We start from the raw sequence: 144,179 nt of genomic DNA, 5'->3' as shown, positions 1-144,179 counted from the left end.
TCTGCTCCAAAAACTGTACTAGTTCCCTCAGTACCCCTTTGATTTTTTTCCCCTGAAAAAAGACATAACAACTTCTAACTCAGCCAAGTATTTTTCTAACTCTTTTGATTTTTGCCATAGTTGTTGCTCTCATCTCTCTGTGCCAGCATCAATTTTGTTATTCATCTGATCACAATTAACCTTTTTAGTGAGGACTGAGGCAGGAGGGAGAGTCAATGCTTTGGTCTGCTCAGCATCATTTATGGAGCCATCCTTTCCTATTGAGCACCAGACTGACTTTCCTTGACCTTCCCCTTTCCACCAACACAGCCTCTTGGCTTGTTTCATTTTGTATCTTGTTCTTTGTTGGTTTTATTTCTATTTTTTCTTTTTTTTCCTCTCTCTTTACACCTGCAGGAGTTCTTGGACCCAGTGTTTGAAATCAGATGAGTAAACTCTAAGTTTTCTGATGCTTCTTGACTCAGTCTTTGCAGAACTCTAGAAATCCTCCAGCTGCAGCTTTACCCATAGTCTGCTGTAAAGTCTTATGCATTAACATTTAGAAGGAATAATAATCAGAGGATCAAGCAGTGTTTGATGACTCTTCTGTGGCATGTTTGCTGTAATTGTTGGGGTATTGTAACTGAAACTTTCTAAGCCACTAAAGGACATATCCTTTCCTGGATTGCTAGGCAGTTTTTATAATTCAAGAGAGATGCTCATTATATCTGAATATATATGAGGCTTACCTAAAAGAATACTCTGCCTTGTAGAGGTGTTTTGTGGTTTTTGGTTTTGTTTGTTTTGTGACATATTTCACTGATTGGGAGAATTTTGAATACATTGATATTTTAGTCCCATTTTTATTCTTTCTTTATCCTTCCATTACTGCTGTGCCTGCAAAAGCTTCTTTAATTTTTGTCTGTCACCATTATTTTGTTCTTATAATGAGCATTGTAAAGCCACAAAGTTACTATGTTATTTCAACGTAAATAATTGTTATTGTGTATGTATAACACCAAAAGTTCTCTTTCTAAAATTGACACCATCTTAATGATCTGGTTATTGGCAACTCTTGAACCAAGCTCTGTATATCACAAAGTCTCTATGCCCCCGTGGGCTGATGAAAATTAATAATAATAATAATTAATAATAATAATACAATTTTTTTTTGTTTAGCTGCCTGTGATATGAGGGGTGGGAGCTTTTAGCTAGATGATCAGTTGTGGTTATAAGCTGAGTGCACCATTTACACAGCTATTGTATTAGGAGTTAGTGCCCAAATCCTGCTGAAACTCATCTGTTACCCCTTGGGAGTAATGAAAATCTCTTCCTCCAAAGCAGAAATATTGATAAGGGTATAATGAAATAACATTTTGTTGATTCTGATTGAGGCTTTGAAGACTTGGAAAAGTGCTGTGAGACCAGCCAGTATCCATGGAGTTAAAAATGCCAAACTGAAATACAGGGCTGTCTATGAAGTATTATTCTGGGAGAGAGCCAGTGATGCTTGCTGAGAATGTGGGTATGAGGCATTACTGATACAACCCTCTCTGCAAGAGCCTGTGCAGGTCTGGGGTGGCCTTTTCTCCTGCACCTGCATGGTTTGGACTGGAGTATTTAACCCCTGCCTCCCAAAAGCAACCCAGCCTAAAAAAAAGCCCCAAATCAAATCCAACAACAGCAATAAAACCTCTTCATTCCAATAAAAATCATGCCAATCAAGAAAACCCCAAACTCCCCTCAAAAATACAAACCAACTGACCAAAAAAAATCCCCCAACTAACAAAAAGAAAAGGAAAGGAAAATAAGGGGGGAAAAAATTTGAAAGAAGAGTTTAGGACAATCCAGCAGAAATAATCACCTCCATGAAAACGAGAGCCCCTGGGTACTTTTCTGACTGCTGTTGAAAGGATGATGACTTTGGGTCATAAAAACCTTTTTGTGCCCTTTCCCCCCTCCTGTTGCCACCCCAGTGCTGGCATTTGGAGCAGGAGCAGGACCCGTGCCCTGGTGAAATGTCACTCCTGTCACCTCAGTGAGCGACACCGGCGCCGTGCGGGACAGCGGGCAGCAAAGAGGAGTCATCCTTCCCAGCTGATGAGAGATAACTTAAAAGGGGATGCATAATTACTGAGAGAGGCTTCTCAGAGAGCAGAGGGGGAAAGAGTGACTAAGAAAGGGCTGGTGGTGTTGAGAGATGCTCAGAGTGACAGCGCGGCTTTCACGGCGCTCACGCATCCCTCGCTCGCGCGGGGCTCCCGTGGCTGGAATCAGGCCCCTCGCTCATCAAACACCCTGTGCTGGTTTTAATAGGCAAGATGAAACAGAAGACAGCTCAGTATGGGTTTAGACTGAGTCATGGTTATTGGATTTGTCCAAGGTACAAAGGTGCTGTTTGCGGCGAAATGAAATAAGTGATAAAAAAAAAAAATCCTCCAAGAACAAAGGGACTGGAGAGTAATATTTGTCACACTCTCAACAGTTTTCTGTTTGGTGTATGAGAGGAAGAAAGAGTAAGGGACACGCTGCAAACTTGCAACAGTGAAGTGTGTTGAAAGCAAAGAAGTTTAGTGAAAGCGTTGTTGCATTATTTTTACTCAACTCTGCAAAAGTTTGGGTGGGGGTGGATGGCTGGGTGGAATTGAAAAAACCTCACAAATGAAGCAACAGAAAAAGGAAAAATGAGGGACAATGGAGAAGCCTTCAGAGTCCCCATGAGGAAACCCCATGGATGCACTTCCTGTGTTTCCCTGGATGCTGTGCCTGGTTCTGCCCTTGTCCATTTGAGTGCCCATGTAATGTTGGGCTTGGAGTTGTACTTCCAGACATGAGGCTCCTACCCAGCTACTTGTGTACCTCTGAACTTTTCCTACTCCTTGATTTGCAAAGAAACATGTTAGTGTGAGTGCTTAAACCTCTGAGTCTGTCACTTTTTGCTCTTAAAGATAGGAATAGTTTTCTTTATCTGTCACAGACCCCTGTGATGATAAATAGGATAAGCAAATAGGTACTAACAAGGGGAGAATGGTAAGTAGGTGCTTCCATGGTAAGGTTGTTGTGATGGGTTGAGGACATAAATGCAGCAGGATTTAGGGTAGAAAAGTCTCCTAGGGAATAATCTGTAGTTAATTTATATGAGTACTCCAGGCTTCTGTGCACAGACTGCCCTTAATTTGGCCCTTATATAGGTTGTTTAATCTTTTATGAAGCATTTACGTCAGAAGAAAATGACAATATTGAAACAAATTGGGACAGAAATCAAATGAGAGGTACTTGCAGAGGAATCCTTTGCCCTCTCTTCTTTAAATGGGTATGTAATCAACCTCTGCTGACCTTTACCACTCAATTTCCCATCTGTGGCTTCTTTTCCAGGAGAAAGCAGCCATAGGTAGGAGGCTCTTGGGCAGATGTGTGTCCTTGCTTTGTGTCTGTGTGAGTGTAACCCCTCAGTGACCCACAGGCTCCTGTCATCCCCGTGTGCCAGCTCTGCAATTCTGCCACACCTGCTCTGGTCTCAGCTGCCGCCTGGAGTTGGTGGAAATGAGCAAACCCAATCAGGGAGGAGCAGGAGAAGGAAAATCCAGCTGAAAGGAGAAAAACGTTTTACCCCTCCCGGAGCAGTGCCAGCATCCCTCGTTAGCGCTTGGGATGCCCCGGGGCTGTGTTGCCAAAGTGATGGAATCGGCTGCTCTGGCTGTGAGTGAGACACAGCAGGCTCTGCTTCCCTCAAAATTGCCAAGGATCTGGTTCCATGGCACCACAGCTGGATCCTAACTGGGTCAGTTCTTTCTGAGTCTTTTGATTCTGGTTTATTTCCCCTCTCCAAAATCCCCCACCAGTATCTGTGGTCATAGGGATGGGTTTGTTCCTTGGGTTTGTTCCTTGTCCCATGGCTCTGGGAATGCCATGGCCTGAGGAGACAGCAGTGATAACCTTTAGGAATTGCTCTTTAGGACTGTGCAGAAGCTGCATTAACTGGACAGATCTGCTCTTGATGGTGAGGAGAATCATCCATGTTTTGATGCTCCCCTACTTCTGTATTTCTATTTTTCCCTGGGGTTGCTGAGTCTTTCTGGTTCAGCACATTCCCCCAGCCCTTGTGCCCAGACACATTTGCACCAAAGCAGTTGCAGAGGGCTTTCTGTTGTGATTTTGGTGAAAGATATATGTATTTCATTTCAGAGGAAAGCCTTGATGCTCATATTGAACCAATGCAATTTTTTACTGATACAAATTAAAGGCTAATCACTAATCTTCCTGTAAATAATTGTCTGTGTCTGGGACTGCATCAGAGTAGTAGGAAAACTAAACTAGTCCTGTTGTTGGAGCACCATTTTTGTCAGTAAATCAGCAGTAACTGTGTTTCTGTCTGGTCTATTATTTTTATACCAATATTATAGATCTGAAGTTCTCTGTTCTTACTCCAGGGAAGAAAATAACAATTCTGCTATGCCATAACTTTTAGTTAAGTCTTTTCCTACTGAGCCATCACACTGTTGCTCACTGGTTAAGTGTGCTTAGTGAGACATTTGCTGTGGGCATTTTTCAAGTTGTCATCACTTAATGCAAAACAAGGCTTGAAAAAACCAAGGCAATATAGTTCTGCTCTTTTGCACAATTTTCATTTTTATGTCCTGACCCTTGCAAAAGAGCAGACTTGGTTACATTTTCTGTTTGTGGTGTTTTACCATCTCTGTGCTGCTCTGGTGGCCAAAAAGAGCCTGGCATTCCCATTTTCATCAGTATCACAATGGTAATAGAGGATTGAATAAAAAATCACTTCAGAGGCATTTTGGGTAAAATTTAATCTACCAATATTGGTTTCATTGGAAAATACAGGATCTAGGTTATTTGGAAATAGATTTTGCCAGACAAAAAGAGGGGGAAAGTCTAAATGTTTTCTTTTGGTATTTCAAAATGCTGGGTTTGTTTCTGTCTAGGTAAACAAGTGATTGGCGTTGCAAGGATTAAGCTGTAAGAGAAATGTCTCCAATGAAATTAGTGTGAGAATGGTGGAAGAGCTGAAATAATTATAAATTTCTGTGAAGATGGAACAACTATTTCTTTATCTTGGGTTTGCTCTGGCAGGTTTTATGGGAATATTATAAAGGGAATTTGCCCGTGACACTTCAGAGATTTAATTTGCCTGGGTGGTCTCAACTATACATTTATAATTAGCTCTCAGAAGGAATGAAGTTTCTAAGCAACTTGAGTATGAACAACTTCAGTCTCCACTGGGTCTTTCCAAGAAGTGTTTGGGGATTTATTTTTTGTGTGTAAGGACACTGCAGTGAAAAAAAGAGAAAAGTATTCCTGTCAGAGTAGATTCATGAGTTAACAGCCCTCTAGAGTCTTGGGGTTTTCTTACTTCCCAATAATTAAATTTTCCAGGTTCAAGTCAGATTTCAAACTGTCTTGGATGACGAGAACCTACAAATCTTCAATGTAAATAAGAGATGTATTTGAAATTCATTTTATGACCTAAAATTCCTGTTTATTGACTCTTACCATTTTTGCTGGCATTCTGTTGCTGTGTTCATGTGGGGAATACAAGCTGCACAAGGAGGCCAATGACCTCTCTCCAGCAAAAGGACACCTGAGTGCTTGGCTGCTGTGCTGGGGTCTGGATTTGCTCTTCCAGGTACCTTTTGAAGATGGGCTATGTGACACTCACTCAAAAACTGATGACACAAAATTCCTTTTCTTCCACCTATTAGCAGCACCTTTCTATCAGGAATTTCGTAAAAAAATTAAGATTTAATTATTCTTGCAAAGTGTAATGTAATGCATTAATTTTCATCATAGGAGGTATTATCACGCTGTAAATAATTGAAGAAACCATAAATTGGAGTTGATGATCTAAATGAAAGAAAGCACATTTTCTGATGATTTTTTTCTATGAGTTTCCTTGCTGAATTCTGCAAATTAGCAAGTAATTTGTAATGCTTATCCTGAACATTATGTGAATTAGAGAGAGTCCATTGTAATTAGATTTTTTTAAAACCAATTAGCAAGTGAGAAAGGTCTCATTGTTTATTTAGAATTACTCAGTAAAAAGAGGAGCATAATTTTATTTGTACTGTATTTTTTCAATATTTTAATGCTTCCATTTCCTCCTAATAAAGGGAGGGCAAGGAGAGGAGGGATGACAAAATCCTCAGTTACCTCCTTTCCTGTTAGATATGTAGGCTCCTTCTATTTTCAAAGGTTTCTGAATCAGACCAAATGTGATGGATGCAGTATTTTATAGGGCAGAGAATTAATTCTGTTTTCTGCAGACACAGTCTAATGCCTTCACTTTGAGATCATTCTTTTTCTTCATGTCTTTTCACTCATCATCCTAGAATGTTTTTAATTTCCATTTAAACAGAAGCGGAGCTTCTTTTTCACTTCTTTTTCATTTAATAGTGAATGAATTGCAATAGAAGCAGAAATACATGAGTTTTCAGCCCTGTCTTTGTGGGGGAATAGAATATAAGAAAATAAAGATAGTGCAGAAGGGTAATCTCACCCCTGAGGAGTTGCAGCTGTACTAATGACCAAAGATTAGGAACAGGCCTGCCTTTAAGAGGATAAAAGAATGGGTTAGCTGGGTGAGGAGAGAGATGGAGTTTGTTGGTTGTGCTGTGGGGAAGAAGGATCCAGTGCTGTGAGGAGCTGTCCATGAGAAATCACCAAGAAGGTATGGGAGCTTTGTGATAAAATGACAACATGTCTATAGAAATCTTTAGGTTTTCTTCTATTTTTCTTTGAAGAGTTTTATGATAAGGGCCTCGTTTTTCTTTGCTGTTGCCTCAGGATGTCAAAGTGAAAAGGATTTGGCTGCTGTATAGTCATGAGTTGCTATACGAGGCTGGATGAGCTGCTTGGCAGAGATTCCTGGAACAGCTGAGATGTTGACTTCTTGGCTACTGCAGGAATAATGTGGACACTGCAGCAGTGTGCACAGCAGGGCTGCAGCCATCAGCACCAAGCAAAACTATTTTCTCAATTCAGAGCAGGGGCTCAGCCCCTTCCTTCTGTCACATTGCTGGGCACCAGCACGCCAGGTGATAATTGGAATCTGTGGGTGATGAAGGGCTGGAGATCCTTGATGTGAAGGATGTGATCTGAGTCTGAGGTTCAGAGCAGTGAAGATTTTCATGTGGTTTTGTTTGCACTGGAAGGCCAAGACCAGCTGAGGGATCCAGTTATTCCTTTAGGAGCCCCTCCATGGATGAAAGTCTCAGGTTGCAGCACAAAAACTTCTTTTTTTTTCTTTCAAGTCTGATTTTATCTCCCAAGATTCATGAGATCAAGTCCTGGAGATTTTTTTGTGCGTTATTAAGCTGCAGAAGTATTCTCCTTTCTCCTTTAAGCAAGGTATTTTGTTTTTTTTTTCTATTTATCCTGTGCAAAAGAAATGTTTTGTAGTTTAAGTATAGTTGTGTGGTCTGTGTGTGTCCTTTTCTGCACTGCTCTTGCTGGGTTCTTCTCCTCTTATTTTTTTTTTACCATCTTCAACAAATCAGTGGGAGAGTTCAACACTGAGATGCCCAGTAAATTACAGCAGTTTAGTTTATTGACGGGACCAAGCTTAGAAAAACTGAGTTAATGCCCAAAGCAAAGTAAATGTTTCTTGAGTAGACGTCAGGGGGAGCAGGGAGAACCTGGATATTGCTGGAGGCACTCAGGGTTTCCCTGGCCTGAGCCCTGCCAGAGCTCAGTGGATGAGAGATTTCAGTGGTGGGGTTCAGGCAGTGGAAGTAACCTGCTGGTTCTGACTGTAACAGTCCAGAAAAGACAGAAAGTTGTGGTAAAGCTTTCCTTCCCCAGTCAGAGCACCTGTAAGAACTGGCACTAACAACAGAGGAAATCACAGGAAGCTGCAGAGAACTGTGGAATAGGGCAGATGCATATAAAAAAATTAACCTGTGCTAGAACAAATTGAAGCATGACTGCTGTAGCATTTATCATGTTTCGTTACAAGCTGACTTACTGACAGCTTCTTTGCTTGAGGTTCTCTGATGCTGAGACTTAGCTGGCTGCCTCTGAACACCTCACACATCTTTAATAGTTTTAATAGTTTGTTTGTTTGCTGGTTTGTTTTTTTTAACAACTGAACTTTCCTTGTGGCTTATACAGTATTACTTTTATTTTTCTGCTATACTTTGAAATGCTAATCAAGAATTCCAGGTAGTTTTGGTGGTGGAAGAGAATTTTAACTGAATACATCAGTCATGGTAATACCTGAAAATCTTGCTCAGGTTTGGGAGGGAAGAACAGGTGGGCTTGAAGATGGATAATTATGTGACATTCACAGTATCTGGCAGAAAATTCCAGTAATTTCCTGCTCTGATGCACACTTATGAATGGACATAGATTCTGATTAACCAGCTGTGGACCACTTCTTGCTCTGTATAAAGGTAACATCTGGCTTAAATAAGAGGAGGGAAAAAAGGAACAAATTACCCAGAAAGTAATATTTAGCTCCTCCCATTTTCCAGAATAGAAGCTTCAGTAGATAGTTTAAATTGAATGGCAAGTACTTCTTTCTGAAACGTGAGTTTTTAAAATCTAAGCAATGCATGGACATTTTAAAGACAGGAAAAGAGTTTCAGTTCTGATTCTGAGCTCCAAATTACTCCTGTGTTTGGTCTGATTCTTAGAAGGAAAAAAGCCAACCCACTCTTTAAAAACATCAGTAGGATGTGTGTGTCCCCTGGTACCTCTAAGCAAACAAAGAGATTTCACATTACATAAATTTGAATGGTTTCCAAACATTTCTCAAGTAGCCTCTTGATTAGATTTCCCATTCTTGAGTGATGGGATCTTTACAGGGTGCTTAAAAATGCATTATTGAGAAAAATACCTTAAATTATTTGCTTAGCAGATGAAGGGAACTATTGAGAGAATATGGACACAATGTAAATATCACCTGGGCATATGTGAGTAGGAATTTGTGGGAGAGAAAAGGACTTCCCATGCTTACTGCTCTCAAAAAGAGATTTGTTTGTCTCATGTAACATTGATAATAGTGGCAGCCTCTTCCTTCCTCTCAGCAGGAATAGCTATCAAAGATGAAAGTGTCTTTGTAGGCCAGCGTGAACTGATTTCCTCAGTCCTGTGCATGATAATATTTTAATTAGGCAATTCCTTGTGGTGGTGAGGAGATTTTCAATTAACCGTGTTTAAAAAGCATTCTCACTTTCTCTAATTACATTACTTTAATTTCTTAGTGAAGGAATAAATCTCAACAGACAGGAATTCATTCACCTGGATTTTTGGGTGCTATAAATTTGGTAGAAAATCCAGAAAGCAATATGCAGTGGATGAAATATTAATGACTTCTCTGTTTTCTATGCAAGGTATTTGTGATTAGGAAAATGGGTGATGTGTGGAATTTCTTACTCTTTACAAGACTAAAACACGAGACATTTTTTAGAGTTGAAAATACTATAATGTCTATTCCTTTGACCACAACCTTTTGTCAGTTCAAACCTTGAAAAACCAAATTATTTCCTGACGAGTGGAATCAAATATGGAAGAAGTCAAAATGTGTACCTGAAGATCCTTTAATCAGTTTTTTATTAACATTTCACAGAAGTTTCATGGGGGAAGTTTCATAAGTCACTAAGAGATGCTACAGGTGGTATGGCACGTCACACATGCATTCAAGTGCTTGGACCATTGCAGATGTTGTAGAGTAGAGGACTATAAGTGAATGAAAACACTTATTTTATATATAAACTGCTTTTAAAAAGGTTTATATGTAAATTGTAGGCAAATGAAAGTGCTTAGACTCTGTAGTGACTTTGTCACAAATCTATGAAATATTTACATGTTTTATACACTGTTTAAGTAGAATTTTTACTGCTCCTCTCCTAGTTCTGACAAATGAAGTATTTTGGTTGTTTCTGCTTTTTGTTACACATAGCAGCTTAATTACTCATTTGGAACCCATGAGCATTTCAGAGGAGATGAAATTAAAAGCAGGAATTCTTATCCCAGTGGTTTGTGGGCCTTTTGGTAGTGAAGAAACTGCCCACTGATGAGAAAAATCTCCTCAAACAGATTCAGAAACAATTGAGTAAGGCTCAACTATTCTTCACAAAAGGAGAAAACCCCTGGAGATATTCAGATGATTATTAGCTCGTGGTTTTCCAGAGAGCAAGGATCTCACTCACACTGGCCATAACTAGAATCTAATTATTTTCTTCATTTTTAAAATTTAAACCTTTAGTTGTCATAATTCTTGCTGGAAGATTGGAAATATAGTTTGTCTTTTTTAGAAGTTGTCATAGGGACAGTGGGGACCTGGTAACAGGATACCCAAACTAAACCCAGTTGGAAATGTTTAATGGAACAGTTTTTCCACTACAAAATACAACTTGAAGTGTGGCAATCAGGATTTAATATTAATTAGAACATGTTGACATTTGACCAAGAAATCTGATAAGGGAAAGCCTGAATTTTTAATTTTTAATTTTCTTGATTTTATGCATTTCTGTCCCAATTTATATTTTAAATAATGTAATATATAATTTGAACCACTGACAGCAGTATTGTTATTTTATAAAGTTTTTTTACATTTGAAATATTTGCATTTTGTAGCAAACCATTTTATCAGATTTCTCTTTCTGCAGGTAAATTAAAATTTTGATTTTATATCACAATTCAAAATAAAACCAGATTTTGAAATGGCAGCTTTTCCTGCAGGAAGAAAAATTTGTCTTTTTAAGCAGATGTATATTTGTCTTAATATAGTTTCAGTATCAAAAAGATTTTCACTGCGTTTGACTGACATTAATTGGAGGGGACAGGTGGTGGTGGCAGTGGGGAGGAAATCTCTCCAGCATTGTGTAGAATTGATAACAGGATATGCAGGACTAGAGCTGGTGAAAAATGCATAAACATTACTTATGCAAGGAATTGATTAGTTGAGATTAAAAAAAAAAAAAAGGAAAAATCTGCTGTATGAACATAAACTAAAAGGAATAAAAAGATAGTTTTCTGTTGTCTTCATGAAGAATCCCTAGCAGTTAACTCTTGTGCCCTGCATTGACGAGGGCACACCTTGAGTGCTGTGCCCAGTTCTGGGCCCAGACAGGTGAACCTCACCTTCATGGGGGTGTTGGAGCAAGAACAGAGAGGGGCAGCAGAGCTGGTGAAGGGTCTGGAGGGGAAATCCTGTGAGCAGCAGCTGAGGGAGATGGGGGTGCATTTTATTTTACAAAGCAACCCAATGTTGCTTTGGTTTTGCCGAAGGAGAATGTGATCTGCTGAGGTGTCAGGCTGGTAAACCAATGGGGTTGGCTCAACAGAAACTGAGTAGACACTGATGCAAAGCCACGGTAATTAAGTTTCAAAAGTTTAATATTTATTACCAGAAATCAGATCATGTGGTTGCTCGTGCTTAACTCTCATAAAACAAAGTGAAATTGAAAATTTTCAAAATACAGAGATTTTTTTTTCATGCTGTAAATATTTATTTCTGGAGAACTTAAAGAAGTAGAGAACTATGTAGATTTATATGAGGTACTGAAACAAAAAAGTAGCTGCCTAGAAATAGAGAATGTTTGTTTGATGTCCCATGGCTTGCAAAGCAACTTCTTTCTAAAGGTGAGACTCAGCTTTCCTTCCCATAATTACTGCCTTTCCTCCAGGCACTTGCTCAAAGTGAATCAACTCAAGGATTAATACTTCTGCATAAGGGTTTTGACAAAGTGTGGGATATCAGACTGTATGAGCTTGAGCATTGCTGAGAAAGGGATTTTGCAGAGGAGCAATATTGCACCTTGGAACACCTGTGTAAGCCACAGAAATACTTCAAACCCTTTGACAAACAGCTCTGGGAACAGAAGTGATGTCTCTGCCTGAAATACTGCACAGGAGGACAAAGAGAAAGGGTAAAATCATTTTCCAGCAGGGATTTCTGAGTTTTCTGAGCTCCTCCCACTCTCAGCAATGCTGCTGAGTTTGGGCTTGGTGTGTCTGTGGCTTCCAGGAAAAACAATAAAGTTGAATAACCACTTGCTGGTGGTGATCTGGAGTGATCTGGGTTTGCTAGGGCCAGTTCCCAGTTGTGATGTGTATAGGTGGAGCAGATGCACAATTTAAAACTCTGAGCCTACATCTTGTCCCTGTTGGGTTTTTTGGGGTGGGACATGGCTAAACCCTGTGGTAGAAGGGGTCTGAAGGAGCCTGGCTGTGGTGGGGAGAGACTTTCCATTCCCCCAGGGATCCCTGCTGCAAAGGGCTGCCCATGGTCAGATCCCTTAATTTATTTGCCTTTTGTTTGGCAGCTGGGTCAGGTTGAGGGTGCAGCCGAGGCAGGATGGAGCCTGGTGCAGTGCCCTACTGCAGTTATTTATCACCCCTGTGCAGAACCTGCAGCGCTGGAACAACATTATCACTGACTTATCTAGGGATTGTGTGGCTGGAACTCTTCCCTTTGCACGGTGGATGAGAAGCTGATAGGAGAAGGAGAATGGTGCAATGGGCTTTTCCAGAGCAGAGCTGGCAGAACTGCTGCTGCTCCTGCAGGGGCACATCTCCCATGGCAGCCTCCTCGTGCATATGGAGGAGACGATGATCCGTCAGTGACTCACTGAATGCTTTTCACTTCATCGTAGCAAATGATTAAAAAAAAAAAAAGAGAGAGAGAGAGAAAAGAAATAATACAATTTCCATGTGCTTATGAATGCAGTAGGAGGCTGTGATTAGAAACAAGCAGCTTAGCATGCAAAGTAAGAGCACGGCAGCAGTAGCAGCAGGTTGGACGTTATTGCTGTTATTGAGCAGAGCACCAGGGTGACCACACTTTACAAGGGCTTTATTGGTTCACTCTAGCAAAAATGAATCACACCTCTCTCCCTCAGCTCCTCATCTTTTTCCCTCAGAAGACTGATAGGAAAAAGGATGATTAAAAACCTCCAACATGAAAAAAGTTCGACTTTACACGTCAGTGCTGTGTACAGATGGATGATTCACCAGAATCCATCTCTGTGTTTTTAAGCTGTTTTTTTGTTTGAAGTGTTAGCTTGTCAGACTTTATAGAGATTCTGGGTTTGAGCCTCTACTAGTACCTGCTTTTATCAGGTAAAATGTTATATGGTGGCACAGAAGGGACTCCTGCTGAAAAGTGCTCCCCTTTGCTAGTTTGATGGAAAAATAAAGAGAAATCTATGTGGAGTCTCCATTTCTGTGCTCTGAGGGATTATTTCCATGGAGGTTTATGCTGGGCACTTAAATGGCATCTAGAGGTGCTTTTCAATATCAGATACCCTCCTTTGCAACATTGGAGGGGGTGACCTGGACAATTTTCCAACTCTCAATCAATTTTGTGACTTTCCAGTTTCTGTTAAGCAGCTTTTAACTTTTGTTGCTTTTACAGTCTTGGGAGTTAGAGGCAGCAGAAGGCTCAGCCGTACACCATTCGCCAGGCAAGAGGCTTCATGCCAGGGAGTGCAGAGGCTGAATGCCTTTATTTAGGAGCCCATATCATAAAAGTACTTGCAGATGTAAAAAAGGATGGGGCACTAACCTACAAGCAGGAAAGAAAAACTGAGTTTATAGTCCTGTCATATGTGCATTTAAACTGAGTTTGTCATTGTTGCTACTTGCAACAGAACTCTACCAGTCAATGTTCAGCTGCAGCAGCAGCCCTTGCCAAAGCAAAGCCATCCTGTCTGTGACAGGAACACATCTGCAGTGCCTGGCATCTGGCAGTCCTGAAGCATTCTGCAGCACAAATGCTAATTAAGCTTTACAACAGCTTTGTAAAATAGGTAAATGCCCTCAGCAGACATTTCAGCTGAGGCACAGGGCTCCCTCTCCTGTGGAAGGGTGTCAGGGTGTGAGAGGGGGCATGTTGGGTGGGCAGCCCAGTGTGTGGGGCCAGATCTCTGTGCTCATGAGAATGGGTCTTCAATTGCTGCATGACCTTTTTGTGCTTGAAAATTGGGTCCTACATCACATCTGGGACCTCTGCTATGGTTACAGCAGCAAAACTCAATACAGCAATACAAATGTTCCATAGACTGGAGTAGCACTGTGGTCTGTCTGCCAGGGAATCGTTTTGGGTTTCTCCCCAGATGAGACTATAATCTAGCTTTTGATATGCACCACATCTCCTCTTGCTCTCATGAGCCCTTCCTTGTCCCAGGAGTGTGCCCCTGTCCCTGGGCTGTGGCCCTGTGTGGTGTGTTCTGGCTCTGCACAGCTCTCCTACAGCAGCCACGTGCCCTCTGCTCAGGTGTGAGCCTTCATTTCATCCACCCTGCTCAATTGTTGGCAGTGTGTGTGCATGCTGCCAGCCCTCCACGGCCTCCCTTCAGTGCTCTCAGCTTCCTGGCAGGAGGAGGAGATGCCCCTGGCTTGTAGCTGGAGCCCTTTGCCATCACACGTGTGACAGTGCTGTGCCCCCCAGCCCACCCCTGGGCTGCTCTCTGACGTCCAAGCTTGTGCTGAGTGTTGCTCAGACCCGTCTGACTCTGACGTGTAAACCCTGCAGAGTTTCATGGCAAAAGGCTGGGAGGGAGGAGGAGGAGGAGGCAGACAAAGTGCCCAGTGCCCTACTTAGCAAACGCCTCAAGCCTGGCCCGCTGCGGTGCCTTGTCAGGCTCTGCACGCTGCAGAACTGATTAAACAAAACCCCGGCGTGTTGGGGCCAGGAATTGCCCGGTTCAACGTTAACATTGTGTAAACACTCTCCAACTGACTAAATTCTAGCAGATCCCAAAGTTGCCAGGAGCATTTTCCTGCCTTGCCTCTCTGCTGAAGCCAAGCCTGCAGCTCAGCTCCCCGGGTCTCCCTGGGACTCATTAGCATGGCACCGCTGTCGCTGCTGGCACAGGAGCCACGGGGGACAGTGCCACACGTGCAGAGAGTGGCAACCTTCACACAGGAGCAAAACACTGAAGCAAAACTGCGGTGGAGGGAGAGGATCATGTTTAATAATATGCAAATCAATGTAGCATCTCACAAAGATTTGATTTGCGTTTCGAGGCAGCTGCTAAAAATGTTGTTTTAACCCCTCTTGGGAGCGTAAATATATCCACTATACACAGACTAGATGGAGGGTGATTACATTTTCTAATAACTTTAATTTTACAAAGCAGAACGTTTGAAAGCTGACATGTCTTTCATCCTTGGACCAAGTGTGTTGGGGAGATGCCCGTGTAAAGGTAATTGCATCAGTGTTAATTCAGCACAGCCCTGCCAACCGCACAAAGAAATGCCCTGCAGACTTGTCAGGACGTGAGGAAGTTTTGCTGTGCATAATGAAATGTGAAATATCATTTTTGATGCACAAAGGGCATGCTTTCTCCTTGCTTTTCATTGTTTCATCAGAGGCAGCCCAGTGCTCAGTGGTGCTTCCTGGGCTCAGTTGTTGTGTCCTGGGGTGTGCCTCTGCCTCCCTGAGCCGAGCGCTCACAGACTGGCTCAGGACAGGCAGTGAAGCCCACGTGTTGTCCCAATTATGAGGGCAAATGATCAGGGTCCTTTGCCTTCCTGCAATCAATTCCACACATTGTTAAGCTTGTGTAACTCAGGTGGCTTTTTATTGCCTGTGCCTTGCAGAAAACAGCACCAGGCTTAATGCAGCTGTTTGCACGTGACACAGCTGTAGGAAAGAGCAATATTATGGCCCAGTGGTGCTGAGAAACAGAGAGGTGCCTCTGGAGGCAGAGACCTACACAAGGGCTGGGGCCCTGGAGCCAGGAAATTAATAAATGAGCAGCACACTGCTGTGCTAGCATTCAAGGAAGGTTTGTTTGTGTCCTGCTCTGCTAAGTTATTGTTCAGGAGATAGAAAATTGGTATTTCTGTGGCTTGGATCCGTTTTGATTTGTTTTCCTGTATTCAAATCATCTGCCTCCAGCTGCTTTCTTGGGCTGAGTTAGACAGAGATGCACAAATTATCTCATGGCTCATCATCTTCTAAAGAAGATCTGATATTTCCTCCCTTTAGTTTTTGTTTGGGGCATTTGTGGTAGTAAGGGGCCGGGATTCCCTGCTCTGCAAACACAAAACCAAAAGGCAAAGGGCTCAGGGAGTCTCCAGGCTCTACTTTGTTCAGACACGTGTTGTTAATTGTAAATACAAACGTATTGGTGGGCTTCATTGTACCTCAGTGCTGCCCGTGACAAAACTTTCTTAACAGCTGAAATGAGGCCTGGTTGAGTCAGAAAGGGGCTGCCCAAAGGCTGTGCCCTACTCAAACACATGGAAATGTTTGTATGGGTCAGCCAGGAGCCCATTTCACTTCAGCCATGCAGGTCCTGTCACCTCCTCACCCCTGAGGAGCAGCAGTGCTGGGCTGCAGGATTGGTGCTGCTCTCTGCTGACACTTGGTGCCTTCAGCCTCTCCATCACAGGAGGGAGGAAGGAAGGGAGGGAAGGAGATCCTATCACCAGGAGAAATCTGCTGTTTCCCTGGTGTTTGCTCAAACATTTAATTATTCTCTGTGTTACACATCTTGCACGGCACCGTTTTGAAATTTGTCTCATCTGTGATCAGATGAAAGAAAATTTATTAACAACCCTTCCCCTCCTGCCTCTCCTTCTCTGAGGTTTCCATACACTGCAAACCAGGCAGCTCTTGGTCTCTTTTTTGGGCTCTTACAAAACCAGGAATGTTCTCTTATCCTCTGCTTTGCACCTTTGCTGGTTTTTAATGTTATCTTTTAAAACTGAGGTACTGGGGGATTATAGAATATTCATCAGCAGTCTCACAAGTGCTGCAAATGGAAATATATTTACCTTCCTACTAGTCACTTACTTGTTCATGCATCTAAGGATAATTTTCTAGGTTGCAGTCCCCTGTTCTGTAGCTGAGCCTAAGTACACTTCTTGTTCCTAGATACACAACCACAAATCTGGCTTTAAGTGAACCTGGTGAATATGAATGGATTTCACTGAGATATCAATGTTTATTAAAAATTAAAAAGATCTCATCTAATTCTGCTCCAGCTCCTCTGTGTAGATTCTCCTTAGTTGACTTAAAATGTTTACTCCTAGAACTTTAACATCCTCTTTAGTTACTCAAGGATTGGAAAAGAATTAATTTTCCTACTGCCATTTTCATAGATGGAAAAGAAATATGTATTGAACATGTTACCTCTCCGGCTTTTCATTGGAAAATTTTCTGGTAGTGTAGCTGCTGTGCTGCTGAAGTTCCTTTGCTCTCTTTAACTCTGTCCTCAGCCAGGTCTGAGATGACTTTTTCCTCTGTCATTCTTAGTTTTCCTAATAAATATTTCATCTTTTCTAATATTGTTTACAGCAATTCCTATTGATTTCCTCCTTCTCAGTCATTTTATATTGGCTTTTTGCTCCTAATTGCCTCCTTTACTTTTCATCAAATGAGACTTTGCTTTTAGCCAAACTTGGTTGTTTTTTTTTTTTTTAATTGTGGTATTGTGCCTCTTATCATCTCATCATTTTTCCCCAAGAACTCCCCAGTCTCATCCTTTCTACTTTTTCAGTCATTTTTTGGGCATCTTATATTCTTTAGTTTTTGGGCAACAGTTCTTTAGAGGCCTCTATAAAATTGTATATGCTACATTTACCCTTCTTTCTCTTTTTGTCCTCATTTTTTAATATTTTTTGTCACTTTGCATAGTGTAACATTAAACTGCAATATGTGGAGCAGCAACAGTCTTGCCTACATGTTTGAATAGCACTTGGAAAAACATGTCCTATATTTTTGTAGTCCAGAATCTTTGGAGAGACTGTTTTGTTCTATCCTTTTCTCAATTAGTTGCAGGGAAGTTGGACTCCAAGGAATTTTGTTGCCAGTTTGTTGTTTTCATTTCAGCCTTGAAAAAGTTCCCACTCAGGTTCTTCAGGCCATAACTGTGCCTCTTTTCTATGTAGATCACTTAGAATAGCAAAAGATATTCCTCCTCGCTTGCATCCTTACTTTGCTACAGCTGCACTGTTGGAAAATAAGATTTAGTTGCGATCCTTTTTAGCAGGCTGCACTAAATAAGGTTTCCTGACAGTGGGAATCTACTTCTGCAATGGTAATTTTATAAGTGGAAGAGACTATCCCAGGAGTAAAAGCTCTTGTTTGAGGGCCTGAGTTATGAGACCTGTTAAATGCTGAGGGTTGGCATAAAACCACCACTTGCTCATAGATCTGCATCCAAAGCCACTGCTGCACCAACTGCTACGAAACAACGTGCTCCTGTTGTGGCAGTGATTTTGGGTAATGCCTGTCAGCCCAAGCTGCCAGAATGATGCTGCTCTTGCTGCATGGCTGTCCAGTGAGCTGTGCACAAGCTGTGAAGCCAGGCACTCACTGATTTGCAGGAACATGGCACTTTGAGCTGGCATTCCTGAGTCACCATGCCTCGTCATAGCTGAATCACTGACACTTAATTGATGGGAAGCTTTTCTCACACAGCAGCTGTCAGGCCTTGCACAGAGGTCTGGTGAGTGATCCTGGGCTCCAGAACTCATTGGGAAGGTTCTTCAAGTCAAACCAATCTACACAGAGACAACTTTAATTCCCCCATACTGTACCCAGGCATGCACCTTCAAGGATGCTTTAGTGGCTGAGTGTGGTCACATTGAATGCCACAATCACAATTTCCTGCAAGTCTCCCCAGAAGTATATTTCTTGAAGAACTTCTCTGAGATGTGAGAGGGCATAATGATCTTCTATGTGACAGAGGGCATCTGGCAGCCCCCAAGGTGTGAGTGAGGTCATTGTGCTGTGTAGCACGAGCTGTACACCTACCCAGAGGAGACTCTGAAGCACAACTGGGCTGTATCCGAGAGGCTGATGGCAGCCAGCTCAGGCTTACAGAGCATTCACAACGTGGTTTTCAGTGCCTGGGAGAGCTCTTGCTTTCACAGAAAATTTCTTGGAGATCCAGATTTGAAGAGTGTTCCTGACTAAGGTCTGCTGCCACTGAGCTTCTCCTCTCCCCCCTTCCTACCCCACAGCTGCAGCTGGAATTTAGAATCTGGCCCTTACTGTCCATGGTGATGCTGTGCTCTATTTGGCATTTGTGCAATATCTCTCCTTGCTTTTTTTCCCTCCCTCCCTTGAGTCCCTGGACTTTTAAACACGTCCTACCAAGAGCACTCAGTGAGCACAGAGCAGATTGACTGCCAGCCCTTCTGATGCTGAATTCAGCTGACAATCAGCTCCTAATGCCAGCAGCTATTCCTGTTTTGTATCCTCTTCCTTCAATCTGATGCAGACAAGGTCAAGCTTAGAAACTTCTAACAAATGTTAGTTTCTCATTAGCAGACAGACTGTCGGGTGGCAGCTTCTTGTTTGTGTGTGCCAGTTGCCATTTTAATCAGCTCTGTTCTGCAAACTTTGTGTTTGAAGAGCTGGCCATGCCACCAGTGGGTCCCTCTGAATGTGTTCAGCTCTTCATGGTTTTCCTAGGAATTTGTATTTGAATATAAATAGGGCCCCATTTTCCAAGGGGCCCTGACTGTTCTCTGCTCTTTGAGAAAGAAGGGATGAGGTGACATCAGAGAAAGGAGGAAGGGAAGGCTGGCTGGCTGGAGAGCATCATGGACAGGTTGCAACTGGTCCACAGGGCCATGTCGTTTCAGTGAAACTTCCTCTCTGTGAAGGAGTTCTGGTTTCAGGTTCTGTAACTCCCATTTTCTATGCTGCACCTCCAACATCCTCTGCTAATCCACCCTTGGCTAAGGGACTCCAACTGAGCTGAGTACCTTCAGTTGTGCATCCTGCACAGGAAAGAAAATGAACTCCCCGCTGTATTGGTGTTGGATAACAGGCTGAAGTAAGAGCCCTGCTTTATTGTGACCTGATCAATGTCTCTTCTCACCTACTGGTAACAGTAATCTCTAATTTAGTGCAGAAGGCTTGGCTTTAGATATGCATCCTTAGCAATCATATAGGTGAATAAATAAAATATATCTTTCATATATACAAGATATATAATAGGATGATTTAAAATTGCATTGTGAAGATGTGTATGGAGACTTACAGTTTTAATCAAACTCTTTTTAGGTGTTTGGGAGTATTTCCACTGCTGTCATAGAATCATAGATTCATTTTTGCTGGAAAAGATCTCTAAGATCATCACTCCAACTGTTGGTAGCCTTTGCTTTGCCTTCCTAATGATTTGTCTTTGTTCCTGGAGTTATCCACAGGCTGCTTTCCCATGAGCAGTTCAGGACTGTCAGGTTGGAGGATGCTGTGCTGGAGTGATGGTCCTGGCAGTGAATATCTGTCCAGATGCAGGAGGGTGGGTGACATTGCTCTTTCAGTCCTGATGAGGGGCAGTCTGGGCTGTTTAAGGATGAGTGAGGGTGGAATGGCTTTCCACAGACTGCAAAGAACATCTCCAGAACAACATTCTTATCCAATATGCTTTGGAATTGATACCCACCATCAGCTGCAATGAAATGGCCTCTCATTAACGCTAATCACACTTGCCTCTTACTTTCTTATTAGATAATGAACATAGTTAAGTAGTTGAAAGCCTGCTCTCCCTTTTTCTGCTGTGACAGCATTAGATTGTTGCGATTTATACTCTTCATATAGGTAGTAATATGATTATCCAGTTAATCTATTATTCATTTCACTCATGATCTATTCTCTTCACATCCTTATTCTGTGAGTCAATTTCTCTCTCTGCTATTTTAATAGAGTAGCATTTTAAATTGTGAGAACACCGCATTAAACATGTATAAGATTTAATCTAATTTAAAATGCTTTCTTCTAGCAGGATATGCCTAATAAGCATAAAACTAATAATGTTCAAAATGCTATGGGATATTAACATGGCACATTGTGAGGGATGCATTTTTCAAGTAAAGCTAAGCACTAATTAATGAATATCTAAACCACTTTCTTTCTTACTCCTTATCCTGAAGCTGTGTGATTGACATGGAAAAAGATCTTTTGACACAATACCATTGCAAACAAGCTGCATTGAAGTTTACAAATATTTTTCCTTGCTGTCTAATGTGATATCTTTAAAGTAACACAAGTATTAATGTTATATGGACACTGAAATACTTGGGAACCATTGATCTGCACTTGACTTAGTGCTGGATGTGTGTGTGACCCACTGGATAAGTGGATTTTGTTTCCTCTCTGCATCTTTCTGCAGAGATCATGGGTCTGTCCCAGCCTGCAGTGCCACAGCCTGGCTGTTGTGTTTAGTGTTGGTAGTTTTAGAGACTTTTGGGAGGGTTTAATAATTTAGGCAATAATTATTTTTGTTTCAAATTTGTTTTACAGAAAAAGGAAGTTTTGGGTTGAATGTGGACTTGTTTGAAGCAAATTCAGTCTTCTATCTGCTTCTGCTGCCTGAGAACTGAGTAATTTTGTTTTATGTAAAATATTTTTGTTTCCTGCTTTGAAGCCAGGTCAGTGTAGAAGTTAGGTCAGTGTACTCTTGTGAAAATAAAAAACCTGCCCAGATGCAAAAAAACACATTTTAGTATCAATTGAATAGAACTTATTCTAACTAAAATAGAATCTTGTTTATTTGTTTCACTATTTTCAAGATCCCGTTTCATGCTCAGTTTTTGACCACATGAAGACAGAGAAAACAGTAAACACCTGATTCTACAGAAAAATGATGGTGAAACTTAGGGTTTATTTAGCCTGCACTGGCTGACAGGAGCGTGTTTTTCCTTTCTGGGCCAAGCACAGCAGAGGGCAGGAAGGCAGCAGAGCCTGGTCCCTCACTGTGACATGGATTTTGGCCAAGAGCCCCCACTGTGCAGATTTGGAAGCCTCCTCAGCTCTGCTGATTTCCACAGAGCCGCTGGAAGCCACTTTGTAACACCCCAGTGGGAAAACTCATATAATTAAGCACATCTTTATGCCTCTGCAGTCCCTGAATCTGCTTTGTAAATCTCCTCTTCGTTATCGCTGCTTCTGTTTTAATTATAGACATTCAGCAGAGGCTGACATGCATCAGGAGGGTGAATTGCGGGTTGGTTTTCCGGGATTGCTCACTCCCTCCCGGCGGGGACTCGGGGCACAGATGGTGGCATTGGCCCGTGGCTCCAGCGCAGCATCCCCGAGCGCTCTGCTCTGCCACCAGGGCGAGCCTGGAGTGATGCAAAGGAGCCCTGGGCAGGCAGGTGATGTGTGAAAAACACCTATCGCTTGTTTTTAAAATTTGAAAATAGTAAATAGTAATAATATTGATAGTGATAAGTGGTTATAAAAATAGTAATACAGTTAGAGTAATAATGATTTGGAGAATTTGAATTAGGACAATATGACACAATAGAAAAAAAGAGTTACGGACGCCCAGGTACCTTTTTCTGGGCAGCGCGAGCCTGAAAAAGGACACACGTTAACAGAGGATTAACCCTTAAAAACAATAGCCTGTTCCATATTCATACATCTCATACATGATGCATAAATTCCATTCAAATACAGGATTCTGTCTGGTCATCATCAACTTCTTTCTCATAATCCTAACAGCGTCATCGTGCGTATAAAGCTCTTCCTATTTAGGATCCTGGGTGTCATGGTTGAGTGAGGTGGGAAGAAGTTTGTTTCTCCTGATAATGGGGCAATAAATTCTTTTTCTCTAAAAGATTTAGGTGTCCTGGGGCTGCTATCTCACTGCAAGTCCTTTCTTTAAAAAAGTATCTTACATAGCATAGTTTCTATTTTAACATTTTTATAACTTAAAACTATATTTAACACACTACTTAAGAGAATTAATACAGCATTACTTTCTAACACAACACATACAACATTCATTTTAATATTTGCAAAAAGCCAGTCATAAAATACCCGTTTTACACAATGAGCATTGAGACAGCTCCCTGCAAGTTCTGCCTCTAATGGTGTAGAGAAATGACTAATGCTGAAGTTCCAGAATACAAACTCCAGAGGTATCGAGAATGCTAAAAAAAAATTCCTTTCTGACAAAGAGGTCAGGAGGATATTGGTTCTGAGCATGGCTTGGATTCAGCAATGTTTTTCCTTAAGCATGTTTAGGTTCTTGCAAGGTCAGAGCTTTGCTGAATATTTCTATTTATTATTTGTGACTTGCTAGTTGCTATGTACTGTAGTTGTAGTATAGGATCTGCTGTGCTGGTGGTGTTTGAACATGACAGAAAAAAAAGAGTATATTTGAGGAATGTATTAGGAGTGTACTTAACTCTGTCTCTGCCCTGGAACTTGCAAGAAGTAAACTTTTACAGGTAATTAACTTTTCTAAGCAATACAAAGTTTGAGTGTGTATTTATGGTGGTTTTTATACTGAAGAGGTAGAATTCCCCTTTGTAATTCTTTGTCCCAAGAGACACTTGCAGAAACTGAGTTATAGGGGTTTGAGAAACCCAGACTGAGGTGCTGGAGAGACTGACCACAGTTTCCCCATCATTCTTGCAGACATACAAAGTTACAGAAATCGCCACTTTTCAATTGGGAAGGAATTTTACCCGTGTATTCCCCAAATGCTGTTAGGTGCTGGAGGTCCTAAGGCTGCCCACCCCACTGTTTCTCTAACCATGCAATCCCAATGAATTGACAGAAACCCAGTGGGTGGATGATTCAGCTTTCTGTGTCTGCAGGTGAAACAGCATAACTTGATGTCAGTCCTTCTGCCACCAGGACCACAATTCTATTTGAAATTACATCTGCAAACAAAGCCAGCAGCAGATCTCCCCTGCCCTGAGATCTTTGCAGCATGCCCCAAACCCACCCAGAAACCTCCAGCAATGAAAAGTGCTATCATAGCGTGGCTTGGTTTCACAAGACTGCCCCATGGGTGATGCCCTCCAGACAATAAAAGGGTTGGTTTGGTGTATAAAGCTGTTCCTGTTTAGGATCCTGGGTGCCTGGGCACCGACTCATCTCACGTTGGCAGCTGGTGTCAACGACTGTTTGAGAAACTTAGGCCTTGGGCACACAGAGATGCAGCACTTTTGTTTTTCATGTCTGCTTCTCCTCACATCTATCCATCTCAACAGTGATGTTATTTCTAGCCTTCATTGTTTTGTTTCTGCTTTCAGCAAATAACAGACGAGAAAGGTCTGTGACAATTTTAGGGAGCTTTATAGAAGGAGGTTATTGATGGCTGCTACTTCTTCCACTTGGAGAAATCCTTGAAATGATGTTTGCTGGCGTTGTGAAACGAATTATTACTATGGTAACAGCTGCTGAAATGTTACAGGAAAGTTTAGCTCTACTTTTCCTTTTCCCTTTTTTTTGTTTGCATGCTGACATGAGATCTTGTAGCCTTATTGCCAAGATGGTGGCCTATTTGCTATGCAGCTCAAAAAAAAGTGAAAGGAGAAAGCTTGTAAAAATCTTCATATTCAGGATTTGAGCAGCAGCAGACATAAACACCCTTCTACCGAAATAAACTAAAAATTGGGGAGGAAGGATCTATGCACACTGACTGGAGGAATCTTACTTTAAATGCTAGTGATTTTTTTTTAATTAAAGTATTATTTCATACTGGATTGATGTCCCAATTCTACAGTTACAGCTGTGCTTGAGCTAAAAAATAAATTGTCTCTACAGCATAATCTTAATCTTTTTCCCAGCAGGGCCAAATCTGCTGTTTGGTCTGTGGGTAAGCAGTAGAGAAAGGAGAGCTGAGTGCTCTGCCTGCACATTCTGGGGCTGATTTGGCACAAAATGTCACATCCTCCTTGCTGGAATAAATGACCCTAAATTATCAGAAGTGTAAATGTCTGCATGAAGAGAGACAAGAAAGTAAGCTCTGGGCCTCTGAGTGTAGAAGTCTCAGTTTAGTATCACAGTGGGTGCTAAAGGACATGAAATGGAAGTTCAAAACAAAAGTTAATGAAAGTTTATTGCAGCCTTTCTCAAGTGGGAAGAAAGGGTTTCCTCTTTCAGTTCTGGCATGTAAATGATGAGGACATTGAAGTGGTTGACAGTGAAGGTGGACACAAAGAAGTAAATGGGCTGTCTTCAACATCCAGGTGTATTGTCCACCATGGACAGAACCCAGCCCTGGCAGCTCATCCTGCTGCAGGGGTGAAAGAAACCTTGCCAAGCCAGTTCATTTATCTGCACTTGTGAGCATCCTCTGCACTCAGGAAAGTTCAGCCCTGACTCAGTTATGAAAGTAGCTTGAGAAATATGGAGCTGTTTTTCCTTATGAGATTGGAGAAGCTTTGTAATGAAAAAATGTACCCACTGTGCTGGGTACATTGCAACCTCTGCACAGTGGTTTTCACTGCTCATTCTGGAAGAGAAGTGGAATCCAAGTCAAGGGCAGCAGCTCTTTTTAGCACAGAGATTGCTGATGCTGGTGCTCATGACCAAAAGAAGATGCCAGTCTCTTAGGTTTTCTCCTGGGCACTTGACTTATTATTTATTGTGTTCAGGAAACAAGCTCATGCATCTGAACTAGGTGGAACATCACAGTCTCTGGGTTTCAGAACTCAAAGGTGGGGCCAGTCCCAATGCTGCAGGTGATACCAAACCAGGAGCTTTTGTCCAGGTGTTACCAGCCTTAGACCCCCAGAATTTGGGGCCACACGATTTCCTCTCATCTCCAGGCTATGTTAGCACTTGCAGAGCTGCTGTGGGAGTGCAAAACCTGCCATGTATAGTGTAATGACAGACAGTTCAACTTCACTTCCTTTATTTTTTACCAGTATTTTTGCACTAGGACAATGTCAGGAAGGTGTTATTGAAGACACAACAATCTCAGGAGAACTGAGGGCAGCTCTGACTGTGGTCAGTGTGAGCACAGTCCTGCTGCTTAGCCACAGATGTGGGGAAACCCTGCAAAGGGACATGGTTTAAGGATCTAGACCCAGGTTTGAGACAGAGATTTATCATGGCAATGGGGAGAGAGGCATACTGGAATCTGCTCCCTGGAGTGTTCTCCTGGAGCATTCCTGGGAATGTTTGGGCAAGCTGATGCACAAATTCACATCTTGTGAGGCTCAGCCTCGGCTCGGTATGTTAACAAGTTATTGAGGATAAATCATTTAACTTCTCTGAAATTCCAGCCAGACTTACTGTATATACAAGTACCAGATAGGTAGAAGCCTTCATCTCAAGGAATGGCTTCTGCTCTGTCCTTTCCAAAATCCCATCTTTAATGTGCTTTTAAGTTAAACCTTTTGTGATGGTTAAGGATGGGCTTTGTCCTAAGCCACAATCACTTAGAAATATTTGATTATATATGACCCTAGCAAGCTGGGAAATTACTGGCAGCTTTACTCCATTATTTGGGATCTCAGTCCTTCTGCAGCAGCACAGCACTTCAAGCAATTTTGCTTCATGTAGCAAAGGCTGCTTGGGGCTGTCTGGCTACTGCTAATTTAAGCAATGGATTGAGGAACTTTGTGCCTGGAAAACGAAAAACTACAAGTGGATCAGACAGTGGGAGGAAAAGTGGGTTTGTGTTTGCAAACACCCCAAAGCACTGGCACCAGGGAAGTTTTTTGGCAAATCCTGAATCTTATCCTCTATAAATCTGTGGCAATTAGGAGCAACTCCAGCGAATTGAATGGGATTATTCATGTAAATAGAGATGAGATCATATTTATGCTTCTGTGCAGCTAGTCTTAGCAGGGAGTGGTTCCTGAACAAAATGAGAAGATTCAGGTTTGAATGCATTTTAACTATCCTTCCCATCACTCCTGCCCCTTTAAATCCAAAATAAAATATTGCATGGAGTGCTTTCATAAATAATTTACTTTCTGCCTGACACCAGTCAGGGAGGCATAAAGCTTTCTGTGTGTGCATGCTGCTTCCAGAGCTCAGCAGTAACTAGATCTGAATTTAAAACAAAAATTCTGAAGACTTTTGTTTTTCTATGAGGATAGAAGAAGTTCAGGGACTTTGAAAGAGTCAATTCAGGCCTCACCACATCAAACACTCTCTGTGGTGCTTGAAAAAGCACAGTTCATTCATCCTGAGCCCCCAGATGGGAGAGGGATGACGTGAGGGGAACTGCCCTTGTGGTTAAGGAGCTGGGTGGAACTCCTGGGATTTTGGCTCAAGCCTCTGCTCTGCTCTAGGTGGTGCTGGCCAGACTCAAAGCACTCCTGTGCTGAGATTTCCAGGCTGCTTCCAAACAAGCTGGGAAGCAGAATGGCTGCATTGATATGCTGTGCTCTGGAGAGATACCTGCTGCCCATTGGGGCTTGGCTAACACAACGGGTGTGTCTTGTTTTCCCAAATGACCTTGCAAAATTGCTAAATTTCCACTTTTCAGAGGGAGGGTATACTGGGCAGATTGTGGAGTTGGGAGGTGTTTTTCCGGGAGTCTTTTATGACCTTGGGCAAAGCACTTTAGGCAGAAATGTAGTGAAGTATTAAAGCATTTCAGTCCTATTGAGGACTTCTCTGGTTCATTTCGGTGGGATTTGGGGTTCCACTTTCTACTTAAGTACCTAAATCTTTTTGTGATCCATAAAAATCTTAAAGTTTCTCTGTGGGAAAAAAGGGAATAATAAAATATCTTGTCTCGTAGGGGTGTTTTGAGAAGAAATTAAGGATTGTGAAAAATCAAAAAAATTGAGGCTGTGTAGATGTGATAGAGAGTATGATCATGTACTCCCTAAAACAAATCCTGGAATACATGCTTGGCATGAGTGTTGTTCAAGTGTTTCCATGCTGCCAAGAGCACCCAGCCCACAGTGCACAAAGTTAATTCTGTAATTTACAGCAAACCTCTGGAAAAAACATTTCTTTTACTTAAAAAACCCAAAAAAACTCTGCCTGTGGCGTGGCATCTGGAACATGCTTAGCAAGCAGCAGGAGCTCTTTATAATTCATCAAAAAGGCCACACAGATAATGAGACGAAGTTCCTCACTGTAGCTAAATATTTCTTCCCAATGCTCCTTGAAAACAGAAAGTACCAGGGTGGTGGGTGTGGGGGAAGCCTCACTCCAGCCCCAGGGTCTGGTGTGTCCCAGGCAGGAGCAGTGCCCAGAGCTGGGCTCTGTCTGGGGGCACCATTTGTCCCTCCCTACTCCAGGGATGCTCCAGCAAAAAGCACCAAGCCATAAACCTCTCCTGCCCAGCTCTGGCACAGAATTTGGGCTGAGGTGCCCAAGCTGAGGCCAAATGAGCTTCAGAAAGCTGCCAGAGCTGTCTTGGGAGCTCTGCTGCTGCCCTCTGCCACCACCATGCTTTCAGCTGGGGTGGGAGAGTTGTCTGCCTCCAGACAGACCCAGAAAATGATGTTGGGAGAGAGGGCAAACTGGGATTGGGCTTGTTTTGTTTCTAGGTGACGCTGTGGACAGGGCTGAGCTGAGCCTGCCTGTGGCCCTGGGGAAAGAAAACGTCTGTGGGAAATGATGCTTTCACTTGGCACCGTTTCCAGTGGAAATCAGTTAGGATTTCAAAGATGTTCCCCCTGATGTGCTAAAGCTGAGCTTAGAAAAACAGAGAGATGAAAGGGCAGCCTCCTCTGGCGTGCACTGAGATGTGACAGGGAGAGTGGCTGCTGCTGTAATGAGCTCCTGGAAGGGGAGGCACACACAAGCACTAAAAAGTCAAATGAGCAGGAATGGCTGTGTGCAGGGTGATTCCAGCCGTGCCAGGGCTGCCTGGGCACTTGGTGCCTTCAGCCCCTGCTCCTCTGTATGGCTCTGGAATTCCATGGGGTTTGGGGGGAGTCTGAGGTGACTGGGGAGAGAGAGAGGGAGAATTGCTGTACCCCAGAGGCTTGCACTGCATTTTGGCCACCTTCTCTCACTGCGTTTGTTCTGTTTTTTCTTTGTCTGTAAATGTAAACTGCAGAGACTTTGATACTGTAGCAGAAGAGGAAAGTGAGGCTCCAGTACTCCACTGAAAAGCTGTTAGGTTATTTCTACTCTTACAGCTGTCTTTTCCAGTCTGCTGTAGCTGTGGCTGAAGCTGTAATGCAGAGATAAGGAATTTTCCATCATGTTGTGTGAATCTGAGAGAGTTGTGAGACTCTGTAATTCTGCAAGCTTTTAGAAGCACAATCTCTTTGTGGGGCTCTGTCTCTGTTCTTCCACCTGTATTGTGGCAAACTTGCAGGCATAGTGTGTGTTTGTATCAACGAATCCATGTGTTCCTTTTTCCTTTTCTCCTGTTTAGTTTTGTGAATCTGTTAGAAATTAGTAAGAAAGACAAGGAAATTGCCCCATCCTTCTGTCTATGGGGTACAATGTCAAATGGAAGAAGGCACCAAAGGAGGAAACAGAACAGTGCAGAGTATGAGGGGATGGAATGTTTCCACCTGCTCTGCCCTCCCTGTGTAAGCTCTGCATCTAGTTGTAAACTAAGAATGGGAGAAGCAACATGACAGAGATGTGTATGAATGATTTGTTTATAGTTGAAAGCAGAGGTTTCCCTCTCTCCTCTGTCAGTTTGGAGCATGCCTTGTGACTTTAATAGCACTGACTGAGAGATGTGCACTCCTGCCTTGGGGATGATAAATGGCTCTCAGTGGTCAGGAATGGGACTACCTTCATCTCTGGGGTAGGCAACCAAGCTAACTCTGCACACAGTGGGGATGCAGGAGTTATTGTGGCAATAACCTGTTGAGTCACCACTTTTTATTGTACAATTATTTGTGTTCAGGTCTGACGCCTAAATAATGTGCAATGCTGAAACCTTGCAAAAGAAAGAAATGAATGCAGAGAGCATTGCTCCACATGGCAGAATGCCCCTGATGAATAAAATCTATAGCTATTTCCCTTAAGCTCTAGTTACTAAGGTTCAAAAAATGATGGCTGGACTCCTCAGGGGCTGACATCTGAGTGCAGTTCAGAGGAGTAGCCTGAAGTTCAGACACTTCTCTGAAGCCTCTCATCCATTTGAATGTTGTAGGGTCTTCAAACCTAGGCTGAAAACCCTGTGAGGACACTTCTCAGGAACCCGCTGGAGCACAGAAGTGCAAAGGCATGCAGAACTGATGCCATTTCAAGCCTGAGCACAGAAGTTTGTGGTGTATTGGTAAGAGGCAGAGATTAGGGTGGAGGAGCATCTTAATGACTGGTTTCAAACAATGGGAAACCTCACCTTTGTATAAAGTATGGAGTGTGCAAGGCTTCTTAGAATAGGGAGGGCTTTGCAGCCTGTCCCTGTTTATTCAATGTTCATCTGCCTTATTGCCTATCCTGTCTAGTGTAAGGGTTGGTTATCATAACCCAGCCCAGTGTCAGCACCCTAACACAAAGATAAAACGCACTCCCATGTTTGAACTGCTGGGGTTTCTCTGGGAGCTCAGATAGCACAGGCACATCCTTCAGCACACAGAGCCCCAGGGCCCAGTGCTTTTACACGGACTGAGAAACAGGCAGGGCCCTCCTCCAGGACAGCAGCATCCACACCCCTTGGATGTGGTGCTCACATGCCTGCAGGACATGACCTGGTCACACACAGATCTAGGCTGTGGCTTTCCACAAGGCAGCACCCTTAGGAAGCATGGCAGGTTTCCATAACAGTTCCATTTTCAGTAGGAACCTTCTATTCTGAAGAGAATTCTACTACTTTGTTGTGTGAGAGTGAGTGAGCAAGCAAGCCACACAGAGCCTAGCAGCTCTGGATTTCTGGATTGCATTCCTCAGCACAAGAGCTGGCAGGCTGTCAAGGATAGGCTTTAAGTATGCACATATATTTTTGCAAATTGGACACTAAATGTCTTAGAAGAACCTGGTACAAATGGGAGATGTTTCCAATCAAAAGTCACCACGCTGCTGATCCAGCTCATTGCTGTATCTTGCCCTTGGTGAGTAAAAAGATTGAAGTACCAGGCTTACATGAGAGGACAGATAAAGGAATTGGGTGGTTGGGACCATTACTTGTTGACTCACGTGCCTCTCAAGCTGCCACGCTTCCTGCACCAGCCCTACAGCACACAGTTCAAAATTCCAGCTTTATCCCCTTTCCCATCTCTGGTTTACCTCCAGTCTCCTGTTAGAGTCCTTTGACATCAGTGTGAGCTCTGAAAAATCTTTGTCTGAAACATTATTTAGACTACTTAGCAATTGTGTGACTACAATTGTGTGATTATGTGTCAGATCTGTGAATGTTGTCTGGGGCTTTGAAATAAAATACACATGAAGGAGCGAGGAGGAAGTGTATGAAAATCCTTGACTTGGGTTTAAACAATGATGACTAAGGATTGTCTATGCAGGAGTTTCCTGTGCAGGGAGGTAGGTTTAGAAGTGAAATGCTTTACTTAGCTGCCACTTCCATCTGCAGCGTCTGGATCTATCCCTCCCACAGGTTTCTGAGGTAGGAGCATAGCTGAGTTTTCCAGGGTCAGGAGAGTGGCACCTGAGGTGCTGTTAATGGAGACCTTGCACAGAGTGCACACAAAACTGGAAATTCATATTCCTGGGTATTGCTGAAAAATCTGTGCTCTTTAGAATATTGGAACAGAGACTGGGACAGTTCATCTGCAGTGCTTATGAGGCAGTCAGAGACAGGTGGAACATATTCCTTTATCATAGGATGCACATATATGTTTACTGTATGTCTTTAGAGCTTTGTGTTCTAAGAGCATCTTTGCTGCTTGCTGTGAGTTACTGGCAGATCTGCAGTGCTTCCAAGTATCTGAGATTGTACAGCTAGCATGGTACTCTGACATTTTTAATAACTTGTCACAGAAGTCCAAAAAGGACAAAGAACTGCAAAGATGCATTCAAAATAAGTGAAATTCTGCACTTCTGGGTTGTTTATTTCATAAAAGCCATCTTGATAAGCAGGAAAATAGAAGGACAACTTTCCAAAGCAGAGGTAGGGCTGTTTCTGGCAGGACCCCTCCTGCTTCATTGGCTTTCAGAACTGGCCATGGCCTTACCTGTTCTCTGGGCTTCTGAAAATGTCCATGCACTATTGACACCATTTTGTAATAAAAGATAAAAATGCTTTATTGTGTGCCCTTTCCTCTCAGTCCACTAAAACAAAGCCCCTTTTTTGTTTTGTTTTCTTGTCAGATGGTCTATGTGACATTCATCTTCCAGGCTGTGACATTAAATGCTATATTCAGGTATTAGAGAGAGGAGGAGAATGTCAACAGCAGAATGGTTTGAGAGATCTCAGGTGAACTGAGCTCAAGGTGTTGGAATGTGAGGACCCCTGTTTTCCTCCCCCCCTCATGGTGTCTGACTCTTGCAGAGCACCAGAGCTCATCCTCCTTGGATCCATGGAAGGAAGGTGAGGAGTTGTTTCAGTGCACCTTCCTGGATCCTTGATGCACTCCTGAAGGCTCTTTGATTGCAGTGTTATTTCCTCTCAGAGCTGATGTGATTCTCTCTGCGCCACAATAAAACTTAACAATCTTTCTTCCCTTTCAAGAGAAAGGAAGCAATTTAAAAAAATATATTGCCACATATATCCCCAGCTAAAAAATATATCACATTTAAACTGTTGTGGCTTTGGCTCTGCAGGCTTTCCCACATCTGAACAATGCAGTGTCATGCTCCAAACTTCATGACTTGTAAAATTCAGTGCTGGGTTGGTAACTTATATGTTGTATTTTTTGAGATGTTGCAGTGTTGTATATCATTGGAAAGAGAAAATACTTATTTGTCCTCTGATACTGAGCAGTGATTGGTAGCCATGTCATATCTGAATTACAAATATTTTAAATTGTGACACTCACCAGCAAATAAAAAAATATATTAGATTATCTTAGAATGCTTTTATGGCTCCATGTGAGTAAGTCGACAGATGGTACAAAGGCACTTGGTTATAATGTTAAAGGAATGTAAAAAATTGTCTTGTTTAAAATAAGAAAGTAAATTCTCAGAAAATTCCACAACAGTTTCACAAGTGTGCTATGTGCTGCATAGATAAAGGAGTGAATGTGAATCCTTAATGCCATGCCTGCCTTAGAAACTCAAGTAAAATCTCATGAAAGTAGTAATGCTGTCCCACATGTACACTGAGAAAACATTTGCATTCCATGGCTCTGTATCTGTCTTGAAGATCAATGTGCATATGCAGGTACAGGCCGTGTTCAGAGAGTACATGAGTTAGGGAAACGTATCCAGCTGCTGTGAAATCAGGCAAAATTTGAAGCACAAATTAGGTGGAAATTTTCCAGATTTGTATTTAAAACCAGCATGCTCAAGAGCTTTGGAACTAAACAAGCCCCATCTGTTTTAAAAATTATACAGCACTATGAAACAGCCACAGTATACATCAAAATTTGGGTTGTTGTGTAAGAAACAGCAATTTCTAGGGTAGAAAGAAGTTTTCAAAAAAATTATTTTGTATGTCTCTTGTAGAAGTAGTTGATTAAATGCACTCATTGCCTTAAACAGTACATAAGTTTTTCATGTTAATTGTGAACTATTTCCAAGTGCGACTCTCTGATGGAAGTGTTCCCTGACACCTTTTGGCTGAGCTGTGTTAGCTGGTAGGTACTGCTCAGCTAGGAGAGGGCTCTCTGTGGCACCACCCAAGCCACAGAATGGGAATTTCCAGTGGAATGTGTATTTCCCACTGTCTGTGCATCACATAACTGTGATTCCTGGGACACAAGGAGGAGAAGGAGGTCAGGAGCAGTGACCACAGACTGAGGAAGCAGGCTTGCCTGACATGATTGCCTTCAGTGATGAACCAACAGCATTTGTGGGTGGATGAGGAGCCTGCCTGTCATTTACCTTAACTTCAGCAAGGCTTTCATCAGTCTCCTAGACAGTCTGGGTATGTGGGACATTACATTCTGGATGGACAGAGAACTCAAAGAATCAGGTAACTTAGCTTGCTGACCCCAGGCACACCCATAGGCATACACCAAGTGTGGCACTCTGGTATCTGTCCTGGGGCCTGTCCTGTTTGTGACCTTTACCAGTGTCCTGGAGGAGGGGTTGGAGCATGCTTTTGTCAAGTTTTCAGGTGACACCAATTTCCAGGTGCTATCTGTCTGTAGCTTGAAGGCAGAGCAGCCATTCAGAGGGACCTTGATAGGCTGAAAGGCCAGCAGGAGCCACACGAAGTTCAATAAGGATCAATACAAACTCTTCATGTGGGAATAAAAAGCCCTGTAATGGTAAAGGCTCCAAAAGGCAGAGCCAGACTCTTCACTGAAATTGGTGGAAGGATCAGAGACAGCAGGCATAAACTATACAAGAGAGATTCACACTGAGTACGAGGAAAACTGTTTTCCCAGGATGACGCTCAAGCAGCAGAGCAGGCTGCTAGCAGGGCTGTGAAATTTCCATTCTTGGAAGCTTTCAGGACCCGACTGGACAAAGCCCTGAGCCACCTGCTCTGACCTCAGGCTGGCAGTGCTTTGAGCAGCAGGTTGCACATGGAGATTTCCTGGGCTGCCCTCCAACCTGAATTACCCTCTGTGATCCTCTAAGAGCTGAACATTTGGGATTGAATATTTTTTAGGCTTTTTAGCTGATGTTAACCAGAACTGACCACGGGGGAGTCAGACCTTCATATATTATCCTGGGATTTGGTATTTCAAGTCTCCCAAAGAGTCTGGGACATAACAGGAGATGCAGTTCTGTAAAATGACAAACCTGCTGTACATTTATTGACTGAGTCTATCAGGCCTGCTCAGCTCTGTTTTCTTTCAAGTATCTCTGCTGGCTCAAACACTGGAATGTGTTGCTGTAATAAACAGGTGGCCACTCATCTGGGGTTTGCAGGGGGGCATCTATATGTTCATTTTATCCAGGAGACACTATTGCCTGAATTACTGATAGTAGATTTGCTGCTCTAGCAAGAGAGGGAAGAAAACAGCAAAGTTGACTCAAAGCTCCTGTAAACAATTAGTAGTGAGTAGAGCAGGGTGTGAGCTGAGAGCACACCAGCTAACGCCCTGAATTCCTCTGTGTGAAGCAGCTGACTTCAGAAGGTGCAGTGGGGCCCTGGGCAGATGGCCCTCTGCAGGTTCAGCTGAGCACTCAGAAGATGCTACAGATGCAGGTGTGTTCTCAGTGCTGCTGTGCCAGAGGCCGCTGCCCCTTCCTCTTTGCTGGCAGAAGGGTTTTTCCCGAGCAGGGACACCTTTGGCCAGGTAACATCATCAGAGGTGGCACCAAGTGGCCGTGTGGTGGGTGTGAGCTGCTCCTAGGGGACTGCTGATGTGACAGGGAATGCTCCTGTGGGCTGCTCAGGGTGGCAGAGCCAGGGCAGGGGCAGGTGCCAGCAGCACCTCACATGGAGGAGCATCTACCTGAAAAAGGAGAGGAGCAGATGAGCTGTGAGTTCACACCCCTCTCGCTGTGCATTGGTTTTGTCACTTCCAGAGGGTGATTAAATTGCTGTGTTACTGCCAGTGAACAATGGCACCCACCCACATTTCCTGAAATGTTGTACACAGGCCTTGATTATCATTGTCTTCCTCATTGACTCTCAAGAGTATGAATGTTTTACAGAAGCACAGATGTTACCCAGAAAATTCCAAAGTTGTAGAATTGCCTCATACTTATAATGCTTTTAGCTTCACTTTGATATTTCCCTGAAGGATGCAATGCCTCCTTACATCTCTTTCTGGACAGAAAGTCCCTTTTTAATGTCCTTATACTGCAGCTCTTTGTTTCTTTTTTTTTTTTTTTTTTTTTAATTTAAAAGCTTGCTTTGGGAGTTGTTTCACCTTACATGACAGTCAGTCCCCAGGAATCATTTCACTTTTATGTAATGTGCTCTGTCTCTGTTCTGTTTGTGGTGCAGAATGCTGGTGTTAATAACAATATCATATAACATATATGTTAATAACATGTATCCACTGCTTTCCTATTGCCCCTATGACCCTCCCCAAAGTCATTGGCAATTCATCTTCTTGTAGTAACTCCTAATGAGCAGCATGCTAGGGATGAATTCCTGATGGTTTAGTGTGGCTGTTGAGTGTCCTCATTGTGCCTTCTGTCCTGAAGGGTTCTGTACTCTAAGGACAGTTCACCTGTCACCCAACTGTGACCACCTCTCCATGGGCATGGCAAGTATTGAACAGTCTCCATTTGATCAAAAATAGGCTCTAAGAGTAGGATTTCTTGATGATTATTTGTGGCAGAAGTTTGCCTGTCCCGCAGTGACATGTGAGAACAGCTCCTTAAATCACAGCACTGTCAGCAACTGCAAACATCTGTGGATGTGGGATCTGTAATCTCTCAGACCCTGACATTGCTGCTTAATCTCTTCTATTTGCAACTACACTTTTGTTTTTATTTTATTTTTTTATAGGAGTCACATAAAATCCACTGCAGGAAGAAATCACTGCACATTTCTCACTTGAATGGCAGTAGATACTGCAGGAATACATGTATATGCCTGGATATGTCTATCTATACACACATATATATATATGTAAATAAAACCACAGGGAGCTCTAATGCAAACATTACCTCATACTGTGAAGCTAAATGGAGGCAACAGATACAGAGGCATGGGAAGGAGCTGTTGAGTTTTCAGGTGGTACAATAATGAAAAGTTGATGTGCCTTGTTGTCCTGGTGGTGACACCCATGAGAGCCCAACACCTGCCTCAAGGACAACACACCCAGCGAGGTGCAATCCCTCCCTATTAAAGTGCTCATTGTTTCGGAACCAAGGACTTCCTTTACTGATCAAAGAGCTGCCTCTGATTAATCAGTTTTGAAATGAATGAATTTCTAAGTTCTTATTTTTCCCTTTTCTTAGGGGAAATATTTCAAAAGCCTTTTGATCTTTGGTGATAGGCATTTAGTAAAAGACAGGTACTCTTTTACAAAAAGAACCTGAGAAGTCTTGTTGTAAAGGGTAACGTGTATCAGACAACATTGAGAACATGTTCAGCAGGTCTGTTGCCTTCAGCAGAGCCCTGCACACTCACAGAGTTGCTCTTATGCTCATTCTTTAACAGGATCAACGGTTTTAAAAGGTAAAATCAGGCTGCTGGTCTGTGGAAAAAAAGGGGCAATGTCTACTGCAAAGGTCAGAAAATATTAATGTGGCATCTAACACTAACAGAGTACAGGCAGCAAAAATCTCTACAAATAGGCATCCTGCTGGTAACCAATTGAAATGTAGGAGGTAGTTAATGTCTTTCAATTGTAAGTGTCATTTGATCCCCAGGGAGACATTTAATGGATGGTATTTTCCTACTGAGTCCTGTCTTTTCGTTCTGTACTTCATTAGTAATGGTTCAGGGTCCTCATGTTAATAAAAAATGTATGCACTGCTTACCTGCTTTTTCCCATTTCACACAGTGTATTAGGAAAATTGATGTTTTTCTTACAGAATTAAATAGAATACTTTACCTTTAATTATACCGTGTCTTCCTGTCTGCAAGCAGGTTTCCCCCACTACTTATTAACAAGCCAAAGAGAAGGAAGGAACAGAACAGAAAAGATTACAGTACCTGAATAAAATAATGGTTATTTGCAAATCAGCTTGCTGTGAAAGTTTCCCCCCTCCCCATCCAAGCTGTGTGGTCTGGATGGGTCCTGGGGATTGTTCAGAATGCAGGGCCTGTCTGGATTGTTCAGAACGCAGGGCCTGTCTGAGATATCTCTGGGAAATGGATGCCTCACTTCTGCTGTGGAGGTGGACCTGTGATATGAAACACTCATTTACCGAGTATGAATAATTTTATCTGTAAGTGGAATCTTGCAGTTGTTTGACAGGGTAGAGCATTGATATCCTACTGCCATTAAAAGGGAGGAAAATCACTCAGCTCAAAATGACACAGGTAGAGCTGCCTGGAGTAATTTCAGATTCAGAAGTTGAGCTGTTTCCCTCCAAGTGTTTCCCTGCTGACTATACTGACCCATCTCCCTTCCCCAGGGTCAGGGGCTGGCATTCATGTTCTGATACCATCTTGGGTGACTGCTGTCACATTTTCACAATGTTTTAACTCAAATTTACTTTCTGGTAATCTTTATGAACTCCCCAATAACCAGATAATTTAGTAACAGAAATATCTTACTTTAATGCTCTGACTAAATACAAAAAGCCAGTCTAACATGCAAATAGAGAGCCTCCCATGAGCTGTTCTGTGTTGATGGGGTTCAGTTCAGAAGTGCAGCTCAATCCACATTTGTGGCTGCAGTGTTCCTGCATGGGGCACTTGTCTAGGATGGCAGAGAACAGGCCATGCTGTCTGTCATAAACCATAAATTGTGACCCACAAAAATTCTCTGGATTCATTGCAAGTGAGTTCACTGAGGGTGAGAAAAACCTGATGGTGGCTACAAAGTGCTTTTTTTGCATTAGGCATGAGCTCTGCAGTGCAGAGCTCCCTGCACATGTACAATGTGGTCCTGAGCAGTGGCTCTTGTGCTGCTCACCTTTCCATGGGGCACTTTCCACCACCACAGGGAGCTGCCCCTCCTGTGTTTGCACTGACACATGTGCTTGAGTGCTCTGCTGGAGCAGAATCAAGCGACCAGTTTCAATATTGACTTGTTTTTGTAAAGTTGAGCATGTTGTGTTTTGTTACATAGCTGGCGGTGGTGAGAGAAATCCATTAAACTTGAAGTTAATTAGTATGGGAAGACTGTAATTTATTGAGATTGCCTGAATGGAAGTAAGGGCATTGCTATTTAATTAGCAAGTGCATTTGGATTTTTAGATTATTTTTTCCTTTTTGATTTTATTCAAAATATTGTAAGTGCTTTGCATATAATGAAAGAAGAATAGATTAAGGACAGGCGACTGAAAAGACATTAAAAACCTATGGCATAATATTAATTTCTTTTTGCTATTAAGTGCGTGCTTTTGATCAGATAAGAGAACTTTTATTGCTGTGGTCTATTCTCATTTTGTATCTTAATTATGCCTGAAAAGATTCCTTAAATGACAAAGTCCTAATTTATATTACCACAAAGGACCAATCTTACAGAGTTATTAAACCAGAACGTGTCTGTTTGTTCCTCCTTCTGCTTCCCTGCTTCTGAGACCTTCCACTGAAGTCATGGACACCTTCAGGTGATTTCCATAAACGTTACACTCCAGCTGTGTTTTATTCTGTGAGTTGCTTTCATTGTTTTCGTTAATTTAAGTCATTGTAGATTGAAACTCCACTAACATTACTACTTCTCCAAATGAAAAATGATGGGACACAAGAGGAAATGGCCTCAAGTTGCACCAAAAAAAGGTTTTAATTAGATATTAGGAAAAATTTCTTCACCAAAAGGTTACCAAGCACTGGGCCAGGAAGGCAGTGGAGTCCCCATCCCTGGAGGGCTTTAAAGGATGTGTGGATGTGGCACCTGGGCATGTGCTTCATCGGCGCCCTTCGAGGTCCTGGGGGAACGGTTGGATTTGATAATCTTGTTTCCAACATCAGTGGTTCTAGAATTCACAGCTGCTCTCCTTCATGAGAGTGAAGCTGCTGCTGCTCACAGGATGGACCTTGTCCCTCAGTTCCTAACTGTGCAGCATGTCCCACTGAGGATGGTGGGATGGGGCACTCAAGTGCACTGAGCAAAGTAGAGAAAATTCTCTCTGAGGGGCACACAGATGGATGCTCAGTCCATCCATCCATCCATCCATCCATCCATCCATCCATCCATCCATCCATCCATCCATCCATCCATCCATCCATCCAGTGAGGGACACAAGCCTTGTGCAGGGACAGGACAGCATTTCGGCACAGTGGTGACCCCAACCTTCGGGGCAGTGATGACCCCGAGTGTGGCCTCAGGGTTGCACGGGGCTCCACCGCACGGTCGCTGCTATTTTTCAGGTGGCTGCCCCTCCGCCCGTCCCGTCCCACCCCGTGTCATGTCCCGTCCCGCGTGTCGTGTCACGTCCCGTACACCGGGTCCCCTGTCCTGTCCCGTGTGGCGGCCACGGCGCTGAGGCGGCTGAGGGCGATTCCCGCGCGGCGGGCGCCCCCTGCCGACCGGCGCATGCGCCGCGGGGCCCGGCCTGGGCCCGAAGCCGCCCTCACTCCGCGTCCGCGGCAAAGCCCCGAGCCCGCCGGGGAAATAAAATCTAACAGCGCCTTTTAAAACCCTCCGGGGAAGATAAACCCTCTGACACCTTTTAGTGCCAGCGAGGAAGGTGTTGCTTTGTTCTTGCTCAAGAGGGGTGTGTGTGTGTGGCCGACAAAATTTTCCGGCCCCCACGCAAGATGATGATACAAAACTTCCTCACCTGTTTGTATATCTTTAGCAAACAAAGGGATTAATGTTCACTGATTCCAAATCACACAATTAGTTCTTTAATTAGCATTCTGCCCTCTCTTGGTTATGGATTTCTCACTGATCCTGCTAATTAATATTTTTAGTCTTTTTAGTATCTTTTTTCCTCCAGCAGGGATTTTCCTACACAAATATACTGAGTCTTTGTTATCTTCTTCTCTACCTTCTGGTTCTTGAAAACATCTTTGTAGTCCATAAATTCTTCACTTCTTGTATCCAATTTCAGCAATACATCCCTCTCTCCCAGGCCTTGCTCATTGAAGCATATCAAAGTTAGCTTAGCAAAACTTTAAGTTTCTGTAATTTTCCCAAGCTGTATTCCCCCAATACCTGCTCATGCTAAATTTTGGCTAAAAGTGATTTAACGCATTGCTTATAGTTAATACACTGGTTATGATTAAAGAAAACCAATTAATTAAAATTAATTAAAGCCATTAATTAAAAATTAGAGAAGTTATATAGTTTCCAACAGAAGATCCAGGATTTGGTAGATGGCTGTAATCTTTTTAATCTCGAATTTTATGCAGGTATTTGGAGCTGCCTGTGCTCGAGCAAGCTCCATATCTCTGCACGGCTCCCTTCTGCCTCCTGTGAGCAGTGATAATATCACTTCTCTGCCTCCCAAGACTGCTGTGAGTAAATGCTTTAGAAAATTATTTGGCTGGGCTGCTCTTTTCTCTAGTGCTCTAGTGTGGTTTGCTCCTGTAGCTGGGACACTTGTACAACTGCAGTATTTTACAAAACCCCAGACAGAGGCAGGGGATTCTGCAGCCCTCAGGTGAGACCCCACCTGCAGAGGAAGGACCTGGAGCTGTTGGATGAGTCCAGAGATCACCACGGTGATCAGAGGAATGGAGCAAACCTGCTGTGAGGGAAGGCTGAGAGAACTGGGATTGTTCAGCCCAGAAAAGGGAGGGCTTTGGGCTGACCTGATTCCCCTGCCTGAAGGGAGATGACAAGAAAGGTGGAGAGAGACTTTTTACAAGAACATGTAGTGACAGGACAAGGCAAAATGGTTTCAAACTGACAGAGAGGAGGTTTAATTTAGACACCACTGTTTACTGTGAGGGTGTTGAGGCCCTGACACAGACCCAGAGATGTGGATGCCCCATCCCTGGAAATGCTCAAGGCCAGTTTGGATGGGACTTGTGGCAACCTGGTCTAGTGCAACCATGGCAGGGTGTGGAACAAAATGAACTTTAAGGTCCCTTCCAACCCAGGCCATTCTATGATTTCATGATTCCATGATCTGCTGTGACTGCTCTCTTTGTGCACACTGCTGTAGGAATTACACATGATGGTGATGAGTATACCCAGCTCTGAAAGAAGTTTCTGAAACTTGTGCTCCCCACTTTTGTGGGTGCAATTTAAAAATCCACTTTTGTAGTGCACGGTGTGCTGTCAAAGCTGAGATCTGCAGGATCTGAGCAATTTTGTGACAGCTGCAGGATGACATTTCAGTTTCCATGGAAACTGGCACAAAAATCAAGGTGAAGTGTTGGCTGATTATCTAATAATAAAGCTGAACATTTGAATATGAAGTTCTTCACCTTCCTTTTGCTGAGAAAACTTCTGTTCCTACAGCACCCAGCAAACGCTACAGAGGCCTTGTGTCTTCAAATTGTGGTCTCAGCTTGGGCTGTGTAATCTCCTTTCCAGAGAGGAAAGACAAAATTCAGCCTTGACCCATTCAGCCACAGAGCCTTATGCTCTGCTTTTAAGATAAAAGCCTGATTTGTCCTCACAATTACTGCACAAACCAACACCATTGTTTATATGACAAATTACAGAGTAGCAGAAGTTCTTTTGCTTTGCTGTGTATTTTTCTACTGTGCATTTCTAGAACCTTTCTGTGCTCAAATGCATTTCCTTGTTAAAAGTTCTCATTGCATACATTTTTTATCTGCCCACACTCTTGCTTATCACCTGAATTTAATGGCTCTTTGGCTTTGCACTCACTGGACTCTTGTTTTGAGTCAGTGAGTTTGATCCTTGTGCTGAACATTCCTTTTTCAGGTCATTGATTTCTAAGGTTAACAAAATTAATCCTCCTTCTGATCCTTGCTACGTCCCACTAATCTCATTGCTATATCCTGAACTGCTCAATTACCTTTTGTCTTCAATTTCAGATGCATTTATCCGACCCACAGATCAGTCTTTTGTGCAGGAAGTGGTTTCATATTGGATTCAAGAACATATTTGTGTGAGTATTTCTCATACTTATATTTCAATTTGCTAAGGCCGTTTAAATTTTCTTGGTTAATTTGCTTCTTGACATACCCTTTTAAGTGTACTTTCTCCACTGCTTATTTTTTGCCAGAGATGTCTTTCTTTCTAACCTCTATCCTTTTCTCCCCTTGAAGAAGTATCTTCCAGTATTTGATGGTGTTGACTTTCTACTTTGCAGCACTTTATCTTTTTACCCTCCTGAATAATTTGTTCATTTGCCATCCTTTCTTTACTCTAGGCAGAGAGTAAAAGCCAATGTTCTTCTGAAGGACATTTCCTCTGTTTTTCTCAATAGGAAATTGGGGATTTTCTTAGGCCTGTCTTTTGTATCTCTAACTCCATGTCCCACTTTTTTGATGGAGGTTGATGCCTACTTTGCCAGGTTTGGCACGATCAGTGGTATCTTGGCTTGGTCATATGGAGGAGAACACAAATGCAAAAACCCAAAGGAGCAAAGTCCATGGCCTAACTCCCCATGACACTCTTTGGATCACCTGGGTATTAATTCAAAAGGGGAGCAAGCATATTCCTTTCAAATGACCTGTTTCAAACCCAAAGGGTCGCAGTTTCATGTATCTATAACTGAGTCTGCTCTCACAGATATTGTCTTTGCTAGCAGTACAAAATGGAGAAGAAAGGGCTTTTTGCACCTCCATTAATGTGTCAATGGGTTGTCTTTGAGTGTGTTACAACAGCCAGGGCCACACCTCTTTCACAAATGTAATAAAAGAAGCCCAAACTAAATTCTGATTGCAGAAACCCCTGTGCAGTCTCAGGAGTCTCACTCTGAGCTGCATTTTGCATATCAGAAATCTCTTCTTTCCACTGCCCAAGGACCATGCAGCCATTTACAAACTACACTGACATCCCAGAACAAGTCAGTGCCTTTGGCAGTGGCTCACAGGGCTGGGATCTCAGCAATAAACAATTCACCTGAAGCTCTCAGGCACAGTAGCTTCTTTGCTAAAGAGAGGCACATTCTTAGCAGTAACTGAATATGGCTGAAGATAAGAGTTTGATACCAGAGCACTGAGAAAGAATACAAAGAACACCACTCTCAATCAAGCTTGCTTAGAAATACCATTTCTCAGGAAGAAAAGCTGAAAGAAGTTCTGCTTTGGAAGGGACCTTTGGACAAAAACTTGGGTTTCTAGGATTTGTTATCTTACATGATCCTATTTTATTTTAAATGTATCAAGTTAATTAAGGGTCATGTCATTTCTTTCACAGAAGAACTGAAGTTCTGGGCTTCTCTGAGGAAGCATAGAAATTGAACATGTGAGATGACTACCCCAGAAACTTCATGGTAAATCCCCTCACATTCAGACAATTATCTTCTCATCATTTGAGATACTATGAAAAACCTTAAGCCCACAATACTTATATGCTTTAAAAAGAGGTGGTGAGGGTGTGTCACATTTAAAAAAAGAAATGGACACAAAGGCACTTCTGTTTAAAAGCCTCCAGGGCACTCTGAAATGTCAGTGGTAAAGCCTGGCTGAGCAGGAAGCTGATAGTAGATCATAGTCTGCAGCAGGCATGGAGTTTATACAGCCTTGAACATTCATTAAGAATTTCAATTAAATATGTTTTGCTGAACAGCTTTGAGCTACTTGTTGTTGTATTTTTTTTGGAAGAGGAGCTTTGATGGCTAATTAGGGAGCAATATGAGGTGTAAAAGAAGCGTGAATAGCCTAAAAAAAAAACCCAGCTACTTATACAGCTTAGAGTGGTATTCTATTTTAGAAAGTGCTGGACATGTGGAGGTTTATGCAGGACCAAAATACTGCTAGCAGGTGAGTATGCCACTACCACTGCAGTCTGACAGAAGCCCATTAGCTTAAAAAGGAGTCCTTTCAGACAGTAAAAAGGACAACATAATTAGGTAGTCTGGTTCATTGGAAACACCTCCTCTGTTTTCAACATGGACATGTCAGTTGCTTGATAGAAGAAATACACATTCAACAGTATTTTGGGTGACTTCCATTTCCAGTAATGTTGTTGTACATAGGAAAGGAGGTATGTTTGTCTTAGGCATTTCCTTCTTTGGAACAGAGAACAGAAGGAACAGAGAAATTACAAGAGGTAGTGAATTTAGCAAACCTGCACATAAAACAATCTTTCATAAGAATAAAATGCTGCATTTACAGTTGTAAATGTACACACCCGTATAAGTTAAAAATACAAAGCTGCTTTTACTGTGTTTCTTGTTCTTTTTAAGTTCAGAAAATGAAGTACTCATGTGCTGGACTTAAAGTGGTGAACCTCATTGCATTGACAAAACCAAACCATTCATGCAGCACCAGGCTTTTGGCTTAGCCTAAGTGAGGAAGTTAGACAGTTAGTGCAACCAAAGTGCAATTGTGTTCTTCACAGTGTGTACATTTTGGCTGGCTTGTAAAGTGAATGTAGAAGTTCATGACTCTCCCAGGCAGCTTCTTTTGATGGTAGAAGAAAACATGATCTGCAACATACTGGGCCACATCCTGACTTGGAATGATTAGACCGGTGTTCATCAGCCAGTGGAGAGAAGTCAAAGTCAGCTACCTGGGAAAGGAAAATCAAAAAGATAACTTTTAGTTCAGTTCCCACTGGCTCAGGTCCAGGAAGAGCACATTGGGCTGCAAATTGCGCTTGGTCCTCAACCATTTTCACTCAGTCACTAACTTCAAATAGACTTCTGATTTATACCTGCTGTGCACATGGCTTATAGACAGTGTCTCTAGAGGTATATCATTTATATTGTGGCACAGTGTAAAGGGTATTAGGTACTTCCAAAGTACCATGAAAGCTGCTTTTGATTTAAGAACTTATGCTTATTTGCAAACACCTTTTGTAGCAAGTGAAAGTATATTAGAGATGGCAGGGAACTGGGGAGATGAAGGCCACATACAAGGGGTAGGTAACAATTTAGGGCTGCTTAAGGTAACATACCCCTCCTTTTTTATTATCCTGTATCCTCTTGTACTGTCTGCTTGTTTTCTTTCATGTTACTATTCTGAGGCAGATCCTCTGGAATGGATACTTCAATGCAAGCATCCTCTTGGGAATATTAAAAAACTGCCCATTATTATTCTGGCAATTTAGAGTTGTCTGCACCAAGCCAGAAGCATGGTTGTTTCTTCATTTGCCTACACTGCTGGGATTTTTTTTTTTTTTGTGGAACAGATCACAATTACCAGGGAAATTCTCCCTCCTGCTCTGTTTGTCTGGGGATTAAAGAACCTTTCATATCAGATACCTTTCATGGCTGAGAGCTGCCTAATTACTATCCCAGCTCAAAGTAAGAGTAACTGAATACCTCCACGAGATCTTTTTGTTGTTTGTGACTTCGAAAAGTTGTGTACAGCACCAGTACCAACATCGCTAAAACCAGAGCAGTGCAGAGCAGGACAAAAAAAGCTGGGTGGATTCCTAGGAAAAAGCACAAGGACACATTACCCCAGAAAAAGGCAACGGTGAGAAGGAAACAATGAAGAAATTGTAGGAGTATTTTTAGAAAAAAGGAATGTGTGTAAGAAGGAATGAACTTTTCAGCCCTGATCACTTTAGATTTTTCTGAAATCTCAGGAGTGAGAGAGGAGTTTGTAAGGGTTTTTCCCTTTATGCCCTCTTTTGCACTTCTCCATCCAGTTTCATGTTAGCCCCTGACTCCCCAGGGTGCTTGTGGTACCCCAAGAGGATGGGAAGGACTCTCACCTCCACAGCAGCCAGGAGCTCCAGCACAGAGGATTCAGCCCTGCGTGCTCACCAGTGCCTTCTGCAGTGAGCTGCCCTGTCTGTACACAGCTGGCTCACAGTGACAGTGTGTGAGCACTCTGTCACAGCCTGGCTGTGCCCCATCCCCTTCACCTGGCCACCTATCCCCTCTCCCAGGTGGTTCAGGGACCCAGGAGGGGCATGTATGATCATGCATGGGGGAGCCAGCTGGGGTCACTGGCAGGAGGAACAGAAACTTGTAATGAGATGGAGGCCTAGAAAAATCTACCCTCAAAATTCCATAGCTAAACTAAGCAATAAGAATTGAGACTGTTTAATTAAGACAGCGTTACAGACACATTTTCCTAGTTATCCTCTCTAATTACAAAAGCTGGACTATTTAAACTGAAAAATATTTCATTTAAGTAATACAGCCTTCCCAGTGTACTTAGTAGCTTCAAGACTCTTGGGACTGAGAGTTCAGCAGAACACAAGAAGCTCGGAGCAATTACAGCAGGCACATTATAAATTCTCATTTCCCTTTCTTTTCCTCTCCTTTTAGGGATCTAGACCACATTCCTGAAACCTCATCTGCAGGCTGGTTAATCCACGCTTGTCCCTAACCTGTTTGGGACTCTCCGTGCTGCTCAGACTCCCTGTCCCTCACCTGCTGGCTGCACTTTGATCCCGTGGTACGTCTGCAGCATTGTCACGCCGTTCTCCACCCTGACACTGAGGCAATACTGCCCCGCGTCCCTGAAAGTGTGGCTGAGGTTGTAGCAGGAGCCACTGATCTCCACCAGATGGCATTTGTCACCTTCAAGTGGAATGCACTCGGATTTTATAAGCCAGCATAATGCTAGTGGTGGGCTGAAACGACAGGAGCAAAAAGGCAAAATAAAGGTGAAAACTCTGCAAAAAATTTTAGCAAAGAGCTTGGTTAAAATAGCAGAATAATTTTGAAACTAATGAAGTTAATTTAAATACAGATAAAGAAATAATCAACTGCACTGTTTGGCTTATAGCATATGCCAAATGAAAAAGTTCTTTTGATGCTTCTATAAAGGCAGGTCTTTCAGCTGAATACCTGCAAGGGTCATCAGTAGGCCACTGTGTGTAGAAAACTCCATAGTCCTTCTTCAATAAAGATCAAAGGAATCTTTTTTCCTGCACTTCCAAGGGGAAGGTAGATTTTTCTTTGTCCTTCTCACACAGAGATCACTGTCTGTACCACTGAAGCACACCCAAGACTGTTTTAATTAAAACACCCTGCACATGAAACTGGAAAGAAGATGAGCTCTGCACAAACGACTAATAGCTGGAAAATGTAAGTAAATTTCAAGGATCACAGCATTCCCTTACAATAACAAGAGTTTTTATTTGCTCTCAAGCAATTTAGTCCACTTCATGGCCATGTAGCTTCTCACCACATCTAACTGAAGCCTTTTATTTACCTTTCCAGATCCCTGTTTCAACTGATTCTGCTTGAAGTCACCTTATGCGCTATAGACTTTGGTTCTGACAACAGACAGAGATTTTCTTTACCCTATTTTTTTTACCCTTTACCCTAGTTTTTTGTTTCTTATCTCATTACAACATTCTTTGCTAAAAAAAGCATCAGGTTTGTGTGTTTAGCTAATTTTCTAGCTTTGTTTTTTATAACCCATCTCTTTGTCACTGCATCTCTATCTTAAACTCCTCTTGCATCAGCCCCAGTCCTGTGACTAGGAGGTCACCAAGTCTGCTCTTAGTGATCTCAGGTTTGCCTGTCACAGTTTTTGGCTGTTCACCTTTACTGGGATGCCATCTCTAGTTCCCATTCCCAACATGCCTTTCACTTTCTGATTGCAAACTGTGCTGCTTTGTCTGTTGGGATTGTGTGGTAAATGACTGTTGGGTGCTGCTCACTCCCAAACTCCAATGTGCTCTAATGCTGCAACTTGAGAGAGCTTGTGCTGGGATTGAGGTGCTCACAACCCTCCTATTTTATTATGATCCTTGCTGCATGGGGCTTCTATGTCTCATTCACCTTGTGGCAATCTGAACTTTGCCAGAATCACTCCCCAGGCCTATTAATCCCCTATGATACTTGAGATTTGTTGCTATGCAACAGGACTTGGAATATGTTTCAATTTAATAACAGGGAAATTGGTGAAGGAGAAAAGTTCAGAAACAAGTTTTCAGATGTATTTTCCCCCATTATTTCTCTGGCTACTTGCCTTTTAACATCCCCATTGCAAAGATTAAAACAAAGTAGTATTTGCTTTACATAGGAGGATTCCACTTTTCTGTAAAGATGCAGGGTCTTTCAGGCTTTTAGAGCTTGTGGCATTTCAAGTCAGGAAAATGCAATATTCAACAGTATTTTTGGGAAGAAGGAGGTAGTTTTTGTTTTGTTTTTTAATAATTGTTATGTGGGGTTCAACTCACTATTTTGAGGAAACACTGGGGAAAAACACTTAAAGAGACAATTTTAAGGAGGAAAGAAGTTGTGTTTGGTACTTACGTGCCATTGATATGAAGAGATAAATTCAAGTTTTCCATTACGTGTGTCTCTCTGGACCCCACTATGTCAATACTTTTAACAGCATCTGAGAAGAAATGGAAAGCCAAGGATGTCACAATCCACATGTAAATTTGAGTCTCACTGGTTTCCCACTGAGGGTTTATTTCCACAGACTTGCAGATTGGAGCTTCATCAGGCGCACAAATAATACTGTTTCTCTCACAGCCCTAAAGGAAACCTACCACTAGAGATGTTGTAAGTTTCCTGACTTTTTGCCTGATTCCTTTTTATATGTATAATCAACTCTGTTAATTCTTTTCATTTTTAATTCTGTGTTTCTTTACTCCTGAGGCTGATCAAATCAATGAGACTTTCCTAATGCTTGATTTAACTGCTTTATTGTTTAGGGATAGCTGGTGTAAATTGAACAAACAAATCCACCGTAAATTACCATAAATACTTTGTTGTTTGAATTGTATGTAAGACTTTTCCAAAAGACAGTAAAATCAAAACTGAAGATTTTATCTGTTTCCACCAAATTTTCTGCCCTAGAAGAGCAAGTAGTCAATTCTGCAGTGGAAACACTTCACCGAATGATGTTGACCAGTCCTTGCACATGAAACAATGTTGAATTTGTGTTACCATGCCAAAGCTAGATTGTATCTGTACATACTAGATTGTATCTGTATTACACAGCTTGTTCTGCGTTGGAGGTGCAGAATGTTTCATAATTACCCAAGAGCTCCAGAGCTGTGGTAAAATCCCCAGTTTTCTGCATCATTTCTCTCTCGTGAATGATGCTCCCAACCTGCTCCCATTCAGCCACGACCTTCAGGTGCACTGTGCGGTTCCCCATGGAGGAGCAGTTGCAGTAGACAAAGGGTTCCTTGGTAATCTGGTAAACCCTGTGTGCAACAGGAAAAGATTTAGAATCAAAACTGCCTTTTACCAAGTGCTTGAATATTTCTGGTTTAAACGTATTTTAAATATGTTTTCTTTACTGACAATGTTCTAGTGGCTGTGATTCTAATTCTACTTTATATCCATATAAACGAGGATTTATGTCTGTGGTATTACCTATGGAACTACAATTAGTACAAGATTCAGAGGGAATCTCTGCATTTTTAATTAAAGAAACTAAAGATAATGCTAAAAGAATTAACAAAATTGAATAGGAATAGTCAGTAAGTTATGAAAACAACATTTATAGCAGGCGGACTGTTAGCTAAGTGATTTTATTGGGATTTTTCTCTAGATGAACATCTGAATCAGAGCCATTTTGAATACTCATTAAAGCAAACAAAGTAACGACACCTACCCATCTCCAAAATCCCAGTTGTAGACAAATGATGCTGGCTTGAAGTAATGACTTGGATCATGAAGAGAGAAAGAAATCCGGGTCACTGTGTCCGTGGAGGAGCTAGAACCATGTGTGGTAACTCTGCTGTCCTCTATCTGGGCTATGCTGAGGTTCCCTGTGATAAATTCTGCAGAATAAAAAGGGGAAAGAAGAATGACAACATATGTGACAGAAGAATGACAGCATGTATGACAGCATATATGACAGAAGAATGACAGCATGCTTCCACAGCATGCTCTGTGTGTCAAAACATTCTTTCAGATGTACTGGGTAAGTCTTGTTGTGTCCCAGACCAAGTGGTTAAATGTATTTTATATCTATTACTCAGTGTTGTCATGCGTGTGAATGAGGCAGTGAAATGAAAATATTTATTGAGGGTTATACAATGGGTTATGATAGAACATCCAGTAGAACTAAGAGAAATAATCCTAGACTGATTGAGCTCAATATAAACTTTTACAATTTATTTTAAAAAACTGCTATTAATAGCAAGCATCTAGATTCAGAGTCAGGCCAGTACACGTATTCATCATGTCTGGGATGGTGGTGTTTGTTTGTTTTGTGGGGGTTTTAAATGTAGCTTCTTTTCCCCCTTAGTTTCAGCTATTTTTACAGAAATTAAGATTTGACTATTGTGAATAACAGATGTGCTATATGTTGTGAATACAGGAAGGGGGCAATGTTTTTATCTATGAGAGGTTCTTTGTTGGACAACGACTGGTAAGGACTGATCTTTTTTAGATCCTCTCTAACCTATGAAACAATGAGATATGATGAGACACCAGCTCATTATAAAATTAATGGGCTATTGATTACCAGTAACAGACTCTTATCCTGTTAACAATTCATTAAATCTGCTTAACAGGCTTTTTGCAAATAATAATTGCAATTACTGTTGGAATGGGGCTGTCAATCCCTATCAGAGATTTGGTTAACCATAGCACACCAGTAGTTAATTTGTAAATAAAAAAGCATATTTATAGTTATAGTTATTTATAGCATATTATAGTTACTATAACTTTATAGTTATGAATATTCCCAAAAAACTGAAGTTGCACTTAGCAACATTTAGAAATGCAGCCATGATTTCAGATCCAATTTCAATACACTTGGACAGAGCTTTAAGTGAAAATGTAATGCTCTGCTGTGCTGATGGCCTGAGATTTGCTGTGTCATGCAACAGGGAAAAGCAGCAGATTGGCACTGCTGATGGTCATCCTAACTTTAGGCCTAGAAATGCTGGAAGGCAGTAGAAGAAACATTGTTCTAGGAGTTTGGACATTCACTGAGCCATGCTGATGTGTGAACTGCAGCTGCTGAAGCGTCTGATTTCCAGTTCAGTTTCTCTAAGTGACAGAGGTAGGAAAACATGGGCAGCACCACACTTTCCTGTTGCTATAGGACACAGAAGAACACAAGCTCACACTGCTGTTCTCAAGGTGAAGAAATAAAGAAGTTTATTTTCTAAGTCTAACATTTATAGTTTTCCAAGAGTGACAGTAGATTGCAGGGTGACAGTGCCACCTCTCCAATAGCACTAAACAGACTAACAGTCCATCAACTTTCTCTTCCTCCATAAAAAAATGCAAAACAATGAATTATTTACAAAAAGTGTGTGAGAAAGTTCGCTACAAGAATGTCAACATCAGAAAGCTTAAAAAAATCTTAAAAAACCAGGGTGACACTTTCCTCCTGGGTGTAGAGAAACTAGAGCCTGGCTGTCATGGTACTGATTGCACCATGCCCCCCAACCCACCTTCAGCCCAGGGCTGCAAATCAAATCTGTTGTCAGAAGCCATTTACACTGGCTTGCTCCCTGATGCTGCAAGGGCACATATCCTGAGCTCCTGGAGAGGAACAGGTTGTAAAGCCAAGGGCACATATCCTAAGCTCCTGGAGAGGAACAGGTTAGAGAACCATTTATCCATTTACCTGTAATCTGGAGCACGGTGACGTTTCTTGCAATCGGCCGACACAACCAACAGTGTTTGTGAGTCACCCAGACAGACACAGGGAAAGTGCCAGGGAATTCACCAGTCACATTAATTATGGAATTAAACTGCTGCTCAGATTTCTCTATCAGAATCAGAGGAGCATAGACCCAGTTAAAGTGATACCAGTTTGATGTGACATTTTCGTTCTTCATTCTTAGCCTGGCCTGAACAGTAGCTTGAGCTCCCGTTGTGATGGGGCCATTGTTGGTTATTTCCAGGCTATACAACTCTGTGGAAAGCAGAAGAAAATGGGTAAAGCAAACCTTGTTGTATGGCATTTTAAATTTAATTAATTTATTTATACATTTGAACTAGTCAGCTCTAGTTACATAACTCACAATGACAGTTATCCCAGCAAAGAATTCACCACCATAATTTTTTACAGTTTAAATATTTGCAACAGAAACTGTTGCATATGTATGTGAGTTCAAATAAATAGCAGTAAACAACATGTCAGACTGGGTTCTAGAAATGTTCATAGTAGAAAACAGCTTCAGTCTAGAACATCTAAAAGCTTTGATGAGGTTTTATACCCAGAGCTGGGTGCTATAGGTTCATTGTCACTAATGATCTAACATGATCACTGGACTTCCAGCTACTGGAAGAGGCTCAGCTCTAATCTCTGCCCTAAAGATGTAAATTTTCAAACTCAGGTGAGATTTCATTCACTAGATTCCTTTGCCAGCTCTGTTGAAAAGTTTATCTAACTTTCCTCATAAGTAAACAAAAAACTCAGTAAAAAGCATTTTCTGTGCTATGATCCACCTTAAATTTCCTTTTCCAGGGAAGGACCAGAAGTCCTAAGCCAAATGAAAGATGTACCATGCTGTAGTGGCAGATCAGTTGCTGTCCAGAGGGACCTGGACAAGCTGAAAAAGTGAGCCCATGGGAACCTCATGGGGCTGAACCAGGCTGAGTGCAAGGTGCTGCCTCTGGATTGGGGTAACCCCTGGTGTTCAGTACAGGCTGGGGGATGAAGGGATAGAGAAGGACTTGGGGGTACTGGTGGATGAAAATGTGGACTTGAGCCAACAATGTGCACCCAAGATATGAGGCTGCATAAAAAGCAGCCAACAGGTTGAGGGAGGTGATGTTTCACAATGAGGGTGGTGAAACACTGGCACGGGTTGCCCACTATAAACATTCAAGGTCAGATTGGACTGGGCTCTGAGCTACCTGATCTAGCTGAAGATGTCTGCTCATAGCAGGGGATTAAACTTGATGACCTTTAAAGGTCTCTTCCAATGCAAACCGTGCTATGATTCTATGAGACACCAAGGCATGAGAGGTGCAGGACCTGTGATAGTGAGCCAGCTCTGCTGCTCTGAATGACTCACCATTATCTTCTCTGCCATGTTTGCTCAAATTACTTACTTCAGATCTTGCAACTACTGCAATAGACAGCGTTGAGTTTTGTGGAAATAATACATTAGATTTTTTCCCCAAAAAATAGCAGCACAGAAGCATTAAAGAAATGTGCATGTGTTAAACAACAAAATCAACCCCCAAGCCCCAAAACAAAAGGAAATGCAAAATAGCTGTGAATTGGGACAGAGCTAGGAGCAGGCTCTGGTTGCTTGCCTCCAACATGGAGCATGTTCCCTTCCCTTCCCTGTATCAGAGCTCTGCCTGGCTCTCTCATCAGCAGTGCTGGGCAGAGCAGCAGAGCTGGGGGCTCTAAGGCAGGTGCCTTTCCTTATCTCCTCTTTCAGCAGCCACCAGACTGCTACCATGACCTGAATCTCTGACCTTTAGAAGCTGCACTTCTCACTCATCCATAGCCCCAACAGGAGGGGAGCACTGGGGCTAGCTAACTCCTGTGCTGGCTTTTCTGCACCCATCAGCTTGGGATGCAATGAAAGAGATGGTATTTGTGCCTGCATTTTATTTTACAGATCACAGGTGCTGAACAATTCTGGAGGCAGAAGAACTGTGAGAAATGAACTGTAACACTACTGCCTGAGAAAGAACTCCACTGTTCCCATTTCACAGCACAAGAAATGGCCCTGAGTTCAGTTTTCTGAGTCAAAAGAGAAATGCTTGTGATTTGGTGAAATCTGTCAGAGGGAGGTTTCATGTCTCTAGAAGATTCAGGCTATGTTCCACTTAGTTTCAGCAGAATTCAGGGAAAAAATAGCCGACTACCTCATGCTTATCTAGCACTTCTCCTTGGAGGTTATCTCGGTGCTTTACAAATCAGGGCCGCACCAGCCCAACAGCTGCAGCAGCTGGAGGTTCAGCGGCTAACCCAAGGTCACCCAGGGAGCGACCGGCACAGCAAAACACTCCATGCAATTCAGGGATTTCTCCTGCAGAATGGAGCTCTGTGAGTGCCACAGCGAGGGACAGCAGCTGCCCAGGTGCCCTGTGACCTGCGGCGCGGGGTCAGCGGGGGAAGCAGAAGTGCAAGGCAGAACCCCAGCCTCCCGGGATGCCCCACCTCCACTGCAGGCACCAAGAATAAAGTCTGGGGTGGTGGGAGCGTACCCAGAGCCGCTTCCATCCCTTGTCACATCCATCGGGCTCGGGCAGGGAATCACCCCCACCCGTGATGAGGTCTGAGCCCTCGCCCCAGCACCCCGCACCCCGCGCCCTCTCCGCGGCGGCGATGCCAGCGCAGACCGGCGCTCCCTTACCTGCGGCCGGGGAGCGGCTGTGGCCGAGCTGCAGCCGCAGCAGCAGCAGCGCGCAGAGCAGCCACCGCATGCTGGGGGCCGCGGGGACGGGACTGGGCCGGCTCGGGAAGCGGGAGCGGCTCCGGGCGCTGCGGCTCCGTGTCCGCGCCCCCGGTGCGCTCCCCCGCGGCAGCGCCCGGCCCGCCTCTCCCGGGGGCAGCTACCGAGGGATCGCAGCGCCGCCGGGATGCAGAGCCGCCGGCGGTTTAAACAAATAGTCAATAAAAACCACAAATGCCTCCCATCTGCCGGGAGAGTGGGGACATCGCCGAGCGTTCGGGAAGGGGTTTGTGCCGCGCTTTGGTTGCGGCAAGCACATATAAATGAAGTATTCCGGCGGTGGCGCGGGGATGGCTCTGCCGGGGGCGCTTCGGCTGCTGTTACCGGTCCCGCAGCGCTCCGAACGGCCTGTAACGGGTGCGCTGCTGGAGAAAAGCGACAGCAAAAGAGCCGGAATGTGGTTTTCCGGTGTTTTTTTTTCGTTTTATTTTGTTTTTCCTGTTTTGTTTTGTACCTTTTGGTTTTAATTCGTTCACTTGCATGCTTTTTATTTTCTTAAACTCAACATTCGAAGCCCTTTCTCGCTCGGGACCGCCGTTCTGTTTCTGCTGGCGGATCAGTTTCTCTGCGCGCTTCGCTTCCTGTGGTGCCGCGCTCCCCGGGGGCACCGGCGGGGCGGGGTGGGCCGTGCCCTGGCCGGAGGCACCGGCGCGGCCGCCTCTGCCCCGGTACCCCCTGGCCCGCTGTTAGCGGCGGTCAGCGGAGCCGCCGGGGCCGCGGGGACGGGCGGGGCCGGCCTCAGGCGCGGCCCCGGCAGCGCCCAGCCGGGGCGGGTCCAGGCGGGGCCGTGCGAGGCTCGCGGGGCCGGCCAAGGGAGCGGGCGGTGCCGCGCCCGCCTCCGCCCGGGGAGAGGCGCGGGAGGCGGCACCGGGAGGAGGCGGCCGGAACTGAGCTCGGGCGCTTCCGTCGCGCCCATGCGCTGCCGGCGGCCTCCGGGAGCAACAAAGGAGGGAGCCGGGGGGCCGAGGCAGGGCGGCCGCGGGGAGCCGCGGGGTGAGGAGCGGAGCGGCGGCGCCCCGGTGGGGCCCGGGCCTGGGCGCGGTGGAGCGGGGCGGGGGAGGCGGGAGCGGCGCGCTGCGGGCAGGAGGGGCCCCGCCGGAGGCCTGGGGCCGAGCGCGGTACCGGGAGGGCTGAGGGACGGGGTAGACGGCGCTGCGGCCGCTCACGGTGCCCGTGTTCGCAGGGCGGAGATGGGCTCGGCGTGACGGCGCCCTGGCAGCGAGGAGCGACCCGGGCGAGCAGCGCTGCGGCGGGGAAGGTGAGGGCGCGGGGTCCCGGGTTGGCTCGGCCGGGAGCAAAACTGACGGGGAACCCTCAGGGGAGGAGGGAGATCGCCGGTGTCTGAAGCCAGATGTGATTTGAGGTTTCTTTAGGAGCGAGACTGGCAGCCTGTGGCGGCAGGACAGCTGCAGGCGCCCCTGGCAGCGAGTCCCGCAGGGCGTGTCCGAGGGGAGCTGCAGGTTTGGGGCAGAGGGCAGGTGGTGACAGGTGTGCGGTGTCAGGAGCATCCCTGAGCCTGGAGCCTGCTGCTGGGACAGGGAACCGCGCAGAACACGGGAATGGTGCTGTGAAGAGCTCAATAATCCCTTTTATCTATTAGTGCACTCCTGTCACAATGACTGCTCTGCATGCTTGGTGTTGTATTTGTAAGTTAAATGTTACAGTTGTTTTTGGAAAAGGTGGTCCTCTTCAATATGTTAGAAGAATGGATGTAGGCAATGGGATAGCTGCTGCTTACAAGCCATGTAAACTAACAAATACTTCTATATTCTTTTGTAGGTGTGTTGATCTCGATTTTATGTACTGAAAGCTGATCTTTACTCCTCCAAGATGGCATTTGTTTCAGCACAAGGGCCTACAGTGGTGGACCAAACCACTTTGATGAAAAAATACCTTCAGTTTGTGGCTGCTCTTACAGATGTCAATACACGTAAGAGACTATTTTTCCTTGTAAATTGCAGCTGTTCATTAGTTAGTTTCACAAGTGTTGCAGACTTGTTTGGACAGTTGATGAAAGAGACAGTGAAATCTGTCAAATTCACTTTGGAATTTGTTTGAGTTTTGATTTTTGAAGAGGCAAAATGATGAGAAACACTTATGTGAGCCAAAGTGAGTGAGGTGTGTGTGTGTGTGTGCAGTTGTGTGGTGGTTGTTTGAGAGAACTGTGTGTATTATAATTGGGCAGTGATGGCAAAACTGATAAGATCTGATTGCTTCTTTGATCAATGAGTTTGTTGATTTCTTTCATGACCTAGTTCTACACTCACATTTTTCTGCTTGAATTTCCATTTGCAGCTGATGAAACCAAATTGAAAATGATGCAAGAAGTCAGTGAGAATTTTGAGGTAAATAAAAAGATAACCCCAAGCAACAAAACTCCTCTAACTTTCTGCAATGGCAGCCTTTCTTGTGCTTAATGTATATTAATTGGATTTCTGATGTAATGCAGTTAAAATATTAATAGTAGTATCCTGAGACTAATGATTTATATGGTTACAAGTCATTGATTCTAGGTTTGTATTTAGGAGTTAACCAGGTTGTTGAAGAATTACATTTGGACTTAGTGAGCTTTCATTGCTAAATCTTTATTCATTAAGCATTTAAATAAAAGTGAAGTAAGATATTTTTCTTCTATTTTTGAGTGCTATGAAATGCCTGTATTTAAAGCTTTCTTTTATTTAGTTCAAATGAGTATTGTGCTCTTGTGAAACAGAGGCCCTTCTGATTCCTCTGAGTATTCCATGGTGTGGAAGTGAGAGAGGAGTTGTCAGATGCAGAATCTGACATCAGGAGTGGAGATGTCTCCAGTGACATCTTTTGCATGGTGATGGACCATCTTTTTAGATGAGCAGCAGAGAAAATGTGAAACACAAGTTAACCCAGCCTTGTGTTAGCAGAAATTTTTTAGTTCAATACTTAGTTGTTACGTGCCTGTTCTGAAGTTATAGCAAACTAAAATCATTCTTGTGGAGTTTTTTATCTGCTTAAGCTATTTCTGAAACAATTTATCTGACTAAAATAATAGTTTTGACTGCTTAGTCTGGTGATCTGTTAGAATCTAAAGACTTGGTTCTCTTTTCCCTTCAGTAGGGAAGGATTTGTATTTGTTTTGCTATTGTTCTCTTGGAACTCGCGTGGTTCTTCAGTGTCAGCAGATACTTAGTCACTGAATCTGTTCAAGTCTCACTGAAAATGTTTAATAGTGGCTTTGAATGTAACTGAATGTAATCTGTGTGATGTCTATAACTCCCCATTTTTTGTTCCTAATTAGAATGTGACATCATCCCCTCAATATTCTACATTCCTGGAACACATCATCCCTCGGTTTCTCACCTTTCTACAGGATGGGGAAGTTCAGTTTCTGCAGGAGAAGCCAGCACAGGTAAGCTGTGTGGAGCATTTCCTGCCTTTTTGCTGTCCTTGATTAACCTAATGAAATGATTTAAGACTTGCTAAAAATAGAGCTGTCATTTGGAGTGGAACTGAAAAAGTCCTGTTTCTAAATGAGTTACTTATAAACTTTGCGAATCTGGGCTGCTGTGGAAAAGGAGGAAAAGTAGGTGCAATAGAATTAGCTTTCTTACTAAAATATTGCACATTGTTGCAAGTTACTGACTTTACTGAAGGTTAGGAATGAAAGGCAAAAGTTGAATCTTTGTTATTAAATTCTTAAAATTGCATTCCTTAAAAAAAGTCTGATTTTCCAAGTGTAAATTAGTTAAATTTGCTTCATTCACATAGGTGGGTAGTAGGAAGAGTGATGTCTTTGTTCAAGCCTATGTCTACATAAAATAAAATGGCTTTTTTTCTATTTCAACGTGCAGAATTATTAAGCTGAAAAAAATGCTGCAACTAATTGTTGGGTTTTGTGGCCTTTTCAAAAAGTTCTGTCATATCATTATTTTTCCTTTTTTTTTTTTCTTTTCCTACAGCAACTCCGGAAGCTTGTGCTTGAAATAATTCACAGAATACCAACAAATGAACATCTTCGTCTTCATACCAAAAATATCCTGTCTGTGATGTTCAGATTTCTGGAGGTACTTTTCTGAAATATTTTCCTCTGCTTTCTTCATCTCCAGAGTTTGCTGGGGTGGGATTTTCAATAGCTGTGCTGCAGGAATGGGAACACCTTCTATTTAAGCTTCACCCATGCCCCCTCTTACCACCTACAGGTTTTCTGCCTGTTCTCTTCTGCCCTTTAGAAACTTGGATTTTACAAATGCAGGGAGCTGTTCTTATGCTGGGTGGGATTTTCTGGCAGATCGCTGATTCTTGGGAGTTTGTTTTCTGTCTAGGAATTCACAGCATTCTCATGGGAGCAGACCTGATGGTACAGAGTGGTTGAAATGTCTGGGTTTTACTCCCCCAGGGGTAGATTTAATTTCAGCCAAACTCTGGCACTGCAGGGTATCCAAGGAAAACTATCTTGCTCACACAAACCATATTAATGGGGCACTTCAGACTGTTGAGAAGAGCATAATTTTACAGGGTTTTGAAGTACCCACTGAGTAGTTGGAGAATTCAGCAGTGAGCTCATGAAAAAGTTTATTTTTTTTGTTTTCCAGACAGAGAATGAAGAAAATGTACTGATTTGCTTGAGAATAATTATTGAATTGCACAAACAGTTCCGACCAGCAATCACTCAAGAAGTAAGTCATAACTCTTGTTACATGGTATAAAACTTGCTGCCATGCTCTTCAGAATTGCTGTTTTGTTCACCTAGGTTGACTGGTTTGTTTTGCTGTTGTCCTTTTATGTTGTCTGACCTGTTGTGGTAACCATATGTTTAATTTTTTCCCCTTTTTTAAATCTTAAACTGATTTTTAAAAGAGGATTGCATAATGCTAGCACTTGGGGGAAAAACCAAACTGTTAAAGCTTAGCTGTACTTGGTTTAAATGTTTATGGACAATATGAGCAGTCTAAGGAATAAAATTCCCACACAAAGGAAGAGAATGGATGCCCTTTTAGTTTGTAAAGGAAAATCCTGAAAAAGGAATTTACTCTGGTTGACTTCCCCCTGCCTCCCCTCTTTTCTGTGACTCATCAAGGGGAATTTGGAAGTTTGCATTGTTATTCTCTTGCTTTTTGCCTTGATTTTCTCTAGGGAAGACTTATTTTTTTCATAGTAATTATACCTAACAATACTGTATTGGAACTATGTAAAGTTGATAGGTAGATCAGATTCTTTCCAAGTGAAATTTGAATTGATACTAACAAAGCAGAGGGAGGTAGGAGAACACTTTCAGATTTTTTTCAGTTATTATGAAAAATGTTCTGTACTGAGTGGAGTTTTTTACATTTGTACTGTTAATACAGAGATTCTAAAATTGTGGTTTTAAAATTAATTTAAAAAGTTTCTTTATGGTAACTGACTTCTTCCTTCCTAGATTCATCATTTTTTGGACTTTGTGAAACAGATTTACAAGGAGCTTCCAAAAGTAGTGGTAAGCTTTTTATTTCTTAAATCGCCCTTGCTATAGTCAGAAAACAGTTTTTATTTCTTAATTTTATCTCTAAAAGATACTGACATAATTATTTTTCATGTAGTGATACAAAGTAAATATAGGTTAGTGAATCCATTTATCAAAACTATGTCTAAAAATGGAGACATTCAGATTTTGCTTTGGAAAACCTTGTGTTTGTGGCTCACTGTTAGTGGTAGGAGAAGATGGAGTGAGCTGGAGTTGTGCAGCAGGGTGAGGTTGGCTGCAGTGCTCTCCAGGTACCCAAATGTGTCTGTTTTTGAGGGAAGGGTGAGGTCATGAAGGGAGGCTCCAGTGTGATGCTTCCTCCCTGATACAGAGTAACTCTTGGGATGTTTTCCTTTAGCTCCTCCTCGGCTGGGGCACGTTTTCTGCTCTGTCTGGAGGGGAGGTTGCAGGGTGTGTGTCTGGCCTGGGGAAGATGCTGCAGTGCAAACATCACTGCACAGAGGAGAAAACTGCTCCGGGGGAGAATTACTGGGGGAGTTCTGAGGAGATGGATGGCCTTTCCTCTGTCACTGGCATTGTGGTATTTTCCTTCTGCTCTTTGCTTGTAGAATCGGTACTTTGAGAACCCTCAGGTGATTCCAGAGAACACCGTTCCCACTCCTGAGATGGTTGGCATGATTACAACCATTGTGGTGAAGGTGAACCCAGAGCGAGAGGACAGTGAAACGAGGACAGTGAGTGTTCTGACTGCTCGTGGCTGGGGGACTCTGTAGCACAGACCACAGATCATAATGCCTGGCAAAAATAACAGACTCTATTTTGGCTTGTTTTTCTTATCAAAACTTTTCTATAGAAGCTGATTGAAACTTTCCAGATATTTTCTATGCAGCTGTAATGACAGGATTTTTATTTAATGTAATAACCAATGCTTTGTGTTTGAAAAATGTTATTGTTAAACATAGTGGTACTAAAATGAGCAGTTTCTGTAAAAATGTGTTTTACATACTGTTTTGAATTAATAATTAGACTGTTTATAAAGCATGTGTTCTTTCTTTCAGCATTCAATAATTCCCAGAGGATCTTTATCACTGAAGGTCTTGGCTGAGCTACCTATTATTGTTGTTCTCATGTATCAGGTTAGTACACTTCAGTATTTTGTATGTAAATACTTAATTACTGAACAGCTCATGAAACTTCTGTTGGCTATCATATTAGCAAAAATGAATGTGATATACTTTTGAAATTAAAATATCATCTAAAAATAAAGCTGGTGAGATGTCTTAATTTTTTTTCTGATTAGCCCTCCAGTAATTTGCTGCAAGTGTGACTTGTGAATTTTTCTAATAATACTTTCTTTTTTTTAAGCTCTACAAACTGAACATTCATAATGTAGTAGCTGAATTTGTGCCCTTGATTATGAACACTATTATAATACAAGTTTCTGCTCAAGCAAGGTGAGCATTTAACAGTATTTTGATGATATTTGAGATAAACTACTTAAATCTATCATTCAATATTGCTCAAAACATTTTTGTCTTCTATCTTGTGATTTTTCATTGTAGTCTTATGTTTTTAATCTCAAAAGTAGCAATGATTATTTGACTAAAAAATACCAAGGTTCTGTAGGTGAAGTTATTGGCATTGTATGTCATTGGTAAAGTCCACAATTGTGCAGTAGGTGCCAGTTTATTATTTGATAACAAGTTGTTTTTAAGATAGAGTTTCTGATGAAAATCCACATTGTCACAGACAGTGATGAAGACCCTGGGAGTGTGGACATTTGCATTGTTTAATCTTTTTCCATGCCATCAATGATGGATCTGTGCTCTTCAAGGTGTAGCTTACATGAAGCTTTGTGATGTGTCAGGGATAGGCACTGCTTCTCTGGCCTCAGAGAGGGATGCTTCTAAAGAGCAGCAGGTGGTTCTGGTCAGGGCAGTGGGAGCAAGATCTCTGCCTTTCCCTGTCTGCCTGGATGACCTGGTTAAGTGGTTGGAGCTTGAGAGAGACAGACAAGTCTGTGAGAGGGAATATTGCCTGGAGAAAAATTGGCCCCAGTTAGGGGAGCTGAGCCAAATGTGTGCTGCTTTGTATTGGCTTGGCTTTCTGTAGGAAGGTGCTGCTGGGAATCTGAATGGCAGAGGTCTTGCTGAAAATGGGCTCTTCCAGAGAGATTGTATTGTTTTAAGAAGCAAGAACTTCATTACAAGATGATGTAATTTGAAACTTCACTGAATTTTCTGAGTGGAGGTACTGAAGAGGAGGAGCAAAATTGTAACCACTGTTTGTTCCCTTTAATTTCAGACAGCATAAACTTTATAACAAGGAGTTGTATGCTGATTTCATCGCTGCTCAGATTAAAACATTGTCTTTCTTGGCTTACATTATCAGAATTTACCAGGTAGGATGAATTTTTAATACTTTGGTACTTATTGCATCAGGTTTCCAGTTGCTTTATGGCAGGCAAGTGACCTGCATGACTGCAGCGCATCAGGGGTTGGCGATGAGAGCATTTGTGTAGAATATCTGGAGATGGAGCTGCACTTGGTTATCCTTTCAAAAGTATTCTCCTATGAATACGAAGTTAAAATATGCCATCCCTCCTCCCTGGGCATTTATGGAATGACTACTGTGTTTTAGTTTTAGGATTAGATTTTTCAAGAGAAACTAGTGAACTTTAATGGAGCGCTATTTTGCAAATGTAACTCCAACCTTAAGAGTAGGACGTTGTAGTAGTTGTACTCATGTTACTCCTTTTATTGTAGGAATTAGTGGCTAAATATTCTCAGCAAATGGTAAAAGGAATGTTGCAGCTGCTCTCCAATTGTCCAGCTGAAACAGCACACCTCAGGAAGGAGCTCCTGATTGCTGCTAAGCACATCCTGACAACAGACCTGAGGAGCCGTATGTAGCACTCTTTATAAGTGTACCTGTAAACTGGAAAGATTTCTGCTATTTCTGTCAATTTTAGAGGCAGATTACTTATTTATATTGGACTGTCACAAGATACCAGGCCAAATGGAATTGTTGTGTGCAGGGTTGCCCAATTTGTCAATTCCAGTAACTCATTAGTTATATACAAAAAGTTTTTTAAAGTTGTAAGTAACCTGAGCACTTTTTTCTCTTTGCAAATATAATTGGCTTTGACTGGGTACTGCAGTGTTACTCAAGGGGCAGGTGTCAGTGGAGTAGACAGTCACAAGAGATGGTTTGAAAACTTCCTTGTAAATGCTACTGCCTTTTAGAAGCTTCAGGAATTAATTTGTGGATAAAATCACTTTCTAACTTCAGGTTTAAATACTGAAGTTAAGTAGTCTAATGCTTAACTATCTTATTTTGATTATTTCCTTTGCCAGTTGTTGTGTATGGCTTTTTCATTTTTCTGTTTTCTAAATTGTAGAGTTTATTCCATGCATGGACAAACTGTTTGATGAATCTATACTGATTGGCTCTGGATACACTGCCCGGGAGACGCTGAGGTATGAGAAAGTTCAGAGTAATGATCTGAGTGCCTGCCAGGGCTGCTTGAAAATCATTAATATTTACAGCAGCTTCTGTGTAGGGTCCTAAATCTTTGCTTCAAATAACTAATTTTACTAGATTGTTTTATTGGCAGAGCTTCTGCTGCTGTAATGGTGGCTTTTGTTTAACACTGATGGCACAGCATAGTAATGTGAGTGTAGGACAAAATAAGAAAAATGGGTGAATGAAGATGATTTCAGTTTTTTGAATTGTGGAGGACAACAAAAACAGGGGAACCAACTCAGTATCTGCCCAATATTTCATGAAACACCATAAGTCTTATATCCAGTGTAAAATCTGAATGAGATTTAAACTCTTTTGTCAATGAATGCTTTAAAACTAACTTCTTTGCAATTGAAAAAATAAATGGAGAGAATACCATTCTGTGTCTTCAACAGTCTAAATTTTAGGTGAGCTTGCTGACCAAATTAGTATCTGAACTAGGAGAATGATTTCTTTCTGTGTAGTTATCAAATGTACCTTACTGACAACATGTATTAGATTTAGAAGTATTTTCTCTGCTAGAATAATTTATGATTAATTATGAAACAGATTACCAGCACTGCTCAAAATGTGGCTAAACATGCATGTTAACTGCATGTAGATGAAAATATGTAGTAGAATGTTCTGCGGTGAAGGAAGAAAGATCAGAGAGGCAATACCAGAGTTGTGGGATAGATTGATGCATCATGGGTTAAATTGCACAGCTTAAAATTTCCTCCTGCAACCAAAAAGGCCTTGTGAGCTCTGGGTTTGCATATGGAAATAGAAAACTTACATTGAGAAATTTGGAAGTACCTCCAGGCAGTAATTATTTGTTTAGTCAAATTGACACCATTTTTAGTTGTGCTCAGTGTGTTTTCCTCATTCCTTGTTTTGGCTGTAGACCCCTTGCATACAGCACCCTGGCAGACCTGGTCCATCACGTCCGGCAGCATTTGCCTCTCAATGACCTCTCCCTGGCTGTCCAGCTGTTTGCCAAGAACATTGATGATGAATCCTTGCCAAGCAGTATTCAGACCATGTCTTGCAAGCTCCTGCTAAATTTGGTAGACTGTATCCGGTCTAAAAGTGAACAGGAAAATGGAAATGGTAGAGACATCCTTATGAGAATGCTGGAGGTATTGATCTGTTTAAAGCATTTGATAATTGCTTGGATATCCTGTTTTGTAGTGTGTTGTCAATCACATTTTACTTTCTCCTTTCTTCAGAAATGAGAATATGTAGGAACAGCCTGTGTACTGTATTTCACTTCAATTCTTCAGAGAAGGGCTCTTTAAAATGCTCTGCAGCTGGGGTAATATCTCAAGTGTAGTGGAGATGCTTTGTCAACTCGGCTTCATTCAGTGGCTAGTTTCAAAGCAGGAAATTGAATACCTGTTTCGAGTAGCTTGTTTTTTTTAAAAATAAATTTTTTCTAAATTTTAGTTATAATGTTTTGTTGGGTAGGAGTATGCTAGAATTGTATTTTTTAATGCCTTCTGGTTATGGGTGTGCTTTTTGGTGTGGTTTGTTTTTTAAAGCCCTGAAAGAGGATATTCACACAGGTCCATGGCATGGCACAATACAATCTGTACAATTATGAAGACCTAATGATCCTTTTTAAGGGTCTTCATATGGAGGTTTTTTTTGTATTTTTGAAAATCAAGGATGCACTAATTGTTCTAAGAGGGCAAACTAGTTTATTGATACATTTAAAAACATTTGCTGTCATTTGAATGATTTCAAAAATACCTGAAAGTTTTATTAATCTCAGTATGCTGATTTGAAATACTAGTGCTCTTAATTTAAGATGATTTTTGAAGAAATAAATTATTTCTTTTTCTTTCCTCCCCCTCCCTGCTGTTTGATCTGCCTCTCCTCCTTTGCCTTAGGTGTTTGTTCTGAAGTTCCACACCATAGCCCGTTACCAGCTCTCTGTCATTTTTAAGAAGTGCAAGCCCCAGTCCGAGCTCGGGGCGGCTGAAGCCGCCTTACCTGGAGTGCCCACAGCAGCAAATGCAGCTCCTGTTCCTGTCCCATCTCCTGCCCCAGCCACTCCTGTGGCCCCTGCACCTGTACCTGTGTTTGAAAAACAAGGGGAGAAAGAAAAAGAAGACAAGCAGACATTTCAGGTCACGGATTGCCGGAGCTTGGTGAAAACTTTGGTCTGTGGGGTCAAGACGATCACGTGGGGCATCACCTCGTGCAAAGCTCCTGGTGGTAAAACTGCATATTTAATTGCATTTATCTTTCATAATTCTGCAGAAAAAAGCCTCTCTAGAGTGAAAGCAAATAGTATTTTTAATGCTGAACTATCTTATTCTTCTTTCAGAAGCACAATTCATTCCTAATAAACAGTTGCAACCTAAGGAGACTCAAATCTATATAAAACTGGTAAAATATGCAATGCAAGCATTAGATATTTATCAGGTATGTAACCTGCCCACATAGCACTTCTATTTGTACAGTTATTGTATGTTAGATGTTTTAATAAGGATTTATTTGTCAGATAAAACACAGATTATACATATAGTATATTTTCACTAAGTCTTTAATTGGGACCACAACTGTTGAGAAATGCTCAATATGAAGAATTAATTTCAAAAGTGAATTTCAACGTACTTAGTATTTGCAAGCTACAGATTATTTTCTCAACAGCCATTTTTGTCTGTTCATGCAGGCAGGTCAGACTGGAAATAATAGTCTTTCATGTAGTGAATTAACTCTTTCTTTGAAAGAGCTAGTTTAGCTAAAAGTTGAAGCATTCACGTGTCTGTGTTTGTCTTCTGTAGTTACACAAAATACTAACGAAATGTAAATGTGTTTGACTGGGTATTAAGTAATTTACAAATCTATTGATATCTCCTACTGTTGCCTTTCTCTATTTCTAACTTTTTAGTTTTAAAATCTGTTCTGAAAACACTCAATTTTAGGATTTTTGTCATGGTTGGCTCTTGTACCCAATTTTTACTTGTGTGGGGCTTGCATGTAAAACCCATAAAATCTCAGTTACTTTCAAAAGCTATTTTAAGAATGATGGAGAATAAGCCACTCAAATTCTGTAAGCAGTGTATGTTTTTTCTCAATTGCTGTAGGTGCAAATAGCAGGAAATGGACAGACATATGTTCGAGTAGCAAACTGTCAGACAGTCAGGATGAAAGAGGAAAAGGAAGTTCTGGAGCATTTTGCTGGTGTGTTCACCATGATGAACCCTTTAACTTTTAAAGAAATCTTTCAAACTACTGTTCCATACATGGTGGAGAGGATCTCTAAAAACTATGCTCTTCAGGTATGTTGGTGTTTAGTTTTTGAATTGATGATGAACAGCGTGTAGGAAAGGGCTTATGCCTTGAGGTACATATGACTGATGTAGAATTAAAAATAGTAATTTTGACCTTAGCACATGAGATTTAAAGCAGTCTATATAAAGAATAGTCTATGAAAATAATTTAAAAATGGATTTTCAAAAAACTTTACCTAAGTGATTCAATACAAATACGAACACATCAGTTTAGAAGATATGAATGGACTTCATTTTTGGAAAGTACTGAACTTTGTGGACTTGTTTTGTTCAGCTTGTTGTGCTAATGTTCTGCTGTTTTACAAATGCAAATCCTATAACATCCATTTAAAATTCAACCTGAAACAGCATACATTGTTGTTTTCCACTGAGGACAAACAGAATCACTTGGGTATCAGTGGAGATGGGGAAGGAAATTTATTTTAAGGTTTTTTTAATGGATATTGCATTTATCCTTTTGTTCTTTTTATTACAACAGTAATAAGTTCTTTGTGGTTTCCTTTTATAGATAGTTGCCAATTCTTTCTTGGCAAACCCTACTACCTCTGCTCTCTTTGCAACCATTTTGGTGGAGTATCTTCTGGATCGTCTGCCAGAAATGGGCTCTAATGTGGAACTCTCCAATCTGTATCTCAAGCTGTTCAAGTTAGTCTTTGGCTCAGTTTCACTATTTGCAGCTGAAAATGAACAAATGCTGAAGGTAAAGGTCATTTGTTTTAAAAATAAGTCTGCTTTAAAAACAGCACTCTTAAGAGTTTTGCACAGTAACATTTGACGCACTATTTGTGACACATCTCCATTTTTTTCCAAATTCCAAGTACATTATCTTGTTTATATGAGATGGTTTCTGTGAATATTTTCTTCATATTTGAAACTACGGAATGATGTACTAATTCTGAGTATAAATGGCTGATACATGACTGTGGTCTGTGATTGCCATAAGCCCATGTAACTTCGTGGTCAGGACATGCATAAATTCTTGCATATTTTCTCCCTTTGTTTCTGTATTAACTTAAGAATTTTTCTTGGATTGAAATCAGTTTTTTGTGTGTTGGTGAATCTTGTTCACTCATGTCATATTCAGTGACATATACCTCTTGAGTTAGATTTTTCTATGCTCTTTAGAAGCCTGGGCTTGAGGAATGCTATTCTTTCTACTGACAACATATTATGTATTCCAAGAATCTATTTATGTTGATGAGATCATCTCATTATTCAGTGAATTTAGAAATGCTGAGCTTGTAGCAAGAGTGCACTTCCCTCATAAAAGCAGCAGCTGCATGTATCTAGAAAAGACATTAAGAATTTAATGAACACTGATTGTTCTCTCATACTTTCTCTTTGTTTTTTTTCCTTGTACTTTGTACCAAACAAAATTTCTGATACAGGTAACTGTAGAAAAGAGTGGGGATTACCAATTTCCCAGAATCTTTGAAAACTAACAGTAATATAAAGCAATATTCATATAATCTTGCTTTAAATCATGCAATTTGTCATCACAATCAAGGTCATTTGGATTTTATAAGATGTGATGAAGTTTAAAGAGTGTAATTTACTACCTTCACAGTTTCATGCTTCTGTTACTTTTTTTTGTTTCTGTAGGATGAATGGTAGGGGCCTTGGGCAGACAATTTAATTGAATGATGAAGGCTGTTTGCAGCATTTGCATAGCAATGTAGAAAGCTTTTTAGATGTTAATAATATCCAGACACGTTGCTGTTTGTCTCTAGTCCATGAGATTACTGGTATTCATCAACTATTTTTAATAAATCTTGTAAGGTGTTCATGTCCTCTGCTCTAGAAAGGCCACCAGTTCCATAGCCTGTTTTACTTGAGAGAGTTTGTTTTCAAAATTAAATTTCAGCATTAACAACTAATGGTGAAATTAGATCAGGGGCAAATTAATATTGTTGAGTGTCCTCTTTTCTCATTCTGACACCTCTCATTTCTGCTCCCCATTCCCAGGTACTTGAGAGGAAATATTTTCTTGTTGTGTCAGATTTGCAGAATCTCATGCTAAACTCTTGTACAGTCTGATGATGACAAAATTGGTACTTTATTAATCTTCAAGCTTTATTTTCTTTATAGCCACATTTGCACAAGATTGTGAACAGCTCTATGGAACTTGCACAGACTGCCAAAGAGCCCTATAACTATTTCCTGCTGCTCAGAGCACTGTTCAGATCTATTGGAGGAGGCAGTCATGATCTGTTATACCAAGAATTCTTGCCGCTGTTACCAAACTTACTGCAAGGTAGAACAACACCTTCTTTCCCTGCCCCAGCTTCTGATTTTTTATGTGAATAGTAGTAATAAAGTTATGCTATGTAGTTGAAAACCCCTCAAAACTAAAGCCCTACCCCTCACAAGTAGCTTCTGATTTTGAGTTTAGTGATTGATTTAAATACCTTGAATGTGCTTATTTTCATTTACTATCAGCTGCTTCAGGCTCCATAGTTTTGGCTGCTTCACAATTTATGCTGCTTGTTTTTCTTCTTTTAATTGTGGGGCTGTTGGGGTTTTCTTGTTTGTTTCTTTTACTTGTTTGGGGTTTTTTTCAATGGGTAACTTTGTTGGCATAAAACATCCTGGGGATGAGTGAGTAGGTGAAGCAATGCTGCCAGGCCACCACTGGTTTTGTGGGGAGAACATGGCAGTGAAGCTCTGGCTGTTCTGCAGTTGAGGGCATGTGTGTGCACCTGCAAGGGCGTGATAGAAATTCAAGATAGTGAATTCAAATAGAAATTCAAGTAGTGCCAGACTGCAAAAAGAAATGGAAATAACAATCAGTTTGATTAATTGAGCATTTATGCTTGCAAGAACTGTGTTCCAGAAATACTGAGGGTCAGCAAGAAAATGTGGAGAGCTGCTTAAACCTAAGGATATGTGAATCAGAGTTGTTGCAGGACTGTAGACTGATTCAGATCTGCAGCTTTAGGGATAGTTTTTTATGTAGTTAGCAAATATATATGTTATCAATAAATCATTATGTAAAACTCATGCCAGTAGATTTATGGAATATGTGAAATCTTTATGGGGAGAAAAATCACTTGGGGAGTATGCTTAGTCTGTATGGGGCAATTAATGCTCTTGAACTCACTGAATGTTTTTTTCAGGATTTGAAATATTTTTCTTAAAAAAGTTCTGTGTGGGTTTATTTTTTATTGTTACAAGGCTGAGGTTTGAGTCAAATTATATTTTTTCCTTTTCTATCTGCTGTATTCAAATGCTGCCTTGTTGAGTCTAGTATTAAACTATAAAATATGCATAGATGCTTTTTCTTCTATATGTGTGTACATAAAAAAGCATTCACTGCTTGACATCCTTAGATGTAAGTTAGAATAATGAATGGTATTAATATTTTGTAAATTCATTATTTACAAAGCTGTAAGCTCTACAGTGTCTAAAAACATCACATTCTCCTGAATTGAGGAAATAGCAATTTTAAACAGCAAACTGTGGACTTTTTCCTCTGAGTATATAACTTATCCATAACTTTCAGGACTCAATATGTTGCAAAGTGGCCTTCACAAGCAGCACATGAAAGACTTGTTTGTGGAGCTGTGCCTCACTGTGCCCGTCCGTCTGAGCTCGCTGCTGCCCTATCTGCCAATGCTCATGGACCCCTTGGTGTCAGCCCTCAATGGATCCCAGACCCTGGTCAGCCAGGGCTTAAGAACTCTGGAACTGTGTGTGGATAACTTGCAGCCTGACTTTCTGTATGATCACATTCAGCCAGTTCGAGCTGAGCTCATGCAGGTAAATGTGTTGTTTCCTGTTAGACCACAAGAGGTCACTGATCTGCTGAATACCATCAGAAATTTGTGTGGAGCTTTGGTTACAAAAACTTGAAAAATCTGCCTTGAATCCTGTACCAGTCTGATGTGAGTGTAGAAGGATACTTGGTGTTGTGCTGTTAAGCTGAAAACTATGAAAATTTAGAAGGGAATGAATTGTTGCTCCTTTATACTTTGTTAAATGATTACACTTCTTTTGCTTCTATATTTCATAACTATTTCAAAATTCTGAGCTTAACTCAGTTTAGCCTTAATTGGCCTGCTTTTTTAATTACCAAAGTTGTTTAATATTCATCATAAACATGAAACCACAGTCCAAGATGGTAAAGATTTTGTAGTTGATGACTGTAGTCTAATCTAAAACTGCATTTAGGACAACCTTGTTACAAAGCACTTGGGCTGTTGTGAACTGAGACTGCTGATATTCAACCTTGATAAGAGACTTATGCAGGGTCAATTTCCCAAATACAAGAATAAAGTGTTTTCCTTGACCTTTTAAGTTACAACATGAAAAATGTTGGAGTCAGATTTTTTTTTTTTTACCTGGCCTACCCATGTACCTTAAACCCCCAGGCTTTGTGGAGAACCCTGCGCAATCCTGCTGACAGCATCTCCCACGTGGCTTATCGTGTGCTTGGGAAATTTGGTGGAAGTAACAGGAAGATGTTGAAGGAATCACAGAAACTACAATATGTGGTCACAGAAATCCAAGGACCCAGTATTACAATTGAATTTTCAGACTGTAAAGCATCCATTCAGCTCCCAATGGAAAAGGTAAGGGCTTAAGTTACTTTCAGTGCTGAGAAACTGCCTTTAAAAATATCTGTCTGGAAGTTCTTTCTAGATTTCTTCTATAAACTAAGATTTCACCCCCAAAATAACAGATATAGGCATGCTGTACTGCTCTTACAAAGTGATTGCAGTATGGGCTAAACTGGCCCAAATAAATGTTTTCATAGAATGGGTAAGGTTGGAACTTCTGGTATATTGCTTAGGTTAGGAGCAGGAGTCTTATCCAAAAGTCCCTATTTTCTTTTTGAAATGTATCAAAAATTTACTGTAGAAATTCTTCAGTGGTGATTATTCTCGTGACTCCAGAGATTTGGTTTTGTTTGCTGTCTCTAGAAGCACTTTGTACTGTACTGGCTTTCATCTGGCAGTCACGGTGTATCACAAGTGCTTAGTTCTCACTAATTACAGCAATCTAATATCTGAGAGTGAAGCTGGATTCTGAGATAATTTGGTCTGTAGAGTTTTAATACTTACCTTTCAATTAGACTTTCATAAGTAGATACCATCTGAATGTAGTAAGCAATTTTCTTCACAGGCAGCTGGCTCTCTGGCTCCATCCAGCCAACAGGCTTAAAAATAGCTTGGAAAAGTGATTCTTAAAATGCAGATTACTGATTTCTCCACTGTACTGAAGCCGATGAATTGACTACATATAAATATTGTAGTTGCTGACATTTACCTGTCCTGCCAGGTTTAATTCAAACTTAATTTTCCAAAAGATTTGAGCATCTAACGTTGATATGGAGCAATCTGCAGCTGCTCAGTGTTGACCAAGAAAGTGTTATCTGCTGAAGACTTTGTATCTATGAAAAGGAAATGTCAAAGTACAAAGAAAAAAAAGGTGGAATAAATTGAAAACAAGAAATCATTGTTTTCTTTTAGTGCCCTGGTAGACTTTTGTGGTCTGTCCAGAACTTATTTTTCTTTTCATTGAGATGCTGTGATAAAAACTTGGGATGATAAGTTAAGTAAGTGGAAATACCAAGGAAGGAAAATGCCCACTTTGTAGCAGGGGCTTTTTCTGCATAAACTTATTAAGCATGGATGGTTAGATTTAACTTGCAATTGATAATTTCTTTTTTCATGCATTCCAGAACAATTTTTACAATTTTTGCATTTTTTTTTTACTTAATGCCCATCACATTTATCTTCCTGTCTTTTGTGGGAAAAGGATAGAAATTAGGCAGTTGTGCTTTTATGTATTATCTCCATATACATAAGCACAAAATAAAAATTTCTCAAAGAGATGTATTCCCCTTTTTTAATCATCTTCATGTCTTAAAAGATTGATTTGAATTATTCTCAAATGTATTAAATCTTGCAAAGGAAGAGTACTATTTCCATTAAATAAGTGGTGTTCAGAAGTTGCTTACAGGGACGTTTCATCATGCATGGAAAGGTACCATTTATGTATGGGTATAAATGCATTGTATACATACAGTATAAAGGGATTTGACACAGCAATTATTGCTGAAGGGAAGACAAGGAAAATTTCTTTTTGGGAAAGGGGAGGGACACAGTGAAGGTTTATTTCACTCATAGCTTGAAATGCTTTCTGACCATGGAGGTAAATGTGTCTGCCATGAAACTTAGCAAGTACAAAAGCTCAGAAAATACCATGGTGTTTTCAAGCCATGCTCTCAGACCCTCTCTGCATTTCCTAACTCAGGCACACCAGTCTGTGCCTACTTTGAAAGCTACTTTTAATATATATTAATGATTCCATTCCCTTGATTAATGACCTTATGGTGAAAGCCAAGAGTAAGGAGTGTGTGGGTTCTCTTGTTCCGTTGCAGGCCATTGAGACAGCCCTGGACTGTCTGAAGAGCGCCAACACGGAGCCCTATTACCGCAGGCAGGCCTGGGAGGTCATCAAGTGCTTCCTGGTGGCCATGATGAGCCTGGATGATAACAAACATGCATTGTACCAGCTCCTTGCACACCCCAAGTATGACAATTCTTTAAAAGTAAATGTGTATGTAAGATTTATGGTGTCTTTGGAGCAATCTAGCTTAGAGACAGTGATTAGTCTATGCTATTCATGGGGTTTTTGGCTGCTGGTGAAAAGGAGTTTTGTTAGCATGTTTTTTAATGCCAGTGACATGTTAATGTTTCACAGTTTAATTTTCTTCCCCTAATTACAATCCTGTGTATAATCTATTACATATGATCAATGTGATTAATTTTAGTTTCATTTATTTAAATAAATGGAATATTCTGGTGCTTAATTGTATTTTAGAGATTAATTTAGATTGTGACATTTTGTATGTACATCTAAGCTTTTACTAAAGTGAAAGACAAAATTCAGCTTCATTTAGTGACTAAGCTATGGCATAGTCACACGCAGCCTCTGTTTATCTTGGTGTGGGAGCCTTTTATTAGAGCTTTTCTTACATATTTTGCAGTTTTAGTCATTGATATTTCACGAGTGTATTGCTTTTAGACAACTTTAACATCTTTGCCCAAGAAGTGTGGGCTGACTTTGACTTTTGCAATGTAGTAAGTGTAGCTAAAGAGCATAGTAGCTTTCACAGGTTGGGCTTGTTAGACTTGACATAAATATAGCTTTGCAATGAATAAATTTTGTTGGGCAGTGATTTGATAAAAAATGTTTCAATAATTCAAGATTAAAATCAAATGTCATTTTAAAAAAGGGAAAAATGTTAAAATATTGAAAATGACATTCTGTAATTGAGTTGCAGTGTGATGCCTGTATACCTATTATTGTATATACGTGGCTTCTTCTGAACCACTGGCTTTAAATGTTCCTGATGAAATTGAGCTATCCATCATGCTGGAGACCAGTGGCTGACAAAATTAATTCGCGCTGAGTGGACTGGTCTAACTCTATCAAAATGAGGGGAAAACAGGAGTTGGAGAAAGAGTTGGATATGGAGAGCAAACTTTGAATGAACTTTGAGCTGGGGGGTGCTGTAGTTCAGGGTTCTGTTGAACGCAACCTTGTGTTCCAGCTTCACAGAGAAGTCCATCCCCAGCGTGATCATCTCGCACCGCTACAAGGCCCAGGACACGCCGGCGCGCAAGACCTTCGAGCAGGCCCTGACCGGGGCCTTCATGTCGGCCGTCATCAAGGACCTGCGGCCCAGCGCCCTGCCCTTCGTGGCCAGCCTCATCCGCCACTACACCATGGTGGCCGTGGCTCAGCAGTGCGGTGAGTGAGGGACACAACTCTGGGGGTCCAGGGGAGCACAGCTCAGCGCTGTTACACACACTGCAGTGAGTGAGGGAAATGGCTCTGGGTGTCCTGGAGAGCTGGGCACAGCTCAGTGCTGTTACACACACTGCAGTGAGTGAGGGGGACACAGCTCTGGGAGTCCAGGGGAGCTGGGCACAGCTCAGTGCTTGTACACACAGTGTGGTGAGTGAGGGGGACACAGCTCTGGGAGAGCTGGGCACAGCTCAGTGCTGTTACACACACTGCAGTGAGTGAGTGGGACACAGCTCTGGGAGTCCAGGGGAGCTGGGCACAGCTCAGTGCTTGTACACACAGTGTGGTGAGTGAGGGGACACAGCACAGCTCGCTGCTTTTACTCACAGTGCAGTGAAAGAGGGGACACAGCTCTGGGTGTCCTGGAGAGCACAGCTCCGTGCTTGAACACACAGTGCAGTGAGTGAGGGGACACGGCTCTGGGAGTCTGGGGGAGCTGGGCACAGCTGAGTGCTTTTACACACTAAAATCACAATATTGCACTTCCTTCTGGGTAACTACACTGGAATTTTATTTTAATTCTTTGGAGCAGTGGGAATTATTAAACAAATTTTAGAAAGCAATCAGTCACCTAATAATGCTCTGTAAATGCTACAGCAATGAAATAACTGCAGCATGGAACAGCTTATACAGTTACAGAGCATTTGTGTAACTTAATACTCACAGTACTATTTGCAGATGGTCTTTAATTAGGTTGTTTCCAGTTGTGGTTTTGAAGGACCTTTAGGGGAACTAAGTAAATGTTGGAGCATTGCAGTGTCTTATATCCAAGAAGAAAACTTTTTGTTTGGGCTGTATGACAAGTAATTTGGTAAAAAGCATATTATGAGCATATCACTCTTCATTATCACATTAATGTAACTGGGATTTTTATGGCTCCTCAGTTTTAATTAATCTTCTTACAGTGCATAGTCTAGTGCATAGAAGAAGATATTCAAGTAGATGTAATCTTTTTTTCTTCTAGGAGTGATGGATGCCTTACAATCCATTTATATGCAAATAGGCACAGGGTTTACTGGTTTTGCCATCAGCTAGTCCGAGGAGTAGTAAAATCTAATTAAAAGACTATTCATATTGAAATATCCATTGTTTTATCTTTATTTCCCCTTCCCCCCCATTCCCTGTTACAAATTCCAGGTCCTTTCTTGCTGCAGTGCTATCAGGTTGGGAGCCAGCCTAGCACAGCCATGTTTCACAGTGAAGAAAATGGGTCCAAAGGCATGGATCCCTTGGTGCTTATTGATGCCATAGCCATCTGCATGGCATATGAGGAGAAGGAGCTCTGCAAGATAGGAGAGGTGGCCCTAGCAGTGATATTTGATGTTGCAAGCATCATCTTGGGTTCAAAGGAAAGGGTAAGATTTTTTAAAGTGTATTGAAATGATTGAGTTTCAGCCAATGCCATTTTGCTTCTAAAATTTTGGAGGCTATCAGTAAGCTGAGGAAAGGAAACTGATCAGTTTCTTTGTTTCCAGGCTTGTCAGCTTCCCTTGTTTTCATACATTGTGGAACGTTTATGTGCTTGCTGCTATGAACAAGCTTGGTATGCTAAACTAGGAGGTGTTGTGTCCATTAAATTTCTTATGGAACGGCTGCCACTGATCTGGGTCCTCCAGAACCAGCAGACTTTCCTGAAGGCACTTCTCTTTGTTATGATGGACCTAACTGGAGAGGTATGTCATGAATGAATTTCATCAAATAGTGTGGGGAAAATTTCTGGCCTTAAATTCACGCAGGTTGAACTCTTAGTAATCCTGATTTTGCTGAATTTCAGAATGCATTTTACCTGCAAGAGTTAGGGAATTCTAGTTATTTTAACTCAAACCAAGATCTGAAGTTAGGAATGAGGTCAGATTTTTCCACATAACTTTGCTGAAGTTTTTGAGCTTACACTTGCTGCTTTCAGAGTAGAAATGTACAGGCCACATGTAGATCACAAAAGAACACAGATTCACTGCCTCTTATCAGAGAATCACTAAGCTTAGTTGGAAATCAAAATCCCAGGATTCATCAAAATCAAATTCTAAGTTGATGAGTAATGCGTAGATTTGTGATCTTTGTTCTGTACTTAGCTGATAAAAATGATCTCTGATGCCTCAGGTTTCCAATGGAGCAGTTGCTATGGCAAAGACCACATTAGAACAGCTCTTGATTAGATGTGCAACTCCTTTAAAAGATGAAGAAAAAACAGAAGAAATCCTTGCAGCACAGGAAAAGTCTTTCCATCATGTCACACATGACCTTGTTCGAGAAGTGACCTCTCCAAACTCCACTGTGAGAAAACAAGCCATGCATTCCCTGCAGGTGCTTGCACAGGTCACTGGCAAAAGTGTCACAGTCATCATGGAGCCACATAAAGAGGTAAGCAGAAATATTCACTGAACTGGAGCTTAAAGTTGTTTTCCAGTTTGGATTTGCAGAAATGCTTTCTTGGTATGTTTTTGCACACTAATGAATTAAGTTCATAGTGCTTTGATGGCATATGTTTTTCATTTGCTAACTTTTGTTGTTCAAACATACACAATGGCTAAAGCCCTACAGAGATTCATACAGGCTCTGCCTGACTCTTAGCCAGTATTTATACTGTCTTCAGGTTGATTTACTTCCTTAAATTATGGAGCAGGTCTGCTCATCCTGCCACCAATCAGACATAGGCTAGGCCATATAGGCGCTAGATTTTGATGCTCAGTTTTGTTATTCTCTAAATATGTGGCATTATTGCTATGCCTTTCCTTATCCAGAAAGAGACTATAAACTTCAAAGCTGGTTGAAATAACTTTTGGCTGGATACTCCTTAAAAGTGATATTGTTTGGTCTTTTGAAAGATAATTGAATGCACGTAAGTCTTAAGGGCCATGACAACATTCCAGATTATGCTGAGAAATTCCCTAATTGGTATCTTACTTTGCTAAAGCTGTTTAATGAGGAAAGTGGAAAGTTGATGGAATGGAAAGAAGTTACACAAACTTTTTTGGTCTTCTGATGTTTTAGGAGCTTAAAATATTCTTGTTTCTTGACTGTTTGAAATGCTTCACTCTATGAATTTCTTTGTTGTTCATGATGTTGTGTGAAGTTATTAAATATCACAGATCTGTTCACAGAGAATATGTATTAATTACAACTGCTGCACTGATTTGTGAACTGACTGTGAATCAAAGTAATTCAGAGAATTACTTTTCCTCTTGCTTAATTTCTTTTCAAGACACATCTGGAGCCACAATAGAAAATGGATAGAAACCTAGAGCCATGACTAATGGTGTCTTCTCAGTGGCTGGGTCTGTGGGCTCATTTCAATAGCTGCTAATTCAGTAATCTAAATTCCATCATGTAGGTACTCCAGGACATGGTTCCCCCTAAAAAGCATTTGCTGCGGCACCAACCTGCAAACGCCCAGATTGGCCTGATGGAGGGAAATACATTTTGCACAACCCTGCAGCCCAGATTGTTTACAATGGATCTGAATGTTGTGGAACACAAGGTTTTCTACACAGAGGTACTTTGTTTTTATGTTCTTATCTTTGAATGTAGATGCTTCTGTATGATGACATGAGTACTTTCATTGTTAAAAATACATATTTTTCTTTGTGCATTTTAAACTTTGACTGAAACACAAGAATTTCCCTTTTGAAACATCAAGTGAAGTGTGCTTTGCCTGCAGCAGTCAATGCAGAAGATCCTCTGGTTTTGAGTTAAGACAAAAACAAATTGCTGTGGATGAAAAGCTGTCTGTAAAGGTGGGGGTGAGATAGTGGTGTTTCAAATGTGAGTAGCAATATTAAAATGACTGTTTATTTTTTTCCTAGTTACTGAATTTGTGTGAGGCTGAAGATGCTGCCCTAATGAAACTACCTTGCTACAAAAGTCTTCCATCACTTGTACCTCTTCGAATTGCAGCCTTAAGTAAGTAAAACCTCCTAAACAAGGTTTGATGCAGTTAAGTGTCCTTGTGAGCAATGGGCAGTCTGCTTCCTGAGATCAGCAGAAAACCTCAGCACTGGAAGACTGATGACTGCTCTCCTGAGGTTACAGTTTAATGGAGAGAATAATGGGAAAGTATTGCTGCCTTCTTAATGACTAGAATTCAGTTTTCTGAAAGGAACCCAAAATATTTTAAGATTAATTATGTTATAAAGCATTAGGAAAACTATGGAATGTTAATAGAATTCTCTTTCTTTTACTATTTTATGATGCCTGTTGATTTTGGCAATGCATACAGTACTTTAGCTGTCTGCAATGTGAGATGACATAAAAAGAAACTATAAGAGAAGCAGTGTAGAATTAGGGTTTATTTTCTCCTCTCCTTTGAAATTGAGTTAACAAAGAGAACAAATTTACTTTGATATTTGCAGATGCTCTAGCTGCCTGCAATTACTTGCCTCAGTCAAGAGAGAAAATCATTGCTGCACTTTTCAAGGCACTGAATTCAACAAATAACGAGCTGCAGGAGGCAGGAGAAGCATGCATGAGAAAGGTGACTGTATTAAAACAACATTCCTTTTGAGGTCATTGTTCTCTCTGCTTTACTTCCCTGGTACAAGATTTCTTGGGAAAGTTCTCTACAGGAAATATTGCTCTTTTCAGTTTATGTTAGTAATGGTGATAAAAGTTATTGTCAGATGTGTTTGTTTGGGATTTGGACTTTGTAATAAAGAATTATCCAGGTTGCAATTAAGAATTATAAGCTCTTGGATAAGGATCATGGTAAATCTTACAGTCTTTCTTTGCAGTCTTTCCCTCTTTCCCTTACAAAGACCTCTTTACAGGTCTTTGTAAATGAGTCTTCTAAATAGCTTCAGTCCTTTTCAGCTGTTTTGCAAATGTGCAGGCTTGGCTTTATTGTAAAATTTGTATGTTTTGTCTGTGTTTCTAAAAGAAGTGGTGGAGATCCCATAGTTGGTTTTGGACAGCAGAGTTAGACCTGCATCACAGTGTGATGGTTACCTTAAGGAACAAGAGTCCTGGCTGTCCTGTTTGAGGTCAGAATTAGTGCCCTTGCCTGACCCTGCCCTGTCTGACCTGTGGATGCTACATTATCCTCTATAAAGGCTGGAAGAACAGGGACATGATTTGTTGTTCAATAGCTGTGCCTAATTCTGATTCAGCAAGATTTTAATTCCATTCTTTTAAATGAAAAGAAAAAAGCTAATGAAATTACTTAGAGCCTCTTTGTAATGCTGTGTAGATGGGCTGACATGCAATAGAGAATGTAACTGCAGTAATACTGGTGGTTTGCATTTGTTTGTACCATTGACTGGCCAGAGGTTGTGTGACTTTTCATGTCACTGTGGTCATGAGAGGGAATGAACTTATCATTTATGGCTTGTTAACAGCACAGTTGGGTTGAGAGGTAACAAATAAGGGTTGTTCTGACCTATACATCAGATTTGTCTGATTGTTTTTCTCCTGGGATAAACTCATGCCCACAGGATATTTGGTTATGACAGGAAATATTCTCTCTGGCTGCTTGCAGCCAGGCTCTTTTGACCTTTTCTGTTGCTCAGGACGCATGCAGATTGTAATACAGAAATTTGCTCTGTTGCCTTCAGCCAGATTCACAGGCAGTTCTTAATATAGTGGCTAAGTAATTTGTTCATAGCTGTGTATTTAATTTATAGCTGTAACAGTTTTTCAGTCTGTCTGTAATTAGAATCTCCTACTTGATTATTTTATGAAATGTCCTGCTGTGTGTCAGAAATACCTGAGTGCTTCCCAAATCCATCTCGTCACTGTGTCAATTTCCAGCACTAGATGCTGTTTGAACTATTGTACTGAAGGAACAAAATAAAAGAAGAAAAATCCAGTCAGCTGAATCTATTTTAAGAAAAATGCTTGCACAAAAGTCATGTCCCTCTCCACCTGTATCTTAATTGTGCACTCTCCTGCAGTTCTTGGAAGGAGCTACCATAGAAGTTGATCAAATCCATACCCACATGAGGCCATTGCTGATGATGCTGGGGGACTATCGCAGTCTGACCCTCAACGTTGTGAACCGCCTGACCTCAGTCACCAGGCTTTTCCCAAACTCTTTCAATGATAAATTCTGTGATCAGATGATGGTAAGACCATCCAAGTTTTTATTTTAGCTCTTCCAGAATAAATTTTCTTCTAACCACTATTCTTATTGGTGAAAAATCAAAGTAGTTCAGCAGTGACTCAGTGTATGTTGGAAGTAAAAGATTTTTGTTTCACAATTAATAAAAAGCTCCAATTTCTTTAAATATTTTGAGTAAATTTCTAAAGGGCTTCTAAACAAAAAAGTTAAGAGATTTTATTTTTTAGTGAAGACATAACTAGTTTTGCTAAGGTTTGTTTGGACAAATTTATCTTTAAGCAAGGTACTACTTGCACCTTTAACAATTTTACTTCTCAATGGACTTAATCTGTTTTGGTGCTTTTTTGATTTATAAAATTTTGGGAGGTATTGCTCTGTTTATTTGCAGTGTTTAAACTGAATATGTGAATTCTTTATCCCCTTTGCATGAATATTTAAATGCATACACATCAAGCAAGTCATCAGAGTGTAAGACTATCAGATTTTTTTATATATATATGTACTTATAATCCCTGCTTTCTTGAATATGGAGAGGACTTCTAGCAACAGCAAACTTTTCAACTTGAGGGAATGAAAATAACTGATAATTCGTCCCTTTGTTTCCTTCAAAGAATTATTTCTGCCTCTATATTGTCTCTTGTAGCATATGCTACAATGGAACAGTCTAATTAGAAGAATAATGGTAATTATCCTTTCTTTGTAGCAACACCTGCGTAAATGGATGGAAGTTGTAGTTATTACACACAAAGGTGGACAACGGAGTGATGGCAATGTAAGTTAATGAATGCTTTTGTGTGAGAAGAAAAGAAATAAATAGTACTAATGTTTTGGAATTAAAGAACTCATTCAGTTGTAAATGCTGCCATAACTGATTACACACTGATGCTTTGTTACAAGCTAACAGACTTGTTGGATTAAATGTAGAATATTGAATATCTGTTAGAAGTCTCAGGAAGAGGAGCTTCTTATCTGCTGACAATGGTTACTTTAGAGACTGTTCTAGGTTAGTGTGGGAGCAGCTCAAGCATTTGTTTTTCTTTTCCCCCTCAGGATTTTCTGCTTAGAAATCTGTTCACTGGAATGGCTGATGAGCTCAGCAGCATAATCCCCCATTTTTCATTAATGTGTTTGAGGTTCATAATATAGTCTTCTGAAAATTATACATAATGATAACATAATCCCAGTTAATTTAAAATTTAATTTACTTAAACCAAGTTCAATATTTACTAGTTGGGATCACATTAAAATCCCTCTCCCAGTGAAACTAATGGCCTCAGTGTAGAAGCATGGGAAGCTGATCACTTCCTTTATAAATGGAAAACTGTGCAGTGTAATGTCAATACTGTGTGCTCTTAGCAATACTGATGGGAATTCCTGCTTCAGTGCAGTTTCCTGTACATTACCAGAGGTCTCACAATTCTATTAATAATTTACTAAATGCTTTTATTAAGTGTTGAGATTTATGATTGCACCTAAGAAAAAATGGGGGGAATTCTATTAATGTCTTTGTTTTTCAAATTAGAAGGAAATTACATTGGCTTTTTATTTCCCTCAAAACATGGAAATGGCTTAATGGCTTTTCATTTCTCTTTCCTGTCTTTGCAAAGAGAGCTTTTAATCTGAATTTGGTCATTGCTTTATATTAGACCTAGATGTTCTCTAATGAAGTAGAATAAGATTGGTTTCTTATGTTTTAACTTAAACATTGCATTCTTCAGTTAACTTCATTTTTTTCATGCCAGAGTAGTTCTAAGGCCTTCATATACTTTTGGGATTCACTTTTCCTCAAATGTGATGATTACAGATATCTTGCAGATCTTTTTGCAGTGATAATCTTCTAAACCACAATGTGGCACCTCCAGAACAGTTTTTATTTTTCACTAAGTTATATTTAGTTGGGAATTCTCCTGATTTTAATGGTTTTTGTTGATGTTTTCTGTGTAATTATGTATTTAGATAGATAAGTTGAGTGGGGAGTGCACACCAGACACTTGAGAAAGAATCTGCTGTCACATCTTCAGGGACAAGAAGCTGCAGGAGCACGCAGCTTGGTCTTTGTACAGTTGCTGTGGCAGGCTGTGTTCATGTGTCTACATTGTGCTGTTTGAAAACAGGGGTGGTAAAACTGGTGGTCAGTTATTGCAGCTGCATTTCACTTCTCTCCTTTCTTCATGATCCTAGTGAGATTCCAGCATCTGAGACACTCATTAAAAGCAGTGTTGGGGAGTAGGCTGCATCATTCAGACTTTGTGGTTGAGTAGAGGAGCTGCTGAATGCTCAGTGGGGAACAGAAGTGACCAGAAAAGCCTGATGTGCCCTCCCTGTGCTGGTGCTGTTCCAAGCATTCCATCCTTTTCCAGCTGCGTGGGATGAGGGTGCCCTTTGATGATGGTGTCAGGCACTTCTCCAGCATTGTGCAGATAAAGGCTGGTCAGAAAAGCCTCTTAAAAATAGTTAAAAGGTCTTGGAGTGAGTTTTAACATGAAAATGGTAACTACAGGCAAACTGAAAAATTAGTTAGAAATGCTGCCTAGTGATGACTGCTGTAAAGATCCACACTGATGCCAGAACAACTAACCCTTGTTCACCTAAATAATTTATGGCAGTCCTGCTGTGATCTGGCTGTTTAGAGAAATGAAAAAATTAAAATGTAATATATTAAGTAGTGATTAAAATCTAATTCATTGGTCCAGGGAATAAAATATTTTATTTAAATCTTGCTTCCTCTCTTCCCTGCCTCTCCATGGAAATGCATGGGATTTCAGGTCATGTCTGGTAATTGAAAGAATAGGTTTTGAGTAGATGGTTGCCTCCAGCTGTGCCTCTTGTGAGAGGGTGGAAATTTCCATGGTGGAAATTCTGCATCACAGCCTAGAAGAAGTTTAGAGGACTTCATAGCTTGGTAGTTCAAGTACTGAAAGTGCTTTTGTAATAGATGATGGCCAAATTTGTCTTCAAAGATGCTATAGTGTTGTTTCCTCTGACTTAATCATCTCTGTTATCTTTTTTATTCAGTTTAAATATTTAAGAAGCTATATCTGATCAATGTAAAAGTAGAAAAAAGAATGAAAAGTAGAAAAAAGTAGAAAAATTTCATCCTAGTTCTTTGGAGGGCAATTTGGAGCATGTGAGATGCTCATTGTCTCTGTTCCTTCTGTTTGAGATGAGGAAGTAACTGAGCTGAAGTTAGACTGCAGCCTGAAGAATGGCATGTGCTGATTTGTACATTTATTTGATATTTTTGTGGGCTTTTTCCTTTCATGCTGTGACTTCTGCTTTGGTTCAGCCTGCCACGGAAGGGGTAGAGGTGAGAACTCAGTGCAGGCACCAGGAAATTTTTTTGTTGTCATGGTTTCTTTTGTTGTTGTTTTGTTTGCTTTTATTTTTTCTTTTAACTTGTGGTTTGTTAGTTTTATGGTTGTGTTTTGGGCACAGTGCATTGTGCCTTTGAGTGCAGTGCTGTGAATTGTCTTCTGTTTATCTGTGCAGAGCTGTTTTGATCACATTGCAGTTAAGGATGTTGAACATGTTTGTACCAGGAAGAGCAGGATTTTTAGTTTCTGTGAAGGCATAAGTGGTTTCAAAAGGTTTTTATATATTCTCAGCCCTACACTTCAGTCCATGAGAGGGGTCTTGTGGGCAGATTAGGTTAAAGGAGTGGAGCCTAATGCTTTGTGTTTAAATTCAGTTGAGAAAATGTAACGCACTTGATAAAATCATCTTGAATACTGGAACTTGGTTTTTGAGAGATGGTGAGGGTGGTTTCTTTGTTTTGTTTTTTCCTTTCCCTTTTCTTCCTGAAGGAATTCTACACTCTAGCTAGCTGAAATACAGTCTCTATTTAAATCACAGAATGACAAAAATGTAAAATGATTTTGGACTTCTGAAGAATTTAATATCTAGTGAGAGAACAGAGCTGACTTTACAGTAACCAGCTTTTTGTGAGATACAGACAGCTGGTTACACATTTTACCCCATGTGTAATCTGGGGGTGTGGGGTGATTAGCAGAAATGGTTTAGGAGGGAAGGCCTGGCTGTTTGATGCTTGACCCACTTGGTGTATAGCAGTGAGCACTCTCTGCAATTACTCTCTAGCAGACAGTAACTCCCCCATCAGCAGTATCAGTATAGTGTTTAGCTCTTACCTGTAAAACACCACTCTACTGGCAAGGAAAATAAAATTTAAACCATGATATTACCAGAGAGAGTAGGGCAGACTTCCACAGGTGCAATTTTTTCATGCATTATGGTAAGTAGATGCTGTGTATATGCTAGCCTTTTGCATTTGGCGGCTGGCTATGCTAATATAGAGGGAAAAAAAGCAGTAAGATGTGTGATACTGTTTTGATACATTATAGCCAGTAATATTTATTTAATTGTCATTCTTTTTACCTGTAGGAAATGAAGATTTGTTCAGCAATTATAAATTTATTCCATCTGATCCCAGCTGCCCCACAGACCCTGGTTAAACCTCTTCTGGAAGTTGTTATGAAAACAGAACGAGCAATGTTAATTGAGGTAAAAGTGGAAGTTAACACTGCTGAAATTTTTTTCTTTATAGTCTTAAACATTAGTGTATGATAATTATAATATTTTAAATATGGTGTGAGAACATTTGATGCTAAAATATGCTCTTCAAGGCTTTAGGAGGTATTAACATTTGCCTTACACCCTTAGAAGTGAAGTTTTGGAAGTATCAATAAATTCTCATCATGCAAGTTTTGAACATTTTGCATCTGTATAAATGCCAAGTCAAATGTATTTTTCTGAGTGGTAGTAAATTAGTGGGAAATACTCTATACTCTGCATTTTTAATTTAAGGTTTATAAATTTTTCAGGCTGGCAGTCCATTCAGGGAACCACTGATAAAGTTTTTGACACGTCATCCATCCCAGACTGTGGAGCTGTTCATGATGGAAGCCACTTTAAATGATCCACAGTGGAGCAGAATGTTTATGGTAAGCTGTGTGGGGAGAGGAGCTGCAAAAAACCCTCAACTTGACAAATCTGATGAACATCTTTTGCATATTTTTTGCTTGTATGACCTTGTAGTCCTTAATCATGGTCTCACTCTTGACTGCAAGGTTCCTGTTTCTGGTTTTGTATTTGTTTGTCCTGAAGTGTTGATTTTATACCTTTCCAGATCATGTAAGGCTATTACTGAAGTGTAGATGTTATTTTTATATCCATGAAATACAACCTCTGCAACTTTAGTGTGGCATATAAAAACTACAGGATGATATAGTCGCCTGATATTTTGGCTTTTAAAGGTTATTAAAATTATTTCTTCCCCTTTTGCAGAGTTTCTTGAAACATAAAGATGCCAAACCTCTGCGGGATGTCCTGGCAGCTAATCCCAACCGATTTATCACCCTGCTGCTGCCTGTGGGCGCCCAGGCAGCCGTGAGACCTGGCTCCCCCAGCACCACCACCATGCGCCTCGACCTGCAGTTCCAGGCTATCAAGGTGCTCATTTATCTTGTTTGTCTCTGCACTGGATAGCTGAAACCTCTTCAGCTACAAGGCTCTTACATCCAGGCTCTCAGAGAGTGTGTGTGTGTGTGTGTGTGTATTACAGCTCATAGAAAAACACTTGTAAAAATGTGGAGTGTTTGTAGCCAGAGCTGCTTTGAGAAGGGAAAATAGACTCAAATTATCTCTGCTTTTTTTTGTCAAGTAGGATACAAGAGGACAGCATGACAACAAAACATAAATTTATTTTTTAAAATCTAAACTATGTTGTATTTCACTCTTTTGTTTTGCTGTTGAATATTTTAGCACCCTTAATTGACCTTAAGCAAGTGCTCATATATCATTGTTTCTTCTGACAGATCTCTTGTGTGTTGACTGTGCATTTGTCTTGTTTTGCTTTGGACAGATCATAAGTATTATTGTTAAGAATGATGAATGTTGGTTAGCAAATCAACACTCCTTGGTGAATCAGCTGAAACGTGTCTGGGTGAGTGAAGCTTTTCAGGAGAGACATAGGAAGGAGAATATGGCTGCAACAAACTGGAAAGAGCCCAAGCTGTTGGCCTATTGCTTATTGAATTACTGCAAGTACGTAAAATCTTTTGTTCCTAGACCCTGCATGGATTTTTTTAATTTTAATTTTGAAAATATTGTAAAGATATATAGGCCTACTAAAAATGGTTTGCAGTTGTTGAAGAGAAAGTGTAATATATCTCATAATACTGCCATTAGCTTTAAAACCATGCCTGTGGTACTGGCTGCTCTTGCTTCTCTGCTCCTTTAAAAGATGAATTTCATCAGCATAGTAGTTTGTGTATTTTTGTCACAGAAGCTTTGTATTTTATGTGTTTCCACAGAAGGAATTATGGTGACATAGAGTTACTCTTCCAGTTGCTTCGAGCTTTTACTGGCCGATTTCTCTGCAATATGACTTTCTTAAAGGAATACATGGAAGAAGAGATCCCCAAAAACTACAGCATCCCCCAAAAACGGGCTTTGTTCTTCCGATTTGTAGACTTGAATGACCCAAACTTTGGAGATGAGCTCAAAGCCAAGGTAACTAAAGCAATTAAATCAAAGAAGCCTGGTATTTAGGTTTAATTTTCTTCTTGGGAGCTAGGGCAACAAAACTCCCTTACTTAAATGTCAATGAGTTTGATAATTGGCAGAGTCATTTGGGTGAAAATATCATACCTGAAGAAGAGCGATAATAAACAGAGACAGCAATTCATCTTGTGCTCAATGCTGGCTGCTTTAGTTTAAACTTTCTAAGAATCTATGCCCTTGGAAGGAAGAAAGAGGGGGGAAAATCAGCATGTGTCTTTTTTCTTGGGGTTTTATGTATAGTTTCCTTTTGTAACTCAGTGAGTGTGTCCAACAGGCAGGTTTACATGTGAGAGTACTTGAATGTTGGCTGCCATTAGAAGAATATAATAGTACAGTAAAACTTGCTTTGTTTATGTTCTGTAGGTGCTGCAACATATCCTGAATCCTGCTTTCTTGTACAGTTTTGAAAAAGGAGAAGGTGAACAGCTGTTAGGCCCCCCAAACCCAGAAGGAGATAATCCAGAAAGCATCACTAGTGTTTTTATAACAAAGGTAACAGTCTTTGTTTACATTGAAGTATTTGAAAATTAAAACAAAAAGTTGGTCCTCTCATTTGACTTTTCATCCTGCTTTGAATTATTTGTTCTGTTCCGAATATTATGGTCTGTTATGTTGAATTCCTTCATAATGTTGAATGTGAGATCCATTAGTCATCAGTAGGATGGGACTACAATTTTCAGTTTATGCTGTTCTCAGATTTGGAATGTGCCTTTTCTAAATGAACCTTATTTGGCTATAATCCCAGTGTTTTTATAAGGAAAGCTTTCCATGACCCAGCATCAGTGTCTTTCTAATTCACTGCTATTTCATGGAACCAGTCAGAGGTTATAAAACAAATGTTGTTGAAGATGAGGGTGGGGGTTTTAATTTTTTTTTATAGGTTAGCAGTGGAAGTTCCCAGATGTTCTCATAATTTAAAGATTCGCAGTTCAGGAGGTTGTTTTGTGGGTACTAAACTGAGTCAAGAAAGCAATTATAATTAGTTCTTAGTCTTCTTAAAAACCACTCAAAAAGCAAAAATTTGGTACTTTGCCTTTATAATAATAAAAGTAGTTTTTTATCAGCTTTATTCTCTCTTCTTTGATCCTGCCTGGAACTAGGTACTTGATCCAGAAAAGCAGGCTGATATGCTGGATTCTCTGAGGATCTACCTGCTGCAGTTTGCCACGTTGCTGGTGGAGCATGCTCCCCATCACATCCACGACAACAACAAGAACAGGAACAGCAAACTGCGGCGCCTGATGACCTTTGCCTGGCCCTGCCTCCTGTCCAAGGCCTGCGTGGACCCAGCCTGCAAGTACAGTGGCCACTTGCTCTTGGCACACATCATTGCCAAGTTTGCCATTCACAAGAAGATTGTTCTGCAGGTATTGACCACGGGCTTGTGTTTAGTTTATGGAGTGCTTTCTTTTATTGTAAGATTCTGAGTAGAAGCTGCACGGTGGTTTTGAATGCTGAGGGTAATTCAAACACCACAAACAAATGCAGAAGAAGCAGGCCAAATGTTTAAGACAGATTTGCTTGGGAATAGGAGTGTATAGAAAGAAGCAGGAAGGGTAAGTAAGACAAGTAGATGTTTTGGTTGAATTAGCAAAATTGGGAATGTTTGTTCATTTAAGAGACAGACACTTCAGTTGAGACTCAATGTGGAGACCAAAGGAAAACTTCAGATTGGGCAGTGGAGAGGGAGGAAGATAAGGGAATGTAGAGGAAACAGAAGTATATGCTCTATGCTTCTGCTGCTGATGTAGCATGGTATTTTTAACAAATTATGCGCCTTTAGAGAAAAATGGTTTTTTATAAACCGTGTTGTAGTTTCCCTTTCTTTATAAATGCTTTGTTTTTGTAAATGCATGCAGTATTGATGTTGATGAAGCTCTGCTGTTCAGGTTTTCCACAGCCTTCTCAAAGCTCATGCAATGGAAGCCCGGGCCATTGTCAGGCAGGCCATGGCTATCCTGACTCCAGCTGTGCCTGCTCGAATGGAGGATGGACACCAGATGCTCACTCACTGGACACGAAAAATCATTGTGGAGGAGGGCCATACAGTGCCCCAGCTAGTACATATTCTGCACTTGATAGTGCAACATTTCAAGGTACTTGTACTGTTACTCTGGTACTCACCGTATCTCCTGTATCAAGGAAGTAAACAGTTTGATTAGAAAAACAGCATAATCTGATTTATATGGTTTAGCTTCAAAATGCATCATTTGTCTGTAAAGATACTTATCTATAGCTGAATACAACTGTTTAACAGCAATAGCAAGTAATTCATTAAGCTCTGTCATGACTGAAGTTAGAACTCCAAATGTCAGGTTAGAGTCTGCAACATGAATTCATTGCACCTGCATTAGCAGTGTTCTTTAACAGGTCTGTGAAGATTCTCTTAGAGTTCTTTTTAAAAAGTGCAGAACTACATTCATTGCCATCTTCCAGTAGTCCTTTTTTGTTTGACTCTATATATTCTGTGGGATTAACAAGATCACTTTTATCTGTAGCCAGGGTATGTTGGGAAACATTGAACAAATAGGGGAATGGTACAGAATGTCAACATAGGAACATTTTTTGAAAACACATATTAAAATGCTATCCAAAGGGACAGCTAATACACATTTTTCAGGAATGATACCTCAAAAATTTTTGAAAGAATATCTGAGTGTGCTCAGATGTGAGCTGAAGCTCTTTAAAAGGCTTGGAAAAAAAGTTAGTCTGATTGGTCCTTGAGAAAAACCATGAGTCTTAAAAAGAACATGTTCATTTGAATGCATGAAATCAGTAGTCACTACTGAAAGTTATAGCCAAAATACTATTTTCAGTGCACCAGTTAATTTTCCATATTGCAAGATTTGAAGTAGTACAGGTTTAGCAAACTTTGGAATTGATGACTGTTTTACAATTTTGCTTTATTTCAACTTTGTAGGTTTTGTGTAGAATGTTACTGGTTAATGACTAACATTTCTGTGAAACCATTTTTTCAGGTTTATTATCCTGTGAGACATCACTTGGTTCAGCATATGGTTAGTGCCATGCAGAGACTGGGCTTCACTCCCAGTGTTACAATAGAGCAAAGAAAATTAGCTGTGGATCTTGCTGAAGTTGTTATTAAATGGGAATTGCAAAGAATCAAAGACCAGCAGGTAGGAAATCAAAATAAATGGGTAAAGATTGAACTGTTCCACCGTTTAATGTACTTTTTTTTTTAACATGCACATTGCTGATATTTCAGCCAGATTCAGATATGGACTCAAGTGCAAGTGGAGAAGGAGCAAGTTCTGCCTCATCTGCTGTTAAAAGAGGATTGTCTGTGGATTCTGGCCAAGAAGTAAAGCGATTCAGGACAGCTACAGGAGCAATAAGTGCTGTAAGAGAAAATCAGGATTTGTTCAGAGACTCTAAGTAGCGTAATTGTTTTTTCCACATGACTCCAAACTCCCTAATTTGAATTGGTTTTACCTGTAGCAAGTATTTTAAATCTGTTCTTGTTGTTTTCCTCCTTCAGTCTGGCTGATGGCTTTTGTGTTTTGTGTGCACGCAGGTGTTTGGACGGAGCCAGTCCCTGCCAGGAGCTGATGCCCTCCTTGCCAAGCCCATTGACAAGCAGCACACAGATACTGTTGTGAATTTCCTGATCAGAATTGCTTGCCAGGTACTGTGGTTATTCTGATATGCAGATACCAGTGTGGAGTAGCAGCCAAACCCATAAACCCCTCTTTTCACACAGATCCTTTTGGGCTTGGATTATTTTAATGTTTCTGTGCTTTTTCGTGATTAATTTACATATTTGGGTGATGCTGCAATGTATGCTTGTTCTATTGCCTAGGTTAAATGTCAAGAATACTTTATCCCAAAATATTTTGAGAGTTTTATAGGGAATGACTGTATCTAGGGGTAATGATTGTAGTTATATTTTCAAAATCCTATACATGGAATTACTTTCCTGCAGCATGTCAATGTAAAGTTTTTCACCAAATTTGGAGGGAATTAATTTTTCTAGAATGGGAAAAATTATCTGGGTGTACCTCCAGGCTGCAAATTTTATGGCTTCTGCTCATCCAGCAGACTCAGCTGGTAAGTAGCATGGGATTTTATATCCCACAGTCCATTGCACAAAATAGATGTGCTCTTAAGTATAAAAATGAATTGAGTAAAGAGCTGCACATGTTTATGGATATCTTGCAAACAGTTAAGATTAACTATCTTGAGTATGTTCAGACTTGTAGTAATAAAGGATAGCATGAAACTTTTGTTTAAATACACCTTTGATGGGTGATTTGGGTTAATTAGCTAGCAATTTAGGCACCAGTTCTGGTGTTTACTATTAGTTGTCAGCTTTTTATGCATTAAATGCTGTGTGACTGTACTGATAAAACTACTTGAGCTCATCCATTTCAGAAATAAGAAATTACATGCTTGCATGGAATGAATAATAAATTAATGACTTGGTTCCAAAAGGGTGTCATTTTGTTAACTCTGATTAATTGCTAGGTAAATGACAACTCCAACACTGCTGGATCCCCTGGGGAGTTGCTGTCTCGACGCTGTGTCAACCTTCTGAAAACAGCTTTGAGGCCAGACATGTGGCCCAAGTCAGAGCTGAAGTTGCAGTGGTTTGATAAGCTGCTCATGACTGTGGTAGGTAGCATTCTGGTCCTGTAGGCCTTTAGGCTTCCCTGGGATGTGGGATGATTGAATACCAGTCATATCTGGATACAGATTTTTGCAGTGCTAATTTTTTCTTTGTAGTGAAATAAAGAAGTTGTTAAGTGTGTGAATTGCAGCAGTGGTTATCGTTTGTAGAGCTGCAGTGCTGACTGGTTGATATGGTTTATTTATTTTTGGGGTTTTTTTCTTAGTAGGTTTTAAAAGATTTGATCTGAGTTCAGTAATCTGTGTAATTCCTGTTTACCCTTACTCATTGCCTTTTGGGGTGCTTTCTCTTTAGGAGCAGCCCAATCAGGCCAACTTTGCCAACATTTGCACTGGCTTAGAGGTCTTAAGCTTCCTGCTGACTGTGCTACAGCCCCCTGCTATCCTGAGCAGCTTCAAGCCCCTCCAAAGAGGAGTAGCAGCCTGTATGACCTGTGGCAACACCAAGGTTTTGAGGGCTGTCCACAGTTTGCTGTCTCGCTTGATGGGAATTTTCCCCACAGAACCAAGTGAGTGGTGTTTTCTCCCTCCTTTTATCCTTTATTGCTGCATTACTTAAGTGGTTGAGGGGTGGGATGAAGGAACTCTTTGGAATGTGCTAATATTCTGTTTTATGATTCCTGCATTTAATGGTCCATTTTAGCTTACACTTTCAACCTCTGATTAAAAAAGGAAAAGCTGAAAGAAGTAATCATGTGGAATACATCATTATCCATTGACATAAAAACTTAATAACCTGTGGCTGTCATAACTTTAGTTCAAGAAATGCATCCTATAAATTTAATGTATTTTTGCAATTAGATTTTTTTCAGCTGCAGAAGTGCAATTTTTTAGTTATTAAGTTTTGCTGTTTTGCTGAAACAAGGAAGGGAGATAATGTGTAAAAAAGAAAGGCAATAAGTAATACACTGTGTCTTAACAGAAGCTAATTTAGATAATACTTTCTTGGAGAAAAGTAAATCAAAAAGTAAATCAGTAATGTAAGACTGCTCATCAAATTGAGTTACTCAGAAGAAGTGAATTATCAAAGACATATTGGTATAATAAAGAGCTTTATATAAATGAAGGATCTGCCTATGTCACCTTAGATTGTTGACAGTGTAAGACTGCAGTGATGTTTTAGTGACTGTACATTGACAGTGTAACTGTTCTTTGCCTGTTCTGTGGGTAGTATTACCAAAACTAAACACATCTCTGAACTCTGCAGGTACCTCAAGTGTGGCTTCCAAGTACGAAGAGCTGGAGTGCCTTTATGCTGCAGTTGGGAAGGTCATTTATGAGGGACTGACTAATTATGAAAAGGCCACCAATGCCAACCCTTCCCAGCTCTTTGGTAGGTGTCCCACACCCCTGGCAGCTCTGTGGGAATGCCCCTGAATGAGTCCTGTCTTTGTCACAAGTTTCCTTTTCCATAAATCTGATCTGATGCAGTGGAAGCTGTGGGAAGCATTTCATGCTTGAGAGATTGGCTTGGGATGTCGTGTCTGTGAAGGAAGGGAATGGAGGGGGGTTCATTGTGTTCTGTCTGCTCCCTGAAGTGACTTGGGAACAACTTTTGGAGGTGGGGAGCTGTAGATCTGCTAGGTGGAAGCCTTTTGTATTCAAAGTACATAGGTGCAGTATTGATATTAGCCAAAAAATAAAGTAAAAGTTACTGGCACCTTCTTACATGGAAAAAAACCAAATCCTGCAGGTCCTCTGAGATAGGACAGACAGTTCAGGGAATGTCTGTAGAGTCTTATATGTTCCTGCCTTTATTTTTAATTTTTTAAGCCTCATTTATTAGCTGATTTAGGTACTGTATTAAGATTTATGTATTTATAGATCTTAAACTCTCAGTAATCAAGAAATTACAAAAATACTATTTTTTTAAGTGACAAAATCTGAATTTTTAGCATAGCCCATTCTGAAGAGCTGAAATGCTTTTCTTTTCTTGTTTTTTTTGTACTTACTGAACTGCTAGACAACTAAGCTACATAATAGAATGACAGAGATATATAGGAATAATAGAGTTTGGCCCAGAACTGGTTGTGTTAGTAATACAGACCTGAAATTGTACAATGTTGGAAAACCTGCTGATTTAAATGGCAAATGTCCTTCACTGTTGTATTCTGTGAGCTGTGTAGATGGCTGTAATTTTACCTTGGGAATTGCCTATTTGTCAGATGTCAGGAGGTGCTTTACATCAAACTAACCATGAAAGATGTTTCTTACATTTTGTCCAGAGCTCCCTTAAAAGCAGCACCACAATCAAGCTGTCAGGAGGTGCATTTTGTAGTAACTCTGTGGCTCAGAGGCTGAGCTTTGTGGGCCAAATTTTGTGCCCATCTGATCAGAAAAAGAAATCAAAACTTTGGCAGGAGCCATTCAATGACCAGAGCATGCTTCTGTAGATATGCTGTGTAAATACATTGAATTAAAAAGTTGCAGTAGGTTTTTTTTTTAGTAGGTATAATTTTACAGGATGCATGTGCTTTTTAAGAGTGAACTAGTCAACTTGAGTTAATTTCTTCAATCCACAGAAATTGATTTATTAAACTTTTTTATAAAGTCTCTAGGTTAGAAAACCGAAGTTATGATTTATTAATTACTCAACCTGGGCCTGCTAATTTAAAAGTTTTTCTACTTTTTGCTACTAACATAAATGTGCAATATCAGGAGTAGTTGCATTTTTTAAGGTCTTGGAAATATTTGTTCTCAATCCCTTTCTTCCTGTCCTCCCTTTTCCCCCTTGCTGTTCATCACACACTTGTATGCAAAACTTTGAAATACTTTCATTAGTGCAAAATTAAAGTTGAGACTGAAATTGAGACTGAGATTTTTCTCCAAATCTCTCCAGATTTCTAATGTTTGTAACCTGGGTAGTCCCATCCTTCTTTCATGGCATCTGTACCTTACTCAGGTCACGCCCAAGAGAAGTTTCAATTCCTGAAGCCTTGTTTTTATCTCTAGGGACTCTGATGATTCTGAAATCTGCATGCAGCAACAACCCCAGCTACATTGACAGGCTGATCTCAGTTTTCATGAGGTCCCTGCAGAAGATGGTCAGGGAGCACCTGAACCCACAGGCAACAGCAGGAGCAGCAGAAGCAAACACAGGTATTACCTTGTGCAGTCTGTTAGTGATTAGAAGTGTTAGGAAGAATTAAAATATCTTCATTCTAAAGGGATTCAAATGACTGTGCAGGGTTTGTATGCATTATAACTTGTTGAAAAATACTTCAGCCTTAGTGAGTAGTGCTACTGAAGTATTGAGAGCTAAAAATGCACTTATGAGTTCCAGTTACCTGCTTAATACATGAATTTCAGTATTAGCCCAACCTTTTCAGTGAAGGGTTAGTGAAACATTTGCTGAGCTGCAGCATAAATAGAAGTGCAGAAATTCTTCAAAGCTTTAGAGGGTTGAGGGGAGAGGGGCTGAATTTTCTTGATTGGTCTGTGCTTTCACTTTTTTTTTTTTTTTTAACTCCTTCCTATTTTATAATATTAGAACAAATGTATTTGAATTAACTTGTTGAAGTGGATGCTTTAGCATCTCTTTCAGTCAGTATAATGCTGTCTGTTGTCAAATGAATTAGAAAAAATTAGATGTTCTTGTAGAAGAAAACTCAGTGCTGGTAAAGGGCCTTGTAATTTACTAATGAATAAGCTACTGAAGTAAACTTTGAAATAATTGTTGCTGTTAGATTTCCAGCCCATACTTAATTTAATTTTTGAGAACATTGTAAATTTTATTAACGCTGAGAAACAATTGGAAAATTATTAAACTTCATTGATAAACAAGTCAGGAAATTAGCTGAACAGAATTAGAGAATTAGCTGCATCACAGACAATTTCTTTCACAAAGTTAATTGTAGTTTTTCAGTATTAGGGGTCTGTAATGCCTTCTACTAAAGATCTGCAGAAAGGAAAAAACAGGCTTGCCTTTAGGATTTTGAATGGATTTGATTTTGAAAGAAGTCACAGAATCATAGAATAATTTGGGTTAGAAGAAACCTTAAAGACCATCTAATTCCAACCCCTTCCCATGGGTGGGGGCACCTTCCACTGGACAGTTGTTAAAGCTGCCCTTGGCTTGTGCCTTAGTTGTGTAGGAATGTCAAGGAGTAATTCTGAACACATCTCTGGGGATGTATTTCCAGGCAACAGATGATGCTGATATTTTTAAAATTACAGCTTCTTATCTGGAAATTTTTTTCCTAGGTGGTTCATAGGTGAATACACAACTCTAACCCTTTTTTTGCATCCATAGCAGGTACAAGTGAACTGGTAATGCTGAGTCTGGATCTTGTGAAAACTCGCCTGGCTGTGATGAGCATGGAAATGAGGAAAAATTTTATACAAGCTATTCTGACATCTCTCATTGAAAAATCCACTGATGCCAAAATTCTTCGTGCAGTGGTAAAAATAGTGGAGGAGTGGGTGAAGAACAATTCCCCAATGGCAGCTAATCAGGTAAATTGAGTAGATGAAGTCATTATTGCTCTCAAATACTAAATAACTATGGTTAGCCAATATAATTCATCAGTTTTGACAATGAGGTTTGTAATGATCTGTTATATATGTTTAGATGTCCTTGATGGTATTTAGACTATTTTAATTCCCTGTGAAAATAGCTGCAGCTATAGATACTTGGCATTTTATAGGCTTATATTTGATGTTTGATCTCAAATGCTGCTTTGTGGAGAACTTCCTTTAAAGTTTTAAAATATACTTCACATTAACCTGGATAGAAAGACTCTTCAGGGGGAAGATGACTAATGCTGGTATAAATTGTGTTACTCTTTAACATTTTGTGGCCTCCTCAATCTGCCATATTTTCATTAAAGAGTTGAGCTCTTTACAGCCTAGTGCTGTACAAAAGGACCCACACTTTTTATAATATACATTTTTAAATCCCTGAACAAGTTAAACTTATTTTTAGTCACAATTTTAAAATTCTCCAGCATATATTAGGAGGATAAGTGCTTGAGTTATTTTTATTTTTAAGAACTATGACCTACCAAGCTCTTTTTCAGTACTTTAGAAGCAGAGTCCTGTAGAGAATGGCTGAGTTGTAGTTTGAATGTGCTAGTTCTCTGCATGTTTTAAGATGAATTGACAAAATTAATCATGTGTTCTTTTACCACAGACACCTACTCTCCGGGAGAAGTCCATTTTACTGGTGAAAATGATGACTTACATTGAAAAGCGTTTTCCAGAAGACCTTGAATTAAATGCTCAGTTCTTAGACCTTGTTAACTATGTCTATAGGTAATTATAGCAATTAATCACTTAGTGCAGCTTATTGGTTCATAATTTGTACCATATATGAACTTTATAGCATGTCATCAATCCTTTTAGTCTGAATTAAGGGATTTTTTTTCCTAAAATGCAAAATCAATTCACTCTACTGAGACCACAGTGCATATTTATGGAATGCAATTTGAAAACAGGAATTCCTTAGTAAGGATTTTTACTTTTGGCACTGATAAAATACCTCCACCCCAACTTCTTCTTTTCCCAAGATACCAAAGCATCCTTGTAGCTGACTGTGGTTACAGCTAAGATCTGTCTTTTCACATTCAGGGGATGTAAAGATTCTTTTCCCTTGAAACTTAATTGTAAATTACACTTTCAGGAGAGTAACTTTTTCTAGGTAGACTTGAAGATTTGAATCACAATGAAATAATTAAAATAGTCACCTTATCAACAAATGCCAGGTATTTAATGATGTACTGCTGCTTCACATTATTTTGCAGTTATTTTGCTGCTGTACTCTGCTGGTTGACTGTGCAAAACTTTGGTGTGCACACAATGCTCAGGAAGTTTCATCAATCAATACCATTTGTTATTTCAAACAGCATACAGATGTAGCTCAGTGTTTCACAATTATGATAAGATTTTATCCTGAAAGAGTATTTCTGATAGTTCTGGGCAGTTTTACAACAAGCAGCAATGTTTGCTGTTTCTCTCAAAAACTGCACCTGGATATTTACCACGTGTGTGGTTTTACAGAAAGTAATTTCTTGGAGCTTTTAGTTTGTTATACAAAATCTAGGAGTCTTCTCTTTCTAATGGCTCTGTTATTTAATCTTTATTCATTTTAGGGATGAGAACCTTTCTGGGAGTGAACTCACAGCTAAACTGGAGCCAGCTTTTCTCTCTGGTTTGCGCTGTGCCCAGCCACTCATCCGAGCCAAGTTCTTTGAGGTCTTTGACAATTCCATGAAACGCCGCGTGTACGAGCGCTTGCTGTATGTGACCTGCTCCCAGAACTGGGAGGCAATGGGAAATCACTTCTGGATAAAGCAGTGCATCGAGGTAGGGAAACTGCTTGTATCAGTTACATGTAATTAGATAAGTGTTTTATTCCTTATTTTTTCTTGTTGGGTGTAAAGGCGCTGTATGGTGTGTGTTCTGAAGAGTGTATTGTCTGTATCAATGCTGAAAATACCAAGTCTGCTGCCTCAGCTCCTGTGGTCCTTAAAAAAGCTAAACAGTGAAATGCTGATGATTGGGAAGTGGCTTTATATAAATGTTTAAATCTGTTTTCTCTGCCAAATAATGACCAGGTTAATACTTCTTAAGGAAAACAATCTCTTATAATTGATAATGACTATGGAAAAAAACCCAAGAATTTTTGTAGGAGAAGATTTCAAGAAAACTGTTAAAGCCGGAATGTTTCCTAACAGTATGACAGCTGTTAGGTGGGATTGCATTGAAATGAAATTGCATCTTTGCCTGGGTTATTTAAAATAAAATGGGACAAAACCTTTTATTTTAACAATATGCATATTAAAGCATGAATTTAAGGTGACTATGAACGTCCATTTTAGGGTAAAAAAGTCTGTATTTATTAGCAGATTGAGGACACTTAATATATGTGTTAAAAAGTACAAAATTAATAGGGTCTCCTAGCCTTTAGGCCTAGGAGATTCTATTAATAAAGGTGATAAATAGGCCTTAAACTTACTATTGCAACTTTTATCTTCTTTTTAAATATTAAACCATAGTGATGCTTTCTTTGAAGTTCTGCAGTAAAATATATGTTCAGAAACTCTTGTTACTTCTCCACATGGCAGCTGCTGTTGGCAGTATGTGAGAGGAACACCACGATTGGCACCAGCTGCCAGGGGGCCATGCTGCCCTCCATCACCAATGTCATCAACCTTGCTGACAGCCACGACAGGGCAGCCTTTGCCATGGTCACTCACGTCAAGCAGGAGCCTCGGGAGAGGGAGAACAGCGAATCCAAAGAGGAGGTAACTGATGGAGAATACTGTGGGGAAAGCAATCTCTCTGATGGAATTTGGCTCTTCCTAGTTTCTCACCAGACACCTTTGGAGAATGAGTGATGATGTGTACATGTTGTTCATGTCTCCTGTGGTTTAAGCATGCTTGGGTCTCTCAGAACTCCCATTCATTCATTTAGCCTTTACTTCAGCACTCTAGGCAATTACAGATTTGAACCTGGAGAAGGAGGAGAAACAGTGAGGTCTGAAATAAATTGATCAGGAGGATGTTTTCTATTGTGGAAAACAAGCAAAAGTACACAGAAGACGCCTATTTTTACGTACTGTGTTGTTTATTTCTGTGTAGGATGTTGAAATAGACATTGAATTGGCTCCAGGAGATCAGACCAGCACTCCCAAAACAAAGGAGCTTTCAGAGAAGGATATTGGCAACCAGCTGCACATGCTGACCAACCGGCACGACAAATTCCTCGACTCCCTGCGGGAAGTGAAGGTGGGTGCAGGTTGTTGGTGACAAACCACTTTAATCCTGAAACTTCAAACTGATCTGAAATGTTTTGTTTTTTTTTTTCCTTTTTATATCTCACATTTCTCATTTTTTAGCTGAGTTTTCTTATTTCGACATCTCTTATAATCTGTAGTGTCTTATGGTAAAAAGTGCTTAAGCCTTCACTTCATTGCTAGTTATTACTGTATCCCCTTCCTACAAAATTAAATATCATCCTCCTTCTAAGTGTATTTTAACAATTCATTTCAGAAAATAGTGATGACAAACACAGGGTATAGGATCAAAAATGTGTATCAGCATCTTATGGTTACATGATTTCTAAGAAAATAATTTAGCTGAAAGCTATGTTTAAATAACTCCACACTAGCAACAGCTCTATCCAATTAGCTTGATTATTCCTATTACCAAGATGATCAACATCTTCCATTTTTCCTTGTTTTTTTTGATGGTTGCAGTAATGAATCAGAGTCTTGATCAACATGAAAATAGGATTAAATTTTTGTTGAAAAGACATTAGTATTACTACTGAATCAACTGTATAACTGAACTGTTTTGCCACAGGATTAATTGTATTTTCCTGTTTCTGTACATCTGTCTGTTTCCAGACGGGAGCGTTGCTGAGTGCCTTTGTTCAGTTATGTCATATTTCTACACCTTTGGCAGAGAAGACTTGGATACAGCTATTTTCACGACTTTGGAAAATCTTGTCTGACAGACAGCAACATGTGAGAACCTTTCTCTCTCTCCATTTACAGATTCCTCTTTGTAAATGACTGCTGTTCCAGGAAAATGTGTTTGTGTGGTGACTTTGTTCACTAGCTTTGAGATGTTTGCCATTCTCAGCCTGTTGAATGCTGTGTGCCTGTATCAATACATCTTTTGAAAGAAATAGGGCCTTTCATTTTACAAAGAGAAATATACTTATTGAAGGGTTTTTTCCTGTACTAGAGAGATGTTAAATCTGATTACTCTAATTGAAGAATCTGAATAAACAGATAATATGGTGTTTTTTCTTCTAGGCTCTAGCAGGTGAAATAAGCCCTTTCTTGTGCAGTGGAAGCCATCAGGTGCAGAGAGATTGCCAGCCAAGTGCCCTGAACTGCTTTGTGGAAGCAATGTCACAGTGTGTTCCTCCCATTCCCATCAGACCTTGTGTCCTGAAATACTTGGGGAAAACTCACAACCTCTGGTTTCGTTCCACACTCATGCTGGAACATCAAGCCTTTGAAAAAGGACTCAGTCTGCAGATTAAGCCTAAACAGACAACAGAATTTTATGAGCAGGAAAGCATAACCCCTCCTCAACAGGTAGTGTTATATTTATTGAAATACCTTGTGAAACATGAAGAGAAAAACCTAACACTGACAAGTCCTCCACTAAACCATGTCCCCAGTGTCACATTTTACATGTATTTTAAATACCACCAAGGACAATGACTCTAGCACTACCCAGGGCAGCCTGTTCTGCTGCTTTACAACCTTTCCAGTAAAGACATTTTTCATAATACCAAATCTAAACCTCCTCTGGTGCAACTTGAAGCTGTTTCCTCTTGTCCTATTGTATTATTGACTTGTTTAAAAATTTTGTTTTTTTATGATTTGATCTGTTGTTTTAGGGAAGATAGGCAAGAGTCAGCGTACAAGCCTTAGGATGTTTTTGTCATGCAGTGTTGTTTTCAGTACATGGTTCTTACTAATTTCTTCCCTTGTACAGTTTTAAAGAGAATTTTAATAAGTTTTGTAAGCCCTTCTCTGTTTCCATGTCTTTCTTAGCTTGTCTCAGTGTAGAACATGGGGTTTGCTACCTACTATGCTTTATAAAGACAGCTTAACTGTGGAGAAATATGTGTTCTTAACCTTGCAGGAAATCCTGGATTCCCTTGCTGAGCTCTACTCTTTGTTGCAAGAGGAGGATATGTGGGCTGGGCTGTGGCAGAAACGCTGCAAATTCCCAGAGACAGCAACAGCCATTGCCTATGAACAGCATGGCTTTTTTGAACAGGTACAGTCTTGATTTTAGTAATTATCTGAGTAGTTCTGCTGTCAGGATAAATATTCTGGTCAGCAGAAAAGATTTCTGAATATTAATTATTAATTTCAGTCTTCTAAAATGGAAATGCCATGGCTTCTCTGCTGTCTACAGTAGTAGTTTGAGGCCTTTTAATACTGAGGTAAGGTGAAATTTTTGTGCACACCCATCAGATTTTCATGACATTTGTCAAGCTGTCAAATAATAGCTATATTCAGGAATGAATTTAACACACTTGACTTCTTTTTTTCAAGTCTGTGAAGGTTTTCTTATCACTTGTTCTTAAAAATAAAAGAGTATTGAGTTATTGTGTACGTAGCAGATGGAAACCTGGAATGGTTGAATTTTCTTTAGGCACAAGAAACTTATGAAAAAGCAATGGAGAAGGCTAAAAAAGAGCACGAAAGGAGCAATGCTTCCCCTTCCATCTTTCCTGAGTACCAGCTCTGGGAAGACCACTGGATTCGGTAAGACTTGGAAGCTAATGTGGAACAAATGTTTTTACCCTGCAATAGAGGCAAAATACCCTGCTCTTGGTTTAAAGCATTAGTTATGAGAATAAACTTACCTCAGGACTTAGCTCAGATACAGAGAAAACCTGAGGGAATAAAAAAAGCTATTTTGTATTCCCTTAACAGAGCCTCAGAAGTGATATGCCTGAATTGCTGTAAAAATGTAATTTGCTATTGGTGGAAACAGACTGGAGTTAAAATTTGTTTTTCCTATTTAAAATGGTTGTTCTGGGAGACACAAAATGCAGCTCTTCCCTGTTCACAGATTTCTGTATTATAACTGATAATAAATAAATAAAAAAAGTCTTCCCATCTGGATAAAACTTCTGCAGTGCTTGCAAAGCTGTTTGTAGACAAACAAATATGCAGATAATATTCTAATACACAAACATTTATTGTCACTTTTATTGAAGTTTTTGGAGGTTTTTTGGTAACAAAATTGACACTGCCTTTGATTTTCTTAGTTGCTCAAAAGAGTTGAACCAGTGGGAGCCTTTGACAGAATATGGCCAGTCCAAGGGTCACATAAATCCTTACCTGGTGCTGAAGTGTGCGTGGAGGGTCTCAAACTGGATTGCTATGAAGGAGGCTCTGGTGCAGGTGGGTCAGGGCTTTTTGTGCTCATGTTTAGTTTCTCCTCATCCTGCCTTGGGTGTCTTCATTCTGACTGTTTTAGGAACCATCCCATGAGAATAAGCTGGTGGTTATTGCTCTTGAGGCTGCTAGGACAGCCAGGCTGCATGGACATCTTGAGCTTCCTGGGGCCAATGGCAGACTTCTGTTGGAGCTGCCAGTAGATTGGAATTTTTTAAAGTGTTCTATAAGGTGTCACTAATCTAAGCAAGATGGAAAACATGGTGGGGAGTTTGTGTTTTGATTTGGTTTTTCTTAGATTTGGTTTTTCTGTTTTGCTTTAATTTTAAGGAAATATATTCTCTGTTCATGGTAGGTAGAGTTGCTCATCTGATGAGGTAGTATAGAAACATTAACCAGATGTAAAGCTGAAATCTAAAAGGTGAGAATGCTGTATTAAATCGCAGGTGGAAAGGAGATTGCAGATCTTTAATGCACTATTGTATACAGTGGGGCAATACTGGAATTACTGTGCTAAAGATGCCAGAATTTGCAATGAAAGGGTGAAGTGCATATTTAAAATACAATGTGAAGCCAAATGTCTAAGCAGCAAACTGCACATGCAACAAAAACTGTCTTATGGGTACTATTTACATTTTAATTAATTTATTTTGTTCTTATAACACTTAGTATTCTATGTCCTATTTAAGTATGCAACTTCAGAGGCTAAGTATAGAAATATATGAGAAAGCTTTAAAGCCTAAAATAAGAACTATATTGTACAGTATATTATAAGCCTTGGGCTTGAAGAGAGTGAAATAGATCATATCTGACAGCTTCTGGTTTTGGACAATTGCAAGTTGAGTGGAAGTGACAACCCTGAGTAAGTGCTGATATGCTGTAGCTGCAGTTGTATTAAATGAAGTATTTTCAGTAATGAGACATTTATGTTATGACTGAGGAGAAGATGCTGCTGAAGCCATAAATGGAGCCTTTGTGACTCTAGTCAGGTTCTTGTAAAAGTGTCAGCACACGTTTGCATAAATATTGGGATCTGAAAGAATAATTGATTCTATGCTGCTGTACCTCACTACTCCAATTTTATTGATATTCTTTAATGTTGCTGTTTCTTGTCAAGTTCCATGGTTGATCCACAAGAGAGACCAGGGATGATGGCAAATATCTATCAGTTTTTGTAAATCTTTGTGAAAGATTTTTAATAATCTACTCATTAAAGTTGAGCTATTAAAACAGCAAGTAGCCTTTGATAGGACCCAAGACTCATTTCCATTTGCTCACACTGCCATTGTGTTTAATGATCCAGTAGATAACATAATAAAGAAGGAGATTATTTTCACTGTATAAGTGTAAGGATGCTACCTGGCACTTTCTCTTTGCTGGTTCAGGCGTAAAAGTCAGTTGAGGATAACAGGAATAACAATTGTAATGGTCACCATACAGTTTATCAGCAGGAGGATAATGCAGGGGGATTTCTGTGTTGCACATCAAACCATAAAGAGCTTGATGTAAAGTGAAGGAAAAAGAGGTGAGAAAGTTGTAGATTAAAGGCCTGCAGCATCAGCTGGTGAGCACTGGCTCAGTGCAAGTTTGCTGTAAAGTGCTCACAGAATTCATGTGCTGCACAATTCAAGTGCTTTGCTGGGTTTAGTTGCCTTATTTCTACTGTTCCAGAGTTCTGAGGAAATGGTTTAAAAATTATTTTATAAAATTATTTTATGAATTATAATTTTATGTGACCTGACTTTACACCTGTGCTCAGGAATTACTTGACCATAAATGAGAAGTTGGTTGTGATTCTATATCACAAATATAAGCTGTTTATTTTCATAAACTTAGCAATGCCCTAGAGCAGACAAGGAGTACAATGCTGCATGATGTGGGACAGTTAGGCGCAGGATCCTTTTAGGTGAGAAGTTGCCATTACATGTTCCAGAGCCTCTGAAGCATTTCAGACTTAGTGTGTGTTATATGCTGAGAAGCATCTTCTGACTTTGTGCAGGGTGAATTGTTTGCTGTGACCATCCTGCTCCTGTGGCAGGGCTGCTTTGGGCTGGCTCAGCTCTTTGAGATGCATTACAGTTGTCAGAATAAAAATACCCCAGCAGCAGCTTGGGCATGGGCACTTCTTCTCTTGTGCTGAATTGGCAATTGATGTGCTAGCCTGCCCTTGCCATTAACTTTAGGAGAGCTGAAACTCCTCTAGTGACATAAATATTAATACTTCAGTCTGATATTTTTAAAAAATGAGATTATTTTTAAAACATCAAAGTTGTTTATTTAAGAAACCTTAAAAATGTTAACTGTTTGAGTAGGAACGATCTTTACTGGACGTTTTTCCTATTCCACGACCAGGTGGAGCTGAGTTGTCCAAAGGAGATGGCCTGGAAGGTGAACATGTACAGGGGGTACCTGGCCATCTGCCACCCCGAGGAGCAGCAGCTGAACTTCATCGAGCGCCTGGTGGAGATGGCGAGCAGCCTGGCCATCCGCGAGTGGCGGCGCCTGCCCCACGTCGTGTCCCACGTCCACACCCCCCTGCTCCAGGTAACAGCAGAGCTCTCAGCTCCAGGTGTCCTCCAGTAGCAGGTCTCAGAACTGTTAAAAGCTTCAAGTGTGAAATATTTTAGTGTATATAATATATATATATATAGTACTGATAGTTTTTGCGTCGCGGTATTTTTGTTCGAAGTTGCAGAATGTGTGTTTCTGTTTCTTCAAAGTACTCGTTGCTTATCAGGAAGAGCTGGTAAGTGATTAAACCCACCTTTTTTCAGATATCCAGAAATATTTTTGGGGAGCACCTGGCACAATTGTGATTATATGGAAAATGTAGTTTAACTATTAAATGAAATGAAATAACATGTTTTACATGGTGAGAAACAAATGGTTGTGTCCTTTGAAACTTTCACACACGTTTTACCGTAACAAAAATGGATTTCTGTTTCCTTTTGAAGTGTATAAAATATCAACACCCCATTGTTTTCTCCATTATTTAATCATGTAAAAAATTAATTTTGCAACTGTAAGAGAAGAATTTTTGAGAGTAGATGTTTTATTGACAAGTATAATCAGACAGAAGTAGATGCCTAAATCCATCTTTAAAAATTTTGATTTGGCCCAGAGTTACTTTCAGAAGATTCTTAAAAATGAACCTTGTCTCCTCTGATCTGTGTGGAACCAGTGTGGAAGTGGGGCTGAGGCAGATCGTGCTGGGCTTGGCAATGTGGGATTTAGGCAAAACATTCCATTCATGTGACATTTAGGCTTTGTCCCTGTTTAGATACTCTATAAATATATACCTGACAAAGCTCTTGTTCCTGTGGAGGGAACCCTTCATCTCCAGGGGAGAAATTGTGGAATAGCTCAGTTTTCATAATGGATAATTTCTTGATGAGCCATTGCTCAGAGATCTGACACTGAGCCCCGCCTGTGGAAGTGCACAGGACTTTGCTTTGAGTTGTCTTTGATACAGAGGCCTCTGTGATTCTGTTTAAGATCAGTGGTTTCATTCTGTGTGTGTGATTCATAACCAATCTACGCCATATATGAAGGGGCCTCTATAAAATGATTGCTCCTGTGGGTAGAGCTCACACAGCAGCTCATACCTTTGAATTTTTATAATATAAATTGATGCATCAGATAAAGTGAATGAATATGGAAGTTTTCTCCATATTCAGAAGAAGTTTTCAAGTAAATAAGTACAATTTGTGAGCTCACACAATATCATTAGATGGCTTCTCAATGAATGCAGCTCCTTCCTGCTAGGATTTCACCCATATCTCAAATTGCCCCACCTCCCCTCCTCAAGAATGGCAGCATCTGCAGCAGGAAAAGATTAATATTGCTAAATAAAGTATTTAAGTGTTTTCAGATGTCAATTAAAACAAGCTTTTAAAACAATCTAATATGTATATATCCCTTGTGAAGAAATGATAAATTAGTCAGTGACTGACAGAGGTACAAATGCAGCCTCGAATTTGCACTGCAGTAATTACTTTTTTTTAAATATCAGATAGTATGTGATTAAATACCCATGAGAAAATTAAATTTATGTGATGAATGGGTGTAGGATGAAGGTTAAGCTATTGTGAGAGCTGATACTGAGATGATTGTAAGAAAATATTACTTTAATTTATTTTGTTTCAAGAGATTTCACTCTATAAATTTGGACTGCCTTTTTTTCTCACATAGTTATCTCATTTGGTTGATTAACAGTGAATACAGCTGTTATCTGCCAAGTGGTAGCTTAGAGAATACTACACTGGCTTTATTGTACTACAGGTAATTAAATTCCATTAAAGTTTGTGGGCCTTTTCTTCAGGTGGTTGAAGTTTTAACAAACTGTCTGCTGCCTTTAGTGGGTTCGAGACTGCTGCCATCTTCTGTTTGGTCCTTATTTATATTGTGGATGTTTTCTAGGCAGCACAGCAAATAATTGAACTTCAGGAAGCAGCCCAAATAAACGCAGGACTGCAACCAACTAACCTGGGGAGGAACAACAGCTTACATGATATGAAGACTGTTGTCAAGACTTGGAGGAACAGGTTACCTATTGTGTCAGATGATTTATCCCACTGGAGCAGCATTTTCATGTGGAGACAGCATCATTACCAGGGTAAGTCTGCCTGGTCCAGCATGCATTCATCATAGAATTTTCCAGACAACACATATTTTATTTGCAGGGATCCCTGTGGCAGGGAGGAATGATGAATCTTTCTTCATGTTCTCAGAAGGCTAATTTATTATTTTATGATACTATAGTATATTAAAGAATACTATACTATACTAAAGAATACAGAAAGGATCCCTAAGAATGCTAAAAAGGTAATAAAAAAAACTCATGACTCTCTTCAGAGTCCCAACACAGCTTGGCACTGATTGGCCAATGAGTGAAGATAACTCACATGAGAAATCAATGAAGCAATCTCCAAACACATTCCATGCATTAGCACAACACAGGAGAAGCAAATGAGATAAGAATTGTTTTCCTTTTTCTGAGGCTTCTCAGCTTCCCAGGTGAAAAATCCGGGGAAGGATTTTTCAGAGAATGTGAATGCCACAAAGACCTAAGTTCTTGGTGGCTGATTTTGGTGAATTGTAGATTTTATTCAATTTTCATTGAAATGCCTGATTGTCCTAAGTCATCCCCATCTTAAGTCATGTGTGTTGCTGTGTAAGGTGCTGCCCTCTGTGTAACGCCATTTCCAATGGCACACATCTCACCTTGCCTTCCCAGCCATTGTGACTGCCTATGAGAACAGCTCCCAGCACGACCCCAGCTCCAACAACGCCATGCTGGGCGTGCACGCCTCGGCCTCGGCCATCATCCAGTACGGGAAGATCGCGCGCAAGCAGGGGCTGGTCAACGTGGCCCTGGACATCCTGAGCCGCATCCACACCATCCCCACCGTGCCCATCGTCGACTGCTTCCAGAAGATCCGCCAGCAGGTCAAGTGCTACCTGCAGCTGGCTGGAGTCATGGGCAAAAATGAGTGCATGCAGGTAGGGCAGCTTTGCTCCTGAAGCTGTTGTTGGGTCCTGTAACCCCACGAGCCGTCAGATGCATTGATCTAAACAAGCTGCCTGTATCCAGAGCAGGGGCTGAGTTGCCTTGGCTGTGTTATAGCCTGCAGGGAGTGTTGCTTTGAGTCATGCTGGCAGTCCAAAGCAGTTAATGTCCACTGTGAATATATTAAAAATTAGCTGACCCAGAAGTAAAGCGGGAGTACGTTTATTTAAATCTTACAAGAGGGATAAATGGAAGGACTTTGAAAATGGCATTATTTGTAATGGGAAAAAACAACACTGAGTGTCTGACTCAAGAGTGATGGATGCAGTCAAACTGAAGTAACATTGTATGTGTTGAAAAGGAAAAAACGTGATTTTAGGCAAAACCCACTGGCACGTGGGTGACCAGCAAATGAACCTTGTAATATAACATAAGTATAATTGTAACATAAACAAGGTGGGAAGATAACTGCTAAATGTTGCCTGTAGTAGTTGGTTTCCATAGGCCAGTGGAAACTTAAAATTGTCAGTCTGTATTTTTTAAAATTAAAACAAAATACTTGAAAGTCATGCTATTTAAATTTCAAGATAATATTTTGGCTGTTGTTTTATAGCACTTTCATTTAACAAAGCCTTCCCTCTCAAAAGAGTTTTCTCACTAAGGCTTATTTAACAGGGTCTTGAAGTTATTGAATCAACCAATCTGAAGTACTTCACCAAGGAGATGACTGCGGAGTTTTATGCTTTAAAAGGAATGTTCTTGGCACAGATTAACAAGTGAGTATGCTGACTGCAAGAAGCACTAGCACACATCTGAAAAAAAATGTAGTTGAAGTATTCAACAAAGTATTTGAGCAGAAAAGCCATTCCCTGTCTTTATACCAGCGTAAAATTTCTCACTGCTGTGTATGTAAGAAAGTAAAAGTATCTGTGAGAGTTCCTTTGCAGTTTGGAGATGTAATGATTGGTCCTATATTGAAGCCTTGTAGGACAGAAGAAGAAATGGTTTTGCTTTCCACTGACAGGCATTTTACTGTTCTGAGGAAGATCTCTCTTTAATTCAATAAATAAATAGCTCATCAATCAAATTTTGTTTGGTAATGCCAAAAAGACCCCTTCAGATTTCAAGAGCACTTAGTGGGGATGGGATTTAATGACAATTTTGTTATGTGTTACATGTGGGTGGAATAATTCCTTTACCACTGCATTGTGGCCACTTACAGAATGAAATCCATCAGGTCTCAAGCTGTACACTGCAACCTCACATAGCAATTCAAGTCAGGAAATGATGAATATCTTCTTCTGTGGTTACAAGAGAGGATTTTAAATAGGCAGACTGCAATTACTTGGATGGAAAGTACAGTGGGCTTTTATATGGTCACTGGCTTAATTGTAGTTGAGATGTAAAGAGAAGAAAGTGTGCCTCCCCTATATTGTTAAATTTTTAAAAATTCTTGCAGAGAATTGTGTCTGTTTGTTCCTTCAGGATTAAATGGATAAAGGTTTCTGGTTAAAAACATGGTTCTGATGTACTTAGAGTTTCTTAATCTTGCCAAAAACCACACAAACATTTTTTAGCACTGCAGTTGAGGTCAGGAATTTAGGAAGGTTTCTGTTGGGACCAGTGGCAGTGTTGAACCTGAAAATGGGACTGCTGATTGATTACCTGTGTGTCAAAGAAACTGAAGTTAAAGGTCACCTCTGCTCCTGCATCCCCCTGTGCTCCCCATTGGCTGGCCAAGGTGATAGAAACCATTTTAAAAAAATCACCTCAGGTGTCAAGAGTGATGGATTGTAGAGTGGGAGAAAGGAAAACGGTCAGGGAAGTTCCTTTTTTATAAAGGAGCAGTAGTGATGCAGAGTCATCCATCAGGCTGCTGCTGGGCTGGCTCACTTCAAACCTTCATCCAGGGTGCAGGGAGCTTCTGAAAGCAAGGACATTAATGTAGCACAAAAACTAACACATGACAGACAAAGCTGTTTTCCATTCTAGAGTTATGCCTCAGTAGCTGGTCATTTTAATTTAGTATTATGATTTCCCAAGCTAATATTGTTATGTTAAAAATATATTACAGGTAATTTAAAAAATGAGTCAAACAAGCATCATGTTACTTTGATATTGGTTATTTCAATGCTTATTCTGCAAGGGAGAAGTGAAGCTCTTTCTGTTCATAAAGAGTCTTGAAAAACTTAAGGTTTCTTTATTTTGGTGATGCTTATGTGAGTTTTCTCATCCTTTATTTTTATGCCTAAGAAATAACATAGATTCAAGGGATGTATATATACTGGGATGAATCATGCTAAATTTTAGACTTGTGACACTTGAGGAAACCTGGAGAAAACCTCAGAAGTAACAAACAAATAATCTTTTGGTTACCCAGAACTGTGTGATTAACCTTCAAATTCCTTCAGTTTTCCTGCTGAAAAAAAGAAACTTTTACAGCTGGTGGGATGAGGAACTGACTGCTTCCAGAAAATGTTGGTTGTAAAGTTTTTCATGACTTGTCTGAAAAACAAGTTAAATAAAATGCCTTCCTCTTAAAGATAATTTAAATAACATCTTCCTAATGTTGCTTTACTCCTTTTTTGCCCAGTGGAGCAGCATGTTTAAATGATTTTGCTTCATTTCCCTTGTATTATTATTTGTTCTTCTTTCTCCCAAAGTAGTGCACTGGGAGTTTCTTTTTCTTTTTTTTAAGGGAGTATGTGAGATTTTTAGTACTTAAGAAACTGTTCTCATGTTGAAGCATTTACTTTTGTTGGTGCTGAACTGCAAGGAAAGCAATGACGAAACAGTTGTAAGGGACCTTATTTAAACGGTATCACTGAGTATTAAGAAACTAATTGCTTGCCCTATCAGAAATCTGACTTACACCAGCAAGCAGCTACTAAATCATATAAAACTCATATTCCTACTTGTCACCACACAGGTCTGAGGAAGCAAACAAAGCTTTTTCTGCAGCTGTGCAAATGCATGACGTGCTGGTGAAGGCGTGGGCCATGTGGGGGGATTACCTGGAGAACATCTTTGTGAAGGAGAGGCAGCTCCACCTGGGGGTGTCTGCCATCACCTGCTACCTGCACGCCTGCCGCCACCAGAACGAGAGCAAGTCCAGGAAATACCTGGCAAAGGTGAGGTCTGGGGGGTTAAAACAACACCCAGAGCTTCACCTCCTTGGGAAGGGCTGGGATGATGTTCGGTGCTCAAGTTTTTGCAATTAGAGAGAGAGTTACTCAGGCAAAGCTTTCATTTAGATAGAGGGGGCTGTGTGTGGTTGCTCATAATTAATTTTGGGATTTTTTTATGTCAGTGGGATGTCTGGATTTTCCTTTAAATGTGGAACCTTCCTGTAGGAGGAAAAGGGCAAATCACATCCAGCATTTCTACTACACAATGTGTTGCAATACTTGCAAAAAGGCATCCTTTGGTGCTTTAAAAAGCAACATAGTTTGAGGTCTGTTTATCATTACTATGGATAAATAATATTGAGGTTTACCTAAGTATTATATTTTATTCCAGATAAGCATTTTCTGTACAGTTTTACTCTGAAATTCAGCAAAATTTTGGCCAAAAAAAGCAATTTGTGTTGTATGTTTCTCAGTTTGGGGATATTTAATCTCTGTCATGAAGAAAATTGAAAAATTGTACCAGACCAGGGAAGACAATCTGTTCTGACCATGAAACAAGCACAGAAAATATTGTCTGAGATTAAAAAGGTGGCCTCAACAACACTCTGAAGTTTATTATTCTCCCTGTCTGGTTGCATAATAATTAATGATTTTTAGTCAATGTTTAATATATTTAATTTAAATTAAACTAGGGGTGGACAGTTAAAATAATTAAGAACACCCAAAGAAATAATCAACTTCTTGTATCAAGGTTCATTTATCTGAGTTGGATATTTTAGGTTCTGTAAAATTGCCTAAATTTTTATCCACATGCCCAGCTAAAACCCCAAAGAGTTTCTGGAATGCAGTCATATTCATTTGCTCTTTTCTGCCTTCATAGTAAGGAGTACACTTACATTTAGTTTTTACATCCTTTAAATCTTATTTCTGAGGAAAAAATAGCATTGGCCAGGAACAATGAATGTAAGCTTGTCTCTGAGGCAGCTTTAACACTTTCAAGGACTACACAGTCATATTAATAAAATATCTCTGCTTTTGTGCATCGTGATGATTGATGTGGCTTAAATTTAACCACTGAGAGATCCTCTTGAAATTCTCTCCTAGGTTCTTTGGCTGCTGAGTTTTGATGATGATAAGAACACCTTGGCAGATGCAGTGGACAAGTATTGTATTGGTGTCCCACCCATCCAGTGGCTGGCCTGGATCCCACAGCTGCTGACCTGCCTGGTTGGCTCAGAGGGCAAACTCCTCCTCAACCTCATCAGTCAGGTACTGGAGATAATCCCTAATTCCTTTTTTGTCTGTAAGCTTCATTTGTGAGGTGATGCACAAATATTTTTTAAAGCAGATTGCAAAAATGCCAGGCTTTAAAAATGGTATTGTTTGCAACTGTTGATGTGTTAAAAAATGGCAATTTCTGCCTTTAAGCAGGATATTTTAAATTTCATACTGACTTTTACTTATTGAGATTAAATCCAGTGAAATTGTATCCTTATTTGTATAAGGCATTATAGCTCTCTCTCTGGAATTCTATTTAATGTATTTTTGTGAATTATATAGAACACATAAAATACATAGTTAAAAATACTTGTAATGTAGGAGTAAAGCTTGGTTAGATTTAGTAGCTAAAGAGCAAACTGTCTGGAAGTGTTTTGGTGTTTGTTCATTCAGGTTGATATAAAACAGTGAAGTCCCATTAATGCTCAGGTGGCCATGGGAAGCTCCCACAATACCTGAATTCCAGGCCTACACTGCTCCACTGTTTCCTGGAAACTTGCACAGGACAACTGTTGTGCTGAATTCCTCACAGAACTCCTTTCTTTCCTCCCTTCTTGGTTTTTGAGATCTGGAATTTCTGACCCTGCACGTCCCTTCCAGTTCAGGGTATTCTATGATCCTGTGAGACTGAGCTCCTTTTATCCTATCCCCTGACTTTGCTTATTTAGACCTCTGAGAATGTGAGTTTTTGTAGCTAGAGAATGTCCATTTGTGTTGGCATGGGTGTACACAGCTCTGGATATGTCTGTGTGTGCAGATGTGCTCATGTTCCCTTCCCTCCCTCTTCGTAAAATTAAATGTAACTTTGAAGAGACCATGGTGCCAGGCAGCTTAACATGCCAAAGCAGATAAGGCAAACTTTGATGGGTGTTGCTTGGTATTGTCTGGCAACACCAGTGTGCTCTACTGTCTTCTGGCAGAAAATACTCTTTTCATCACTTTGTAGACACTTTATTTGTTGAGATCTGTATAAAATTTGTAGAAGTGAGTGTTTGCTCGAAGTCATACACTAGTTGGAGCTTAGACTTGTAAATATCACAGATACTCCTGTTTGTCTTACCTTTAAACTTTAGGTACGTAGAAAAAGTATGAAATAAAAAAATACCGTATTTTCTGTGTTACTGCTTTAAAACTCCAAAATTCTCTTCAAATAGCTTTTGACTTACAGCATGAAGCATGTATGTGTTAGGTTAGTGATCTGTCATAAATATCAGATTACTGAATGCTTCAATCCCATTGCTACATTTCCACCACTTACCATATCCATTTGGATGGAGAAAGGATCTATGATTTAGTAAAATTGTGGCTCAAGAAGCCTCAAATGCTGTCTTAAGATGTGCTCTACTGCAGGTAGTAGACGCATGGTTTCTTTCCTTTAATAGATACTGAGATTTACAGATTTAAATGGGATGCTGAATGTCAACATCTCTTTAGGGTTGTTTTTTTTTAATGGAAGCCATAAAATCCTGGTTTTATTTTTGGGTGCAGTTGATATCCCTTTACATTAAGTGCCACAATTAGGTGGAGTAAAGTTACTCTCTAATGGGCTTTCTTATCAAGTATGGTGGGGCTTGCTGGGAATTGTGGCCTAATTTAAAGACTAACTGCTGTCATTATGTCTGTTTTTCTTCCATTATGCACATGAGTAAGATCTTTGAGCTGGCCCAGCTGGAGCTCTGACATTATGCTGCTTTCAGGTTTATTAGGCAATATGATCTGGAAACCCTAATTAGGTAATGTCTTAACAGTGTGTGCAGGGAGCTACCAATTCATCCTCTTCGGGTTCCTGTTACTGAAAGAATCTTTAATTTCCATAAGCTGTTATTTAACACAAAGAGCTGATTATTGCTGAATTGGACTCATTTACAAGAGAACCTCTCTGTGTTGATGTGATCTGTAGTCAGTATTCCTTAACTGAGAAATGTGTATCTCCAAATAGGTGGGAAGAGTCTACCCCCAGGCTGTTTATTTCCCTATCAGGACCCTCTATTTGACCTTGAAGATAGAACAACGAGAGCGCTACAAGAGCGGTGAGTTTGGTCCTCAAGGAATTGTTGGGCTCCTTGGAACTTAATTGTTAGGTCAAGTTTCACTGGGTATTACAGAAAAACAGATTCTCCAGAAAATATACCAACTTAGCAAAGCTAAGGAAGAAAACTCTTGATAAGCTCTGCTTGTATTGGTTTGTTTCTGTGGAGTTAAACCTGCAGATGGCTTGAGCTGTCTTGAATTTTCTTGTATAAAATACTCACCAAGAGGAGTTCCATCTCTTTCATTCTCATGTCACCTTAGTTATTGAGAATCGCATGTTCTTTACTGAATGTTCTTGATAAATTTGTGGAAAAGTAGAACATTCTTGGTTTACAAATACAGAATGTCGCAGTTTTCTAAGATTCTCTAGACTGATTTTCATTGGAAGCATGAACCATGCAACATTTAGGAGCCACACTTTAAAAAATTGTATCTCCGTAATAACTTCTTGTGGTAATTTTTAAAGTAAAATGAGCATCTCAATGCTCATAAAAGCAATGTTGACTTTGAGAAATGTTTGGGAGATGGGGAAAGCATTCAGCAACTTGCACAACAACTGTTTTCCCAAGAACAAATCACATCTGGAACAGTTATGTCAAATGATTCCACAGAACTTAGTTGTTCTTTTGTCCCACATAATTTCCTGGGAATCCTGGGAGAGCTACTTGAAGAACTCTCATTTCAGTTCTGTGTTCTTTATTACAAAGTACATTGTTTATTTAATTGCCCTTTCCATTTGGGAATTAGTTCACTAAACTTCTGTATAAAATTGTGAAAGGGCACTAATTAAATAATGTTTTATTTTTGTTTGGGTACTCTTTTGCAGAACGAGATGCCCACATACCCTCATAATTTATTCTTTTCCAGCAATATTAAAATATTTCCCTGTAGGTTCTGCCAAAAACCACTGCTGGGTGGGTGAGTTGTGTGAGTTTTTGGGGATCATCTGATAAAGCAAAACTGCTTAATCCCTGTCTGATGGAGTTGTCATGCTAGAGATGGTTTGTGCTAAAATATACAGACTATGACAGTTTCTGTTGTTGGCATCAACACATTTATTCTTTAGTTATGTGTGAAAGGTCTCCCCAAAAGGGAAGGGAAAAAATTGCTCATAATTCAAATAATTTGAATATGAAACAATGTCTGTTACTTCAAGGGTATAGGTTGAAGAGTGTTTATTTTGCTTTAATGTTGGGAAGTCTGTACCACTAAATAACATTTGGTGCAGAGTTTTCTCTAAAAAACCCCAATTTTCTTTCTAAAAAAATTCTTTCTGAAACTGAGTAAGGAATACATAATTAATATTTAATGTAAATCTCAAGCCAGTTCTTAGAACAAATTATTTTATTTCAAGCAGATGTATATCAAGTTCATGAAAGGTCATTCTTATTTCCTTTTTAATGTTCACTTTCCAGATTCAGGGCAACAGCAGCCAAGTTCAGTTGGAAATCAGTCCCACTCTGCCTCAGACCCTGGGCCCATCAGAGCCACTGCCCCAATGTGGAGATGCAGCAGGATCATGCACATGCAGAGGGAATTGCATCCAACCCTTCTGTCCTCCCTGGAAGGCATTGTGGATCAGATGGTCTGGTTCAGAGAGAATTGGCATGAGGAGGTATTTGGCTTCAATGCACCTTGAATGAATGTATGGATCATCTAAGGGAAAGTTAACTGCAAAATATTTACCCAGAATTAATTTTAAACATCAAAGCATAACTGTTTGTTATGATTAGTAAACTGATGTTTGTAGAACTGACTGTTCTGATTGGAGTTTCAGGATCTTGGTTATTTATGGAAGCAGTACAGGGGTTTTGCAGAACTGTTAATGTGATGAATGCCTCTAGGATTTAAGCTGTTGCTCATACTGACTGAAAATGTATATTCTCACATTAAGTCTCAGAGATACCAGTTTCCTTCTTGATCTGGTGGTCTGTGACAGGTGGTGATTATTACCTGAAATTTGCATTGCAACAGAGAGCAGATGGACCTGCCACTCTGCTGTTCCTTGCCTCTCAAAGTGTTGGACTACTCTGTTCTCTCTGCCTAGCACAGTGTTTATTTGAAGGTTTCCTCCTATCACCTTTTTTTTTTTCATATATCTCAAAATATGAAATCTAAAAGTTACCTGCTGTTGAAAGAGCAACTTGTCCTTTATGAGGCAGCATTTTCCCTGCTCAGTTTGTTTGCAATGCTAATGAAATTCAGTGCTGTCATTCTGATTGACCCTCTGATGCAGTTTGAGTAGAGTTTTAAGCAGATGTTTCTGAGAGTATAATTCTACTATATAAAATACATTGGGAATTAATATTTGGTGTCAAATCAGAAGGCCTGATCTTCCTGACTATTTTGTTTTTTCTGTTTTTCATTCTTAGGTGCTCAGACAACTGCAGCAGGGCTTGGCAAAGTGCTATTCTGTTGCCTTTGAGAAAAGTGGAGCTGTTTCAGATGCCAAAATCACTCCTCATACATTGAATTTTGTCAAGAAGTTAGTCAGCACCTTTGGAGTAGGTCTTGAGAATGTCTCTAATGTGTCCACCATGTTTTCTAGTGCAGCCTCAGAGTCACTAGCTAGGAGAGCACAGGCAACAGCTCAAGACCCCGTGTTCCAGAAGTTAAAAGGCCAATTTACAACAGGTAAATGTTTGAAATTTTTTTAAATGTTGCTTTTCATCTCAAGAAAATTTCCTCCCACAGTTCAGCTGTGAGGGCATTCTGTTTTTTTATTCCAATATCTTTCCAGATACAAAATTTAGAAAATTGCACTTTTCTGTCATTCAGCAAACCTGAAATAGTTTTGTTCCTGTCTTTTATGCTGCAATAAATTTAATTCAAATGGAAAACAGACATCAACCTAGAGAATAAATATATTGTTGTATTTTTATTATTGAAAACTGTGGTTTGATTACATATGTGTTAAAAGATAAATTACATTACTTCAGTGTAATGTTTTTGCAATTTGAACAGAACTGCTGGCTGTATGTGAGGGACAATAATGATCTCTGTCTCTCTGTGATGCCAGAATTTAATGAAATTTTCACCCCAGAACTCCAAACTGATGATTTTATGTGAAGTCTTTCAAAACAGCCTATTTTTGATGAGTGAGATTACTTTAGTGTTTTGGGTAACTAGATTATAAAAATTCTATTACCCAAATTTACATCATTGCTAAATTGAATCAATAACTTTAATCAGATCTAATAAAAAAAGATACTTAAGGGAAGTAGCTTTTTTGCTTCACTCATTTTCTCTTAACCAGTGGTTACATATTTGAGTATCTGATCTTGATTTGAAATTCTAAGAAAAGCTTGTTGACAAGCTTGATTTGTTTGGTGAAATGTGTTAAGGCCACGCAGCTTGTGCATGACAAAGTGACACTGATTGGCATCAGTGCTTTGGGTTGCCAGAATTTTGAGTTTTGAATAAATTCCTTGGCTTTTCTTTAAACATTGATGAGAGTGTTTGACAAGTAGACTTGGGGTGTTTTTTCAAGCATTTTGCTGATAATATTGTGAAAGGAAGAGAATCCTGTGAAAGTGAGTGATTTGTAGAAGTGACCCACATTTCTCGTGCACGCCACGCTTTGCACGATGTCCTTTCTGAGGCACAGCAGTTGCATGACAGCAGATAATGAAAGTCCTGAACCATATGATTAAATTTTCACTGGATGAAGTGTACTAGGGAGGGAAATGGAAGTAGAAACACTTTGTGTGTCTTTAATGGGAGCGTACAGGGGATAAAAGTAATTGGATAATGATTAATGGGGTGAAATTTCACCAGTTCAAGTGCTGGAGTCTGTACCTGGAACAGAGGAATAATGGCAGGTACAGGTGTAAATGGGGAGAGGAGAGCAGCTCTAGATCAGGGATCTTGGGATGGTTGTTGTAGATCCCTTCCAGCTGAAATGCTCCACATTAAATACAAGTTTGGACTTGATTTTGATTTTTAATAATGGTTTATAGTCCTTCCATTGCAACAATGATGTAGCCACTTATTTGTTGCTGTAAGTGTTGTTGATATGCTTGGTTGGATTTGAGTTATTTTTGGTCTGTCACAGTAGCTCCTACTTCCTTTCCTGTGAGCATCAGAGAGCTCTGGGGTTTCCAAAGTGTAAAGGAAAAGTAAATAGAATGCCAGACTACAGTCTGCAATATATGAAGTAATATTTCAAAACATTTCTAGAGAAACATTTAAGAAAGTTTAATTATGATTCAGTTACAACTTTTAGTTAAAAAGTGGAGAGGATTTTCAGTATTTTCTTTTGCTGTTTTTATTTTTTTGCATATCTTTGTGATATATAAATGGCTGTTAAGGCTTTCAGATGTTCTCTCTTAATTAAAGAATTATATGGAACAACATATAAACCAAAGTATGACATAGGCCTGGTCATAAAAATCATGTAAAGTCATCAAATGCAAAGTGTTTCTTAGTAAATTTCAGTTAAGTAACAGTAATTACTTTCTTTTTTTTTGAAGATTTGTGTTTTATTTTTCAAGTATGATGAAATATGAATGTCTGCAGGATACACGTAATTATTTTGCTCAGTGCTGGATTAGATTTTATTTTAATCTATTACATTCAGTGTTTAAATTTACAAATTAAATGTGGGAAAACAAAAGAAATTAAACCAATCAGCATACTTAATAATTTCTGTAATCTAATTTGTTATGCAGAAAATTAAAATAAGTTTTTTATTGATTTTACAATAAGAGTAAAATGTAAATAACTGAATAGGATTGTAATTACTGTACTGAAAATTGCATGAGTTTTTTTAACATTACAAGAAACTAATTGTAGAATGTGCCTGATGTGTCCTTGTGTCACACCACAATGTCCATGTTTGTTTTTCCTGTTCTCAGTATCAGTTGCATTTGGATGATGGACAGATAATTACAGTGGTTGCCTTTCATTTCAAAAGTGTCCAAGCTAAGGAGCTGTCTTGGATAAACTTTTTGTCAATTATTCCCAGATTAATGTTGACAACTATGGTTTATAGACACTTTCAGCAGGGTTTGGTTGCATAATCATTTCCATCAACATCAGAGTTGTATTTTGATTCCTGTTTGGAGCCACTGGAGACTCTCACACCATTTGTTATATTCTGAATTCTTTGTCTGTAGCAGTCTGGACTGTTGGAGCTGTGATAGGTCATCTTTATCTATCCTAATGTTATATTATAAAAACAAATTTTACTTTGAATTTTTTTTCTAGAACTTCAAATGCATAGTTCTTTGACCATCTGTTCTTTGTTCTTTCCTTTTCTGCTAAACCTTTTGACATCAAAGAAAAGAAAATGCTGAAAAATGCTCCCTTTGAGAGCTCTCTCAGCAGTGTGAGCAGCAGAAAAGCTGCCTCAATTGTCCTTTTGTGGGCAGATGATAGTTTAGGGTTTGGATCAGCTTCTTTCTGCAACCATCTCTCCTCTTCAAGCTGAATATGAATGGAGAGCTCCAAAATACCCCCTTGAAGGGCATGGTAATTTCCTTGAGACTTTGTCCCCCAGCACAAAGAATTCTTCACTGTGCTGGTGGCTCTGTAGTCAGGAGGAAGCTCTTGAAACCCAAGTGTGGCTCTGCACTGTTAGGAGGGGGCAGGGGGAAGAGCTCCGTGCATTTGCAGCCTTTTTAAGGATTTTTTTTCCCTTTTGCTCAAGAGTGAACATAGTGTGCTTTGGTAGCTCTTTCTTTGCTTCTATTGTAATTTTTAGGTAACAGGATGATATCCAGGAAATCCAGATAAAGAGATGGATGATATTTGACCTTGGTGTCCTCTACATGCAGTCTTGGTTTTCTGGGGCTGAGTGATAAACCAGAAGTTCTGCTCCACATTTCTGCTTTCCTCTCACTGAGATTTTTCATCTTTATTGCTTTTTTCCGAAAGTTCTTGTGAGATTGGAAAGAAGTTTTGGGAAGTAGAATATATAAATGTTTGAATATTAACTTCAAAAGCAAGACAGCACTTCAATTTTGGAGAATGCTTGGATCTTCTTCAGTGTCATGGGCATGAAGAATTGTCCTGCTCTGTGCAGCTAAGCTCACAACTCAGTCCTCAGGGACACTTTACATGATTAGTGCCTTGGCTTTTTAGCTGGAGACCCTTGAGATGTGAACCTTTAATGGAATTAGACTTTTCCTATGGTCAGAATAATCTAAAAAATCTTCAAATTAACTGTTTTTTGCTCTAAAACCATTAATAGCCTGTTGCCTTTGATCAGAACTGTTTTCTTCCAGTGTAGCAGAAGGGTTTCTTTATAGTTCTGGAGTCTTAGTTCTTGGAGGTATTCTTTGTTTTCTTAATGCCATGTTAATGTTGTGTAGGTCAAGGGAACTGGGGGGGACAGAGGGTTTGATACTCTAATTTTGGTACCTCGAGTATGTTTTTTGGTGTTTCTACCTGAGGAGTGATGGTACAGCTTTCAATCAAAGTGTGTTAAGAGGCATCAGGATTTTTTTAGGTCTGTCTCACTGGGGAGAAGATTGTGCCCCATTTCTCCTTCCATTGAGAAGAAACTTCAGCAGCCTTGGGAGCAAACTGCTGCCACTGCAGTCTGTGCCATGGCCTTCTGTGAAAATCCTCTTTAAGGATCAGGGGGAAAACTTTCCATCCTTTTTAGGAATAGGTGGTGCAAGTAGTGAGGTACTTCACACCCAGTGTGTGTTAGCTTGAGAAAGGTGTTTCCCAGTACTAAGTAATGAAGAAATGGATTTTTTTTTTAAAACAAAACCACTGTTTATATAGATTAAGGTGTCTGCAAAGCAGAGAGACTTTTACACAAATAGTGTTTGGTCTTTATTTCCCTTTCTTCCAGCTGAAGTGATTTTTCCTCTCAGATGGGCTCTCTGTGACACGAGCAGAAAGACTAATTGAACTCTCCGTGTTTCCCATCTGCCACTGGGAAACAAAAGAACAACAAAAATCCTAAAACAGGCATTCAGCAAACTAGAGCTGCTCTTGTGGTGAACTGAGTGACTTTTTTTTTTTGTAAGGAAAATATATTGATGTGTGTTTTTACCTCTTGGCTGATTCACATTAGCACAAAAACTAGTTGCAGTTTGAGGGTACTTTCCTGCACTTCAGAGATTCGGGAGATAAATGATGCAATAATTTTGTCACTTTGATGAAATGATTTACTCCCACTGCTCACTAGAGGGTAGGCTTGGGATTTTAATAAGAGTGTTTTACAGTGATATTGCAGTAGATGCACTGCCCACAGCAGGCAGAAAAAGAAAAGGGAATATTACATCCATAAATATGAAACTGTATTTTTCATTATAAACTTTTTTCTTACAGAAGTGGAAAGGATTTTGTATGAGCTGGTTTTTTGTTCCCTTTTAGGCTGGTAAACTTAGGTCTTTCACTGAAAGATTTTAGTGTATCCGTTTATTGTGGATACACAGTGAAATATGTTGGGTTATATGTTCTCTGGTATTTATTTAAGTAACAGAACAGCAAAATGAAAGCAATCCTAAGGTGCATTGTTTTCTATGGCATTAGAATCCTGGATTACAGAAAAAAATTTAGAGTGTGGGTAGAATGACATGAACTCTGCTGGCTAAATGAATATTTTAGGTTGCTTTTAGGAGTTTTTTGGACAATCAGAATTTTGAGTGGTTTAATTGTGGTTGAAAAAAATTATAATGCAGTAATTGCTGTGTGCACATACTTAATTCACTTTGGCACACTTGCAGGGAGATGCTTGTAGCATATTTATGTGGTCAAGTTTTCTGAGCAGTGCTCATGTTTTATTTGGTTTTTGGTATTTTTGTCAACTTAGTGTATATTGAGTGTATATGACATATTGAAATTGAGGTTCTGCAAGAAAATTTGAACTAATTTTTAAGACTTAATTTTCTATTGTGTTGAATAATACTGAAGATTCCATTCTGCTCTAGCTGCAAATCTCAGAAATGCTGAATTGTCATTCTCTGGTTTTTTTCAGTTGCTTTTTCACTTGAGACATGTTGAGCTTAAAATGGCATCTTCTAGGGAGTGGAGAGGAGCTAAAAATTCAAGTCTGTTGGTTAACTTGCATAGTTTGGGCTGCCATAACTAATGAGGTTTACAGAGAGTAGTTTGTCTTCTTATCCAAGTGTGTTTAATTTTTCATTGTTGTGGCACTGGAGTGCTGAGCCATCATTTCATGTATGTGGTTTATTCATTTTCCCTCTTTGGGGAAATTCAAAGACATTTATTTATTTATTATTTGCTTTGTCTGAAACTGTAGTGAGAGCAGTTTTGGGAAGATGGTGTTGGTGTGGCCCAGAAAATGCTCAGTATTGCAGTGATTTCTGTTACAGAATTACTTGCATAATGTACTGAAGTCCATATTGACCTTGAGAAAGTTCCTTCTTCACCTGCATGTGGATTAAAGGAGACTTTCTCACTCTGTGGTACTTTTGACATTGCAGTGGAAAGAGCAGGCTGTTGGCATAGTATTGTCATTTTTCTTGGGCTGCTGTGGCTGTTCTTCCTATAGTGTCTTTCAGTTGTTGTCTAAGACAGGAAAGAATAAGAATTTTCTTGCAGCTGAGAAGAGAATAGTAATAATAACAATTTTCTTATTTGTCCTGCAGTTCCTCATGGATTCTATGTTGTATCCTCAACTGGGGCTCTTTCATTCATTTTAGGAGTAAAAAATCTCCACTGATTTGAAATGAATAAATAAATAAATGACTTGCAATGAAACAGGTAGAAAATTATAGTGCTGTAAAGTAAGCCTACTTTTCCTCTTTCACTGAGTGATCTGATGTAATAATTTGGGGTTTTACTGCTTTCTTTCTATGCAGTATGTGTGGTTGCAGTATATAGAGAATTCAGTACAGTAACAGTATTTAAATTTTTCACTATATGCTTTACAATGTTTGTGTGACTAAAACAGGAAAATCTTAGGAAGTTTGTTATATATTAAATAACAGAATATTTTGGAGTTGTATACAAAAAAAAAGGTAGCAGATTCTAACAGGTCTAAGTTATTGTTCTATATAATGCTAGGACTGTGCAAAAAGGTTTTCTATAGAAAATAGAAATATTCAACAGAGCCTGTCTTTTAAAGGCAGTTCAGCTTAGTGGGTGTGTGTGTGTTTGGTTTGCACTACTGAATTGGGTGATTTGTTTTTGTTTGGCTTTTTTTTTTTAGATTTTGACTTCAGTGTGCCGGGATCAATGAAACTCCACAACCTTATCTCCAAACTAAAGAAATGGATCAAAATTCTGGAGGCCAAAACTAAACAGCTTCCAAAGTTCTTCCTCATAGAGGAGAAGTGCCGCTTTCTAAGCAACTTCTCAGCTCAAACTGCGGAAGTAGAGATACCTGGAGAATTCCTCATGCCAAAGCCAACACATTACTACATCAAGATAGCAAGGTAACCTAAACATTCCCTTTGGTGGCTGGAATTCTGGAAGCAGAGAAGGAGATTAAAGCTCCATCCATCCATCCATCCATCCATCCATCCATCCATCCATCCATCCATCCATCCATCCATCCATCCATCCAGATCCATCCATCCAGATCCATCTATCCACTCTGCAAAAGTAGATAGATATTTTATAGTAGATAAATATTTTATATATGTGTATTATATATATAGTTAAACTTTGGTGTAAGACCTTTCTAATTTATCCTCCTTCAATAATTTTACATTTGATCACTAAACACCCGCACTGTTCAGAGCATATTTAGTTTTCTTGTACCTTGCTGTGAGTTGAGATCTGTGCCTTTATTGTCACCACTAGAGATGCTGTTGTTCAAAAGAGTTACAAAGCTCTCTCCAAATGCTCCTGGCAGGTTCATGCCCAGGGTGGAGATCGTGCAGAAGCACAACACAGCAGCTCGCAGGCTGTACATCCGCGGGCACAACGGGAAGATCTACCCGTACCTGGTGATGAACGACGCCTGCCTGACCGAGTCGCGCCGCGAGGAGCGCGTCCTGCAGCTGCTCCGCCTCCTCAACCCCTGCCTGGAGAAGAGGAAGGAGACCACCAAGAGGCATTTGTTCTTCACAGGTACTGCAGGGAGAGATCTGTGTTGTTTTTAAATGTAAGTTGTGCTCAGAGGTTATAACAGCTGGAGGTTTTTGAATATTCACAAGGTAAATTCACATCTGGCTGGGTGATTAGTCTTGTCTGGAGCTGTAGCACCCCTCTGGAGGAGTGCAGCTGATTGCAGGGGTCTGGGGTGTTTTTAGAAATGCTTATGTGCATTACTTATGATAGCAAGTGCACTTGCCTTGCTTATGATATCTTGCACTTGCAAGAGATGCCCACTGGGCCTGTTGGTGTGGAAGTGGGTGCACATACTTCAACAACATTGAAGTATGGGAAATATAAGGAAATACAACATTTAGAGACAACTGAAGAGGGACAGAAGGAAACCTTTTCTCTGTGATTTGTGATATAGGAATGTTGAATTTCTTTTACATCTTCCACATAACACAGAAGAAATACCTTTTCTTTTTGCTGCTGAATTTCATCTAAACAAAGTATTGCCCTCTTTCCTAAAGGTAAAGAAAAATAGGAAGAATGATGAGTGCTCAATTTTTTTTCAAAAGTACCATTGATGTTTCTGTTAAGATAAAAAAACTCCTACTGTAATTCATTTTTACCTGAGCTTATAAATTAGTTATGAGCACAGCATTAAAGTTTTCTGTGGATAGGCTCCAGCTGATTATCAGGGCTGTGTTTTGAGGGCTGGCGTGTCAGCATTTGGGCTCTGATGAACTCAGGTTTGCTTTGCTCTGTGTGCCCGCCCTGCGCAGTGCCGCGGGTGGTGGCGGTGTCCCCGCAGATGCGGCTGGTGGAGGACAACCCCTCCTCACTGTCCCTGGTGGAGATCTACAAGCAGCGCTGCGCCAAGAAGGGCATCGAGCACGACAACCCCATCTCGCGCTACTACGACCGGCTGGCCACGGTGCAGGCTCGGGGCACGCAGGCCAGTCACCAGGTACTGCAGCACGGGGTGAACACAGGGCTGTGCCCTGAGCCCTGAGCCCTGCCCTGGGCAATTCCACCCAGGGCTGTGCCCTGAGCCCTGCCCTGCCCTGGGCAATTCCATCCAGGGCTGTGCCCTGAGCCCTGAACCCTGCCCTGCCCTGGGCAATTCTATCCAGGGCTGTGCCCTGAGCCCTGCCCTGCCCTGGGCAATTCCACCCAGGGCTGTGCCCTGAGCCCTGAACCCTGCCCTGGGCAATTCCATCCAGGGCTGTGCCCTGAGCCCTGAACCCTGAACCCTGCCCTGGGCAATTCCATCCAGGGCTGTGCCCTGAGCCCTGCGCTGCCCTGGGCAATTCCATCCAGGGCTGTCCCCTGCACCTGCTCTGCCGCAGCAATTCCACCCAGGGCTGTGCCCTGAGCCCTGCCCTGCCCCGGGCAATTCCACCCAGGGCTTTACCCTGCACCCCGCCCTGCTCTGGCCTGGGCAATTCCATCCCTGGGCCATTTCATCCAGGGCTTTCCCCAGTGCCCTGCCCTGCCCCATTTCTTCCAGGGCTTTTCCTTGCACCCTTCCCTTCCCAGTTCCATCCAAGGCTGTCCTCAGCACCTTGCCCTGTCCAATTTCATCCATGGCTTCCCCCAGCACCCTACCCTGCCAGTTTCATCCAGGGCTTTCCCCAGCACCTTGCCCTGTCCAGTTTCATCCAGGGCTTTCCCCCAGAACTTCTTCAGAATTTAGGAAGTTCGTTATGTACTAAACTACAGAATATTTTGGAGTTTAGAAAAGAGGTAGCAGATTCTGACAGGTTTAAGCTTATTTTTATATAGAAAGCTGGGACTTTGTTAAAAGGTTTTCTACAGAAAATAGAAATATTCAGCACAGCCTGTCTTTTAAAAGCAGTTCAGCTTAGCAGGGATGTGTGTGTTTGGTAAATGTCATTAGATGTCAGACAGATACACAGTGCATGGTGGTGGTTGGATTTTTTTGCATGTATTTTGATTTTTCATAATGAGAACTCTATGTCTCTTCAGAGTTTTAGGTGATCTTTGAATGATTTTATTTAAAAAAAGCTGTATTTGTATTGCTGGAAGTTGTTTTGGGTAAATGCAACTGAAAACAGTCAGGGTGCTGATTGATTTTTTTTTTCCTCTTGTGTATAGTGCTTTAAAAATAATTAATTGACAGCATGGGAAGCAGCATTTCTAATTTGCCTAAGCAACTACAGCATGGTATGTGAGGCAGGCTTCCCATGTTCTTCTAATATTTCTCTTAAAATCGCCAGTGGATCCATTCATCTAAGCCAAACAGAAGCAGTTGGGCAATCTCACCTAATAAATGAAGTACTCAGGAAGAACAAAGCTCTCTCTCTCTGTAAACTCCACCAAACAATCAGCTGTGATGTATAAGGTGGTTTTATGTTGTTTTTTTTTTAGTTAGGGTTAGTGCAAATTCATTGGTAAAATGCCAGTCCCATTACAAATACAACTATTAGAAAATACACAATAAATATGTATTACAGATGTAGTTTAAACAATTGTCTCAGACTTTTTTTGTTACAAAATAAAAATGGGAGTGCTATGTAACACTTGTTTCTATTTTCAGAGTTCTTACATTTGAAACTTTAACAGCCCTTTAATTGAAGTCACCATAACTATCATGCTTCCTGGTGTAACAGAACAGATCCTTCTTTTTCTAACTAATTAGGTCTGGTATATGCTATAGTAATCAAATATTTTGGTAGATTTTTTTTTTTTGCTTTTTCTAAAACAAGATACAGCAATTAAGAGCAGATTGGTAGTTGCTTTAGAGCATTAAAAATGCCTTTTCCAAGTAACCCTTCTGCTGTGCAGGTTCTCAGAGACATCCTGAAGGAGGTGCAGAGCAACATGGTGCCTCGCAGCATGCTCAAGGAGTGGGCCCTGCACACCTTCCCCAACGCCACGGATTACTGGACCTTCAGGAAGATGTTCACCATCCAGCTGGCCCTCATTGGCTTTGCAGAATTCATCTTCCACTTGAACAGGCTCAACCCTGAGATGCTGCAGATTGCCCAGGTGTGCTTCAGTTTGCTCATTCTCTCGGCTTGGATCAGATGGGTATTTACAGTGTGCTTTTGGAATGAGCTGAAGTTCAACATAGATAATTAACAGTGCACTTCAGTAGGCTTTTTATTTCTGTGTGATTGCACATCCTGTAGGGAGCAATTTAACCTGCAGTCCCCATGGACATCAACTCTGCCCTCTGTGGTGAGAGTTTAGAACTTTGTGGAATTGTTCTTAGATATTTGAACTCTTCATGTAAATGACTGATAAGTCTCTCTTTTTAGTCTTCTTTCAAATATATGCTTTCAAAATACCTTTGTATTAAATCAATTTGGTGTAAGAAAAATAAAATACAGAGCTTCATTTTCTTAAAGGGTTATACCCCTTTTCAAATACCATTCTCTTTTGAACATATCCATCAAGCTACAACTCCTATTAATTATTATTTTTCTATTTTTACCCAATATTTAAAATTAAGCTTCCCACCTAAAAAATAGCAAAGGTGGTATTTATTAAAGTCTCAATGCCACTTTAATGCATGGAGAGCTATAGTCTGCATAGCAATTAAGATTTTTTGATCCCTCTATTAAGTGTTCAGCTTAATTTTCAGTTGTTTACCCACAGTGAACCTTGGACACTGAATATTGTCCCAGAGGTCTATTGGCAGTGACTCCATACAGATCAGGATACAGAGGAATCTACTCCTTAAGTTTGGTATTACATGTATTTAGTGACGGGTTTGGACACAACATTTTGAGAGAAATACTTACCTTTGTGCATGCCATTATTTATGACTTCATCGCTCAAAAGTTATTTGACTAAACAAATAAAACTCTTTTGAAGCACTGTTGAAACTCAGCATTAACAGACACAAAAACCCAACTACTTTTGTTTCCATGAAGGAAAATGAGTTCCTTGAACTGCTTTTGTGCATGTTTGTGTTCATCCCAGGACACTGGCAAGCTCAACGTGGCGTACTTTCGCTTTGACATCAACGATGCCACAGGAGACCTGGACGCCAACCGCCCGGTGCCCTTCCGCCTGACCCCCAACATCTCCGAGTTCCTCACCACCATCGGGGTCTCGGGGCCCCTCACTGCATCCATGATTGCAGTAGCTCGCTGCTTTGCACAGCCAAACTTCAAGGTTTGTATGCTTTTTTTGCAGGCTTGTATTTGACAATTCATAAAAAAGCCAGCACTTTTTTTGGTGAAGGTAAAAACTGAATGATGGTGCGGATTTGTTTTAAAATTTTACCCTGAGGTCATCACAAAGGCCAGCTGAAATGTTGGAAATGTTTGGAAATGCTTTATGTTATGTGTAAACATTTAATTTGACTCAGACTGGACACATAAAAGTTTGCTTTAGAAGCTTGAGATTGTTGGAGTTGGCAGATTAATACCAGTAACTCAAATCAGTGATGAGGAAAAATAGGAAAGTATTTGTTGCAGGAATTTCTTTTTCATCCAAGGATAGAACTGGCCTATATAACATATATGTGTATCTATATTAAATACATATGTATGGATGTTGTAGTCAGTATTCTTTCCCTGTGTAGCAGAAAATAATATTCCCCTAGAGTGTAATGACTGCAAAAAATCCCTCCAGCTTTCCAAAGTGTTCCAAATCTCTGCCCAAGACTTCTGTGTGTGTTGTAGAAGCCATGAATTTAGTGGAGTCATTTAAAAATAGGATGTACACAACTGTATCTGTGTATCAATATCTCAGTATATGTTATTAATTTCTGTAGGAGTCATTGTGTTGTGTTTTTGTAATGGAAACTTTTTATGAACAGGCATAGCTGGAGAGGAAATAATAAAATGTTTGGAAGCCACACTCGTCTTGAAAAGTCTGAAATTGCAATGTGGCACCAAAAGTGTCAAAATACTGTCGACTAAAATCTAGTTACAATTCTGTAATCTGATAGAACCTGATCATTCTGTGGATTAAGTGCCATAACCTGATTTTTCTTCTTTGTGTAGGTTGATGGCATCCTAAAAACTGTGCTGAGGGATGAGATCATTGCGTGGCACAAAAAAACCCAAGAGGACACCTCGTCTCCACTGTCAGCAGCTGGGCAGCCCGAGAACATGGACAGCCAGCAGCTGGTGTCCCTGGTTCAGAAAGCTGTCACTGCCATCATGACCCGCCTGCACAACCTGGCCCAGTTTGAGGGAGGGGAGAGCAAAGTCAACACCCTGGTGGCAGCTGCCAACAGCCTGGACAACCTCTGCAGGATGGACCCCGCCTGGCACCCCTGGCTGTGACTCCATGCGTTCAGTTGTTTGAGGGGAGTTTTGTTGTTTTTGTTGGTTTTTTTTTGGGGGGGTTTTTTGTTGTTTTTATTTCTTCCTGTTGTTTGTGGTGTGAGCCATATTTTGTGTCAAGAAAATGTGAAAAAAGCTTTCCAGACGACGGCTTACCTGTCACCCTGCGTTTTGTCAGTTTTCATTCTAGCTGTGTTTACAGTAGTATGGTGTTTTTACTGGTTTTAATTTCAGGAGGAGACATTTCCTCCTGTTTATGCAGTTGATATGCAACAGCAGCTTTTGCAAATAGATTAAAATGAAGAGAGAAAAATAATATACAGAAAAATCTAATTTTATGATGAAGACTATGAAACTAGCATTGTTAGATTTAGGGTCTGCCATTCCTAATAACTTGCAGTATATGAATTTTTTATACTATAGTAATTACTAAAAAAAAAAAAAAAGAAAAATACAGTAATCCCTGTAACTGAGTTTTCCTCTGTGAAATTTTACTTAATCACTCTCTTCATAATGCCAAATTGAAGGCACAGATAAATGCTCTTAACTTTTAAGTTTGCTTCAAATTTACATGAGCAATTGCTTTGTACAGACAATTTTGTACCAAATGTTATAGAGGTGAGATTTTGTTAGGCACTGAGAAAATGATGATCAAATTGTGCTGACTTTTCCTGGAGCACAAGCTATGTACAGTAAAAGTGTAAACCATTTAGAGTATTTGGTTTAGTTGTGGACAGTGTTTGGGGGGAAGTTTATAAAAGGATGGAAAAAGTCATCCTTTGATATCTGTATTTGTCTGTAATAGAGAAAAAGATGAAATCTTATCAAGTTCTCTTTACTGTTTAGAATTACAGTAGCTTCTTTAGGATGAACCTGTTCCTTTGTAATTTAAGAAGAAGAGCAGTTTAATGTTTTACTTGTCTTTCTGTTGTGTTAGCATTTTTATAAAACTTCAGTGTTGAGAATGTTAAATTTGTACAGAGTGATTTTTTTCCAAATAAATATTTTATAAAACTCTCTGTGGTATTAATTTCATTTATAATATTTTTAATATCCTATGAGTATGATTTTGCTTCATGATATGATGGATGAAACAAGGATGGCCCTTCATTCCCATGCTTGGTGCTCCTTTTGAATCAAAGGGAATTTTGCTCTATGGCACTATGTACAAGGGGAAGCTCAAATAAATTGAGTGCCAAGGACTGTATAAGGATTTGGAAAACAAACATCCCTTTTTTTTTGCAAAGACTTACTTCCTTATCAAAATCATGTTGGCAAGAATAATCTTCTTATAAAACACAGCACTTCCTGCATGTGTCACGACACACTCTGTCTGCAGTCATTCACAACTGAGCTCAGTGCTTTCATGACTTGAAGGGAATTGTTGCCTTCCCTTTATTGAAGATTGTAATGTTTGCAGCTGTGAAGTGCAGCACACACTGCACAGAGGAGATGCAGGATCATTTCTTATTTGCACATCTTGGATATGTCTGAGAGATGACAGCATTCCCTGACAGGAAGTCATCAGATAATTCAGCCACTTTTCTGTCCATGATAGAAATCTTAATGGGAATATGTGAATATGACTTAAGAGACAAACTTTGTTGTCTTTAGATTTGTGACATCTCTCTTGTTCTTGGCATCACCTCAGCTGTACTCCTGAAAGAAGACTTGGGGTGTGAGAGAGTTATTGATTATATTTAGCAGACAGTTACTTTAATGAGCTCCCTGATAGCGTTAATGTGCAAATGTTAATACCTGCTTCTCTTTCATGATCATCTGCTATGGATGCACCTCAATTTGTGAGAAGGCTTACACAGTCTTAACCCAGACTTTTACCACGAGCTTCAGGAGATAAATCTGAAAGCTTTTAGTTATACCTGAGCATTCTTCAGGGCCTGGGGGATATCTGACATCTCTTGTATCAGCAGCAGCTGTCCATTAGCAGGAGAGTGGTTTGACAAAGTACAGGGTAGGAAGTTCCTGATTATCTTCACCAACATGTGACATCTATCTTACCTGCATTTAATTTTTTATGACTGTAGATAAGGGTTGCCTCTGTCTTGTTGGAGATCCATGCTCAGAATGCATCTTGCTGAGCAGATACTTGAAAGTGAACTACATTAAATGTCAATTCACTTTAAGTATTCCCTTCAAGGTTTCTTCCCTCAGATTAGATACTACACAAAAAAGCCCATGTCATTACTCAGTAAAATCAAACACTCAAGAGAGGTCAAATTTAAAATTCTCTCTGAAATTTATGTTCTGAAAATTCCTCCTGTTGTGTTTCTTTTTTAACCTCTGTAAAGTTACAGACAGATTTCACCAGATCTTCATGAGAGTAACTAGTCACAAGCCCTTGACACCAAAGTTGTGCCAGCAATAATTCTCTATAAAATACATGTTGGTAGGCTTTGGCACATTTACCTGTGTTGGTGTGAACTGGGCACTCTGGGAGGTCACTCAAGGCACAGAAATATTAATAACTAAGGAAGCAAGTTTGGCATGAAAACCTGGATACAAATATAAACTGTGGAGATTATATGGAGAATAAATAGTTGTCAGGTTTCTCAAATTACAGTTTTGTCTCCTGACTCTTGTAATCGTGTTTGTCTTTATTAGATGATGCTGCTGCAATTTAACTTTTTATTATCACACTCTGCTCTCAAGTAGATGGTCAGAACTTGTTTGCTTAAGTGAATTGTAGTCTGAAACAAAAGCCTTTAACAGGAGTTGAGTGTTTGAATCCACCCTCTGGAAGTGGCGTGTGCCACTTTCCTCTGCTGTAATTGGGCTGTCCAAGAATTGTCAGGTACAGAGTGAGCAAGGGATTAGTTATTACTGGAAGATGATGACTCAAAGCCTTTCAGAGCAGACAATGAAAGCTCTGTTTCATAATGGCAGTGGAATAAAGTTGCTTTTAAGGCTCTGATCTGTTTCAAATATGATGTATGAAATGTTCCTTTGTGGTGTGGAAGCCTATTCAGGGAGAAGATTTCACACTCACAGGAGCTTTTAATCAGCTCGGTGTGGGTGCATTTCACATTTAAGAGGTTCAAGAGAGCACATGTGAAACAACTGGTGACTTGTATTTGGTTTATCATCATCATCCCTTGACTGTGTCTGGTCTCACTGTCCCTGTGTGCATGAGCTGTGAGCCAAAGGACAGTGTCACCTCACCTGGGACCTCCTAAACCAGGGCTCAAGGTGCTGAAATGCAGAAAAAAGAAGAAAAGAGGAAGTCTGGGAAATTGATCACTTAGACTTTCATCTCTTCACTGTGGCTTTTTCATCTTTAAATGAGCATTGCCTTTCCCTGAGAGCTCCAAGCATGGGTTCTGCTCCCTCTCTGCCTTCAGACTTCTCCCTCCTCTGTTATAATCCAATGCTTTACTCTGAGAAATCTTTTTATTTCTTCCAATTCCCCCCAGAAAACATCACATTGCTCCAGGATTGGAGCATCCTGGTTCCACCTGGGACCCCTCAGCTGCTCGGGAGCTCCTGGCACTGCATCCCCTGTTCCTGGGGGACCCCTGGGTGATCCCTGCCAGCCCTGGGGACACAAATCCTGGGCAGGAGAAGGGAAGGAGGGAAGGGATGGATGGCTGACGGGCACCATCCTGTGCTGCCCCTGCCCTTCTCCAGGGGAGGGACTGAGTGGAATCCACTGCAAAACAGGGAATTTTAGGCAAGGAAGTAGAAATGGAAGAGGCAAAGCTGAGCCCGGTGACATAGGAAGAAAGAGGCTGCCCTAAGATTTGTTTCTTGGCTTGTTTCCCCTTAAGAATGGAGTTCCATGTTAATTGCCAACAAATGGAGGGGGATCCCCCAGCCCAGACTGATTGACTGAGGACAATGAGCAGCTGGTAAATGTTTTCTGCTGGGGGAACTTGCTCTGATGGCCGGGTCTGGCTCACTCAGGGCTCGGGACATCGTCTGGGACATCGTCTGGGAAACTTGGTAAGTGATGTTTTGTTGTTACAAAATGCATTTCTATATGTATGTTTGTTTTGTTTGGGTTGTTTTTGTCCTTTGCTGATGCTTTTCACTCTGGCTCCACTGGAGGACTACACGTGGTTAATCCAGTCTTTGAAAATCCATTTTGAGTGAGCTTTAAAACCCATGCGGACCTCGTCCAGCCCTGGAGGATCCTGTCATGCTGCTTGTGAGAGATGAGGTGGCAGAGCTGGCTGTGCCTGTGCTTCCAAGGGAGAGGCACTAACCAGGGTGGGCACCTCTCCCTGCCCCTGCTTTGGCACTGGGGTCTGGGCAGAAGCAGTGAATTCATTTCTCATTGTGCTCAGCAGCACAAACCTCGTTAGAGCTTTGTATGAACACTTGCCATTTAATCCACAGTGGTTGGATTTCTTGGAAGAAAACGCTTAACTGTCACAGAAACCAGCTGGCATAACAAAGCATTGGTAAAAACCCATTTCCAATCCACCTGGTTCTTGTGCTGAGCATGCTGTAGATGTTTGGTATATTTGGAGGTGCTATTAGCTTTGACTTGTTAAATTCTTGTCCTCCACACCCTCATACTGGGCTTCACTTGCTGTCTGCAGCTTGATTTTCTTTAATATTTTATTTTATTTTATTTTATTTTATTTTATTTTATTTTATTTTATATTATTTTGAAAGGACATTTATCCAGGCTCTAAAATACTGTCAGGATTGTACCTTAATCATTCAGGCATTGCATACCCTCAGTGCAGCCCCTGAGAGCTGTTACAGTTCCAGCTATATTAGAGAAGTTTGCTCAGTCTGATAGCTGGGAAAGGACAGACCTTTGCTGGCTCTTTGTTTCTCTTGATACTAACACATTAATTACTGTCTCTCTCCACTCCTTGCTGCTGTTTGTAAGAAGGTGGCATTAAAGAACTTATTGTGCTTATTCAGCAAGAGTTCCCATCAGTAGCAATTCATAAACCACTTTGGAGTGGGTCAGGATTGCTTTACCATCCCTTGAAGCAATACTGAGTGGCACAGAACTTTTAATTGAGGTCTGGTGGTGTCACTGAAATGTTGTTTCTTTGTGTAATAGCTGCCCCTATTCCTTTCTGTAATATATAAAAATAGCCATTATTGAGTAGAGAAAGTTGCCATATTAATATTCTGTAAATTAACAGCATCCATTATTAAAAAGTCTGTTTTTTAACCTCTCATGCAGTACATTATTTATTTTTTGGCTTGAGCATGTGAAGGAACTACTCCCCATCTTTGTGAGGTTCTGAGGAGGATTGGGACTTCAGGGCTCCTTGTCCAACTCTGTGTGTGGTGCAAACCCTCTGGTATGAAGTGAATCCGTGGGGGAAAATTGATATTTTTGATACTTAGGTTGTGTGTGTGTGTTGTAAAACATAGTGGCTTTGAGAGTGAAAAGAAGTGTCTCCAAGTTAAAACAATTTTCTTGCCTTCCTTGTTTGGGTACTGCAGTCTGGGTGGTCCGAACTCAATTTTGTTGGGATTAAATGAATTTAGAGAAAGTTTTCTGGGCCAGTGTCCAAAATTCTGTGATCTCCCACGGCCCCTTTGCCCTCTTCCCCCTTCCCCTCGATGTGCCTGGCAGAGACAGAATGCACGGGCACGCACAGAGCCCCAGGAGATGCACAATGACAGTGGAACTGGGGCAGGTCGGATGAGTTTGCCCTGCAGGCTGGATCTGGTTTCCAGATGTGCAGCTGGATGCACCCTCTGTGTAAGATGTGCTGCCCTTGCTTCAGCCTTTGGAAATTTCTGGAGAGAAAAGAGTGATTTCTTACTGTGGCCTGTGAACTCTGGGTGAAAGTGTTGGGATTCTTTTGTGTTGTGGAAATGGATCAAAAATGGAAGATTTCTGAAACAGAGACACTGAGGAACTGGAATAGTGGGGACCCTTCCTTTGACCACTTATCTTTTGAGCTGGTGATCTGGGGAAAAGAAAAATTCAAACTTCCGGAGCTTTTCACAGTCTTGCAAAAAAAATAAACATTAGTTTGGGGTGAAATGATGACTTGCTTGTCTCTGCTTTGGCTGTTTCACTGAGCTGGTATGTTGTGAATGAGGTAACTACTGAAAGTGCCAAAATGCTTGTTTTATTCCTCCTGTGACAGATGTGATGCTGTAGAGCTGTGGGATGGTTCAGAAATGAATTCTGTGTGCAGCTCCCAAACAGGCTGTCAGTCATGCAGGGAAGATACCTAGCACTCAGTTTAGCTTTCATTCATGTGTATTTTTTCAGGCATTATGTGTATTATGGGATTCATCTGTTATTTTCTGTGACCTGAATGAAGATATTTTGCTGTAGTAATAGTTACATCCAAGGGTGCTCAGCTTCCTTTGGAGCACTCTTCTGTAAATCCACCTAGAAGGAGAACTCAGCTTTGTAACTGTGGTTTTACCCCACACATGGTTTTGTGTGAAATAAGTTCATAGACTGACACAAAACTTATTCTTTAGGGGGACTGATTTAATGTCAATGTAACTCAATTTAGTGTCTAAAACCCCAATTCTTAATAGGAGGTTTTATTCTAGAAAACTTTCTATTTAGTAACTTTTGGTGCTGTTTCTGAATAACACTGGATACTTGGTTAGGCTGTGCTTGTGTAGCTCTTGGTATTTATTGCAGCATGACAAGAAATGCTTGAGAAGAGGATTTTCACCAGTTTTTAGTGCTGTCTTGTAAAATATCAGAACCATAGATTTCAGGGGTGATGTTAAGAGCAACATACACAGAATTAATGGCATGGTCCCTCATTCCAGATTCCAACAAGACAAAACACTGTGATGCATTTCCTTTGCAATGAAAAACGCTGCCTTTGGCTTCTCACTGTTTCTCTGACTTTCAAATGTTGTTCAGTCAAAGAACAGCCTTGAGTTTTCTGAAGAGCAGAGTAGCTTTGTCAGATCACAGTCTTGAAAACCTCACCATCATTTACACAGACCTAAATGTAGATGCAGAATTAGAATTACCCACTGACTGGAGCTCATTCTTGGAGGAATGCAGCTGAATGGTTGGAAACTCAGTTTACAGCTCCTCCATGTGAGGATGTGAGAGAAACTCTGGCACCTGCCAGCCATGGCACAGGCTGGCAATGCCAGGATCTGGTTTGTGTTTCTTTGTCACCTTGGCTGAGTTACTTCACTCCATCCTCCTCCTGATTTCCCTGCTACTTTTACATTTTTCTTAAAGGAAAAGCTTGCACAGAGCTTGGCACGATGCAGGGCCATGTCTTTAAGTGTCCCTGCTGTGTAAATAATGTGCTGCTCTTCAGCTGTGATTGGTTTCATCACTCAGGAGCTGGATATACACAGAGACGAAATGTCACCCCTTTTACCTTTAGCAGAATTGTTCCCATTTAATTTATCTGTGTTTGGCACTTTTGAGGTATTCTACTTTTCCTAGAGTGGAAGAAAACACAAACACACAGGTTAGTTGCCTTAGCTGCAACATTTTTCCTCTCTGTATTTGCATTTGGTTAACAATTATATTCCTAATTTTCCTGAATCAGTGGTAAGAGCTGCACACCTGGAGTTGTGTGATTCACCTCTCTGTGTGCTTTTTCTGTTATTCAGAAGGAGCAGGGATAAATGCTCTCAGTTGAAGCAGGAGATTACAGAACATGAATCAGCGATAAAAATGTGCAAATGGACCTGACATCAGTGGTGTAGCTGAAATATTTTTTCATGATTGCTCTTAGGGATTTGCAGTATCTGTCCCCACCATCTTTAATAGGTAGCTGTGCATGAATCAAATAATACAATTTCAGTCAAGAAGCAACCTGCCAGTGGGAGGAAGTGTATGAACATAAATGACATAATTATTATTCCTCTTGCTTCCATGCATTTAATCACAAAACAGCAGAAGCCTGGAGACACAAAATAAAATGTAAAGGCATCATAATCTTAAAATAACAGTAGCAACACACCAACATGTGCCCTGTAAAATAGAAAAAGATTAGTAAAAGAGTGGCACTTCTTAATTTATTTTCCTCTTTTGTGATCATTAGGCAATAACACTAAATTAATTTACTGTATTTGCTTACCAAGTCAACAATTATTGAAGTAAAGCTGCAGAGAACTGGAAACTTACTGGGATATGTGGGTGGTACCTCCTCCTATTAGAGGAGAAGAAAAAAGAGGGGATTTTATCTATATTTTCTTAGGGCAACTCTCCCTGTGTGATAGATATAACTCCATGCAGCGATGTCTGCCTGAATTTGCAGAGAGCCTGCAACAATAGACCTGAGGGGAAAAGTGCTTCATCTTTTGGAACTGGCTGCTGACACCAAGGTCAGCCATGGATGTTTTTAGTTGTGAACTGTGTTCCTGCTTATGGAAGAGGAGCAAGAGTCATTCAGTGGATTCTCATAATCAAGCAACACAATTTCTTTTGTAGTCAATCGATAAGGAAAATTAAATTATTTCTTCTTACCCATGGATAGGTATGAAGAAAGACTGGAGAAATAGATAGAAGAGATATAGATCTGAGATATAGATAATCCAATCTTTTCCCTTTTTTGGGTACATTTCAAATATTTAGCTTGCCTTGGAGGTACAGGAAGCAGAACAAACATTTAGTGCTTGAGTGTGGCCATAGGTGTTCCTTTTGCAGTAAATTACAAGCAGTGTACCTTGGACTAGAGACACTGGCCTGGGGAAGAGGATATTTTAGATTTAGATGTTTTGGGTATTTAGCTATGGCACAGTGTGTTTGCATTGGCCTTTTGCTCCCTCAGCGGCGATTTTGGCTGTTTGCTCATTTTCCCTTGTGCAGACCCATCCTGGTGTCTGTGAGCCAGAGCCTCCAGTTTGTCCCAGGGCGATGTCCCATTGTCACTGCATGGCCTGCCACCCCAGCCCAGCCTGCTGAGGGGCAGAACTCGCCAGGGCTGGTGCACAGAGGGGAGTTTGTGCCCAGAGCATCAGGGGGATGTGGGCCATGGGTGCCCTGCACAGCCGGGGGTGCCAGCAGAGCATCAGCAGCACCCCAGAAAATCACCCTGCAGTCTTATTCTGGTTCTTTAATTCTGTGTACATCACAAACAAACAAGCCATAATGGGAAAACCATTTCATCAATATCCTGTGTCAATGATATGGAGATTAAGGGCAGCTGGATCCCAGCACAAGCACAAAATGTTGGGCAGAGCATTCCTATGCAATTTAGTCCTTTAATCCATGCAGTAAATATATGATTTTGATCTGAAACGCAATCACTTTGATTACAGCAGCGGAGGGGCATATTTTTTATTCTGCATATTTTTTATTCTGCTGTGTAGTATGTACTAAATAGGAAAGAGCCTAATGGGGGAAGTTTGACAGGGTAGGCCCTATAAATGCACTTTCTTCCTGATATTTAGACAAATTAATTTGGCAAGGACACTATTATTAGCAGAACAGACCCAGGCTCAGTTTCTTGTCACCCGTCTCTCAAGCATGATAAATATTCTCCCAAAATTCAGAAATTTTGCTTTCAGAAAGCAATATAATTGTTGTACTTTTTAAAACTATCTTCAAATGAAAATAATTTTGATTTTAAAAATATTCAATGCATTTTATATGGAAAATTTTACCTTCAAGGCTGAAAACAGTAAAAATAAATTTTAATTTTTTTTTTTCAGTTCAACCAGACACATTCAATTCCAACTTTTTTTATGGCATGCTGTTGGGATGTTCTCAATTTTACAAGCACTCCATTTTCATGTCAAATTTATAGCAAACCTTATGCTTATTTTTTTAAATGTTAAAAAAAGACAACAGTTGGCCTTTCTCAGTGTGCTGGAATTGACTTATATTTCCAGCTGACCTACAGCTGGTATTTAAAGGTACCTTATGCTTTGGGGCCACCCAATTAAAATAATTTGGTACAACACAGACCCTTCACTATAATTAAAGGGTGGTGAGTTATTTTCAGGATATGAATTTACATGAGGTATAAAAAAACCAAAAGATTTTTGGACAGAGATGCATTAAACAAAGAATTTGAAAAGTTCATTCAGAAAATGATGAATCTCTGCACATCCTGAGTGCAGCACTAAACAAACAAAGCAGCATTCAGTGTTCCCACACTATTATGGAAAATTTGTGGGGTGTTTATAAAAAAGGAAGAAATGAGGGGAGTTGTTTCCCCCCAAGCTGCTCAGCCCTGGAGGAATGAACAGCTCCCAGTTGCTGATTGCAGTGGGAGCCCTGTCCAGGTCCTGTGCCAGAGCTGCCTCCTTGCAGGGACAGAACTGATGGGCTGACAGTGAAGGAGAGCTTGAGTAGGATGGATTATGATAATCTAGTGAATTAATTGAGATCTGAGTGGGGCAGGCCTTTGAACATCTCCTGAGTAAATATTGGCAGGATTTAGGGAGAGCTGAGTTTGGTTTGTCCTTCACAGACCCCTCTTGGCATCTCTGCTCTGTGTGTGCAGTGTGGCTCCTGAGAACTCCTGGGTTTTCGCTACCTCTTATTAATGACAGTGGTGCACTTCAGAAAGTTTATTCTTGATTTGTTCTAGTTCATTTCATTAAAGTGCCACTGGGCCCATTAAAACAAACTTTACTGTCCAGTGTCTATGCCTGATTTCTCTCTTTCTCAGTTTTGCATCCCAAACCTGTTTCCCTTTTCCAAAATTCAGAAAATATTATCCCAAATCACATGTGGATCCAAGCTTGGTGGCTCTTGGGGGTTTATTTAAATTATAATTTGTCATATCCTTTTACTTGAAATATTATGGAGCATATTATTCCCATTCATTTTTCTTTAAAGAGAAAAATGTTGTGCATCCGATTTTATTTTTAAGACAATAATTAATTATATTTTCGTTTATATTAATTAATTATATTTTTGTTTTTGAATTCTCAATCCCTTGTGATGTCTCACATAGATATTTTTAAGTGTAGAGCTTAAACTTTTTTGGAAAGAACTGTCATTTTCTTTATCTACCTGCTGCCCACTACAATGGGGTTTTTATTCATCTGAGCTGTCCCAAAGTAAATAGTGAAGTGATGAGACGCTTTCCTCAGAAATCCAGAGGGGCTTTTTAGTACAATTTTTAAAAAATGTAATATTTTAAGTCTGATTTTCCATCCTAGGAGCTATAAATCATACCTGTTTAGAGATATGTTTGGAATTCTGTGGACTAATGATTTGAAATGCTATCACAGGAAAACAATGGTGTTGCACAATAGTTGACTCCCCCAGGAAATTGCAGAGCTATCTCAGAGCTCAGGAGGTTTAAAACTGTCAGTGCTTGGTAAAGATGAGTAATAGCAATCCTAGGTGTTCTCAGCCTTGAGTTTTAAAACTGTTTTCAACTCTCAATGCAAATGTCCCTTTCAAGGTGAGAAATGTCACACCAGAAAGGCTGAAAAGTTTCCAGGCAATTACACTGGTGAATAAGTGTGTATGGATTCTTGATAACTTCAAAATAAGCTCTTTTAAAATAAATAATAATAGTGAAAAAGACAAGAGGCCCTTGTAATTTATATATGGGTTGAGTGGAGAAAATAAAGCATTGAGTAAATCTGTGAGGCTCTTTAGTGATTGCTGAAGTTTAGAAATGATTTTTTTTAGTTCTGCACTAAGGTTGCCCCTGCAGACCAGCTCCACCAAGGCTGTCAGGTATTATGTGATTACATGATCTAATCTCATTCAGGGATGTTCAAAGCCCCAGATTTCATTTTAAACTGAATATAATACAAACCAGTATTAATAGGCAGTACCCCATCCACTGTTTACCTCTTGGTAAATGGGCTGATGCCAGTTTAGAAACTTCTTGTCCAGTGTCCTCCCTGCCTGGGGTGAGCACTCCTGTGTTTAACTAAACTGACCACCCTCCACTCTTGTCCAAATCTGGCTTGGGAAGGACTAGTCCTGGGTGAGGTAAAACAATAATAATAATAGTGAAAGTGGTGTGGAGTTTGAAGCAATGGGCATGCTAAATTATCTGTAGTACAGCTGAAAAGAGTAAAGATATCAATATCTGGGTATCACTGCTCTAGTCCTGAAAATATTTACTGTGATTTCAGTTACAACTCTTACCTTTAAGGATCAATGACTGGTGTGTATAAAACTGCAAGCTGTTTCCATTATAACTTATCAACAGAATAGTATTTGTCTTTTTCTCATAAGAAATTCTCACATTATTCTCCTTTTTGCCTGTGAGGGGGAAAAAAAAGAGTTTAAAAGTATTTTTTTCCCAAAGGAATAATTTTTCATGATGTATTCACACACATTTAAAAGCAGCACCTATCATGAAAACATAATTTCTCACCTACCAGTTCCATGGAGTCACTGAGTTGAAAGCTCACTGTACACTCCTACCAGGAGTAGATCAACACCTTGCATCTCTGAAGCAGTGCATTGATATGGACCTATTTAGATTTTTATCAGTTTCAGCTATGTGTAACCATTTTATTATAATTGACCCGAGTTTGTTTCTACATGTCTCCCTCATTAAAATGTATAGCACCTGGGCTAATGGATTTTGTTTCTATCAAGATATAATGAGGACTGGCATATCTGCATATTCTCTGAGTGCACCAAGAGCAGAGACAAATACTCCATTTTATTACCATCTGACAGAGACATAATGATTGCTGAGAAACTCATTACCATCATATTATGCAATGATTTAACTCACAAACCTCGCTGTGCTGCAGCCTGGCAGTGGTGGAGCTGATGGAAATGCCTGGTTTTGTGTTGGAGCAGTGTGAGCTGAGCTGCACACAGTCTATCTGCTTTGCAGGTTTCTGACTGACTCTGAGTGTATTTAATTAGCGTGTAATTAAGGAATATCAGTGAAAGATGGTTAGAAAAGCACATGTGGTGAAGGTACAGGTAGCAAAGGGAGTTGGTGCAAGAAGGAGAAATAAATATTTTTCCTTCTCCCTCATTGTCCCCCATTTGCACACCCCATAACCCTGTGGTTTATAGGTGAGGCAGCTGCTGGGAGAATTCCAGCAGCTCTTGGTCAACTTTTCTGCAGCTTTGCTGCCACAGACAGGTACTTAGAGATAAAAGCTTTCCAGCTGCAATTTGTGTCTTCCTTCTCTGTACAGCTTCCCTCTTCCAAAGGGTGCTGCTGAGCTGATTCCTTCAGAGCTCAGTTCAGTGCAGAGCACCGTGACAGAGAATGTCACTGAGCACAGTTTGTCATCTGAGCACAAAACCCCACAGTAATGCAAAATAACACGGCTCAGCTGGCAAATGCTGGCTGCAGTCACTCTGCTCCCGTGCTGGACAGGGGGAACTGATAACTTGTCACCTGAGATAGGAGGTCCTTAAGTGTTCTAGATATCTCTATAATAGTCAAAAAGGTTCTAGTCAAGTTCTAACCCCTTCCAGCCTCTTTGACAAATTCACGTCAAGGTTCAGCATTTCACTGTACGTGAAGGGGTGGGAGCAATGTTCCCATTTCTCCTTCCAATCTGTAGAATTCACAAAGTTGAAATAAAGGGTTCATCCTTTCATATATGTATCTATAGAGAAATGCACAATTTTAACATGGGGATGGTATAAGAGAATTTTGGTATTTTGTAAACTTTTTCAAGTTCAGAAATTGTGCTAACATTTCAAATTTCAAACACTGAGCAGCACTAACCAAGTGTCAAGCTGGACACGTTTGGGATGGTAGTGCCATTTTATATCATTGGACAGCTTCTTCAGCAACTTGGATCCCTTGTAAAATAATTTGTTCTTTTAAGTAACAGTTCTTCAGTTACTAAAGAAACATACAGTGTGTTCACACCACAAAGATGTGAGTTATTTGGTAGGTGAGAGGATGAGTGATTTAGAAATCTAGAAATCCAACTTTAGCCATTTGATTTCAATACTGTAAAGTCAATGGATAGAGATTAGTCTCTGTATGCAGGAAGAAAAATGCCAGGGATGATTAATAAACCTGTTTCCATCTGATCAGCAATGGGAACTTTGCAATACAAAAGTCTATAAAGATTAAATTCAATCCTGAGCTTGTTTACCTGTGTTTTAGTATTTAGAAAGGAGGAGAGTGGGTAAACTTCTTCTGTTTATGGACATTGGTGAGCAAGTTAACAGGTTCAAATGCCTGCTGGAAAAGGTAATGTGAAATTGATAAAATAGGTCATGCATACCTGAAAATAAATGCAAAGCTTTCTCCATATTCAGTGTTTGATCATGTAAGTAATTTAGCTGTGTTATATCAGAGAATTGTGAGCACAGGATTTCACCTGGGAGAGCTGCTGTGGGTTTATAGAGCAGGTTCCCAGTTGGAAAATGAACCATATGGTGCATATGTCAAACCC

The 144,179-nt window shown here is 40.4% G+C and overlaps 2 protein-coding genes across 4 annotated transcripts; one reads left to right on the top strand and one right to left on the bottom strand.

Moving 5' to 3' along the window:
• Nucleotides 1–43,968: 43,968 nt before the first annotated feature.
• TMEM130 (transmembrane protein 130) lies at nt 43,969–54,577 on the bottom strand. Its single transcript, XM_058035608.1, has 8 exons — nt 54,436–54,577; nt 51,738–52,028; nt 49,764–49,932; nt 49,181–49,350; nt 48,446–48,530; nt 46,607–46,809; nt 45,542–45,654; nt 43,969–44,787 (listed from the first exon to the last, which is right to left on the bottom strand). Exons 1-8 carry the CDS (start codon nt 54,503–54,505, stop codon nt 44,611–44,613), a joined length of 1,278 nt encoding a protein of 425 aa, XP_057891591.1. The 5' UTR covers nt 54,506–54,577; the 3' UTR covers nt 43,969–44,610.
• A 933-nt stretch (nt 54,578–55,510) lies between these two features.
• On the top strand, nt 55,511–130,946 carry TRRAP (transformation/transcription domain associated protein). 3 transcript variants are annotated; one of them, XM_058035198.1, is made up of 72 exons: nt 55,511–55,527; nt 55,718–55,792; nt 56,314–56,464; nt 56,830–56,879; nt 57,806–57,916; nt 58,467–58,571; nt 59,100–59,183; nt 59,924–59,980; nt 60,577–60,702; nt 61,027–61,104; nt 61,334–61,422; nt 62,273–62,369; nt 62,734–62,872; nt 63,369–63,447; nt 64,377–64,611; nt 65,365–65,692; nt 65,805–65,902; nt 66,568–66,762; nt 67,283–67,474; nt 68,863–69,028; nt 70,277–70,533; nt 71,145–71,345; nt 73,160–73,311; nt 74,336–74,535; nt 75,730–75,947; nt 76,068–76,265; nt 76,693–76,953; nt 77,924–78,085; nt 78,396–78,492; nt 78,942–79,063; nt 80,478–80,648; nt 81,348–81,416; nt 85,043–85,162; nt 85,483–85,602; nt 85,946–86,110; nt 86,523–86,704; nt 86,974–87,172; nt 87,587–87,715; nt 88,324–88,590; nt 89,113–89,319; nt 90,202–90,360; nt 90,450–90,584; nt 90,759–90,869; nt 91,709–91,855; nt 92,166–92,379; nt 93,078–93,203; nt 94,823–94,969; nt 96,123–96,325; nt 97,002–97,123; nt 97,960–98,173; nt 98,935–99,114; nt 99,452–99,598; nt 100,219–100,338; nt 100,633–100,920; nt 101,477–101,614; nt 101,996–102,108; nt 102,618–102,753; nt 105,100–105,291; nt 107,167–107,362; nt 107,984–108,249; nt 108,932–109,032; nt 111,186–111,387; nt 112,489–112,653; nt 114,602–114,692; nt 116,109–116,308; nt 117,066–117,327; nt 123,827–124,052; nt 124,475–124,692; nt 125,445–125,629; nt 127,471–127,674; nt 128,614–128,808; nt 129,645–130,946. In XM_058035198.1, exons 3-72 carry the CDS (start codon nt 56,365–56,367, stop codon nt 129,927–129,929), a joined length of 11,514 nt encoding a protein of 3,837 aa, XP_057891181.1. In that variant the 5' UTR covers nt 55,511–55,527; nt 55,718–55,792; nt 56,314–56,364; the 3' UTR covers nt 129,930–130,946. The 3 variants fall into 3 exon arrangements, with proteins under 3 accessions (XP_057891181.1, XP_057891180.1, XP_057891179.1); XM_058035197.1 differs by having other exon boundaries at nt 73,160–73,338; nt 86,977–87,172; XM_058035196.1 differs by having other exon boundaries at nt 73,160–73,338.
• The last annotated feature ends 13,233 nt before the right edge of the window (nt 130,947–144,179 follow it).

Source organism: Melospiza georgiana, chromosome 16, assembly GCF_028018845.1.
Source record: "Melospiza georgiana isolate bMelGeo1 chromosome 16, bMelGeo1.pri, whole genome shotgun sequence".
Classification (NCBI taxonomy): domain Eukaryota; kingdom Metazoa; phylum Chordata; class Aves; order Passeriformes; family Passerellidae; genus Melospiza; species Melospiza georgiana.
Note: the sequence above shows the minus strand (reverse complement) of the source record. Positions and strands in the feature narration are given on the sequence as shown.

Bases quoted from the DNA above. Each gene is read 5' to 3' on its own strand.
- TRRAP (XM_058035196.1), top strand. From the start codon at position 56,365: ATGGCATTTGTTTCAGCACAAGGGCCTACAGTGGTGGACCAAACCACT. The intron at 88,591-89,112 runs GTATTGACCACG...TCTGCTGTTCAG, and splicing joins ACAAGAAGATTGTTCTGCAG to GTTTTCCACAGCCTTCTCAA. The intron at 99,599-100,218 runs GTGGGTGCAGGT...GTCTGTTTCCAG, and splicing joins ACTCCCTGCGGGAAGTGAAG to ACGGGAGCGTTGCTGAGTGC.
- TMEM130 (XM_058035608.1), bottom strand. From the start codon at position 54,505: ATGCGGTGGCTGCTCTGCGCGCTGCTGCTGCTGCGGCTGCAGCTCGGC. The intron at 52,029-54,435 runs GTAAGGGAGCGC...TGCTTTCCACAG, and splicing joins CAGCCGCTCCCCGGCCGCAG to AGTTGTATAGCCTGGAAATA. The intron at 45,655-46,606 runs GTGAGGGACAGG...GCTTTTTCCTAG, and splicing joins GATCAAAGTGCAGCCAGCAG to GAATCCACCCAGCTTTTTTT.